The sequence below is a fragment of the Lagopus leucura genome, unplaced genomic scaffold (assembly GCF_019238085.1).
Source record: "Lagopus leucura isolate 7727_CA_CO unplaced genomic scaffold, USGS_WTPT01 Super-Scaffold_100012, whole genome shotgun sequence".
Lineage (NCBI taxonomy): Eukaryota > Metazoa > Chordata > Aves > Galliformes > Phasianidae > Lagopus > Lagopus leucura.
The window spans coordinates 1,892,898-2,037,076 of NW_024962267.1; the positions used below are offsets into that span (position 1 = coordinate 1,892,898).

At 37.1% G+C, this 144,179-nt stretch overlaps 2 protein-coding genes and 1 long non-coding RNA gene across 4 annotated transcripts; 1 reads left to right on the forward strand and 2 right to left on the reverse strand.

The window, feature by feature from the left end:
- The first annotated feature begins 1,756 nt into the window (after window positions 1-1,756).
- Window positions 1,757-19,142, forward strand: LOC122181728. The gene is made up of 5 exons (XR_006179566.1): window positions 1,757-1,864; window positions 3,459-3,603; window positions 8,870-8,939; window positions 10,603-10,794; window positions 18,862-19,142. It is a non-coding gene; the product is annotated as an uncharacterized LOC122181728 (long non-coding RNA).
- On the reverse strand, window positions 16,655-91,662 carry COBLL1 (cordon-bleu WH2 repeat protein like 1). 2 transcript variants are annotated; one of them, XM_042874395.1, is made up of 14 exons: window positions 91,336-91,662; window positions 49,530-49,709; window positions 43,476-43,677; window positions 42,193-42,421; window positions 40,792-40,830; window positions 39,850-39,947; window positions 39,489-39,722; window positions 33,348-33,489; window positions 32,687-32,755; window positions 27,289-27,547; window positions 24,824-24,909; window positions 22,626-24,244; window positions 20,943-21,128; window positions 16,655-17,955 (listed from the first exon to the last, which is right to left on the reverse strand). In XM_042874395.1, exons 1-14 carry the CDS (start codon window positions 91,377-91,379, stop codon window positions 17,869-17,871), a joined length of 3,474 nt encoding a protein of 1,157 aa, XP_042730329.1. In that variant the 5' UTR covers window positions 91,380-91,662; the 3' UTR covers window positions 16,655-17,868. The 2 variants fall into 2 exon arrangements, with proteins under 2 accessions (XP_042730329.1, XP_042730330.1); XM_042874396.1 differs by lacking the exon at window positions 40,792-40,830.
- Window positions 91,663-114,812: 23,150 nt separating this feature from the next.
- Window positions 114,813-132,614, reverse strand: SLC38A11 (solute carrier family 38 member 11). The gene is made up of 11 exons (XM_042874841.1): window positions 132,527-132,614; window positions 132,052-132,126; window positions 130,776-130,910; window positions 129,378-129,443; window positions 126,892-126,998; window positions 126,292-126,371; window positions 119,801-119,871; window positions 119,260-119,421; window positions 118,167-118,279; window positions 117,401-117,532; window positions 114,813-115,187 (listed from the first exon to the last, which is right to left on the reverse strand). Exons 2-11 carry the CDS (start codon window positions 132,110-132,112, stop codon window positions 114,942-114,944), a joined length of 1,173 nt encoding a protein of 390 aa, XP_042730775.1. The 5' UTR covers window positions 132,113-132,126; window positions 132,527-132,614; the 3' UTR covers window positions 114,813-114,941.
- Window positions 132,615-144,179: the final 11,565 nt, after the last annotated feature.

A 144,179-nucleotide genomic window follows, 5' to 3' on the forward strand; every position in this document is an offset into this window, starting at 1 on the left:
CTTTGGGATAAACATGTTTTTCTGTTTTCCTGAGCCCACTGAAGAAATTCTCCCACAGAAGCCAAAATTTTGAATTGGAGAAAGATGATATCTTTTTTTTTTTCCTGAAATAGAAGCAATAATCACAGTTTTCATTTTAGCTGAGTTGCAGATGATTTTGCAGGATATTTTTTTTTCAATGAAACTAAGGATCCCTTGTCTTGAGAACAGTTCATTCTGTGTTCTGCTGACAGCAGAAGTGCAGGTGTGAGTTGATTGAGAATTCTTATATACAGAGACTGGCAAACAGATCCAGAATTTTACACTGTCAGATGATTGATTTGATTTGTTTGTTGCTTCCAAAGGGCTATCCTTTTATACATTTGCACAGGCCAGACTAATTCTGTCTGATTCACTTGTATGTGGCATACAAAGCTTCACTTTCTTCAGAAGATTAGGAGGAAGGACAACTGTGTGTGTGTTTGGGTTGGAAAACTGGGCTCAGGAAGAGATAAGAGCCCTTCAAGCAGCTATCAGGTTTTAAAAAGTTCAACCATGGAAGGAAAGTATGTTTTGAGGTTTTCGGCCTATTTGGACAATTTATTTTGTAGCTACAAATTGAGGTACATGGTAGATTTTTGTGCATTAGGCTTCATCTCGTAATTGTTTTTAAATGGAAAGCAAATAGAACAACACAATTAGAATATTATCAAATAAATATTTACTTGCTTCAAAATAACTTTGCTAGGTTTCTAATGAGTCACGGCAGCAAAAGAGCCCCTTGTATAAAAAGATTTTTTAAAAAATGAAATGCTGTTATAATTTCACTTGAATGTAGTAATTTAAGAATTCTTAAATTCTTCTTGTAGACCATCCTTGTGCCTTCTGCTTTCTGTGCACAAACAAGACAATGCAGTCATCACAAAGCTGAGGCACAGGAAGACCTAAGGGATTGCTTCAGCGTAGCATAGGAAGCATTGTGTAGATGAGAATGTGGGACTAGTTTTTTCTGACTTACTTTCTCCTTTCAAACAACTGTAAGAATAAGAGATATTGCCAGAGTTTGACTGAAGAGATCTGAGAGCATTTGACCTGCACTCTGTTCGAGAGTAACATTTTAATTCTCTCTTTGAACAAGAACAAACCCAGTAATTGACGAACAATTACTAGTGCTGGTAATAAAAGGCTAGCAGATTTCTGCTAAGTCCTAGCACCAGAATACTTCTTGAACTGTGTGAATTGGCTTCATTTTTGTCATGAACATACCTAAGCTGCCTAGTCTACTTTTTCATACTTAGAACGAGGGCTATTCTACTGCAGAAGCTAAGACTTACATTTCCTCAAAGCCTAATTTCTGGGCATTCTTCAATCTTCAACTCAGTAGGTTTGTTTTCTCTCTAAAAAAATGTCAGTTTTTTATTATCCTAGTGAGATCCAGGTGTTTCTCAAGTAAAATTAAAAATACATCCTGAAAAACAGATTCAAGCTATTCAGTATGCACCCCACTTTCAGAAAATCAAGCTCTTCAGTTCTCAAAAGCCCATATGCTATTTAGAACCACAGCACTTGATTAATGTGATAAAATTACACCTTTAATTAGAGTAAGCTTTCACAGGTATTACTGACAAAGTTTAAAAAATCCAAACTATCTGGTGATTATCTCTAAAAATTGTGAAGGATTTTTTTACTCCCCCCTTCCACATGTTATCCCTTGTTTTAATCAAAGTATTTTGTCTGCTTTTTTTTAGACTTGTCTAAAAAACGTGACTATAGTGTCTTAAAGATGGTTCTGCATAGAAAAACAGTACCACACCTTTACACCATCTTCTGTCACAGTACCAATAACAAAGAATTGTTTCTACTGAACCTACTAGGTTGAACCAACGTAAGTAGTTTTATTTTCCCAATACAAGGCTATAACCATGCTCAAGTCTTATCTCCCAGTGTAGCGTTTCCTCTACAAGCTCCATCTGTAATTTTTGTGACTTCATTGTATCAATGCACTCAGAATATGCTGAATACACATTAAGTTTTCTTCCTTGTGGTCCTGACATCAGGAACTGTGGTGGTGTCATTGCGCCTTCTTGAGCACTTTGGAAGCTCATTTTTAGCTTTGACAACTGGCCCATCTGTTTGGGCAGTACTTCAAGAGAGCCAAATTTATCCCGTAAACACTTGGAGATATCAGTAGTCAACTTTTTGGCAGTCATGCATAACTCTTTGAAAGTTTATCTATGGTTGAATGTTTTGTAGGAGTTTTGCCTGTTGTTATAGCTGACATCGAATGTTAGGTTTAGAATTACTGCTAAAACGTGTATCTTTCATTGCAGATAAGGAAAAGGTTCCAAGGGATTAAATCAGTAATGCCGAGCCCAGTAGTTTCCAGAAGCTGCTATTCAAACTAATCTGAAACCTCCCTCCTCTATGCATGCTTGCACAAACCACACCACAGTAATGCTTCCCCTGACTTAATGTTCTCCTTCTACACTTCTGTCTAGAAGCAGATTTGTGCTGTGTCTTGTTACTTAGTTTGGGCTTGGGATTTTTCTCTATTGAAAAGTATGAATACTTAAGAGTACTTTTGTAAGAAACTTGAGCTTACGGGTGGATTTTACCTCTAGCTTTGACAACAGTGTTTGCTTTTTCAATAGCAAGTTCTGTGATTTCCTGTGACAGCTTTGACCTCAGACCAGAACATCTCCCTTCTGGAATGTCACCTTAAACTGCAACACATGAACAGAATTAAATTCATTGCAGGGTTTTGAGGATGATCAATCAAAACGAAATGAGATCTCATGATTTTAGAAATAGATCTTTGTAGCTAAATGCAAAAAATAAGGTTTGATATAGGTATGACTGGGTGTTATGCAGGGGCTGTCAGATGCAGGTCAGACAAAATGATATACCGGCTTCTGCTCCCTCAGTCTAAAGTTGTATGAAAACAATCATTCAGCAGCGTCTATAATAGACTGTACACTAGCTGATGTGATTTGCACTGGCCAACCTTGAAAATCTTTAGGGCACAAAGTTCCATTCCAATTAGAACCGTGAAAGATCCAGGTGAATGTTACATGTGGATGGATTACGTTGACTAAACCTTCATCTAATGGGTCTGAACCCAGTAGGCTACGTGTAGTCTTTTGGGTAGTTATGAATGGATGAACTGCATAATATACTGCCATGGTTATTTGTGGAAGAGAATTGTCAAGTGTCAGGGAGCTAATGACACTGCCAAATGCTCGTAATTACAGTGTTGCAGTGGAAGAAACAGTTTTATTTGAATACATTTCTCTGCTCCTATTAATCCCTTGTATATATCCGTGGGATAACTAATGTTTTCTTAGTGCCTCTGGAATAAATACAGTGAACAGTGAACAACTTTAAGTATCGCATAGCTGAGAAAATATGTAGTTAAATTTTAAAAGTAGTATTTCACATCAGTAGAGTATTACTGATACTTTTTGTATCCTCTTTTCTAGAATACCTTATACAAAGAGAGAACCCAATTTCTGGCCATGTGTATCTTCAGAATGTTGTACGCAAACATATTCACTACGGAAGGAAGGCTGCATGTTACTATGCTATCTGAGACCATTTGTGTTAATCCGCAGCACAGAAATTCAGGTGAGGTGACATGTTGGGAGATCAGATTAAAGATCCTTTAACAGTAGTCATTTTGTAGATGGGGAAACAAAATGCAAGCATTAAGTAAAACAAACAAAACCAAACCAAACCACCAAGGAATGTAGTGCTAAAAGGAGACCTTTTTACATACAACCACACCACTCCTAAATCCCAGCCATTTGTGAGTTGCTGCCAAGGACTCTGAAGCAATAGTACAAAAGCTTACCTTCTGATACGCATGAGGGGAAAGGGAGATGAGGAGCTATTTGGGGCAAAATAATATATATATATATATGGTCAGACTCACATAGGTTAGTATTTAAATTCTGCTATCAAAGTACAAGTTTGGTACAAGAAATTTATAGTCAAAATGGATTATGTATTTTTGAAAAAAAAAATGATGTACAGTGACTCATCTACCTAAATGCAAACTTCTACTAATTTAAATACCTATTCTACCTTGTCCTAGGGAGAGATGGGTTTCGTGTTCATCTGCTGTCATATGTGACAGCCCAGTATGTGTTTTAGCTATTCTTGGACTCTAAATATGGCAGCAGACACTTGTGTTTAGGTGCCTAAATTTTACTTACATTGTTTCTTCTCTGCTTCTCCAACATGCAGCTCACAATATAGATTGTCTATGAACTTATGAAACGAAATGAAATTCTACTGATTTTTTTCTTCAAAATTTGTTTCTTCAAGTCATTAGAATGACAAAGCGCAGATTTGCACCCACAAATTTGCACCAGTCCTAACACAGCAAAAGCAATATTAAATCAACATACCTGTGCTTGTGCAATTTAAAATGTTTTGAAAATGGGCTCTGGAATGGAAAGCTTGGCTGGACTTTAACTATGCAGAAATTACACCGCTCCCAAATAACAGAAAGTAAAACAAACAGACATTTATCTGACCAGCTGGGATTCCTGGTACTGCAAATATTGGATAGTATCTGCCACTATCTTAATACATCACCTGACAGGGCATTTAGGACTCTTTGTGATGAATAAATCCCCCAACATTAACACAAAGAAATGGTATTTGCTCTGTCTCAAAAGTTTTTCCAAGAAATCTATGTTCAGGGAGTATAGTATGGAATAAACCTTTAAAAAGAAACCTGCTGTTCATGTTTTAAAAGCATTGTGCTGAGTAATTGGAAGTTTTTACATTAAAAAGTTATTCATGCAAAATTTAGGAACGCTATGTAACAACAACAATCTCATCACTTATTATGAACATAATTATAACAAAATCAGTACACCTAACATTTTAGTGCATTTTTTCCCTTCATTCAGGTGTGTAAACATTTGCACCTTTATGTGCCCGAATGTCTTTAAAAACTAGCAGTAAGTAGGTATTTAGAGTATCTGACTTTATACATGATACCAGAGCAGTGAGGTGATTTAACACAGGGAGAGAGACGGAACTCCAGAGTTCAACTAAAAGCAACTATGGCTCTTAGTGTTGACAGCCATTCCAGAAGAACTTTTTGTATCCTGTGACTACACTGGAAAACTAGGGAGAACTCCCTCCTGACTTAGGTAACTCAAATCTGACAGTGCAATTAATTTGCTAAGTGACTTTCAAAAGATCTAGTGGAATTTGTGGCTGAGCAAGGAATGCAAACTGCAAGTCCAAAATTAGTACTCTAGCAATCAGGCCATCCTCCTTTATAACTATAAAGGTTTCTTCTTTCTAAAAATAAAGAAGGCAAAATATATTAATACTTCAGTACTCCTGACAGTAATCTCTAAGGCTAGTCTAAAAGGTGATTCTGCACTGAGCTGCAGTGCTCTGGAGTTGTTCAGTAGCCACTCTATTTTGAAAGCCTTTTTTTTTTTTTTTAATAGTACTAATGTTAACATTGCAAATAGAAAAATTTCACAGGCCTCTGGCCAAGAAATCAGAAAAGCCAGATTGTGTCACTAAAATGTCCTAATCATTCAAACATATATATGTTACTCTGAAAGTAATGCCTCCTACTTATTTCCATGGAAACTAAAACAGTTACAGAGAGCACAATAACACTATTTGATAGAGCAAATTCTCAGCTACAAAACACTGTTTTCCAACATAGTCTCACCTATTATCTGTGCATTTCCAGCAGTGATGAACAAGAGCCTGCGTTCTGTACTCATAAAAATCTGCTTGCCCATCTGGAATGTGGTTTGTCTTTCATGTCACTGACACTGCCGTTGAAACACACCGCACACCACCTCACTGTACTCACATCTACTGTTTGGTCTCCAGAAACGTACAGGAAGCATCAGTGAATGTCAGTGGGTGCCATTTTTTCTGCATGGAAGAATTCATAGACACACCTTTGCTTCATACATACTTCCACGTCAGATGCCATTTTGTCAGACTGCCCCTCTGTTACATGGGTCACATAAAATGTAATAGAGTATTGGTGGAAAGGTTCAACCTCTGTTGCCATACCGCCATCAACATCTGCCAACATAATAAAACAGGAGATACTGTGTTGTGAGCAAACATAGTAAAACAGGAGGCATTACTTTCAGAACAGTCCTTAAACGTGGTGCATGTTAGGTACCTTGCCTACATTCTTATTTACATTCTGTGAGCCTGCATGATTTTAGTGGGATAAGCTATTTTTCAATATATCTGGAAGCAGCCCATTGTTATTGCATTCAGCACAAATGTAATGCAATCAGTGAATAGGGTTAATTTTTGCACGGGCTGTTTTGCTTCATTGCAACTTAGATTCAGGCAAAAATGGGTGTACAGTTTCCACAATATTTTGAGTTTCCATGAGCAACAAGAATTTACCATCTAAATAGGACACCAGTCTTCTTTCAAAGTGGCTTTAAAAGAAACATATATTCCAATCTCTTTTATTAGGATAGCATTTACAGAACATTTCTCCTTTTGCTTATTTGAAAGGAAAATTTACCACTAAGTAATTTGTTAAGACATTAAAAACCCATTTTCTACAGATAGTTTGGCTGCCTCTCAAGCAAGGATGTAGGCTTCTATTGCAACATATTGGGAGCTTTTAAAACCAAAGCAATTCATAATAAATTTATTCAAATTGACACATTTCTGGTTACAATGCCTTCATTATTTCTTCAGAGTTACGAAACATGAATTATATCATTGTAACCACAACACCAGTCAAGGAAATCTAATTTGCTGTGAAGTATGTTTGTGAAGTCACCATGTAGTCAAAGGCATACATTCCATCATTTTCTTGTAACATTTTTTATATTAATGTTTTTCCAATGAATATGGTATTACACCCTCATTACGTTTTATTTTCAAATACATTCTTACACAGCAGTCTCTAAACTATATATAGCTACATAACAAATCAGAAATAATTATACCATTAAAATCTATTAGGTGTATACTGAAGTGTATTACAGATTTTTTTGTATATTTCAAACACCTTCTGTTTAAGCTGTATGTGTATTTTTTCATCATAGTTAGCTGACTAGCCAGTATTTTATTCAATTCAAATTAAAGCTGAATTAAATGAGCACAGCATAAAATTCCCAAACCATGAGAACAGAATCAACATGAATGAAAAAAAAAAGACATTTTAAAGCAAAATGGAAAGGTTCTCCATAAGTATTTTTTCTCTCTTAGACTTAATTTATTAAATTCTTCCAACAAAATGAAGCGATGTTTTTTTAAAGGAGCTGATAGCCTCTTTTACATCTTCCTGGATGGAAAGATTTTTTTTTCTCTTTCACTTTGCTGTCAGAAATGAAAGCTTGAACAGCAATTATTACAGGTCTGAATTTGCATTTTTCAGCAATCCGGAGAAATGAGAACAGCTATTGTTACGATCGTTATCGTTATGAAGTTTTGTCCACACTTCTTCTAACAAAGCTGTTGGTCAGCTGTTTGTTAGATGCCTTTCCAGTTATCAGATTATCTCATAATAAATCGAAAAGAACACCAGATAAAAATGATAGCTTCATGTATTCACAAATGATAAATTCTCTATAAATGAATCAACTGGATGCAGTGCCTATTACTAGCAACTAGCATAGGAAATTTGCAGAAGCTAAAAATACAGTGAGGACTTGTTTGTAAATAGCTGATAGGACTTTGTCTCCAAACCCTGTTCTCTTTCCACCAGTCCTCCTTGGTGAGGCAGCCTCTTAGAACTGAGAACTGACCTCTCAAGCTTAGTATTGAAGAGCTGAGTGAGGGAGAACGTTAAAAACACAATAGCTCTTAATAAAAACTTACTGGCTTGAAATACTTGTGAGGAGTAGCCTGGGAGAATAGAGTGCAAGATCCCTTCTGGAGTAGTGGGAGGCCTAGGCTACCTTTGCCAAAAATCAGACACATTCAGATCATTGTTTAACTGATCTGAGTAAAATAGGCAACCCCAGCCTTTCTCTGTAAATGAATATCTACAGACCTGCCTTGGATTACCTGCAAAGCCAGTTCAAGCATAGATCCACTAAAATGGTGTCTCAGAAGCTTCTCTTCTATATAAGTACCTGACAGGAAAATATGAAAGCCAAGCAGGGGGTTACTGTTCCTACGGAAGTTTGAAGCATGATTAGGTGATTATTTTTCTTACACTTTTCCCTTACAAAGATTATTTACTTGGTTGTCTTGTTGTTTGTTTCTTTGTCTTTCTCTTGGGGATTAGATGTCTGTACATCCCTTGTCTGTAAAGATGGAGCCTTGCATGGCATCCTCTGGTAAGTCTCAGGCCTGTATAGCTGCAAAATCTGTTGCTTCAGCAGTACTGTGGAAGACTGCAGTGAAGGACTACAGCTGCTGACAGTCTTTTTGCCACTGGCCTTTTACTGAACCTTCACTGCAGGGCCTGGGCAGCAACTGCCCATGTTCAGTCCATTGCAGCGTAAAGCAGGAGAAATGAAGTGAGGTTTTGGATCCTCCCACTTTTGTAATGCTTTGGAAATGAGAAAAGATTAACTTTCTCTGTAGAGGCTGGTAATCAAAACAGTGGGAATACTTCTTGTTTTTTTTTTCCTTGTCCTGCACAGGACACCATATATAAGCTCAGACAGATACTGAGAGAAAAGTTGAAAGACAGCATCTACATTTTCTGTACATTCCTTCCCTCTTTGTCTGCTGGTATGATCACACTCCCAAAGCTCTTGGTCTACCTTGCTGTACTCTATATGCAGACTGAGTAAGGGATGTACTAGAAGGGCCTTCCAAGAGGAGTGAACTCTGAGTCTGCTGAATGAAGGTGATATGACACAGTAGTGGCAGTAGTCATACAGAACAACTGAGGTATTGCCATTATTTCCAGAGTTCAGAGAGTGAATACTTTTCCAGTGTCCAGTTGCTGCATAACTAAGGAAAAAGAAGTAATCTAACAGGTACTGTAATTTGTTTTCATATTGGGATTCCATTTTTCAGAGATAATAGAATATATCAAATTTTGACCCTTTGCAAACAGGCTTCAACAAATTAATTGTTGAGTAAAAAACTGAATTTAATATTTACAGTGTAATTTCTCACTGGAATGAAGACTCAATTAGAGTCTCAATGATTTACTAAAGACATTTTAAACATAATGTCCAAATAATGCTACATAAATTAAACATGATGTAATTGAGTGAACCGCTAAGTGGCTCATCACTGTTGATTCATGTGGAAATCACGCAAATTTTACTGATCATTATGCATTTATTCAGTATTAATACAGATACCACATGTGCTTTCATAGTGATTCCATTGTTACTCAGCATTCATTAAGTTTTAATGTACCATTAAGAAGTTATCAAAAGACTCATCTAAAAATAACACCACAAAGGTAGTTCATTTAAAGACAGTTAAAGAAGCATAATTCACTTTAATATTGAAATACAAATTAAGTCAATAATGAATCAGCAGAAAAAAATTTAGGCTGTTTAATTGCAAATAAGACCAGAAAAAATATTTGAAGTAAAAGCATTCTCCATGTTCCAGATTTCTGGACAGGTAGCAACATTTCTATGCAAAAGTGATCATGCAGATAAGTACATGGCCTTCCTTCAACTGATGCTGTACACTAACCTTCAGTATAGTCATTCACTACAGTGGAAATACTATTTTTAAAAAGAGAAGAGTACAAATTATGGCCAGATTACCTATCATATTCAGTTTGTTGGATGGGGAGCAAAAAGAGATGAGAAAACCAGAGCAATGTTAGTAGCTTGTGCAAAGCACCCTCTTTTTTCCATTTTTTGCCTGCTAGGCCTCACAATGTGCTTCTGCTAGCAAAATGTTTTTTCACAAGTGAACTCTAACATGTAAGCACAGGTCGGTCAGTCTCACCTCAGTGCTTGGCAAATTCATGGAGCAGACCCTCCTGAAAACTATATTAAGGCACATGAAAAACAAAGGTGATTGGTGACAGCCGACATGGCTTCACTAAGGGCAAATCATGCCTGACAAATTTAGTGACCTTCTGTAACGGCATTACAGGATTGGATAAGAGATCAACTGATGCCATCCACCTGGAGTTGTGCAAAACATTCGACATATAAGCACATGACATCCTTGTCTTTAAGGGATTTCACCTTCATGCAATTCCTGCATTAAATAGGGTCAACAGAAATTTCCATCAGAAAAACTGATTGAAAACTCTTATGTAAAGGTGGTACATATTAGTCAAAGGGATGTCCTTATTGTAAGTTGGAGCTAATGAACAACTATCACAGTAAACCGAGCAACGTACATACCATAACCTTAAGTTTTTAAATATTTTGTTCACTGGCTAGATGAAAAGACCATCTTTGAATCAGATGATCACAGCTGTGACTAAATATGACTTAGCAAGTTCCAGTTCAACTGGATACATAGCAATTTAGAACCATTACGTGGAACTATCTCTCATAAACTGTTGATCTTGGAAGGAGACAAATGTATCCTACAAGTCACTCATTATAGAAAATAGCCTTCTTTCATTATTTGCCTTAGAAACACGCAATTGTTAGCTTCCCTCAAACAAGGAAAAGCCTAACCTAAAAACTGTGCTGTACATCCACGCCACAACAGATACCATGATATGAGAAATCACCCTTGTGTAAAACCACTTATTGTACATGAAGACATGCATGGCACAAACAGAGTGAATTGGGACTGGTGATCAATGCCTCTTTCGGTAAAAGAATGAGAAAGGATAAAAGCCAGAAAGTGGAAGTTTACAACAAACAAACAAGACAATTCTCCAGTTAACACGTGGTTAAGGTAAGTCACTGCTCAAAGTTTACAAGAGTTGAAATAATGAATAACCAATTCTTGATCAAGAAAGCTTATTTAGGCCTATGAAGTACATAGAAGTAATTTTCACTGTGGAATTATCTGAGCTAAGAACTGTTGAGATCATAGCTAAAGTAGTTATTCTATGTGCGTGCTATAATCTTATGCTTTTCCCTAAGTATCAGTTTCAATCCTTGTGAAGAGCCAAGAAATAGGCTTTGCAAACAATCAGTTTGACCCATACAGCTTTTATTCTTTAAAGTTGAAGCAGTTTATTGCTTGAAGATAGCACTGTTACCACCTGCTCTGGTGGAGCAACTTTTGTGTGTGAAACATGGTTATGTCATTCTAACCATATTTCTTTCTTTAAATAAAAAACAAAACAAAAACAAAAAACCATTAAACCAACACTATTTCTTTAATCTTGATTAGTTACATTATCTGAAGATCCTACAGTTCTTGTTCTACTCTCCTGCTTACCCAAATTGCTTAACACTTTCAGGTTATCAATCTGAAATACCTGCTTTTTATCAGGTTTTTCTTTGTTTGTTTGTTTTTCCTTTCTGAGACAGAATTGTTCCTGCTGGATTCAAGCTTGAGGTCTGCTATACTGCTTTCCCTCCTGATTAGTAGTGCTAATTAGCAGTGCCTACTGATCAGTAGGCAACTAACATTTCCCCTCTTCACCAAATTCTGTTACTGAATGAATGTAGTAGTTTCTGCAGCTGGCAACAGCTCCTCCTGCCCAAATTTACTGTTGAAGAATTAACCTTATCAGTACTACAGCTTTTGAAAAGGGTTAACAGCACACCCATCCTTGAAGTGAGGCACCTGACCACGTAAGCGCTTGGATGTCCATTTTTCTCCCAGTCCTCTACAATTTAAAAGGAAGTAATTTGTGATCCACTTCTTCACCTTTGTTTTACCCTCTTTGCATCACACAGGCATTGGAGTTTAGAACTGCAGCAGTTTAGCACGCTGTAGGGGCTTGCTTTGTATGTGAACATTATAAATGCAAGTGTACCCTGATGTGGTCCATATCTGTGTGTCTCAGTAAGTTTCAGATTCCAGAAAGCATTTAACTGACTTGCAGCATTTGAAGAAATTGAATAGTTTCTGCTGACCAGATCAATCATGTTTAGCCAAAGTGACCAAATGCATCTCTCTCCACATTTCTGTTTAGTTCAAACGTTTCATTTAGAAAATTGCCACTGATATTACAGAAGATGATTTTCACTTTCTGTTAAATCAGAGATAAATTTATTTCACAGTTGCTTAAGGATTTATGTTTTTGTTCTTACTTTACCTTTCCAGTGTAGCCATTGAGTCTTAGTTCTTGCTCAGGAGCATACATTAAAATAGAAGAGAGGAAACATACAGGCAAACATACAACCAGCTGGGGGGAGACAAAGTTGACTGCAACAGTAGCTTATTCATTATTTTTGTCGGTAGAAATATATCAACCATTAAGAAGTCTGCTAGTGGTTAATGTGCAGTAGCACTAGTACACTAAGTACACTAGCACTTGGCAAGTAGCCACCGTTGGCCAGATTTATACAACAATTTCTGCAGCTGCAGCTTCTGTGGTCTTAGATCTCCCCCTGCACTGAGATAGGCAACAATTCTTTACCCCGTGGATGTTCAGTATTGCATAAGAAGGCCCATTATTTAAAATTCCTGTTCTTGTATTTTATCACATTTCAAAATTAATTTCTATGCACTCTGCTGTGTTACTGTGTTCTTACTGCTCTGGCTATGATGATATTAAATATCACAAGCTAAGCAAGGTCAGTCTAGCTTAGTACTCAGAGCAAAAGCTTCACGCAAGCATGTTTACCCTCTGTGTGATACAAGAGAGATTGCTTTGAAGACAAAAATAGGAGGTCTAAGAGGTCTGTTCACATGATGTGACAATTTTAGTTATGCGGAGGTGAAAGCCTCAGCTCTCCAGAGAAACTGTATTCTAAATAATTGTATTTTCCATATCTTTCAACATTTGCAAAAGATTCATCTATGTCATTTTAGTGCTACAGTCTACACCCGACAGATACGTACAAAACACTTATCTACAACCACATCTCAGTTTCAGTGTTTCAAACCAGTGGAATCCTTATCTGAAAGTAAAGGCTATCAGCCAGTAGGCTTCTTTAAAGCCCTCACATAGCCTATGTTCCATGTTTTCTCCTTTGGACCTCCGTATGAAATTATTTCAATTAGCAAAATTCTCTAATGAGCACATTGATGTAAAAAAAAAATGCACTATTCTTTTTTCCATTCTTACCTATTAGAATTTAAATATCTGAATGCTACATGAAAGTAAGATACTATTTTAAACCACCAAACCTTATGCAGTAACATAACCTCATGCAGTAATCTCTGCATCAAGCTTATGATTTATGATCTTCACATATACAGTATAATGACTAATTCAAAGTTTTTTTTGTGGGAAGTTGCTTTAATGGTTAATTTTTCTCTCTTGTTAGAAACGTTGACCTTCTTATGCGAGTCTTAGAGCTTTGACTCCCATTAGTGTCAGCAGCACACTAATTCATAAATCAGAGCAGGCTTAAATTTACACCTAAGAAATGAACAGAGACAGCTGTAAAGGAGTGATGACTGTAGTAAAAGAGAAACAGCTTAATATTTCAAGAATCACTGACCCAGTATAGACATCCTTAGGTGCTGTCCTAGTTCATTTAGCAAGAATGTCTAATCAAAGCCCCTGTGTACCTTAAGTGACATTATTTCATTAATTAATAATCTGATTAGTCCTCCTGACAGCATACTGTGAGACATTCAGGGATCCTTCACACTCGAAGATGTGAAAATATCTTAACTGTTGAACAAATGTGCAATTGATAAGTTCAATATGAAATTCAGATATGAAGGAAATTTGCAGAGAATTGTAAAACGGCAATGCACCATTGCTTTGACATCATGTGAACACAGCAACAGTAAAAACAGAACCCCTTACACTGACAATTGCCCTATTTTTAAAGTTTAAATGGAAACCTTCTCATCTTTGAAGACTAAGGGAATACTTACTGAACATTTCTTAGCACACTACAAATTTTCATCTTCACAGTAAACTGAATTACAGGAGACTTCTGCAGATTTATAGTTCACTTAACTCATTGCAACTAGATACCACAGCTGCATAAAAATGCAGACAAATCAGATGGTTAAATTGATAAGTGTTTGATAGATATGTAAATACTTTTGAATATTCAGGTGATGATCTGTCTCCAGTTTTTGACACTAAATTACTAAGGGAATATAATATTTAATTCATACATGGCACACAGGTATACTATGAAGAATCATGCCAATGCAATGAAATTAAAATAATAGTTAAGGCTTTGCATTTTAGATATTTCAGTTTATTCTCTCCAAGGAAAAGGACCAAGGGAAAGGTCAATCAGCAAGCTATTTTTTTCTGGAGGAGTTCAAACTGATCTTAAAGCTTCCCCTTCCTCATCAAGAACTCCGTCGCCTTTTTACTGAGTAACGCTTGGGTCACTAAAACTAGCAAAATCTCTTCTTATATTTCCCAATTCAGTTATACGTAGGTTGCTCTTAAACTAATGCCTTAACTTATTTCCATGGAAAATACAACAGATACCAAAGCACAATAGCACTGCTTGATGGAGCAAATTCTCAGCTACAAAACATTACTTTTTAACATAATCACCACCATTAGTTATGCGTTTTCACCAGTGATGAACATCCATTGCCAAGCATGTGTGATCACAAGCCTCATGGTCCATATCCACATCATTTTAATGACTGATGGTATTCCTTTATCTTAGAGATCTTCATGCTATATGGTACCATATAGTATCAAATCACAAGTAGTGAGCAAAAACTAGGGCACTGATTACTAAATATATTTCCTAGAATAGCAGCATCCAGTGGTTTAACATCTTTCAGCTGCAAATATGAGAGCTCTTCTCTTGGCGTCAAGGCCTCTAGTCACCACTGATGATTTCCAAGTATTCTCTGGTGATGAATTAAGCTCTCCCATCAAAACAGCTTCCCTTTTCCAGGTAGCTCTTAATTGTATTAATTAAAGCAGTTGTCTTGATTTTATTCCTCTGCAGAGTGAATAAAAGAATAAACTTTAATAACTAAAATATTTGTTTTAACTACTAGTTTTTCTCCCAGCCATCCATTATTTACAAAGCCTTAAAGGCAGAATCAGAGCAAGATTCTCTTGTGCTATACCAGTATCTGCTGTTTCGTGATGAAAGAAAACTGTATGTCTTTACTAGGGTCTGTTATTTTGTCCATACAATTATACTGACATAATATTTACTGCAGAGTCCTTCATTTTCTTCCCCAAACATTTTGTTTACTGTTCAAAAGCAGCAAAAGGTATGAGAAATAGTTGCCTTGTGTTGGAAAACATCTCTAGTACCATTCCCCAAACTAAGTATTTTTGGGCCAAAACAAAAACATACAGATATTTTCCATGCACGTAAGTCATCCACAACAAAAATTTACTTCTGCCAAGCTTAGGCTTGCTGTTGCTAGAAAAACTTGCTTTATCACTTAAGAAGATGTTTTCTTGTTTGAACAATTAACAAACACATCAAGTTAATCACCAAGAGTTTTAATAGAAGAGTTTAAGAAAAAAACACATCTCTAGCAATATAATAGCAAAATATTAAAATCTCTTACACGTATGCTGGAAGAAGGGAGAAAGGGAAAGTTTTGCTAAGCAATCTTGCCAGCTAGTAACAGAAAAATTTCAATTGTATTGTATTGACAAATTTCACAGTACTGCTGCATGTAGACATTTAAGCCAATTACCAAGCAAGTTCAGTTACGCAGATGAGAAACCCTACAATTCAGGAAAGATGTTTTTAGTCTTAATCTCTATTACATACAAATTTGTTTGCCTTCAGGAGTTCACATCAAAGGGCAGCATAATTTTAACATGGAAGTGAGAAATACAATAGTAGTACAGTAGCCAAATGCAAATAAAAGAACAACAAAGCAAGGTTATTTAATCTTTCCCAAAACCCAGAATGTTTGGACTCCACACACTTGGTTGAAATAATGAACTATCATGTAGTCTACAGATGGAGATTACATTGTAGAAAATAAGATTTAGTCACCTCCAGCAGAGAAAACAAAAGTTTGAGAGCAAGTATGTAACCCTCTCCCACCCAAGATACAAACAACTACTTTGCAGTGCAACCTCTCTGTGCCAGTTATAGATCAGCGTGTTGTACAGGAATGCTTAAAAAACGGAATTCAAATATCACAACAAACACAGATGCTTTGTAGATTGCTAGGAATGTGTTACCATCTTCAAGACTGTCCCTCAAGACAAAGAAATCTATAAAGTACAACCCAGTTAGGTGCTACAAAGCAATTACCTCTTCTATCTCAATAATTTCAAGAGAAAGATGAAGCGGTGTTTTACAGACAGATCCCAAAACAGGTCTTTTGAACTACCACGTAAGGTTTCTCCTTGGAATCAGCCCTTAACTGGAGGCAAGAACTGGGAGGAAAAGGAAGTGGTGGCAAGCACTGACAGAGGACTAAGTTGTAGGTATGAAAATACAAGAGAACAGCAGCGAACACATGTTCATCAGTTCTCTTTATGAACTTTATTCACTAAAATCTTCGAAGGGTTTCAGCATTAGGTTAACACTGTTTTACTTGTGATCAGTAATTGAGCCTGTATTAGAAAAGTAATGGGATTTCTGAGATTATTGCACAAAAACCTGGCAGCAAACCACCAACAACCTGTTGAAATGCACATACAGATCAGTTTCTGAAAATGAGTTATGCAGTGACTCTAAAGTATAAAATAAATATGTTGTTAAAGAATAGAAACTAAATATAATTATTTTTATTTAAATCAAATCCAGCAAGAAAATATTTTAATATGGCAAATATCCCAGCTGCATATCCATAATCTAGCTATTTCATCATGAACGTGACCCAATATCCACTCTCCCAAAAAGTCTCATCTTGACAAGGAATGCAAAATAGATAAAATATAATAGGAAACATTTTCTTTTTATATATTTATATATATATATTCATTCCAATTTTGGTATTTAACGCTTAGTCTCTATAAATAGAAGCTCTCTGACACAAGAATGCTTTATAAGTGTATTATCATGCTGTTTTAAGATTAAAATATTTTATATGAACAAGTGCAAAGTTCATTCTTATTCAAATATCCAATTATACATTTTTAAAATTTCATTAAGTATCAAAATTGGAATTTGCATTTTATCCAGAAGTGACTGTATACTGATGAACATTTAAAAATATATCTAGTTCACAAAAGGCGTTGTTCATCTGAGTGCTAGGGAAACAGTATATACAATTACTCAAAGAGAAGATTACAAACATCATGTAGTGCTACTGTTAAGAAAAGTTTAAGTAGTACAAAAATTGCCAATAATTTATGCCCTGATTTTTTTTTTCTTTTAATATATTCTACCAGGAAAAAATTCAAGGAGATTTAAAACCAAAATACTATCCCAACTACATCAGCTGCCGGAACAAAATCTTTTTTTTTTTTTTTTTTTTTTTTTTTTTTTTTTTTTAAAGAGAAACAAAAGTATCACATACAGTTTATCACATATACTTTTCTACTAATTACAAATTTAATTTAACAAAGTAATACGGAGGCAGCATGTGGTAGATTTAAATTCATACAATCTGTTAAAGTAATATGCAACTGAAAATTAATGATCTAAAATCCTTAGATTGCTTTAAATCTGTAATTTCAGCATACTGCTACATTTGTTCTATCTTGAAGGCTGAAATCAACAAATTTTTGACATTCATTCCCGCATAAGCAGAGCTCATCTGCACCTTCTCTTAAACCTTTTTAGCAGCATAATCAGCTTTATATAGAGAAAATTATTACCATAATTTACATATTCTAATAATCTTTTCCAAGGCATCAAAGGAACCCAGTGTCATATTCCTATACCAACTGATAAAAATATACTAATCACTTTCAAAAACTGGTAGTTACTGTTAGGGTGGCCTATGAAGCAGCAGTAAAGTGCAAAATATTGGGTATAATATCTAGTGATCCGCTTTCGCTTCTGTGGAATACAAATGGTTACGCCTGGCTCTCCCATTGACAGATACAGCGTTTGATGGAGGACCAACCTGAATGGAGGGAAAAAAGAGAAAAAGGAAATATTAACCTAACTTTTAACATGCTTCTGTCTGGAGTGTGTTACAGGGTATTAATTTAAGAAAAGTGTGATACTGTTCCTTCAGTTAATGCTCTTCTCACACAATGAACCATCTCCTACATCATCTCTGAACAAAGCACATATATGCTGCAGAAGTAGCATTAAATGTTTTTAAGTAATTTCAAACACTTCTGTCAAAAACTTCAGTGCATAACTATTAAAAACATGTAAATTTTTGTCAATCTCCAGACCTGGTTGAAAAGAAATATATGAAAAAATCATTCAAAACAAATATTTTAAATAAAATATTGAATAGAACTGATTTTTAACAAAATCTGACAGTCATTTATGACATAGGAATCTTTCTTGGAGCAAACAACTTTAAGGATAGATAGCAAAGAACTGCTTTTCACTGTAGCTGCATAAACCAGTAACTCCAGATGGAGTTAATGAGAGCCATGTGAGCAGCATACCACAGCACGGAATTTACTAAACAAAATGAAAACATTTTGAAGAGGAAAATAGTTAAAAAGAAACCTCAGTTGACCCATTTTAGGTTCGTAATTACTGAGGGTCCTATTCAATGTAAAAGGACAGAAACACAAAAGGCCACAGATCTTGGCATTGCATACTGACAACTTATTAAGTAAAACAGAAAAAAGAAGATTTGGATAGTGGTGCCAGCTTCCCCCCCACTTTTTACTAAATGACTCCCTCATAGAGCTGAAAGAATAGAGAATATGTTGAGAGGTAAATACAGAAGCAGGCACCTGACAGATCTTTCCCCACTTTTTTCTGTTGCTTTCTACATTACAGCATGCTTTTATTCATGCTCAAAGCCTTTCATTCTAATTGGTTTTCCTGTCTTTACCCCCAGTCTCTGCAGATGCTACATGGGGAAAGAACATCTCCCACTCACAGAAGAGTGAGAGAGGGACAGGGGAAGAGAGTTTTTAGTCATCGCTTCGCTCTTCGTAACGCCATACACACATGTATGACTGGTAAGGACTATGTGGGCTAAAGATACACTGAAACATCTCTATTAGAAAATAATGAACAACCATATCACTTTTTTTTTTGTCTTTAGTATGTTCAGTAACAACAGATTTCTTGAATTCTGAAAAGCACTTCACAAATTTATTTTTAAAATACTTGCGAGTTACTGTGTAGCCTGCAGATATTTCCCATAGAATCATAAAACAAAGTTATACACTATGCAAAATAAATGAAAGTATTATTCACAGTGTCATTGGAAAAAATACCTTAATAAAAATGCTTGAAAATACATGAGCTGCTCTGAAAGCAATGCCTCCTATTTTATTACATTGGCTCATAATATCAGAGGCAGATGTTGGTGGTACGGTTGAACCTTCCCACCTATCTTCTGTTACATTTTGTTGTCACGTGACAGATAGCAGCAGAGGGGCAGTCTGATGTGAAAGTGCACATGAAGCAGAGGTGTATCATTAAAATCTTCCTCGCAGAAAAAATGGCATCTATTGACATTCATCAACTTGCTGAACATTTATGGAGACCAACAGTGGATGCAAGCACAGTGAGGTTGTGGGTACTGCATTTCAGCAAGTAGTGACAGTGGGTCTCCTCCACTGGTGCAGATTATTACAAGCATAGCCTTATAGGCTCCTGTTCATTGCTGGTGAAAACGTATAGATAATGGTTGTACTTATGTTGAAAAATAGTTTTGTAGATGAGAATTTGTTCTATTAGATACTATTATTGTGTTCTTTGTATCTATTGTAGTTTCCATAGAAACAAATAGAAGGCATTACTTTCAGAGTGGCCTACATGTATTTGTGCAATCAAATAGGTATAGAAAAAAAAAATCAGATGGAACAGAGAGACATGACCTTTTAAGCTCCTCTGAACAATACAGTATTTGCTTCATCTGAACCTGTTTTTAAAGTGGCTTGTAGTTAGTGATATATAGAGGTTAGAAACAACACTCAGCGCATTATGTAGCACTCTTACTGACTACTAGTTAAGCATGCTTATCTAGCTGTGGACAAACTATGCATTTTTATAACCTTTGTAGGAAACAATTTTCCTATTCAGCATAGAAATACCAGGAAATCTGTGTCAGAGAGACTGTTGCAGTGCAATGCTGAATCAAAATCTCAGGTATTTAAAACAGGTGATTCTAATATCTACCCATCAACTGACATATTTTGATCATAGGGGAAATAAAAATTTCAATTAACAATAATTTTAAAATACCCTCACATCCACTCACAACACTTCACTTGCTTTTATTCAAGTTTCAAGTGGGAAAGGGAAGGAAAACAAAACCTACTGAGTTACTTAAGTTTCTGCAATGAGAACTTATTCTTCAATACAGAATGCAAAATATTAATGCTGAGTCAAGAGAGTTTTGTGTGAGACTATCATTAAATTGTCTGGTTACAAATCTAAAACAATAGATTTTTAAAGTCTGCACTATTTTACCCTGTGAGAGTGCATCTTAGGAGGCAGAAACCAAGCATCATTTTTTACCTTAGGGAGTGAAGGAAAACAGTCCTACCAGGACTATCGACAAAATATTGAGAAATCTCTTACTAATGATGCCAAGCAGGAGGCTTGAAATACATTTACTAAGAATTAGGGAACTGATATAGTCTAATAACTAGAAAAAACAAATATTCGAAACTTCTATCTACCTGACTAGAAAAGACTGCAGCTGAGTCTAGGATGAAGCTGCTTAGCATGTGCTTAAAATCATATATTTGTGCTATCTGAATACATGAACATACAAAGCTGTGTATACATTCACCAGTTCATTCTGCAAAACTGAACTCTCCTCCCACCTCCCTTCCCATGAAGAGACCCCATTCATAGCACTTCATGTCCAAGCTAACTGTATTTAGTGTCAGGCATTAATACGGTAATCTTGAAGGATGCACCATGAGTTCATTGTTATGGATGCAATGATGGAAAACTCACCCTTTTCAATCTGGCAGCGGCTTCTCCAGAGCGGATTGCAGCCAGCAAGCTCTGGTGGATCTGTTCTGGGTCAGAGCGCTGGACTGGCATTGAGGTTTGTCTCACAATGACAGGGCGTGAGCGGTCAGCTGAAGCACCTGACTGTGCCTGAATCTGTTGCTCATTATTGCTCACATTGCTGCTTTTCTAGAAACAGAGGAAGTGAGAAGGACAAAAACAAACAAACAAATAAACATCCTTTAATGTTCATTAGCTAATTAGCAGCAAGGAAAAAACTAAGTCAACTCACATGAAGTCACATATCAAACTGTGCCACTATAATATTTGCTTTGTTCAAGCTCTCAGGTATTAGCCACATTTCTACTATAGCTCTGGGAACAGATCTTCAATTTAGCAGCAACAAAAAAGATATAAGCCAAAAGGAACTTACGAAACTTATTAAAATGATGAAGTAATTCCTTCAAGATGAGCATGTGATACCACAAAGTGATATGATATGGAAAAAACATTCCAAAAGGAAACATAAATATAAAAATAATAAATCAAGCACTCAGAAAACCCATGATTTTATAACTTGAAATTATACCTCAAGTAAATAGGAAAATATTCAAGCATTACAACTGGTTGAGATCCATTGGTTTTTGTTGTTGTTGTTGCTGTTTTCCTGATGACTTGACAGGCTTTTACTCCAAAATGTGACCACCTAAATTTAGGTCCCTTGACACCACACTGTAGCATAATTAAGCACTGCTTGAAAATTGAAATTTCTAACAAAGATCAGTTATAAAGTATTCCCAGATAAGTGCCATAATCACCACAACATTTATTTTACTAATGCATTTGTATGAAAAATCTAAATTTGACATAAAACATCCCAGAAGAAGCCACTTTGGAAAGTTTGTCAACATGTTTTGAACCGCAAGCAGAGAGGAAGAAAAGCATTACTGTATTTTGAATCTACCGAACAAAGATTAGCCTCTAACTTCCATACCTGAAGAAAATGGTCATTACAAAAACAGAGTTTCGAATAGTACTGCTTCTTGTCAGAATACTGCAGAACTGTACAGAATACACAAGACAGCCAGCATCTACACATCACAGATTTATGGATGTGTCAAGCTCCCAGAACAGCTCGAAATGGCTCTCTGAATTATGGTATATTTCCATCTACACATTTGCAACATTAATACCTTAGTGGATTTTTATGACTTTTTTTTTTAATTTATTTTTTAAAGTTTCTCTCACTCAGTTCTCTCACCTGGTTCAAGTGTTTCTGCCATGATCACTTGAACCAAAACTCATCACATTACTCAAAATTAAAGAAACCAATGTACCAAACCATAAAAAAACACAAACCCTCTGAACATGAAAACAGGTATATACAGTATAAGTAAATGATTGTTTAATTCACTGCTCTTCCAAGTTTTAGATGCTAGTTATGGCAAGAAGTAATTATTTCTAGTACTCAAAATGAGACTGTTTTCATCTTAGCTAGCATTCCCTTTTTTCTAGTATTTCATTATAATGCTGTGCTACTCCCAGACACCAGAGGTTGTTCACATTGTATCAGTACAGCACTTTCTGATAAGCAAGCAGTTCAGAGATAAGCCAAAGTCTCTGCTCTGCTGAAGATGACATTACAGTGGATCACTGATAAATATATATATTAGTAATAAAGTTTACCTTATCCATTAGACTATTCTGTGGCCCTCCCGTGATGCTGTGTAAGGAAGGCTTTTTCAGTTGAGGCATGGAGGCAGCTGAGGACAATTCAGCTGTAGAAGAGGCAGATGAGAGTTCAACAGGAAATTCTTCTCTTGGTGCCAGGCTAGAGGTTGTACGCGTTTTATTGAATGACTGTGATCTTTTGACTGCTGAGGAGACAGCAAGTGCAAAAGGGGATGGCCTCGAACTGGAGTATGGCTTTGGAACTGCAAAAGTTCTTAGAGTTTTTAGGTTCAATGGTGCTGGCTGACAGGAGGGAAAACTGGGTGGTTTATTGTTTTTAACAGGAGAAGTGGAGGATTCAATTTTTTTCCCATCATCATCTTTTTCTTCATCTGCTGGAGAAGAGGAGCTACTTGTTGTATGTAATGAAGAAGTTTCATCAGGTGATGAGATATTTTTTTTCATCTCTGTATTTTTAACTTCATTTTGAATGGAATTAGGAGCACAAATGGTACTTCTGGCAATTGCAGATGACACATAATGACCTGAAACTCTGCGCTGCATCTGCAGATAAAAAGAACTAGGCTTAGTTGTAGGACTTAGTGCATTTGACTTCTCCTGAGTCTCAGAAGAAGCATTTGAATTACTTAAGCTTAGCATTAGTGGAACGTGCTGTTTAGAAGACATTGTTTCTATTTGATTGACCTCAGTGGTAACCCTAGCTCCAGAGGGCACCCCATGTTCAGAAATGCTGTTCACTCTGTGCAGCAGATCATTTTTTGCAGCAGGTATATTTTGCAGACCAGTCTGTAAGTGACCTGTACTTTTTGGAAGATGAGGAATTTCAGTTTGCATGATGAATTCTTTGGCGTCTTCATACTTCAGAGAGTTTTTGGAAGCAGCTACCTCTTGATCCTTACAATCTCTAGCTTCTGATTCCCAGCTCTTCATTGTTTCCAAGGATTTTGGAGGAGGCACAATTTTGTAAGTAGTCATTCCAATTTTTGGTATGTAATCTCTTGTAATTTCATTAGCAGGCTTAGGTTTAGGTTTCATGTCTTGTCTATAAAGAGGGTAACACCTTATAGGAGACCCATCTGGAGTTTTTGTAATTGTTTCTGGCGAACTAACATTACTGCCATTTGTACAAATATGAATTTCATCTTTCATGGGTATCATTTTTTCATATGAAACTTCTTGTCTCTGAAGATTTTCTTCTGTTGAAGTTTCTTCATTCTTACATATTCCTTGCATCACCCGAAGACCAGGGTTGTTTGTGTCTGTACTGTGTTGAAGGACCATTCCTTTGAATGTGGATGATTCATAGTCTTGGGGGACAAACATTTCTTTCTGCGCAGTCCTTTCCAAATTGCTAACTAATGGACCTGTCTGAATTGCAACATCCTGAGTTTTTACGGTGTCCAGGTTGGTTTGACTTGCTTTCTGATCTTGCTTTCCTGGAATCAGTTGAGTGTAATTCCTATGACTTATGGCAATGTCATTTTTAGACACTTGGCAGTTTGATAGTCTGTCAACTTCAAGCTTGCTTTCTCTAAAATCTACTGCTTTAATTTCTGCTGTTTGCTCTTCTCCCCCTTCTTCATTTGTTGTAAGGAGTGTTCTATCACTGTGATCTTTAAAAGAAAGATTCCAGAAATTAATACAAAGGCCAAGGTTTAACCTTCCTATTTATATCACTAAGTTTCAAACATCCAACAAATTTAACTACAAGGACTGGCTCCTCACTACTATTATTATTTTCCTTAATACTTACTTTTAAAAACTATAGTTATATTTGCCTAATATTGCTGAATAATTCTCTTCTTACTTGGATATTCTTCCTTTATTATCAGCCTTCTGGTGTCATGCATGAATTACTACAAAAACCTACTATTGGATCATTTTAAAAAGTGCCAATAAGTTTCAGTTGATTATAATAGGAACCAGTAAGGTGAACTCAAAGTCTATTCAGTATTAAGTTAGATGCAATTTTTATTTCGTTCCATCTTTGTGGCTTCCGTTACATGATTTTAATATCAAAAGCATTTTGTTAACTTTACAACAACAACAAATGTGCTACCAGTTCTTATCACCTCATCTCAGATACACCAGAGATAGAGGAAGTATAAAGAAAATAATTTTATTATCACAATTCTTTAACTGTCTTAAAAGGAATAGAGTTTTCTTCAATAAAACAAGTGGGAACTACTCACCATAATTTTTATTTTGTTCCAAAATTCTAAGCTTCCTGTCTATCTCAAATGCAGCTTGGTCACTGCTTATCTGAGTCTGTAGTTCTCTGCAAAGCACAACAGTACATTAAATATGTTGGTATCATTCATTTCAGTAAACAGAAAAGATGCAAGAGAACTGGCAATGTTCTCCAAACACAGATGGAGAAATCATTCTGCCAAACACTGGAGTACTAAACAGAATTATTATTTTTTTTTTAAGCGAAAGGAAATGCCGCTATGATATTTTACCAAAATGACATCAGCTCTTCACTCTACCATGTATGCATAACATGATCAGTTTTCCTTTTCCTCGTTGTTTTGTTGTTGTTGTTTATTCGTTCACTCTGAACAAGCCCCATTCTAGTTAAAACTCAAGTTACAGTGAATCACTAAGGCAATGGCTTATCATTCCTTAACAACATTTTTAGTGTGAAGTCTTATGACATCCTCCAACATTTACAACATATTTGATTTTTGTCTCCAGCATAATCTGCAGGGAGCTGCATGAGACACCAATTGCATATGAACTGTGCAGCACAGACTTTTTGAAATACTAATGAAAGATGCTCTGTCCCTTTCAAGAAATATGCATAAAATATCTTACTTGCATACTAAACATTTTGCAAATGCATGCAATGTTTGTTCTATGATCAGAGGGGACAAAAGAACTGTGTAAGTGCTCAAAAAACTCTCTTCTGTTTTCAGGAAATAATGAGTATTTGACTTCAAAAGTTAAGTGAAAAATGCCAGCACATTTAAAATTTCTCATTAAAAAAAAGTATCAGAACTTCAAACTTTTATCTCTGTGATACTTTTATTTTCTGTAGTAACTAATACTTCATCATGAAGATTCTAATTCATTTGCCACATCAAATGTATCATTAGGAATCACTGTCATTAAATGAAGCATCTGCTCTGAATCATTTCAAAAAATGAATTATCCATCCTCATGTTGCCTGTACAGTCCAAAACGTACTGTAAACGTCCAACAACAGCTAAACAGAATCTTTCAAAATATGCTGGTAGAATGTTAAAGCTCAGTCCTGCCCTCTGTACTCTTGTCTATCTTCATTTCCTTGAACAGAGCTAAGGGACTGAATGACAACCATTTGCAACGGGCTGAACTGTTTAAAAACAAACCAAAAAGGAAAAAGGAAAAGAAAGTCACAAAATGTCAGAATATCAAAGTCACCCGACCTATCTTAAAACATCTCAATTAGCAGATTTTCATAAACAAATGTCAGAGAAACATTAGCTCTCATTCCCATCCCTGTGATATTTCATGAAGGAAAGGATTTCTGAACTTTGAAACTATGGTGCAGTGCATACTAGATGATACTTAACAGTATTATAGGCCACAAAAGGCTATTACAAGTCAGGGGAGAGGAGTGAGAAAATATCCCTATGACATCTGTCCAAACTGGCACAGTAACACAGCTCAGATAATTTGCAAATAAGAGAGAACTTAAAATGACGCTTGGCTGAGGAGCCACCTCATAGTTCCTCACTGAGCAGACACAGCCAAACAACTGGCACAGCACTCAGGACAGAATACCACAGAATTTGCGAAGACCAACTTTGCTCTGCATTGACAGAAAGACCCTTGACATTCAAAGCTTTCTATATTATCTTCAAAGTTTCTAGCTACTATAGCATTCACACATTTTGGTTTCAGTATAATAATTGAAATAATTCTTGCAATTTAAATCGGGAACAGTAGCCAGTTCAGCTGCCCCAGGAAACACATAAATAGTAAATTACACTAACACAATGGGACTTCTTAGGACAATCAACACTGATTTGAACCAGGCACTAAATCATGTTGGGAACCTGCAAAGTAGAAAAGAGGTTTAATAAAAATGCTACAAGGCAAAGTTACAGCATCACCGAAAGAAAAAAGGAGAGGTTAAGGAAACTAATGAATCCTTATTTTTCCTGAGAGCAGATGAATCCAGACAAGAGGCTAACAGATGAAAAAATAAATAAATAAACAAACAAATACATAGAGCAAGATAACAGATGAGCAATAGATCACCGTAGCAAATATACCTGTTTTCCACCAACTATATGAATGAACTTTTAAATGATAATTAATCCACGTCATTCTACTCCACTCCATTCCCTTCCCCTCCACAGCAAAGTGCTCTAGTAATAATGCTAAATGTTTTAGAGATGGGTTCAGCTGTTCCAGAGTCAGGGTGTTTTAGTAGTAACGAGAAGACGGTCTAACCAGAATAGCCAGCAGAACATTTTGTGATTTATGTTGAAATGCTTCATGAATTACTGCATCCAGATATGTGCTACAACAAAAGCTAAGCATACTGAGTTCATTCCTTTCTCACAATTCTCTATTCTACGCTCCACAATGAAACAGTACCCTGCATTTTATTTGCCTCCCCCATTCCTTCTCCAATGCTCCTTTCTTTGTCACAAAGCGTACTTACTTGCCATCTGTGCTCATATTTTCTTGTTTTTCTTCCTTGAAGCTTTGTGAGTTGTCTACAGAAACAGTGCCAGGAACAGGAACTGATGAAGCACGATCATTTCTTTCAGTTTCCAGTGGTACCTCTGTAGAGCTGAAGGCTGCAGTAGACTCTCCTGTCCTGAGAGCGGTATCTATACTTCCATTTTCTTCTCCCTCCTGCACACACATCTCTTCCTTTTCATCAATTTCTTCCAGGCTGTATTCTGAGGTCCTTGCACCTAAACTCACAAAGAATAGGGAGAAAAAAAAAAAAGGAAACACACCTTCAGTGTATAGATAAAAAAGGACTGTGAAGCCAGCTTAAGTAGTTTGACTTAGTAAAACGGGAGTTCTCTTAATATAGGGAAGATGGGGGAAAAAAAAAAAGAGGAAAATAAAAAGAATCCGTTTCAATTTCATATTAGTTCTTTTTCAAATATCTCTTTTTGATGAAGATATGATTATTGTCATGCCACTGTCCATCTGTTTCTGCATAATGTTTTCCTTTGTTTAATTCAAGAACTGAATTAGTATGGATAAAAATATATGTAACAAATATCATGAAGACAGGCAGTTTATTTCACACAGATTTCTAACAGCTTTCGTTAGCTCTCCAATGAGGTTTAAAATAAATGGTTCCTTTTTATCAGAGTAAGTACAGTAGAGAACTAAAAATCAACTTAGTCCAACTAAAAATCTGAACTTAGTCCATGTTTTGAACAAGCTTGTTCACCACTATCAAAATTTTCCCACAATCATCCCAAGGATATCAAAACACATTTAGATGAGTCTTGTGCACTGTCCTGTGCAAAACAAATAAATAAATAAAATTTAAAAAATACATGGAAAAGCATTAATTCACAAAAATAATGGAATTTTCAGCTAGACCATAATTTAAAAAGTTTAGTTACTGGTTTAGGACACACAGGACAGTGCAACTGATGTTAGGCTAATAAATCTAGTATTTTTGATTTCCAGAGGGACTGTCTCCGGCTTTCCTTTCCTGCCAGGAATCTTCCTACACCAAGATGCTGATTCACATTTGTCAAGTATTAGTGGGCAGACCATACACTTAACCTCTCAGCTTTGCAACTCGCATTCTGCAAAACAAACAACATAACTACAATTTCATCTATATATGGCAATATGGTGACATGGAAAGCTACTGGAAATAACAAAGGCACATATAAGCAAAGCACTCTGATCTGAGCAGAGTATTCCTGTTAGCTTTGCATACATCAATACCTATTAGATAGAGGCCTAGCAGTGGGCTGAATCAGCAAGTTTCAAAGCGCAATCCTACTGCAAAAAAGGCTAAGATTGAAAACAAAATACTAGCTTGAAGCAAGCAATCCTGGAAATGGGCAGAACCCAAAGCATATTTCTTTAATAAAAAACATCTTAGATGAATTTTACTGTACAAAACATTATCCTTCAGCAGACCCAGTATTTCTACAGAAGTATCACTGAAGAAAGAAAATAAAAACAGAGAACTGTATGTGACTTGGAAAAAGTCTTCACTGAGAACAAAAACATTTCTTTTTCCAGCACAGTCATTAGCTAGAGTTCAGCAGTGGCATCACTGATCTCATCCACAGTTGCAGAGCAACTACTGAAGTCAAAAATTTTACTATTTAATTCTATTTAGTTTTTCATAGTGCTCTCTTGTAAAAATGCTTTGCAGCTGCAGACTAAGCACTGTCACCAATGTCATGGAGCTGAGTGCAGAGGTAATCTAGATTTCCAAGGAAAGAGGAGCAAGATTGCAAAATGGTGCAGGTGAATGTCCTTTCACATTACTTAAGCACATGTGTTGATATCAAAGGGATTTCTTCAGACTTCACAACCAATAAGGGCCTTTTCCTTCCTCCCTCACCCACAACTATTTGAAATCTAATTGTGGAACCTATTGTGGAATCTTGACTTATACAATAAAGCACAGCCAGGATTTCTAACAAGACAAACAGAATAATTCTGGAGTTGCTATGACTTTATGCCTAATCAATGCAGTCATCTCTGTCATTCTTGCTCTGAAGAAGAATTATAAAGGTGAAGTTAGCATGCTAAATTTCTATTCTTATACTGATGGGATGGGAACTTTGCTTGGCTGGGTAGGAGATCCTACCGATTTTCATCTTACATGAAAATCCATCCCTTGCTGTGCTAGGATCACTTCCAAATCTAAACTACAAATGCATAATTCCAAACAACAACAACAACAAAAACCAATCCTACATACTTTTTTATGAAGTGCCCTTTGTACTGCATTGTCAGCAGAGTATCAGACTTGCTTAGTCTTGCTTAGTTTCATCTAGCAGTTTTAAGTCTGTAACTGTTACTAGCAGATCTGGGCTGCCAGTGCTGCAGCAGAATGAAGTGTTTATATACTGAATTCATTCGTGACGTGTAACAGCCATCCTTCATTTACATCATGCAGATGAACAGTTTGGATTTTATGACTTGTTTCCAAATCTCTCTTTAGAATTTTATATGCAGCATATCACTAAGAATTACTTCTGGCAACACCGGATACACATTGCACTCTTATTGCCTATGTATTCTCTATGTAAATATGTATATAACATAAACTGTACTTTTGTCTTGTGCAATTGATTCTCTATGAACATTAGTCACTGAGTTTTAAATAGTTCTAAAAGAACATTGTTAAAATCTACACAATGGCACTGTGAGTACCTGATGACTGCATTACCAACTGCATGTATCCTTTAAGTCTGTAAGAATACAACAGATAACAGAATGACATTTCTCTCCATGCCTTTTTACACTTGCAAATAACAGCCAGAAAGCCTGACTACATCATGTAAACCTGGCAGTGGTTTTGCTCAGCCGTATACTCCTTGAAAAGTTTAAGAGAATCTATAACCAAGAACATTATACCAAGAGATTTGTTTAATGGGAAATCATGTGAAAATCTTCAGCTTTTTTCTTTTTAAAAATTTAACCTTTTCCTTAGAAAAAAAAGAAAAAAGAAAAAGCATTAATTAAGCTTTGGGAAGGGGAACAAAAAATATAACTGAGAACAAATTGTTCTTTATAATTCCAAATGTTCAAATTAATTCTCTTTAAATGTTTATTCCGTTAGATGTCTTCATACCAGTTTTGTCAAGGTGCAGTCTGCTTTCAAATGTTGCCTATTCTGAACTACGCAGCATAGTTCCAATTAATGTACACAGCGCTGGTAGCCATGCAATACTAAGACACCAAATAACCCTTACTGAACACTCATAATGGTTCTTTATAGGGCAGAAGGTAACTCTACTTTCATAACTTAAATTTCCTTACTTGCTAAAGGAGAAACGTGCAACATAACTGCTTTGAGAATGTTAGTCACAGCTGATCAAAAACTCAATGCTTCTGGACCCCTGACACTTCAAGTAGTATTAACAAGAACAGAGGAAACTACTGAGTTAATGTAATGCTAAAATTACATCCAATTTAACAATTGAAGAGATACTGACTATTCTATCTTATCTATATTAAAAAGTGCCCAAATTTGATAAATAATTTTCAGACTAGGATTAACTCAAGAGTTGCAAGATTAATTTGGCTGCAGGTAAATACTGGTTCTCACAGCATGTACTAAAAGGACCCTTTATAAAGAGGCCTGTAGACAGTTTCAGAGATGCCACCAGAGAGCAGTAGTATCCCATGAGGAAAAAAAAAAAAAAAAAAAAAAGAAATAAGACAATGCAATGTAACCATCTCTACATTAAAGAAAATGCATTGCACTAAGTCTTCGGCAGAGGATATTATAAGAATACAAGACACCACAAACAGAACTAGAGAATGAAAAATGTCAGTAACTGTGGAAGTAAATCTCAAGCCTCACACAGACTGTTCTAAACCCAATAAGGATGATTATTTTTTTTCCATTTCTTTCTATATTACACAATAATTATTTAATCACAAGAAATCAAATACCTCAAACACAGGTTACTAAGTCTACGGAAAAGTGATCAAGCTATTACTAAGAAGCTCAAGACTGCTTATTTGTGCAGCACTTAAGATATTATACTTGTGGAAAATTAAGAAATTCTATCTACTTATCTTAAAACAGAAACAAGCTCAAGAAAACAACAAAAAAGCTTAATATTAAATGATAACCTTGCTCTTCATGTTAGATCCATCCCATGTAGATGAATAAGGTTTTGAACACAGAAAACTAAGTACTAATAAATATTAAGAATGATTCACTAAGTTATAATTCACCACCTTTCTTCTGCTACAACTAAAAAAACAATATTCAACAATTTTCAAATTCAGATGCACAACAGAAGCTAATACTTTCTATTTATCAAGTACACACTTTATCCTTCAAAGTGTTTGCTTGCTATTGTTTCTATTAAATGTCACAAACGGAGACCAAATTTACTGATGACTGATCTTTCTACTTTTTTTTTTCCCCTTCACCAGAGACCTAAGGAAGCAGATGACATTTTTTTGTTCTTTTGGTGCATTTATGTTTTGTTTTGTTTTTTTTTTCCTTAACCACTCCAACCACCATTTTGACTGACAATTCCAACGAACTAACTGGAAAGCTATTATACTTGAGTGCCTATCAACTAAAACAGAACCTCAAACACTACTCATGTAGTTCCAAATGCTTAGTGTTCATGTATTTCATCCTTAGTGAAATATACAGAAGACTAATTTTTCCAGATTGCACTGGCACTGATTATTCTAAATGCTTTACAAAATTGTAAAGGATCTAGAGGTCTTCTACCTTGTATCTGAACTGTACTTCCCAATAGCAGTACTTAGTAGTACAAACAAGAAAACCAAGACCTTACAATAAAATACTGTTCAGCAGCTAAGGAACTGTATTTTGAATAGCTATACTTACCATATTTTTCCACAGTACTCAACAAATGAAATAATTTATAAAGAACTATGTATACATACAGTTGCTAGTTACATTTATAACTTATGCTTTCAAAGGCTGTTCAGATGCAAACCAAAAAACAAGCACAAATTTTCTCCTACCCCTAAGATTGTGCATGTTAAGGGCAGCACAACAGGATTCTGGAAACAAGACTGTGTTTTAGCTTTTGAATGTTTTGTTATGGGATATACAAAAGTCACCAAGATTCTAGCTTGTTCCTGCCTTGGCTTGTGGATAAAGAGGGGATGCTTAGTTTCTTAAATGTGAAGCATAGAAATCAATACAAAATTTACTGTATATCTTTGTTATAGAAAATCCTATTCATCTTTCAATTGAAAAGTTAATTGATTTGAAGCACTGAAGTTAGTATGTACTTATCTACATGTCTGTATCTACAGTATAGTAATTTATTATTATGACTTACAACGGTTTATTATGACATACATTTAACTGATACATTTGGAAAAAAGCCAACCTGTTTCAGACTGCATTTCACCAGCTCTTCCTTCCACTTCAGTAAGGACTGATTCTGTTGACTCTGTTACTGAAGAAGTAAAATACAACACGTCAGGTAACAAGTATCGTCTCTCCATTTCTATGTTAAACTAATATCTTACAGACTGCTGAGTACTTCAAGAAATGCACCTTCTCTTAAGTAACCAGTGCTTGTTATCATATTTCCCAGGTTTTTTAATATTAAACCTTAGGTATTTTTGAACCTCAGAGAGTTGACTTTTTGATCAAATGAAAGAATTATAAAAGTCAAGAACAAAATTTTTCCTTCTTGGCCCATTTCCTATTAATTAGGCCCCTCTATTAATCCCTCTCTGATGCAGAGAAGCAAATCTTCTCTCCTCATATGTGTAACACAAAAACAATTGCTATAGTTAAGTCAACAATAACTAATTGGGTGAGTGTGCATATTTGATACTAATCTGTATGCCCTAAAACTTGTGTTTTTCACACTACATCAGTCAATCTCATAAAGTAGCATTACTATTTCCCTAAAATCCAAAGATCTTTAACACTCATATTTTTACTTAAAGTTCTTATCTTATTGGGCAGTATTTCTTTAATGTTTAGCCAAATTGCCATGCCTTCTGTTGCCTCCTAATTAAAGAGTATAAAAAGATTACCAGTCTCATTACTGCTTTCACTTTGATCTTCTGGTGTTCTGGAGGGTGGTGAGGGTGCTTTGCGCTTCATCCTCCGTAGAGAGTTCACAGAAGCTGTGTCACTGAGCGGCAGAGAACCTTTTCTTACTAATCCCGAAGGGGCCTATGAAGGTAGACGTGGTGGAAAATGATTATTAGTAATGAAAGACAGAAAAATAGCTCTTGTCATTATTCTCCGGAAGTATTTTTAATATATATTTGGACAAGAGAGAGTCTCCACCTATTACCAAACATATGATGGTTTCTCACTTTTTTACTTCAATTTAAAAATAAAATAATGAACTAAAACAGTACTTTCTAGAGAAACTGAATATATACATAGAGATGCAAGACAGCAGAAAAACAGTCAGTTATTATGTATAACATAAAAGATAATTTTTTCCCTTTATAACCTACTAAGGCCATTGTACAAAACTCAAACAAACCTCATAAGTAGGTGAAGTAATTATGAAAGAACGCTTCCTTCAGCTAGACACAACAGAAATTACACAGTGTTTCCTTCCCTGTTCCTTCAACAGCATACTTAATTAGACTAGACATGTAACTAATGGGATTTTGTTACTCTACTTAAAATACTTGAACTTTTGTAGAAATTTCTCTAATGCTATCTTTCAGAAGTTATATTGGAAAGCACAACTGTCTTATCTATTTATGTTAAATTGCAGTAAATCACAATAAAAATAATTATACTAACCACCAATGTTCAACTGTAATAATCCCCTCATATTATCATAGCAGAAGACGGAGTTCTTAATTTACAAATAATCAAAAGCATTAAAAAAGAAATCAACGAAGATTACTTATGGGGTGCCTATTGAGGCTTCTGTTTGTATGCTCCAACAGTCCAACTGATCTTTAAATTGTTATCTAAATACACTCCAATTCCAAAAGACAGCAGCTGTAAATCTGCCTGCCACTTTTAACTGCAGTTTGCCTCATGCTGAAGAAAACTTCACTTTTATTTAGTTTCTCATTCACCATTCCCAAACAGTTCTACAGGAGATTAAATTAATAGTATTCAGCATCTGAATTTTTGCAGGATGGAATGTCAAATTTAATATTACTTCCACAAACAAGGTTTTTTATTATTAAACCATCTCCTGTCTTGCCATTGGGTTGGTTCTGTTTCTTTCCTTGTGGTATCTACTCTCCAGGTTGCAGCCCCTCTGCTCCGTTCAGAGGTCTGCACCCTCAGCTGCTTTGCACAGCCTCCCTTCAGCTGCTGACTCAGCTGGCATGGAGCTCTATGCTCATTCACTCAGTAAAACAGATGTCACCAGCGTTCCACCTGCATAAGAAAGGGTGTATGTGTAGGGGGGAGAATAATGTTCTCAGCATAAGAGCACAAATGATCCTAAAAGATTTTTATAAGCCTCTCTACTGCCCTTTGCATTCAAAGAAATAAACGGTTTGCAAAGAGATTTCGATAAAGTACTAAATGTTCCAGTTACGGTTCAAGTGCTGAACAGATTTTCTAAGGAATTATTCAACATATGAATATTAAGAGCTTTTAAACCCTAACAAAAACTGTAATGTGAAAACAGTACTTTAAACAGATGGAAAAAAATAATGGTATTGAGATATATTTGACGAAGTTTTAGAATGTACATCTGGGCGTTCATTTGTCATACCAGCTAAAGCCAGTGCTTTATCAGCTGAACTTTAATTGAAGTTTAGGTTAGCATCCCTGAAGTAATTAAAGGAGAAACAGGAGTGAACACTTTTGTCTTAACTTCCACAACAAGAAGAACATTTCTACTTTTCACACTGTACACCTTCCTCATTCTGGAGAAAACAAGCATGGATATGAAAAGTTTTAGCCTCAAATGTATGTAGAGGCATTTGGCACCAAATCCCACACCAGCTTAAGCCAACACTTACAGAGACTATTGCTTCCCGTGTTCCAGCCTCTCTAGGCTATAGCAGACATGGTGCTGACCCTTTCTAACATTTTAAAAAAAGCAAAAGAAAGCCAAATAAAATAGTTTGCAGCTGTGATAGAAGAAAAACGTTAAGTACAGGGGAAAAAATAGAGTGGAGCATTTTCAGTGTGTTTAAAAGCATACCATGCAAAAACTGTCACTATGTATGTATTTTCGTATTACCAGCACCCCTTTTGTTCCAAGGTTAAGCATGTTTAGAAGAGGCCATACAGGGGAAGAATATGTCAGAATATATTAGGAAAAATACAGTAGACAGTGTTCTGCACAAAAACCCAACGTTACTCATCGCTTGCATGATTTGTCTGAATCATACACCTTTTCCCTAGCTCTAAAACTCGCTAGTACAAGAGGTAGATAAAACAAAAGGGGGACAAAGTCAGGTATTTATATGGAAGACATAGGTGATGCAGTATCCACATCAATTCCAAATCATTTCAAAATGGTATCAGATGGTCTTCAAGCAAACTTAAGCAAAAGATAACAGGGCAGCTCAGAGCATTGCCATCCCACAGTGAGCACTGGCTCTACTGAAGTACTCCTAATGCTCATGGTGCTTGCCGTGTCCTTGTTTTACTGAGCTTCTGATCTAACTTCTGAAGTATGGAACTCATCCTCCTTAGCAATCTTCCAAGTTGTTCCATGACAGTGACTAATAAACCTCTTCAGGAACACTTTATGCTTTAGTTGCTTTCTAACCCCTTTATTTTACTCCACCAACTCCTCCTTTCCTTTCTTTTCTAAGAGGGAGACTGGAGATTTCAATTTCTTTGGGATTTACAGTTGAGTAAATAAAAGCTAGCTGTATTTCTACAGTTGTGATGTTCTATCCATCATTTCAAACTGTACATGTTTTGACTAAAAACATTCATCCTTATCCAAGCATAGCTTATGTATACTTCTTTACAGTAACTGGAAACAGTGTAAGATGACAAATACTCATGAAAAAGAAATACAAATACATCACTATTTACTTTCTATAAATAAAGCATTTGGAGGAAAAATAGCAACTTAAAAGAAATGCTTTTCTTTTAAAAAATAGCTATTACTAGAATACTGCGTCCACTTTTATGAAAACAGAAGACAGACAGACTGCATATATGTTTAAACTAGCTAGCTCTAAACATATTTCTGGCAAGAGCCACCTTGCCCAAAATTAGAACCAGTATATAAGGGAGAGGTTTTCCATTTTGATTTAACATTGGAATTACTGGACAAAAATACATATTTAAGCTGTACTAGTCATCTTCTGCAACTTGCAAAGAATGAACAACTCATGCTACCCTAAATTGTAGAATCTACAGCCTTACAGCCATCATACTAATTTCTCACCTAAAAGTAAGAAAACATCTTCAAAAACTATTTTGGTAAACATTCTGAAACTGAGGCGGGAAAAAAAAAATCTTATTTTCATGTCAGAGTGCAACTGTTCACGTAAAGAGAAAGCAGTTTCTTTTTTTAAGAGAAGCAAAGAAGGTGAAGGAAGTAAACATTAAAAGCCTTTTTTTTTTTTTATCATGAGAAATTGGACTACAATACACTGTGAATATGCAGAAAGACAACAGTGAGAACACCATTCCCTTAAAGTTGGCTCGTTTCACCGCTGTCTAATGCTACTACTTCGGCATGTTGCTATCAAGACCAGGCAAACAGTTTATCAAGATAAAACTGATATTTCAATCTTCCTTCTTGGATGTGATCCATTGTTCCACAGCTGCTATGAGGGCATTTCTGCTAGGAAAATGTTGCCCATGCAGTCCATTCTTCTTTGGCACAAACAGAAGGAAGTCAGAAAGCACTAAATCTGGACTATGTGGCAGGTACAGTAGGACAGTCCAGACAAGACTGACAATATGTTCCATGGTCTTCAAACTGGTACGAGGCCTGTTATTGTTTTGCAAGAGAAAGGTTGTTGTCTTCTCTGGCCTGACTATGGAAGTTCAAGCCTTCAGCTTAGTTAGCATCATGATGCAGAGGTCAGAGTTGAAAGTTTGTCTGAGATGCAGGAAATCTGGAAGAATCACACCTTACCAATCCCAAAGCACATCACCTTACCCACAGAGGGCTGCATCTTGAACTTTTTATTCAACAGGAAATTCACACATTGCCAATTTGTGGACTGCTGTTTTGACTCTGGCTCATATTGGTGTTACCACATCTCAGCAAAGGTTAATAATGCAATCCAGGGAACTATCACATTCAGCCTCATATTGGTTCAGTAGGTCCTGACAGACTTGCAGACGGTATTCTTTCTCTTCCGCCAGGAGCATCTGTGGGACCCACCTGGTGCAATCTTTGCAATATTCCAGCATTGTCATTGTTGTTTCCAATTGCACTGAAGTTGATATTCAGTTCGGTGAACAGTTCCCTGGTCACAGTCCACCAATTTTCATTGATGAGCATATCAAGATGCTCTTCATTTCATGGTGTGACAGCTGCGCATGGCTGCCAAAACATGGGTTGCCTTTATCATCACAATTCCCACTGCTGAAATGTACCACCCATCACCTCACTGTGCTCATATCCACTGTCTGGTCTACATAAATGTACAGCAAGAGATAATGACTGCCAATGGGTGCAATTTTTTCCCCTCATGGAGGAATTATATGACACACCTTTGCTTCATATGCACTTCCATATCAGATGCTATTCTGCCAAACTGCCCCTCTGCTGCCATTTGTTGCGTAGCCACAAAACATTATGGAATAGCAACAGAAAGATTCAATTTCTACTGCCATAACACCAACTCTGAGGTTGCTGATCAACATAATAAAATAGGAAGCACTACTTTAGGAGCAGCTCTTATAGATAGCAAAAAGAAATCTTACATGAATTAATAAAATTCAAACTACAGCAAATCTTCACATACACGTAGGTCCCAAGCTTTGCAATACACAATAAAAACAGTGTAATAACAAATCAGAATTAAAAAGGAGTCATTTCAAAGGAATCTTTTTCATGAGTTATTCAATTTCTGTCAAATCACTTTAGATTAATAAAAAAATGTCAGTGTGAAATAATAAATCCAAGTTATTTCATGGAGTGACAGATTCAAAACCAACAGAATTTTTTTTCCCCCCCGAAGTTCCTTTTATTAGAATACAAAAAGAAACAGTTGTCTCTAAATGTTAAAACTTTTCAGCAAGATAGAATATGCAAATTCAGAATGTATGTTAAACAGTGCTCTCTTGTGGTCCTGTGCAACAGTAAACAATCAAATCAAAATATAAACAAAGTCACAGCTTGAAATTTCTTTCTTTTCCTTCCAAGCGTAATAAACAATAAATGCAAGTCTGAGGGATTTAATTTAGTTCTATAATTTATCTTTCTAGCATGCAGATAAACTCATTTACTGAAGACCATCTTTAGATTCTGGTTTTAAAGAAAAAAAAAGAAACAAGAAAAAAAAAAGATTATTCTCAATTTAAAATGATAATTTTAGTCTTGAGCTTTAACTGGAATTCCTAACTGGCAATAGAGGTAATATCTTGACATTGCATAATGTCTCATTTTTTCCCCAAATTCCATTGGCTGAATTTCTGCAGTGCAATGAGTATATGGGTAACTTAATATATATCCAGCACCTCATGGCTTCAATTAAATGTATTCCCATTTCACTAAAATAAAACTTTAACTTGCTGGAAGCACAAGATTCTTAAGAGTCCTTCCCAAGATTTTCACCTTTTTCAACCTTTTTCAAGTAGCATGAAGAACAAACTACTCTTTATCATATATAATTGAAACATTAAAAATGACAGGAAAAGAAATCGATTACAAAACATGCTAACATGAGACCACGTAAAACAAAAAAAAAAAAAAAAAAAAGAGAATATCTGTGTAAACTTTATGTAAAAAAATATACATACATTATTCATCCAGAAGAGCAAGAAAGTCCTCAGAGCTTATGCAGCTGTGATATAAAAAGTTTATTTTGCTTTTTCAAAATAGATCAGCTACTTTGGATATATGGCAAGGAGACCAGAAGAAACACATCTTCCAATTTCTGTAGTTATTTTCAAACTAAAATTTTCAAAAGCAAATACTACAGCTTTATTTTTCACTAATTTCAAGCATTAATTTCAAGGCAGATATATAACAAGGTTATTGATGTTATCAGCTCTAAACTTCTTGTTTTAGAAGAAGTGAAAGAAACGCTACTAACCTGTTCGTTTCTGTCAAGGCTGTTAGATTTCACAGTACCAGCTTCTGTCCTGACTTCTGCAAGTTCCTGGGGGGCACTCTGAGAATTTGGTATAGGTGGTAGAGGAGCTCTCCGTTTCTTCGGCATTTCAGATGGCAGAGTGTTGGAATCATACTGCTTGCTAACACTGCTAGATCTCGTGGAAAATGTTGGCCTTGGCTTGCTCATTAATGGAGTTGCTGGGGCACTGGCAGTCTTGGGATTTGGGTGGAAAAAAATATATTTATATGTTACTTAAACTTTCTGGAGAACATTCAACAGTATTGATGGATCACTATGAATATGTTTATAGCTTTGTATAAGCAGAACTTTTATATCTTACTTGTTCTCTTTTTTTCTTGCTTCGTTGAAAAAAGCTGAAAAACCCTTTGTTTTCTTTCTCTTTTAAAACATCTGAGTTTTCAGACACATGATAGGAGTCTAAAATAGGAGACAAGAGTTCTAGATGTTATTTATTGCAGAGATTATTTTTCCTGCATTCTTACTTCTTCTCTGCCTGTCATAAACCTTCTGGTGTAATATACAAAGCTCACCACAAATCACTTATACTAATAGTTCTACTAAAAGCTGCAAAACGAACGTTTCTTACCATCAGTGTTCTTATCCTTTCTCAGAGCTCAGAATAGATGAGTTTCAGCTGCTATTAATACCTCCAGAACTTACCCCAGCCCATCCCACTCGTCAAACGCTACAGCTCATATGAAAAGGCTATGGGAGGGAAAAGAGCATCAGCTCTCCCCAGGTCACAGTTCCTAACAGCTTAAATACAGAGCGTGATGTGAAGCAAGGCAGGACAGGTACAGGCCTCCACTTGGCATACACCACCGAAAGACCAGGTAGGTGCTGCGCATCTAACTGGAATGGCAGTCATAGTAAAGATAATCAAATCTTGCTTTACGTGCCCTTATTCACATCGACATTTTGTAAATATAGAGGTTGTCTTTCTGTAATTTTTACTAGATTTTATTTCGATAAGGAAATCCCACTGAATGCAAGTGCAGTAACAAACAGAAGGCAGTAGCAATACACCACAGGGCAGGATGAATGCAAGCACGAGTATAAATTTTGAAGCAATCTAAGTAAAATCATACAGAAATACTTTATACATAGTTGGGTATATACACTTGTACTTTTTTTTTTAATATGCATTTATGATAGGTCAGAGATGATTGCTGAAGTCACAGTTAAGCAGATATTATTACAGGAGAGAATGATAACGTCATGCAAGTTGTACAGTTTTACAGCCTATTTCAGTAAGGCCTACCTTTCAAGGATGGCAAGTTTAAGTCAACTGGTGATGTGGCTACAAGACAGACAAAAAAGAAAGACAGAAAATACCCAGTGGAATGAAGGATGCAGTTTTAAGTTACAAACACAGAAAACCAAGCTGAATCTTATGTTAGGAAAAATAACTGAAGAAAATAATGCATATATTTATCACTCAATGCAACATAAAATTTAATAGCAAGCCTGAAGGCATACAATGCAGACTGCAATGCAGACTGCATGGAGAGCAATGAATATAATGGAAATATAGTCTGAGTAAAACATGATTTAAATTGTCATATAAAGGCACACCTCACCATTTACTTTCATTAAAAAAGTGAAAAATTCAGAGCTTTTAAGTTGTATGCAAAATGGAAATGCTAAGCTACTTGGTATTGAATGAGTTGTAGAATGTCTGAACTTCCTAGTGGGACACTGTCTTGTGGGAATTGTGTGTCCCCCCTGCATTCTCTCCTAAGGATTTTTGGCTGTTACTTCATTCAAATGACACACAGTTTATGCCACAAAGGCAGCACTGCCAGTCTGTAGAAGAAAGTGGCAGTCAGATGACAAAGAAGATAATTCACTATGGGTGCACGTAGTTCAAACAACACATTTAAACAGTAGGTTTTGTTGGTATTTTTTGTTTTTGTTTTTTTCCCTGTGACAAAAAAAATATTCCGGTTTTCTCCATGGAAAAGGGGCCTAATTTCCAAATCTGACATTCTCCTGCAGTTCAAGATAACTGGTCTTTGGGAAGTATTTTTAATCATGGTAAAATAAAGATAGTCTTACAGCTATAGTGAAAACCAGAAATAGAATGGAAATAGAATGTGTACACAAATATAGGCAAGTTAGTTAATACTGTTCCTGTTGGACCATAATTAAAAAGATAATTATTGTTCCTTCATGACCTACACAAGAAATTACCAAACAATACTCAAATTACACTGAAAAGCATTATCACAGTATTCTAATATTTCAAAATTATAGAACAAAGCTATGTTTCTATAATACTTCTGTTCTCAGCTTATTACAATCCTACACATTCTCTATAAGCTAAGGGAAATTCAGCATTACTGGTATGTTTTGAGAAAAGGCAGGGGAAAAAAAGGGATCTTTTTTTTTAAAGGATGCTTTGTACTTGGCCACCTATGCTCTTTTCTTGGGATAAGTAAAGGTACACTTGTCCCAGTTTCAATTTTGTGGCATATCAATTAAGCACATACTGAATTGTGAGAGACTAATTTCTTCATGAGTTGCTTTCCTTCTTTTTTTAGAATAAATAAATAAATAAATAAAACCAAGCCAAACCCACTCACACCAAAGCAAATGTTATGGAAATATTATCTAATTATCTTTTCAATAATAACAAGTTATCAAAGATATCTTTTCTTACCTCGACTGATATCCATGGCATATAATTCTCTTAGTCCAAGATCATTAAGAGATTTTGTCACATCAAGTGCTTCTTGAGACTGATAATTCTTCAGTAAAACAGTGTTTGAAGGATCAAATTCACATTTACTACAGATAATTGGTATGAGTTCTTGAAGAGGTGAATATGGACTAACTCTTACTACTGTCTTCTGTGTCTTCTTGTAGTTTATCACTACTCTTACTGTTTGCTGAAGAGAAAAGAGTTCCAATAAATATCCTACACTAATTTTGAAACAACCAGCATTTTCATAACAGTCTTACAGTAACCACCAGAATTTTTATTAGGCCAGATTCAATGTTATATATTCAGTAACAATACAAGAGAAACTAAGAAGTCTTTTGTAATTCCTTTTTTACCCAATGAAAGGACACTTGAAATAGCCTGCTCCTTCAGCATCAGTCATTTGTCTGTCCAGCAGGGAACACACACAGACTAGGATGGCATACCATCACACTAGGTAGCTAGAGAAGACAGCAAATGAGCAACGAGAACCTGCACAACATGTGTGCACAGAACCAAGTTAAAAGGACAGCTGAAGAGGATCCCAACCTCATGTAAGTGCTTTAGATAGATTAAAACAAAAATAGAAAACCCACCAAAACCACCACCAACAACAACAAAAAATCACGGTATTCTTCTATAGTGACAGAGAGGGACAGACAGATTTAGGCAACTCCCAGAAAGTGCTTTAGCGCTTCTAAAAGCCCCTGATTTCTTGAGGGTATATTTAAAAAAAAAAAAAAAAAAAAAAAAAAAAAAAAAAAGGCAACATTATTAGAAACATGTAACATGTTCCATGTAGCATGTAACAAAGGAAAATGAATGTGTATTCACAAGGTTGTATGGGTACTATATTTTTTTTATGTCCATAATCTTGTACACAACATGACAGATGTTGCAAGTTTTTGATTTTCAATTTGCAGAAGGATGTATTCAGCCACATTCTATCTTCAAAAATGTTCAGATGCACACTAAGGCCACTAAGGCATAGGATCTCAAATAATATTGTAATGTTTCTTTCCTTTGGCAGCAAAGATACTTGACAGAACAAATTAAGATATATTTTTACTTTAGGAGGTCATCAATAGTACATTGACAAGATTTTCACAGGGGTGCATAGTGAGAGGATGAGAAATAACAGGAAAATGTGAAACAAGAGGCTGATCTATCAGCTTAAGTTGTTGAATACAATATACAATAGTAATTCTAGTTTCTCAGTACGCTATAATTTTAGTCCTCACCTCTGGTATCACTGGAGCAGGTTTCTTCTTATCCACTTGTTTTGGTTTCAGAATCACCTTTTCCACTTCAAGCATTCCCACTGGTGTATTAGGTTTGAATTTAATCTGGCTGTTTTCTGCTGATATCAACTCTATTGTGTAACTTGAGGGGTTTAAATGATACTGTGCACAGAGAAAGATCAGCAAGTCCATCATGGGCTTCCTGTCAAATGCAAATCAAACAGCTACAACAGATGATAATTAAGCAGGCTATTAAACAAAGTATGATGCTAAGCATTTATCCTTCCATGACTAAATAGTTACTGTCAGGCACTGATTTTAAATATCTTCAATTACAACAACAAAATTAAAAACAAAAATGATTTTTAAAAAAAAAAAAAATCACTAAAATGAAACAGGTTATATAGAAGTATAGCAAGAGCTAGAGCAAAGGGGGGCATTTTTGCTTATCTAAAGTGATGCTTTCCTGACACCAGCATGGAGATGCGGATTAGCCACCTCATCTGACCATTAGTGGGAACTGCAGTAGTTGTGATGAATGCCCTTCTATTCAGTAAATAATATTCTTCCACAGCTTAAAATTTTTATATCTACTCTGAGGTTACAAGAGACATGAATTTACAGAAATTCTCAGCACGAGCCATGCAGAAGAAGCAGGTGAGATGAAGTTTGAGGAAGTCACCTTTCAAGGATTTAGGGTTTGCAAAACAAGAGCCATGCAGATGAAGGTGAAGAAGCTAAATCACAGTACAGTAGTTGAATCTCATTTTCATTGATAAAATCTGTGAGATGCAACAGATGTCCTTTTCACAGCGAACCAAGTCCAGGCGCATTTTACATACATGATCGCTATCAGTATGCCCTTTGCTCTTAGTGAGCAGTGGGGAAAAAAAAAAATCACAAAACATATTAAGATAGTCTGAACATTCCCAGTTGCTACTGGAATGAATTTACTGAAGTTGTACTTCAAACGGAAGTATAATAGAAAGATTAAATGCACTGAAGATAAGGAGAGTATGCCAATTTTGCACACTACTGCCAACTGAATACAGTTATAGAATTACCAGGTCACTGGAGCATGAGTCCTAATTTTTGGCATTGGATAATCACTTGTAAGGAGCATTTCATGTGGACATCCTCCACATTTCCCAGTTATAATTACAAACAGGGGAATATATCACCTACTTTGTCTCACAAGGATATTATGAAAATAATATAGAAGTTTGAAGCAATCAAACGATACATTGGAAAGAATGCTGAAGTGTCTAAGTGAAAATTAATGCAAGACTTGGCTAGTATGTGTTTATCAAAAATCTTAAATTCTAGATGTAATCATAACAGATGGAAGTCTTCTGGTAGCATAACAGAATGTGGAAATAGATATCTGAACAGTCATCAAGCTAAGCAGAATCCTAGACGACAAAGATTATGAATATATTTATACATTAAGTATGAATTTTAACAGACTTTTTATACAATCCAGTTCTGAAAAAAGAATTAAGAATGACTGAAGCTTAAAAATCATTGCAGCATTATTTTTTCCCCTTTAATAAACCCTAGAATTTAACTCCTATTTTCATCTCTTCTTAAAGAACAATCCTGTGCCTCCCCCTAAGCAGACTGCCTTCTAAATTCTAGTGGCTCAGTTGGACTCCCTGGTGCACACACAACTCCTTCCAGTTACTTCTTTTTCAAGAGAAAGCTTCTGCCTAGTTAAGTGGTAGAAGAGATTCCTTGCCCCAGGAGAAAAAGGCAGGTGGCATAACAAAGCCAAAATACATGGAGAAATAATTCCCCATAAAGTGACAGAAAACAGCTATCAAATAGTTTGAAAAGATATAAAGAATGTAATTAACTCCCACGTCTTCATCTAGATGATGTATATCAGCCTAAAAGTACCATGAGAAATGCAGTGAAAACTAAATGAAAAACAAGCAAACAATGATGACAAGAAACTGTTTTTTCATTTAATAAAAAGAAAGACTTTATTTCAGTTCTTCATTTATATATCACAGCCTGGTTCAATCACAAGGAAGAAGGACTATTCTGTTCCCTCTTACTTCTAACCCTTAACAAAACAACTGCATCCATCTCACTCCCTTTCATTAGAGAAGATAAGGAGCTAGAAATGCACATTTCACTGGGGGTGGGCTGGTGTGGGAGGAGGCAGCCAGAGAAAGCACCACAGAGAAGTCATCACTAGAAGTACTGTCTGCCTTCTGGTTAGCAGGCTATCCAAGAAGTTTACCTTTTCTCCCAGCAGGAGCAACATAGGAATGCTGAAGATGAGCAGGATAGGAATTCATAGGCAAAGGTCACAGAGAGCCCTTCAGTGCAAACACACCATGGTGAAGGGGGCAAGCCCTCACCTTAACCAGTCACAAATAGTGGCAGGCCAGTAAGCAAGAAACACAGCTGCCCATAAACAGACAAGTACATGCAAATTAGTACATAAGGGCAATGTTTCACTGTAAATTTGCTTTCCACTTCCAAAAACAACTTGTGTGACTAAAGGATGTCAGACTTTAAGTCTCCCCACTCTGCTGGAGGCCAAGATGCCAGCCACAAGCGCTTTACATTTCCTTAGAGTGATACAAAAAGCAAATTTTCGTAATCACATTCTCCAAAACTCATAAAACTACTTTTTGTTAAACTCTTCCAAGAACGAAGGTACAGAAGTACATGTAATACAGTAAATTTAACAGCTTTCAAATGAGTAAAACTAAGAGGAGCCTAGCAGCAATTTTGGAGTATAATATCTGCTGGTGTTTATTCATCTCATTTCTGTAAAGTTATTATTTGCAATTACTTTAAACTCATTACATTACTTAGTTTTCTGGAAATCTCTCATCACAAGTGTTCTTGCACTTCTCCATTCCTTATCTGTTTTCCTCTGGTTATTCCCATATGACTATATGATAGCAAGAACTGGCTAATAGTTGTCCCATTTATGATGAGTTTCCATCTAGAATACATCAAACTATGTTATGTTTATAGCAAGTTGAGTTCAAAACCAGCCATTAAAGATATCACTTCAAATACTGGACCAAGCATTTCAAGAAAATATCCATCAAGTTTCTACATTCTGCCTTTTTTTTTTTTTTTTAGTTATGTATTCCTACCTAATCAAGTTTTAGAGGCAAGGTCTTCCCATCACGAGTATAATGAGAAACACCACCAAATAGACAAAACTCACTTAATAGCCACCATAAAGATTACTAGGTGGGCAGGAAGATGAACAAAAATAAAAATACATACGTACATAAAATAAACCTACACGCAGGCAATTAGGCTTCCTATAAACCTCTGATTACTTAAGTATGTAGCTCCCTGGCTAAAGTGCTCATTAATGCTACTCTCTAAAAAGAAAAAGGCATTTGTTTTGACAGAGAACTACAAAAAACACCAAACCCTCCAGAATGTGTTACTAACAAATGTAAGTACAATAGATTTTGGAAAGTAGGGCAACACCACAAAGGTTGCTATTCACCATACAGAGTAAACCAACAGTTCTCTAAGCAAAACCTAATGACTGAAAATACTCAAGAACGGATCAAATGGAAACTCAAAAGGCTGTAAAGAAACGAAGTTAGCCAAGCTAAGGTCTGAAATGTGTCTGAAATTAAAGCCATAAACATGCAGCCCAGGAAAATAATTCAATGCACAAATTCCAAATAAATCAACTGTAAGATAGTTTACTAGCACATACAATTGAAACTAATTATTTCAATTAGAAAAATCTTTCTCAAACTACATTTCTTCACTATGGGAATACAAGACAATCAAGTCACTAAGTAAGGAAATTTGTCAAATTATTTTTCTTCTTCTTCTTTGGCTGCAAACAATTCTTGAATTCTGTGCTCTATTTAGAACTAATGAGAAGATTCAAGAAATGTCACACAGAAAAACATTTCAAAAACAAATCATGAAAAAAATTTGAAGCTTTGTTAATTCCTTTCTTTGAATCACATGCTTTCCCCCATCATCACTGCTCCTATCGTGACTTTTTAAAAAATAAATAAATAAATACTTGCTCAGAACACCGTGAGAAATCCTTCAATTCTGAATGGATGAACTGAATCATTATCACCAATGACTACAAAATACAGACTGGTGTCTAGGCTTACGTGAAGGAATCCACACAAGAAACCCTATGCCAGAAGTTTCAAAATGAGTAACGAGCGATTATTACAGCCCTCCTTTCTGTTCTCAGTCTCTCAGTTTTTGCTTTAGTTGTCCTTAAACAACTCAAGGACCTTAACTACGCTCTCTTGAAATCTTTTCCTCTGAAACTGATTTAGATACTACAGATCCATTTTTATCAGCCACTGCATACCACTCACAAAGGATATTTACCTATGCAACACCTTGTTCCTGCTATCCACTACTCCAAGCAGGGAACAAACCACCCAATTTCACCTGAGAACACTGGAGATGTTTCTTGCAGCACATGATTGCACAAATCCCCATTTCTCTTTTTCCCCGAATACGAGATATAAAAAGGTATTTCCACCTCTAAAGCTTTAAAACTGCCCACCTCTGGATACCAGCAAGACAAATCAGCAGATTATGTCATTTTCAGTGCCGTCTTGATTATCTGTCCACAAAATACAATCTTCTAGACAATGCAAAGCTGAAAGAAAAGATGCTTTGAAGCACAGGTCCTGGACAGTATTCCCCTTCACTGTGAATGAGCCTGGGAGCACTAATGCAGGTTATTTGTCAGGGTACCATTTAAGGAATTGACACAAAGACTCTCAGTTGAAAAAGAAAGAAGTACTAACCAAGGGATATTAAAACTGATTGGGAAATGTCTGTACTTCCTAAACACTATCTATTTGCAATGAAGTCTGACTGAGTGAGGAAATAAGCAATTTTCTGGCACTCTGTTCTGGGGAAAGCTAGATACAGCAGGTGTGGTACTCAGAAGCATGGACAGAAGGAGTGAAGAAAAGGAGGAGAACTGCTTGACAGTGAGCATATGGAATCTTATCTTTAAGAAATTTAGAAAATAGAGGAAAGAACCACATTTATAGACAGAAATATTCCTTGCTGTAAACTTACTAGCAGAACACTGTAAAGTATCACAGTAGTAATGAATTATTTTAGAACATCTGTTTTTAAGAAATATAATATTTTCAAGAAATATGAATTAACTTATCCTGAAAAACTAGATGATGTATGGAGAAAAAAATAATAATAATCCATACAAATTAATTCATTGCAGCTCTGATGTGTGATACCTAAAAAATGACTTCATCAACTCTAGCAAATGACAAGGCATGCAAACAGACTTAAGCCACTACAGTCAGTATCTCTGATTATAACGTGAGGTCGGCGTAACTACGTGTTTATGTTACTCAGCACAGACTGGCATTCCAACTGCTCTGATCTACAGAAGGGTTTGCATAGGATCTTCTCAGTAAGAACAGAATGTTAATTATCTCAGTGGGTTAAGTCCCAGGATTTATGATTTCAACTCACCAATCAATTTGTGATCTAAAAGTGACTTGGGAGTTACATGCACAATCCATTTCATCAACCAACAGACTGAAATATTTATTCCAAATTAAAACCAGGTTCAGCAAAACGTATTTGATTTATTAAAAAAAAAGTTACCAAAGCTATAACTAGAAGCTTTCTTTGAAGCTTTATATATTTGGTATGAAATGATGATTTTTAGGACTACTAGTAGGCAATAAGTAGAAGTGCTGAACACATGACTTTGCAGCTTAGTAGGAAGCAGAAAAGTCTAACAAAGAAAAAGCATATGTGAAAATTCAGTGTACCACACAAACAGCATTTTTCTAGAGATCTGCAGTGACGAGAAAGAACTACAGGTGCATCTATGCATCCTTATAGGTGCCATACAGACCTTCTGCTTCAAAAAAAATCAGTCTTCCTAAAAGGCAGGTAAAGTATATGTTTTCAAATTTACTCAAAAACACCCAGTCTTATAAAACTTGTATATTTTACAGAGTGAGTTATGCCTGGATAAAGGTTGAAGTAAACTTCAGTAGGAAAGGAAAATTAAACAGAAATGTCATTCCATACCTCCCATTAACTGTAGTGTATTTGATCACATCTCCTGGCAGGACCACTGACAGTTCAATGTCTTTATCAATTACATTCTCTTTCTGTTCCATGATGATGTTGGCTGATTCTGTGTCATCAAATGGACAATCAGTGACCGTTCTGGTTTCAGATGGAGGAGAAGGTGCTTTAGCTTTTCTTCTGAAATAAATGGATACAAGGAAAAGTCAAATATTTGATTCCAGGCCTGCAAACTAACAAGTTTTGAGACAGGAATGAATCATGAACTTAATTCTTTTCACTCATGGCATTAAATCAATATGTGTAAGGAAAGAATGAGAGAATATTTTGCACTTACAGTCAGTTGTGACCAAAGATAAATAACCAAACTAAAATATCTATCTTGTCAAATAAAAATGGATTTGTTTTTGGTAAGTTTAAATACAAATGTCCAATAATGCGAGTCCAAAACTAAAAGCTTTTGTTAATATTTTAAATATACACTCAAAAATAAATGAATTACTTTTCTTCTCCCTTGAGACAGAAAAAGCCGAGACCTTATTTGAGTGTTCTCCAAACAGACTTACTAGATTGGTGTAAGCAGAAATACTGAACTACACTGCACGCAGCTAAATTGCGCTGTATGTTTAATCTGTTGGATAGACAGGCAGGCAAAAATCATACTTTTCCCCGCCAATTTATTCTTTTAATTATTAAAACCTATTAAATAAATTCTACCAACTCTACTCTATTTGGTTCTATATAGTAATAAAATAGCACTATTATTGATCTTTCCTGACATTTCAGTCACAAAATGTTTCCACGTTTTCCTGCCATCTCTGTTGATTTCCTATATTTATTCTCTCACTTTTCTTCCCATGCATACACAAAAACCTTTGCAAAACATAAAAAAAAAATCTAAAATGGTCCAAGAGGAACATTTTCTACATCTCAATTTGTTTATGCTATGCTATAAATTCTGTTATTTCCTACAACAAATAGTATAACGTTCCCTTCAAAGTACTTTACATTTCACCAATATAATCATGAGGAAAAGATACTATTATTAAGAATTTCATCATTAGAAGAAAAAAGCCCTATATGGACATGCACTGTCTCAAGAGAATTTATTTCTTAAAAAGAAAAAGACTGGAAGGAAGCCACACTCACTAAAAGTTAAACTACAAACGTATATATGAGCACGCTATTCATTCCAAAATTATGATTGCAGTTTAGATCTCAGTGTTGTACCAAACTTTGTTTACATTAACAACAAAAACATTGACTTTTGGACTTATCCCACAGAAGTAACATAAAACACGTAGCACAGAATTAGAAACATATTTTTTGGCAAAACAAAGTTTAAAGTCACTTACAGTGAAGAACAAACAAGGTCCAAAACAACAATGCAAAAGATGACTGTGTAACGAGGGTTCACATGACTGAGCTGTTTCTGAAAGTACTTGGAGTTTTGAACTTCAGAACTCTGTGCTGAATAATTAACTATTCACAGCCTCTCCCAGCTCATCAGAACTCCTAAATGTCCAAACACACCCAATGAACATTCATCATCAACATTTGTGTCTCCTCTCTGTTCATATTTCAAATTAGCTTTGTTGCACACCTCTCTCCACATAAGACTCATGACACGTGGCGTCAGCTGCACATTTAGCTCCAGTCTCTACAACAGTGTGTTATGAATCAAGCTGTTCTTTACTCCTCCTCTTTGTTTGTTTGTTCTGTATAACCTTAGCTTTCATCCAACTGCCAAAAACAACATAATTACAACTATTAAAAAACAAAAGAAGAAAGCCCTTATAACATGTTACTTAAAAAAAAAAAAAAAAAAGAAAAAAGAAATCTATGCCCAAAGCAAAGCAATATGCCTTTCCCCTTCTGTACTCATCTTCAATATCTTTAGGCAACTTCAGGTTATTTATCACAAATGAACTCAGAATTCAATCCCTGAAGACTACACGCCATCTTTCACAAATGCTAGTGGACTCTATTTTCCATTAAGCAGACAAATGCTATTTCATTGCTGGAACTCCACTACTGCTACAGATCATGCTCAACCCAAAACAAACTCATCAATAAGTGTGCAGCCTCCATTAGTAAAATGCAGGCTTATTTATAGTGTTCAGCTTACACTACAGAGAGCTAGAACTAGAAAAAAGGAGACAAAATTTGTGTGCAACAGTTGGAAGACGATGGGAGACACACTTATGAAGAACATAAGCACATGATGTGGGGTTAGGCAGTGTAGTGAGGCTGACTTTCCATTTACCCCAACAAAGAACAGCAAATCTCTCTTATCTACAACAGATCTTTGTGGATTTTTATGGCTAGTCACGTTTACGTTTCCCAATCCACTCAAAGGAGGAGAAACCTCCAAGTGCATGTTCTCAGAAGATATACTGAGTTTTATTAAGTGTCTTACTAAGCAACAGATATCCCCATACTCTCATTTTCTGTTTCCAGATGTCACAGGGACTTTTTTCTTCATTTTTTACCTATTCTTTCATGTCTTGTACTCCCCCCAAAAGAGTTGCATTTGGTCTTTCAAGGTTTGTTTGTTTGTTTTGGAGACCTGCATTCACATGATCCCTGAGTTGCTATTTGGTAATGCAAACAACATCAGATGTTACTACATCTGTAGGTGCAGAGCAAAAGCAGCAAGTGACAGGGTGGTGAGAATCCACTTGTAGCAGTACTTTTAACCTGCACGCCCTCCCCTCCTCTTTTGCAGTATAGTCAGCAAGAAGTTGCTACAGGCACTTTCTCTCAGGCACCCTGGGGGACCAAACACCAAAAACCACAAAACCAGCATTATCCAAATAACTCCAAGTTGGTGGAATCATTTTCAAATTCTTATCCATCATAAAAATCAACCAAGCAAATGCCTGGTTTTCTCTCATCTCTTCATCTCTGCCAGAAGGCTGCTAGCATTTTTAATGATTTTGCTAAAAACACAGAATGGTTAAGGCAGTTTCTTCTCTGAATGTTAAGTAAGGTAAAATGCAATTATAACAAGGAGGAATAAATACCAATCATATAAAAATAAACATTTGGAAGTCAGAAAAAGGTGCTCCATATATGGTCCCATTCACAGCACCTTTCATGTTCAGATGGCTTCCAGATGTGCTGGGAGCTAAGCAGACCTATTCTAATCTAATTTGCAGAGTAAATATTAGAAGTTAGAACAATCCAAAACATTATTTTATTGGCTACTACAGAATTAAAGGAGAGCTGTGGGAAGAATCAATATACACCTGATTTAGCCACAGCATACAAACGTGAGTTAAAATAGAAACTTACATCAAGTAAGGACAAAGTTTAATTAAAATTCCCCTGGAAACTGCGCAGCAGCGTCCCACAGAAGGTGGGTGCTCCCTGCTTCCTTGCCCCCCAGCTGCCTGACTGCTCTGCACAGACACAGAGATGCCAGCCCACACCAAGGGATGTGCTTCCCCAGTTTACCATGGGATAAACAACTCCAGCCACCCACTAATCTGTGACATGAGTGTCATCCATTTAATCATATGAAGTAGAAAAAAAACTCACTTTCTTTCCTAATTCTTCCCAGCCCCAGAAAAGGCAGCTAGAGGATGTTAAAGAATTCTTCCAGCTAAAATACAGATAGATTTCACCATTTTGTTAAGTAAAAGCAGTACAGCTGTTCAAATCAAATGCAAGGCCATAAAGACAACATTTTAAGTGCTTCAGGTCCCACTTTTACAAAATTAAGTTCTGTTGCTGTATATCAACATGCTTCCTGCTTGCAGAAAAATAATAAAAAAAACTAATAGTGCCAATGATTTCAATGTGTGAAAGCCCTTTTTGAAATCAAAGTCTGGGTACAATAAATAAAACTATATTTATTTGATGTTAAACTGGAAAAAAATATAAAGAAGTTTCAGAAAAATCCCATTAGAAATCAACAAGCAGTGTATTTTATAACTAAAGTATCTTGCACCAGTAACTGGCAAAAGGTCTTTTAAAACAATGAGAAATACTTGAACTTACAGTGACCTGGATATTTTAGTTACTGCCAGCACTTCCTCTTGATAAGGATCACTTTCCCCAAAAACTGGAGAAAAGAGGAAATCTATCTGCTACATTTGTACACAAGCAAAGGCAACAGCATAAACAATCCACCTCTTCAATTCCTGATTTCAAAGAGTATTAACGTTTACAGCACTTAACTTCCAGTCTTGAGCAAATTACTAAGATACCGCACAGAGGCACCTTCATAGCTCTTTTAGTGACATTATTTTGGCTCTAACCTCAGTAGGACCAGCTCTCAAGTTTTCTGTAGCAATCACTTAAACGATCACACAGGAAAAGACACAAGGGATATCAACTGAAATTGAGTCAGCTCTGAGGTACTGAAAAAACTCACTAAATCTAGAGGAATAAAAGCTTTCTGCTGTACGAGAGATGGATTTAAGTTTGTTAAACAACCTAAGTTTGCACTGCGACACTAAAAACACCCAATTATACGAAGGAGAGATTATTTCAAACTTCACTAAATGCCAAAACTAGTAGCACTTTTTTTTCCCCACTCAAAGTCAGAAAAGCATTGAGATCACCTCCAGAAAGGAAACAGGCCATTCAGTAAAGCTTCTTCTAGATCTTTTCTTGTCTTTGACTTCTCATTCAAAGCAGTTATCACAATTATTACAACAATGCTGCTCCACTGCTACGTAGCTGAGGCAGACAGCGGAAATCTTGCACATCATCTGTTCAGTGAAAGAACAGTTAACAAGAGTTCAGGCTTACCTCAGTGTTTTTCACTTACAATGATGCATCAGTTCTGGGCAATATACAGGCTAAATATTTAAGCCACAAATATCCTCTACAAGCATTCCCACTTCAATACTTATCTTTAATACTCACAGATTTGTCATGTACAATAAGTAAGAAAGCACCAACTTTCCTGCTGTTTATTCATTATCCCCAGAGATGTAAGTGATTTCACAGCACCAGTGCTGCATATCTTCAAGATCAGATGCTAATTGAAAGGAAAATGCTCCGTGACAACCACCACATTACTGCCCGATTCTGGTAGCTATAGGCTTTCCAAGGTAAGTCACTCAAAAAAACAAAACAAAACCAAAAAAAAAACAACCACTGAACAGAAGCCTTTATATCTCTTAATGAAAATCACGACTATATATTTCGGATGTCAGCCCCTTTTAAAAAAAAAAATCTAAGTATTTCATAAGACATAAATCGGTTGGAAAGCTGGAGCTCCCAGTTGAGGACTTGATAATTACATAATCAAAGATATGAAAAATGGAATAATATACAATAGCATCATTTTCATCTGCAGTGTAATTACAGATGGTTTCTTTTCCTTACTGAAACACAGTTGAATTTTCATCTGCACTGTTCTTCATCTGAATGCTAACAATGGCACTGATATACCTACCCCATGTACAACACTTTTCTTCAGAGTACATTTTGTTACAGTAGTTAGAGATGCTGTTTATCCGCTCTGCATAATCTTGTGATAGACCAAAATGAAAACACTTAAGTAGGACCGTTTCTTTTTCCACCCTTAGCACCACTAGCAGAGCAGAACAGCGTGTGTGTGAGCATAGGATTCACCTTATATGCATTTTTCTATCTCTGATCTGATACCTGGCATCTGTGCATTCAAAGCAAAAAATTTCTTCCAGACATCCTACCGTATGAGCTTCTGTTATCCTGTGCACTATTAGTAAAGGACACAGAAAGCCTGAGTCCCCATATATCTGTTCATCAGTATGAGGAACCATTGCATAATATCGACTACAGTCAGAGCCTAATGATATTACAGAGATACAACAGCGTATGTGCTTGGGTTATAGCACATAAACATCTTAATATTTTGCAATGCTTGATGAGTCCACCTTCCAGCACATACTTAAAATTGTATTTATTTCATACCACAACAGAAGACCTTCGTCGTGTTTTTTTGTTTGTTTGTTTGTTTTTTTCCATTTTCAGAGACTTATCTTTCTTATCTTAGATTCACTCATTCCTATCCTTGTTTTTTTCCAGTCCAAGTTTCAAGTTGACAGAGAAAAAAGGACGGGAAGTTCTTTACTTCAGTTAATTGGAGTTCTCAAAAACAAACACCACCACCACAAAATCCAACCATTCTCAAAAGCAGATTTTTAATTTGATTTCTAAGGTTCTAGAGATTCCTTCCTCTCCCTCCAGTGGCCATTATGCTCAGAAAATGGAAATGAAACCATCGTATGTAACTATTTACACTGCATTCTAACCATCTTTCACTGTTGCTTGCTGCATCCTACCCCTATGCACACACATTTCCAACTAGTTACTTGAAAAAAATGTAGAATTACTTCAGTAATTTAAAGTTTCAGTACAAGAAACAAAAAGTTATGCTATACATATACATATATTAAAAGGTTCCCTGCAGTGTTTTGTTTTTGTGGTCCAGGTTTCTGCAAAAAAAAATTGCAGTACTACAGTATTATTATATTTATTCTTAAAATTAAGCAGCTAGCTGCTCTGCCAGCATCGTGACATCTATATAATGTGCCAATCAGCGTAGATACTAGGCTTTCATCTCTAGATCAATATCACTGTTGGATACACAGTCTGTATGTTTATTTCCACTATGAAAGCATCAGCTGGATGTTAAGATCAAGGTATGGATCAATGAGAGGCAAGCATGGTTCATTCTTGGGAGGTTATCCCTTCAAGCCAGACTTATGGTATGTGTAGAACAAAATGAAAGAAGTGTTTGTTGTATCTGCTCCACAAATCAATGTGAACTTTCAGGCTCTAAACTCATACACTTCCCTGTTTGGGAGGATTCTGATGTTACATTGTTTAGTTACTGTACCTACCAGGCACTTCAATAGCTACAAGAAAAAAAAAGTACAGAAATACATTTTAACTCCAATTTCCAGTTGGAGAAATAACCATGAAAATCTTGTAACTCTTTGAGACAGTGAAGTATTACACAGTGCAGTTTCTATACATATTTATAAGTGGGAAAGAAGATAAATATTGCAAAAATATTTTTTTATTGCAAATATTGCAGTGTTTAAAAAAATATTACAAAAGAAAAAGATACTAGAAAGAAAGGACCAAGTAAAGGGTTCTCCTAAAAGGAAAACGCTTTGTGCAACCAATACACTGATATGTCAGTAGTGATACTACAAGTGATACGATTAACAAGTTGATCTTAGATCATCTCTACGAGTTTACTCAGTGAGAATCCAGCAATCCTCTCTTATTTGTGTCTACATTTAGGAGACACAAACAAAAAACACCCAACAACAAAAAAACACCCCATCTCTCTTCCCATAAATAAAAAGGATCAAGAATAAGCCATCCCAGGAATTAAGATGTGTTTTTAAAGCTCTCAATAGAGAAAAAACTTTTCCTAGTCAATGGAATGTGTTGAATCCCTCCTTAACTGTCCTCAGAGTTCTAGAGAAAAGATTTTTTATTTTTTTTTTTTTTAGAAGAGTTTTATCCTAGAGGGAAGTAAATCACTGGACTGGGACCGTAACCATGACAGTAAGATGAAAGCTTCATGGAATCTTTCGGCAACTGGTTCACACTGAAAGCAAGAAAGCAGCAAGTGAATCCTTCAGTTCCCTCCAGACCATTTAGAATAGATATTCACCCGACTGTCTGTCCCCATGGCAGTGGCAATCTTGAAAAGCATGTTTGTAATGGTGGCCCTCCGAGCATTAAAGGGACACCAACTCCAACTTCAACGTAACTAACTCAAATACAAGTTTAAAACTTTTCTGGGAAAAAAAAAAAAAAAAAAAAAAAAGGATTTTTGTTCATCACTCTTACAAATGAAATAGTAACTATGAATACAGTGACCTTTTCAAGGTCACTTAAAACAAAAGAAAGACTGCCCAGCCTTTGCATACAGATAACCATCAATCTGTGTTGCTTTACACTGCTCAGTGAAAAACAGTGAGCTCCTTTTTAGGTGTAAGAATTGTCCTGCTGCTAGAAGACAGCCAAGAGCTTGCAGTGCTATCAGGCAACAGAGGGTAAAATAATAACAACAACAATTAAGCTGTAAATTAGCATAAACGTTATTATTAAGGAATTAGAAAAATACATTCTTGTACAAGTAAATCCTTTATATCACACCCTGTTGTGCCAAAAGCAGTGTTACTTCTTAAAAGGAGAAAATTAAAAAGAAGAGTTGTGGAGGAAAATTAGTTCCAACAACATTACTTTTAAGGAGATTCAGATCTTGGACTTGTGAAGTATATAATGCTAACACAGAATACAAATTTGGCAAGCAGTGTGCAACATGTCTCTGTAATAAGCAGATACTTATTCCCACTCGCAACTTTTTCACAAATTATTGAAAGTGAAAATGAAGCGAGGTTTGCTATCAAAAGAGAAGTGAAACAACCTGAACAGCATTCAAAACTAAAAAAACTTCATATGACTCATTTGGTCTTTATTATATTTACAGTTATGAAAGCAATCTGACAGAAAGGAAGGAGCAGGGAAGAGAAAGCAGTAAATTTGTAACAGTGATTGAGTAATATATAACTGGCTGAATAAACAGGAAAAGAAAACAAAGAGCAGCTTGATCTGAAAGGGGGAGCTTAACCTTTGATACACTAGTAAATCTAACAAGTATTTAAAACTCAAGCAAACATATGCCAGCTCCACTAGGAACAAACTCAAATCTTTTTTCAAGAACTTCTGTAAAAGCACACGCGTACAGATATTCTTTTCCTGTGACCAGCAAGAGAAGTTCAATTAGGGGCTCTCAAATAGAGAAAAACCTAAATCTGCCCTCCTGGCTGTTATCTACTAGCCATGAAAGCAGGTATAGCAGCACATCTTTCAAAGCCTGCAGATGAAACGCTTGGCTCTGCTCACAGGTTTTTTAGCTGCTGTTCTGAACATCAATGGAGCAAAGAATTGCCAATTTATCTGAGCTTTTCTTCTGCGGCTTTTCTCTGCTGTTCAAAATTGTGTTTTAGAAGTAACACTGGAGGCAGGCACTGGATGGATTTAGAGGCTGGGCAAAGCAAGAAGAAAAAGCCACCCAGTACCACAGCAGCCAGGAAAGAAACTAACACAAATTCTACTCCTTTCCTCCCATACACACAGCCCTCAACACAGCTGTTGAAATAGGTGCAGGTGGGCAACACAGAAAAAAAAAATAAAAATGAAGGTCAGGTGCTAGGAAGCTCTGCAGTAACAACAGAAAAGCAAAGCTTTACCCCCTGCTCCCTTCAGCTGCAGCCTCCCAGTCTCCCAGCTGCAGATCCACTACAGGAAGAACCGAGTCAAGCACATGATGTGACTTTGAAAAGAACTGCCCTGATTTCTGGTTGTCAGGCAGCTCTTTGGAACAAGCCAAGCTTTCTCCCTGGCATAAAGCTCTTCAGCTACCAGCAGCCTTCTCTTAGCAGCTGGGCCATTTAGGCATCTATAATTTGGTAAAACTCCAGTGTTCTGTACATTTGCATAGCCAAGAAATAGTTATTAAATGGGAGAAGAGACATGATATCAAGCATTGGAAGGCATTGAGAAGGCAGGAAAGCTTTCAATCCTAAGGCAGAAGCTTTAAAAAAAAAAAATACACAAGTTACATAGATGTCATGGGATGTGAAAAGAGAAGCAAGAAAGAGCTACCATGCATGAGAACCATGTACTACTTGCACAGAACCATGTAAGCAAATGAGGCATGTTATTTATTACAGAAAAGAAAATGAAAGAGGAAAAAGTTAAGTTCAGGCTAGGAAACTGTACCAAAATAAGTGTTAGCTTTACTAAATCCCATGAAAAGAATCCCCACACTTCCATTTTTCAACTTAGTTACTATCCTGAAAACTAGGGTGTAATTAAAAAAAAAAAAAAATTCTCCCCACCTTGTATGTCACTCAAACATTGTGGCAAACACTCCTACACTCGTTGCAAAACTAAGAACAAATGCCATGAGTGCCCATCTCCTGCTCATCTCTCAGAGTTACCTCCATGACCCCACATCTCTCAGAGTGCAGCAGCAAAGTCCCTACCCCTTGGAGCAGGGTAGCCCCCCTGCCACCCTTAACCACAGTGCTGCTGCCTCAGCCCAAATCCAATGTGCAGAGAGCTGGGTGGTGGAAGCACAGCAGAAATGCTGCCCCAGCTCTCTTCCTAGCATCACCCTGGCAGCAGTTTTCATTCCCACCTTTGCTACCACTAGCTGTGGGAACCTCCTTCCCCTTCATCCCTTTTAACTTGAGCTCCCCCCAGGCTGGCAATTCAGCGCCCCAAAGAAACACTACAACATCCTCCCCCCCAAACTCATCCTCTTCTACATGTGAGAGTTGCTGTTAGCTCCCTTCTTCACTTTCATCTGTGGACTCAAAATCCCCCAAATCAATTCTTACTGCAACCTTGCAGCAGGCACAGAAGACAACATTTCTGCAAAGCAATCTGACTCCTTGCACCATGGTGGGTGACATCAAAGCTGGTTTGGATGCCCCAGCACTCAATTAGTAAAAGTCTTTGCAAAGAGTACAGACATTCAGCCTTAACTACACAGTAGGGAAAATTTTGTTCTTAGTAACTTCTTTAACAACTATCAGCAGCAGCGGCCTCCTCTACGGAATGTAAAGAAACTTTCCTATGTTACATAGATGAGTAACTTGCTCTGACTGCTGGGATACAACACTATTCACTCCCTTGCCCTTTTCAGCTTTTCCAAACTCACTGCTGAGTTTTGAACATTACAATTCAGCACAAGAAGCGTACCAACTTCTACATGAAGCTCAGCTCAAGGTTTTTTCTCAAATTCTTTTTTTTTCTTGCTGTAAACAAAATATATCTTGGCATTGTGCAGTTAGAGTCTATTTAGGTATTATCAAAATGCTTTAATGCTCTGTGATAAATAAAAGTGCTATGTAATACTAAATGAACACACATTTTTATCTTGCTATAAGAAACAAAAAGGCATTGACTTCTACAAGTTGTTAACAACTGCATCTCTTCCAAACAAAACTTCATATCAACATTAGATGGACAATGAAAATCAATCAAAGGCAGAAAAGCCGTGATGTATCCACGTCATACAACATTCTTCATTTAACACAATCTAATTTGAACTTCTGGGTGGCCACCTGAAACTTAAAATAACAGACAAAACTCTTCTATACCCAAAAGCGCAGCACTGAAATTCTAGCAGTCCATCCACTTGGATATACTGACAGGTCTTTATTCACCCTTGTCCTCAAGCCAGGAAGAGGATAAAAAGCTTTTTGTATCTTGGACTGGAAGAATTACACAATTCCTCTGAATGCAGCACTACAGACTTTAATTCTTTCCTTTTACAGGTCTGTATTTGGATTCTGACAACTTAACTACTACCTTATCCGTGAATCTGCCTTTCCCGCAAAAGCATAGACTTAAACATTGCTAGAGATGCATAATTATGGTAAATATTTTTCCTCACAACGGGAGTTCAGGCAAGTTAATCCAAACAAGCCAGGAAATGCTGTGTAAATACCAACAATTTCATTCTTAGTCTTGCAAAATATTTGTCAGCAAACATTTCCAGAATTCCAACCTACTCCAACCACAACTGTGCTGCATGTCAAAGTTTTACCTGCATATATCTAACACAATAGCTGCTAGACTGACATTCCCCAGTAAGGTAATAAAAGTACCACCTGGAAGCCATTCTGGTGACCATTTAAGCAAGAGGAGGGGGCAGGAGAACAGCTAAAATTGGTTAAGCTACTTTTCTGCCTACCTCTAAGAGAAGTCAGGTTTCTCTTCTCCATTAAAATCAAGTGAATTCCTTTCAACAGCATATGTAGGTAGAAGGGCTGGATCAAGCGTGTGCATGGCAAGCATGCTGTCACTCCTTTCTTTTACCACTGACATCATTAAGCCTACCTATTTATAATCCCACCACCTGACCAAACAGCCTACACAGTACATCTGAGATTTGTATGGTCATTAATCCTGACACGTCTACTTCAGCCAATTCAAAGGAGTACTAAGTAGCTTTGTTGTGTCTTTATGATACCGCAAAAAGAATCCTATCCTGTTTTCTGTGCTCCTTTTCTTTCTACAAGAAAACCTTAATGGGAAACCTTTGAATTAGGACTCTTTCCTCTTTCTTACTTTTTTTTTTATCCTTCCCCATTTTTCCATCTGTAAGATATCCAACTAAACAGTTCAGATAAGCAGATTTTGGTGACTAGATAAATGCTTGGACTGCAGAGGAAAATAACTCTAAATCAAGCTAATTTGATCATCAATACTGCCTATGAAATGACTGACACACTAATCAGTATCACAAACAGAAGTACAACAATTATGTTGCCTTGGAAGAAAACAAACTTTACAGTGTTTGAAGTAGGACAATAACAGAAGCATGACACCATTATCAAGAAAAAAAACAGAAATTGCTTCAAAAGCAATTCTCAGTTCATTCATTTCTTCTCAAAGTATACAGAAGCGTGAAAACTGCTTACAATTCAATCTGTCCAGGTGATGGGAAGGAATGCAGCCAAACTCTTTTGGGAAGGACTAATATCAGCTGTAGCATCCTGCAGGTTCCTATCATTAGTAGATGCTGCTTCTAGATCCATATTAGGCCACAAGGCATTTTGCAGAGGTCTGTGTGCCGCTTCGGAGAGAGGGCAGCATCTGCAAGTCCCTGTGCACAGCGCCAAACACTGATAGCTCCTTAGCTGGCTTCTCTCAGCCAAGAAGTCTTGCTACAAGTGGCCACTCAGCACCACCTCAGACAGAACAGAACTCTAAATCAGTTTTACCTAACATGCAAGGTTAAATGAAACAAACCTTCACAACAGTGCTCAGTGGGCATCCACATAACCAGCAGGCTGGAACTAAACTTCGAATGTTAAGGATACTAAGAGGAAAAAGCCTTGAAACAAGCTTAGTAATTTGAAAAGCTGAGGTCAACAGGGTCACAGATCCAGGCAGCATTGCAGGACTTAAGACAACCAGTAGTAAAATTTTCAGTGCAAACAAACAGGCTATCAGTGCAGTCTTTAAGACACCAATATATTTATTCCATGTGGCCAGCTTGTCCTATGTGGCAGAAAACAACTGGAAATTCTGCTTGGAATCATTCATTTACATCCCGCTCTATTGGTTGCACCTAGAGGTGTTCAATTAATATTCATATTAATGTCCAGTTCTCTCCTATCTGAAGTATCAAGTTTGATCTACTGTTTACTTACTTAAATTCCCTTCTTGCAGCTTTAAAAATGCCTCTAGTGTTTTTTTGTTTTGTTTTTTAATGAGTTCCTAGAATATGTACAAAAATATTGAGAATTTTTAAAGACCTGGCCAAAAGAGTTTAGACTGGGTATTACAAAATAAAATCTAAGGGAGGGCAATTAAAATATTTTCTTAGAACTTCTTCAGAATTTTCAAATTCTTCTTATTTTTCCCATAAAACAATCTACTTCAACTACTCATCTTGGCATTGCTGCATTGGAAAAGATGCCCTAAAAAGGAAACATCAACTACTCTCAGCAGCAAAAGGGAATACATGTGAACATTCATAAACATAGAACTTCTTGTGCCTGTAGACTTTAAGAGAAAGCAGCAATCTATATTGCTAAATACAACAACACTACAGCGCTAGATACAAAAGTTTCTGAAGAAGTCCCTTTCATTTGTCTAGGGTAGATTTTCAGGGGCTGTTTCCTACTCCCTAACCCACAGAATTGTTTCTGAGATATGAAGATATGAAGACTTGCACATACCAGCAAGTGAAGTAAAACTAACTTCCCAGTACTTATCTTTTCAGATCTCTAGTTAATCACAGACAAGAAAATCTGAAGATAACCAGAATACTGAGCATTTCTGTACTGAGGAAAAAGAGGAAAACAAACAACACCATCCCAAAAAGAGCCTAACGGTTATCAGAACACAATGGATCTGTACCATTTATTGGCATTTGGAGAAGTTGTCCAGAATGATTTTTTATTTTTTTTTAATCCAGTAGGGAAACGACTGAGGTTCAAAGAGCTTCCAGCTCCCCATTGTCTCTATTGTTATAAACAAAAGACTTTAAAACAATTTGATATTTCATCTAATCCTGAAATAGTTATGATTATTTTTTAAAAATAATATCTGTGAGAACCTAAAGTCTGAAAGTAGCAAGAATAGCAGGAAACCTGGATTACCTAGCTAAGAATAAAAATCCTTCCAGGTTACATTCCTGCTTTATTAAGTACTCTGTTTCTTTAGTTGCTTTGTACCTACTGAGATGACATCTCATATGTCATGGATCAGCACAGACAAGTCTCCAGGGAAAGGCAAATGGTTTTGTTCTATCAAAAAGAACTGGAGGGGAGGCTTCCAAATGGCTTGGAACCAGACCAAGAATTTTTCCTAGGCAAGTCACACATCAACAAGGAAGTTGCTTAAGCATTCAAAATTGAGGGGGACTTGATTATTTTTCCATTATTTAACATTTGGCCTAAAGATTTTGTGCAATACCATTAGACAATTTCTATTGCATGTTCTCCCTTCACTTACTTGGAATAATTAGAAAACAACAGATCAGTACAAGCACAAGCAGTAAATGTAAGGACACAAGCAGAGAGATCAGATCATGGCGTCTCATATGAACACCATATACTTCCTTCAACCATACCCAATGATTGTCTCTGAACCTACTCCAGTTCCATTATATCCTTCTGGAGAAGACAGAGACCGGAACTGTTCATCATATTGCCTTTACAGATTTAGAAAGTGCCAGAATCACATCTTCTCTTTTCATTTCTTTACCAATTTACACAACAAATAGATTCCTACTGAATTTAAATCTAAAGTGAATTTCACCCCATTTCATTATCCAGTCACTCGTTTTGTAAAATTCTTCTAAGTTTTCACAGTCACCTCTCCTCTAATTACCATGAATAACAGATTTTTACTGTCACCAAACTGCCAGGTCAATATTCAGCCTCTTTGCTGGTTTAGTAATACACCAAACTAAAAATTCTAGCAGAGAGGCCTGTGGAACTCCTATTTTTGTGCAAATTAGTAGGTAGCCATGCAAAGCTCACCATCATATGCCATACTTGTTTAGTTTTCTTAAAATGCTCTTGGTTTGAGACTAGCAGAATCTTTCTCTAAGACCAGAAAAAATTCTCAGCTGCCTTCCCCTCAGCCATTTATTTGGTCAGCATAGCAAGTAAGTTTTTCCTATAGCATTAAATAAGACATTTACACTGTAGGTATATTGCTACACAGGGAGTTCCTTGTTTTATTTCAACTGTGCTTGCTGCATCAGAGTCTGCAGAGAAACAGATTTTGCTAATTTAACTTGAACACTAAGCTAGTGCTTACAAGCTCTCACCACAGCTGAGCAAATTAAGGACAAAATAAGAATGCTTGCTAAAAAACAAACAAAACAAACAAACAAACAAAAAACCAACCTTATTCCAGGGTCGAAAGGGCTCTATTTTAGGCTACCTGCCCATCCCATGAGTTACCTGCCACAACATGACTTCCCTTAAACTGCAGCGTGACTCTTCCACCTCTCTATCTCAATAAACCTTTTATCCTCATTTTCACACCAATTACAGTTCTGTCTACTCAGCAAGAAGGCAACATGCAAATATTCAGAGTATTTCAGACCTTGCTGAGTAACATTTCATCTCAATCATTACAGATACGGCTCATTAATCCACTGCTGTTTTTAGTATTTTCTTCTGTGCCAGTTTTCTTCCCAAGAGGACATTTTCTTTTTCCAGAACCACAAATCAAGGGAGTTGGGAAACTCTGCATGGATTAAACTCTATAGAGGAACATAAAATAATGGAGAAAGGAAGAAAAAACAAAACAAACCATGAAAGAAAAGCATAAAAGCATTAAGATCAAAAGTCACAACAGAAACCTGCACAATAGTGAAATGCTTCAAATCATGCTTGCTGTTCAGAGAAAGAGGGGATACCAGTAAACATTATCCAGAAAAAAATATTTACTTAAAAACAAAAGAAACAGCAAATTGCAAGGGAATCATCAGCTTTTAGTTTGAGGGATTCACATGTGCTTGAGGGAAAAGACACCAAAGTTGAGGGGTCAACTGCCCCAAAACTCCAAGAAATCAGTTCTTCCCCTCAGAACACTGAAGTTATACCCTAGAAGTAAACTGTACTCCTGTGATGGTGGTAACATCAGGGCACAGTGATTGCTACAAATAAGATACATGACATAAGAGGCAACCTGAGTTGCAAACTGGAAGACTTTTCTAATATTTTTTGTGTTGATTTATGCAATAGAATATGGGTAGGTAACAGATGGTATATTATGTTTTTTCTGTTTTGACACAATGTAAAAACATGCCACAGATGGCTGTAATGTAATTGTCATTAACACACTTATATTTTCACAGTTTGGTATAGCAATAATGAAACTTTGAGGTCTGGAATTTCCTGTTGGTTAATTAGTGGTTAGGTTAATAGCTCGGGGAAGCACGCAATCCAAAAAGTTTCCTTATTGTTTAATCATATAATTACAATATTCATATTTCTGGGAAAGCTCTCAAGAGATTTCATGTCACAGTGAAGCTACCTTTACAACCCTCCCTCTGTTTGTGAAACAACTGCATTATTTTACACAGCAGTGTGTGTAGGCAGGAGAGCAATGAACAGCTCTAATTCAGCTCCTCTGGGAAGTTCCAGCAATGCTTTTTATTTTAGAGATACCAACATATACTTAAAGAATTCTTTAAACGCACATTAAATCAAACGCTAGGGAAAATCCAGGATCAACATTTCTTGGTCTGTTACTGGTATGTTGCAATAAAATCACTAATTAATTATCAAGTAATTCTGTGGTGGTTTTTGAAATCCCCATTTATAACCCCTCACAGAAGCTTGGAGCATGACAACATCCCATTACATTTGGGATCTAGAAAGAGGAAAGGAACACTTCACCACAGATCTCCTACTCGGCCTACTGCCATGAGAAAAGCTGTTGTTTTGACACAAACTCTGCAAACTTCAACAGGTTAGCAGTTCAACTAGCAATGTAGGATTCACAGCAATCCATAGGCCAGTGAGCCTCCATCATGTTCCTCATACTGCAGAGTGACAGCAAGGATGAAAGTCCAACCCATGCTAGCTCCTCTTCCCCTGGGTAGCACCAGAGGATCCCCAGCAGATAACCCATATCCACACATGCATTAAAGCACAGTGAAACTGATGCCTAGGCAGAACTAGCTCCCAAAAAATTACTGAATGGGGCAGCTGAAAAAAGGAAAAAAATCTACCCAGAGAAACTAGAGCAAGTCATATACTGAGTTGTGAGGTAAAGAGCAATGGGAACTGTACCACTTTTTCAAATGGTAAGGATGCCAGAGAGCCTATCCACTATCAAGCTATCATGAAAAAATACAATGTGAAAAACACAACTCGTGACTTGGGCTACAGAGCTAAAGAAAGCCAAAAGCTGCAAGGCAAAAAGTACCTTTTAAGCTCCCCAGCTCACTTATGACAGAGAACAGCAGAGAAAGAGAATCTGGATCTTCTAACAAACGCCTTTTTCTTTAAAGGTCAATACAGAGATATTTTGTCAGATTCTGGAGCCCTCCCATTCCTTCACACTTTATTTAGACAACATTAAGAAGAACTGAACCAACATTGTTTTCCTTAACTAACAGAAGCAGGGCATGCACACAAAGCCTTTATGGAGCACTAAATGTCACTTTGGGATTCACCGATCACATGTACCCAAACACAAACAATTGAAAAAAGATCGCAATGTTTTTGGAGATCTGAAAAGTACAGCTCCCAGCAGAGTCTCTTTGTTTCCTTAAATCACTGCCAGGGGTCTAGGAAGTTAATGAAAAACTGACAGGCAAAATAAAGATCCCACAGACATTTTTTCTTTTGGAAAATCCCATGCTTTAACTCTTTAATTCAGAAATATTTCAGATCTAGTTACACATAAAAGTTTTCATAATCACATCCATTTCTTGACAGAATACGCTGTACTTTGCCAGATCTTTTCAGGGCACCATTACTACATAGAATTTAGAGGTAGCCTATGCGTACATACTGCTTTACATGTTTTCTGCTATACACATAGACACAGCAACCACTCCCTCAGTTGTTCAGACAGCATATTCCATGGGTTATCTCAATCTTTGGAGCTCATACGCTAATTGGGTGATAAATGACATTAAATATATGCACAGTCAAAGTCTATGATGCAAGTTCCACATAATTTCTTAAAGTTCAGTAGGAATGAAATGATGGAAAAATACCACCTAGCTGTACTGGGATCTGTACTAAAATACGTAAGGAAAAACCCTCCCTCTGTTTAACAATGACAGCAAGTAATTTAGGTAAGAGTTTGTTTTCCAGGAGCTTATACTGGCATACAGAAGGATGCTCATTCCAAAGGGACAAGCAGCTGTGTGAGCCAAAAAAATTCAGGACAGAAAACATGGCACATTGGGAAACAATATGCCCCAGGTTCACTGCTATGTGTGACAGGAATGAGGAAGAAAAGCAGTGTTGTCTCTTACTTAACATGCACACAGACAGACTCCTTGATTCAGATAAGCACCTATCTTCTATCAGTATCACTGTCAACTTAACTGGGAGTATACCGTACCCCTGCAATGGGAAGCAAAGCATATCTGGAGATTCTCCTCCACACTTAAAAGAAGATATTTCAAAATCAACAAAAAGAGTTGAAAATACTTCCAATACGCAGCTGAATTCTAGACACAGCACAAACAGTATGGTAGCCTCAACAAACTACTTGAACATATCTTTAAAGAGATTGAAGGTAACAGGTAAGCATCTTTAAAAGCTTACGTCTGATTTTGCCTACTTGAAATCGTAATTTTAGGGCAATATTCTGAAGAATAGTGCTGCCATCATACTTGAGCTTTATCACACATGTAAAACATTAGCAAATTATTTTTAGTAAGCCAGCACTACTATCCTGTCAAGAGTAAACATAGAAAAAAATGTATTCTGCAAGCTGAAGTGGCACTGGCAAAGACAGACAGAGCTCACAATTTACCATACACCCTCCTAGTATGTTGCTATGTCCACCTGAATGCAGAAGCCTTCCTCGTGCTACCTCTGCAAGAGCTCACAGATGCCATGAAGCTGTGACAAGACAAGACAGGTATTGCAGAGGTGTACACATGGGTGCACAGCTCATTGCAGCACTGTGCTGCCTGTCTCATCTGTGAAGCTGTGTGGGACAAACACTACACCAAATTCTGCCTGGTGAAACATACCAAGTCCTTATAAGCTTTTTACACAGCAGGGCCATCAGCTCAATTTTTTGCCTACTCAGAAAAGATTTTTAAAAGAGAAAGCGAGTAATCAAACACATCACTTCTTAAGTTAAAACTGTAATCTTTTTCTGGTTCAGGGAATGCAGTGAGATTTTTTTGCTATCCAAAATTTCTAATGCAGAAGGGATTCAAGCCTAGACCTGCAATACACAAGAAGGCATGTGCACGTGTACCTTTCAGTATTCTGGTTTACGTTTTAGGGAAGAATAATCAGAATTGTCCATGACTTACATTTGAGTCATTCAACAAACATTCACTGAATAAAGAACAAGATTTTATGTACAAAGAAGTTCTTCTCACGTTGCAACTTTCTGTGACCTGAGTGAATTCTTCAGTACCTTCTGCAATAACTACCTTAAATCACAGACTCTCTACCTTACACAACCCACTACTGCAGAAACCTGTGTGGTACAAAGAGCAAACAAGCCTCCTAAATAAAAATGAAGAATCAAAGACCTGCACTGCTTTCCCTCAGGCACACTTCAAACTTTGGTTGTTACTGCCCAGAAAGTCAGGCTTACAAACAGACACATTCAACTACAAGTATTAAAGTACTCAAAGTAGCTTAAAGAAAATACAGTACAGTCTTAACTGCTTCCCTTCAAATGTCTTGCTTCAGTGAATAAGCATAGAATAGTGAGAACTCCAGCATTCTGCTTACGTACACAGTGCATTTATATTAAATGTAATAAAAATGAAATGGGTTATTGCCAAACAAAGGAACTCTTCTGCCAATGCTGGAAAAAAACCTGAAATTTTAGCTCTCTCCATTTATAGCAGCAGTGCCACAGAACAAGCAGCACAATGTAATGTATGGACTGCAGCATCAACTCTTTCCACCTCTGGCTTTAAGACTGTACAAGAACTCTGGCCCCACATTCACGTTTCTCTGTCCTCACTTCCTAAGAAAAACACACAACTCAGAAGAAACTTAGCTTTCCAGAAAAAAAAAAATCAACTGCCGTAATAAGGACAAATTCGAAGACAAGCACTGCTTATCAAAGAATGCATGCACAGATTAGATATACAGATTGGTACCTACCTGTGGCACTTTCCTGCTAAGGAAGAGCACAGAGCTGTGCTGACAGCACTGAAGCCCAGCAGCAGGCTGGCAGGCAGGGAGACTCTGCCAGCCCAGGCAGGGTTTGCACTCGGCCCCACACCCCCACAGAGCCAGGTGGGCAGTGAGTGCTCAATAAAGGGGAGGAAACTGTGGCAGCCAGATCAGGCCTGGGCAATGCTAATACAGAAAGCCCCACAGAACTAAAGGGCAGGACAATAAAAGCCTCAGATGGTATCCCAGCGTATGGTTACCATAGCTCATTTCATTAAAAAAAAAAAAACTACTTTTGTAGCAAGAAAAATACTGAAAGCACATTTAAAGCAATGCAACAGCAATTCTTACAGAATAAAGGTAAAAGTTTTTAACACTCAAAAGTTTGGGTTGAGCAGCTGTGCTTGCACAGCCATCTGCAGGTCAGCTCCTGTGTCCAGAGACAGGCAGTGAGACACAATGCTGCACCTGCAGAACTGCTGCTGCATTAAGGGCAGTGCTGGCACTGCTGCCTAGAAGTGACAAACCAACCTGGTCCCTGCCCTGCCTGACAGGCTGAGTGACACACAGGAAAACACAGGGAAAACCCTGCCTTTCAACTTGAGATTCTGATAAGACAAAGCAGGCTATGAGGAATAAAACTGGTTCTGCACTGTAAGGCAGGCTAGGCAGGTAAAGCACTGAAAAGTTCCTTCTCAAATGCTTGCCTGCTATGAAACACCCTCAGCCTTGCACTGAAAATCACAGTGTTTAACCTGCAGGTACTTATCCTTGCTAAGATTTGGACCCTTGAAAATGCTGTAAGGCAAAGTACAACCACTGATCACAGCATCACTGCTCTTAAGTGGAAAGTTCTCACTCATTCTCCAGTTAAAGTCCATAGAATCCATAAAGTCTATCAAGACCACAGAGGACTTAAATGCAAAATATGAGGGCTTCTCCAAAAGTAGTGCCTCCTATTTTACCACGTTGGACTGCAGCCTCAGGGGCTGGCAATACAGGCTGAACCTTCTCACCAACATTCTGTTCCATGTTGTTGCCATCTGGCAGATGGCAGCAGCAGGGCAGTCTGACACAACAGCATATGACACAGAAGTGCAAATGAAACAAAGGTGCGGAATTGAATTCCTTCACGCAGAAAAAAATGGCATCCACAGATATACATTGACAACTGCTGAGTGTTTATGGAGATGCAGCAGTGGATGTGAGTACAGTGAGTGCTGCATTTCAGCAGAGATGGCAGCAACAGTGGGTGACCTCTGCTGGTGCAGATTCTTACAAGATGCAGGCTCTTGTTCATCACTGGCAAAAGTGCACAAATAATGACGGCAATTACGTTGAAAAATTGTATCTCGTAGCTGAGAATTTGCTCTAACAGATAGTGTTATGTATTTCCACGGGAACAACAGGTACGCAGGAAGTATTACTTTCAGAGGGACCTACATAAGAAACCTAGACAAGTGAGTTATAAGAAGGAACTGGCTTCCCCCATAACTGACTACATACCTAAACCATACGCATATGTTGCACTGATAAAATACGGAACCACTTAACATGCTCCTAAGTTACAGCAGTGAAAGGATGCACTTCTTTCCCTTCCCTGCTCCAGTTTGATCTTTCCTTTCCAACAATCTAAACTAGCACCGCTTGTTGATTTAATGCAGCAGATGAATGAACTGCCCAGAAATCCTCCTTCTATTCTTTCCCCTAGGCGAGTTCAGAAGGGACACATCGCTGCTGCCTCACACAAGTCATGCCAGGAGTGTGCTGCGTGCTCCCAGCTGGAGCGGGTCTGCGGCCAGCAGGACAGGCATTGCAGCACTTCTCCTACGAACCCTTCTCGTGGTGGATGAGCAGAAACTGGTTAGTTTCATAGAAGCCATGACAGAAAGAGCCACAGGGTGGCACTGCAGGTAGGCTCCGTTTTGAAACGGTTTTCGGTTGTTTTTTTTTTTTTTTTTTTTTTTTTTTAGTTTTCCAAGCAAACTGGCACATATCTTACTTCATCTGTATGAAAAAGTAAGCAGACTCGTCAGTATTTTTTCTTTATATCGTTCAGCTATCCCTAGCACATAAATCATATATTAAAAGAGACAGTCTACTGCAAATATATCAAGGTATTTTATAAATATATTAAATGGTATTTCAGAGCATAAAACAAAAACAATGACATTCTAAAGACTCTAGGAATTGGCAAGCATTTTTGATTTACTAGTTCATCTTAAATAACTAACAAATTCACAATGCACGTGCATTTTCATACAGATGTTATAACATTCTTTTCAAATTTTGTCTTCTAAATCAATACTGAGATTGCAAAAATCTTTGAAGAGTGCTCTCTGAAGCATTAGGTAGGACAGCATTACCTCCTGAGAAAGTGAATGAAAGTCTATGAAAAGAGGTCTTAACACTGCATTCATTACTATCGCTTCCTTTTAAGACACTTTTCTTCTCATGTATAAAGGAATCAAAAACCTTTAATGCAAAACATAAGACGTAGGAGAGCAGTATTATGAAGCTGGACTTACAAGTCTATCTTTCCTGCTGTGTTGTTTTTCCTTCCCCAATTTCAAACTCCTGCCATTTCAGTTAAAAGCCAAAACCAGTTGGTTACAAGGAAAGCTATTTCTGTTCATGCAGTGAATAAACTGATATTCAAAGGAGATTTGGAGGTCAGCCAGGATTGCAGTAGTTTCTTTCCATTTTTAAACAAAAGGCTTCTTCAAATTACAAACCTGATATTCCTGTAGATTCAAAGCTAACAGATAGCATAAGACCATGCACTACCATGAGTCACCTGAAGACCTAGACCATTTTAAGTTCTCAGTTTTAGAGCATTGTCAGCAACAATTAGTATTCATTGTCAGTGCTTCTAGTAATAATAATAAAAAGTTGTACTTCAACTCAGTTACATTATTTCAGGAACTAGAATGCAACTCATCTGCTGTCATTTTTCTTATCCCAGAGGGTAAGAATTCTAGAGAAAAAAAACAGTTATTCCCTTGGGCAGAAACTGAAGAGAAGATTAGTAAGTATTTCAACTGCCAAGTAGCAGTATGCCATTCCTTCTGCTCCAAGCTTGCTCCTCGTATTTCTTCAACCATTTGTATATGGAAATTCTGTCGCTGCTAGATATCATGGCATTAATTTATTGGCACATAAATGTGTCACCATACCAGTGACTTCAGTGGGATCCAAATCAAAATAATCTCCTGCCTTACCCAACATGTTATGTAATAGTATTGATTTCCAAGGTTATATAAATTTTATTTAAGCATATTATTTACTCGTTATGGTGACACGTATACTAAAGCATTCTACATTTTGATCAGTGATCTCAGGACATGTGCCTAACAACTACTAAATTAGCAAGAGAGATAACATGGTAAAACATGCTGCATTTGGTACCAAAGCCTCAGTTCTAGGAATTGGTACTTCTTAAAATCATGTATTTAATAGAGTTAGGACAAAAAAAAAAAAAAAAAACACAGTCAAAGGAAAATATCTTTTGCTCGTTATTTGATCCACTTGGGGATGGAGAGTCCTGAGTGTTACATCTTACTTATATACTTTAACTATAGGCTAGTTGGGTTTGTGATGAAGTGTCTGCCTACACAAAATAAGAAGAAAAAAAAAAAAAAAATCAAGTATTTCAATTTTATCTCACAAAAATCAATTGCTAAAGACAGAATTCAGCCACTTCTAGCACTGTCTCATCCACACAAGAAAAAAATCTGTTTTTTATATCTCAGCTATCCAAAGTTAGAGTATCTCATATGAACTTATTTATGCAGATGCCTAAGAAGTTCTGTATGTTTTCAACAGTCTAGAACAAAAGAATTTATTCAAGAACAAAAAGAATAAAATTCAAATGGCTGCACAGTTTTTGTCACTGTAACACAAAGCATTTATGTGCAACTCTTAACAAAGAGCTGCTTTATCACACAGAACTTCACACTTTTCCTCAAAAGCGCAATCAGTACGTAGCCCGAATTTGTACACAACCCACAGGAATTTAGATATATGAAAACACATTTTACAAGGCAAAACAAAACCCACACACAACTGTTCCCATCCAGCACTGAGACACGTTCTTGCATTCCCATGGAAAGTCAGAAGTGAAAAGGGCACAGCCACATATTCCTTTGAGGCCTTGCACAACTGAACCACTGGACAACGAACAAGTTCTGGTCCCCCATCACTAGTGCAGACACACAGATCATGGGAACTCATTTTCTCTGGGTCACTTGGCTACATAGCTGTGTATGTCATTTGTTTTCAGACCAAAAATGTCTTCTTTTAGGGGAACCACAGATTACTGCAAGATTAAAAAAAGACAAAAACATCTGTATTACTATGTGTGGTATGGCTGACAGTTAAGCTAAAAACATTCAAAGCTACTATTTCACTGAACAGTGCAGGAGCACAAATTCTGCAAAATTAAAAACAGTTCAAAGATATCTTTGCTGCATATCAAAGACTATTAGTAACAGATCACCCTCAGGAAGAGTCCAAGAACTATGCTCAGAAGCCCCATCACACATTGATGATTTTATCTGCCTTCTTGCTGACAAATGACTAAAGTCTGTGTTACAGTTCCACGTTTTTTCTAGGGTAAGTAAATTTATTCTATCAGCTACTCAAAAGAGAGATGAGTAACAGCTATCAAGATTATGTAACAGATCAAGAAGCTATTTCCATTCCTGGATTTCTACTGTTGCCAGTTTTAAAATATAGCCTGCATACATAAAAACCTAGGAGTCAACGTACATGAAAAAACAGATGTAATCATGTAACTGCAACTATGAGAATACACAAGTGGTTTTGTGTTGAAAGGGATGGGACAGCCACAAATTATGTTTGACAAAGTTAATCGAGTATTGATTCAGACATACAGATTGGGATCAGAAAAATAAACCGCAGCTTTTTTGTCACTTAAGATATGTAGAGAGGCTAAAGCAAGCTGTAAGAAACTGCTAGGAGACACCTAAAGTCACCTGTTAAATTAAGCACTATGGTTCACAGACACAGAAGCAGACTATGATTCTCAATTGCTCTGTCTTCATCCCCCTCCTCTACAGTTTATCACATTCTCACCATCTTCTGTTTCTAAGGATCAGCAATTGGCTACCAAACCTTACTGGTTCCAACTCCTAATCGCTCTGTGAGCTGCTAAACCACGCCTCTGAGCTATTCAGTGCAGACCAATGGCCTGGCTGAATCTATTTTCTAAAAAATAAAAATAAAGTAAAGCAATTAATTAACTTGGCTAAATACCTGCTTATAACAAACTTCACGCCAGTCCTCTACTTCTGTGTGTGTAGTCACATGTCTTCTCAAGCTCAACATCACATTTAAGCTCATAATACTATTTTCTGCCTGTTTGGAGATGTGGAACAACAGGGTTGAACAAGGATACATCTGTCACAGAAACACTGCAGTCTGTGCCAAACATTTTTTAGACTATATGTTTATAAGTGCAATTCAGCAGTCTTTAAAAATGTACCATTAGCTTTCTGTGGTCACATGTGGCTAATGAGTATTCCAGGTGGCTGTCATAGGAACATAACAATGAGGTAGGCTTCTGAGAACATTATAAGGCAAATTTCACTGTTAGGACTAGTCATAATTTCTCTATCTTCTTATTTTTCCATTTTTCAGCCCAAATTCAGCCCCTCCATGTCATATTCTACTTTTTTAAAATTACAGTAAGAGGAAAGGCAACTGTTCCCACGTCATAATGGGCAGATCTGCCACAAAAACAGTAGCTAGATGTTCCCCACATCCCATACTTCTTACACAGCTGAGCTAGAAATGAAGGAGAACACAAACTGAGACTAAAAAGAACAGATCTTGGGGTCCCATCATGTTTCACCATGTAGATCTCTCTGAAAAATATCAACATTTTATAGCTAAATTCCAGTTTGAAACTCTCCCTTTTGGACATTCAGGAGATATAAATCACCTTCCTATTTTGGAAACCTCTTCTCAAATATGACAGTACTACGTTTGAATCAGATATTACCAATTCTTTTTCTTTGTTTTACAAAAAAAATTGTAACATACCACAACATGAAGATACAAAACAGATCTCTCAGAGTTATCACCTTTATTTCACTGGATTTAGTGTACATAACCTCAGTGGCTGTGCCTCTTCTACAGTATTCTTTAATGTTTTAAAATAAAACTTTTGAGATTCACCACACAGTCTGCATTTCAAATACCTACCCTGCGCCCATTATCCTTCTGCTTCTATATGTTTTGGGACAGGGATTTGCACTAAAGAAGCCATAAACTGTTATTTAATGCCAGAACAGGATACACAGTTTGAAAAAAAAATGAATGAATAGTGGGGGGGAAAAAAGAAAAAAAAAAAAAAAGGACTCCTTTAATGCTACACTCTAAAAGAAATGAAAATGTTCTTTATGGAACACGCTGTTGGACTATGCAATAACGGCTGCCACGCTCAAAAACAATGACAAAAAACACCTTAAAATAAAATAAGATTATGAACAAACAGTTGGGATCCAAATTTAAGACAAAACAAATCAGTCAAATTGAAGAGAACGTCCACTGCGGCTTTAAATTACAAGAGTGACTTCCGAAATCAGGAACTAAAATAAAAACAAAAACTGGAATCTATCAGCAAAGACTCCCCACCCCGCACCCCCCAACAATTCACAGTATGCATCTTTTACAACAAACCACCTGTGACACCACATGCACACTGCAGCATAACAATATGAGTGCATGCAAAACCAACTGACTCATAATCAGACACAATGTTCATGCACAGATTACTAAATGTATCAATGCTGTGGGACCATGAAACAACTTCTGACCCATCATCAGAGAAATTCCTGTCCTTAAAAACTTTCAAACTGTGATTGAATAAGGTCCTGATCATCTTAACGTTTTTCTTTGAGCCACAGCTGACACGAGGTGACCCCACACAGCTCCCTCTAACCTAACTCCTGACTCTGTAATGCTGCACTCAAAGACAGACTCTAACCCATGCCTTCTGCTATCCACAGCTCAGCTAACCTCTGATTAATTTGTTCCAAATAAAGGAGAAAACAATTTGCATTTGCTGAAAACAGAAAAAGACATTACAGCTAAATTCTTGAATCCTGAGTAAGTCTACTAATCTAGATCAGTGCTTGCAGCATTTTTTAATTCGTAGATTCCTAAAAAGGTCTTTCAATCAGCAGATGCTAGCTTTGCAACCAATACAAACCAGCTGGAATAGGCATGTTCTCTAGCTGTTTTGTAAAAGCTCGGGGGCCACAAGCTGGTTTGGAAGCTGCTGACATAACCTTATGGCACAGTAAGGAAGGTGATAATAAAATCATTCACTCTACTTTCAGCCTTTTCATACAAGCAGCAATTCCTATTATTAAGGGGGGGGTGGGCATGTTTTATGCATTTTGGTCATGTGTTTACTGACTGATGTCCAAGCTCCATGGAGCACAGACTTTCACTTTTTGTTCTTAAAGATTTCACCTAAATACCAGAAGACTTTCACTGCAGCTAAGTGCAAGTAAGGAATCAGAAGCTTGTGTTTTATTCAGCAAACAAGTTTCAAATTTCCCAAAAGTGCTATGTAGGACGTATCATACTTACTCTCCTCTGCTTATGAAGCAGAAGCTGAAAAGCCACTTGAGCAATCCCCCTGCACTTCCTACTATCTCAGTATTGCACAAACTGCAGCAAGCATCCTTACACCAGAAGACCATTTGGAAACAGAAGCTGAGGTTTATCAATCAGGACTACGAACTGCAAACATACAGTGCAAATAATCCACATTAAATGCAATTAGCCAAAACAGGTCAGATGAAAATGGCACAGGCCAGGGTTAGCATACCTTCCATAAAACAAATCTGAACTTTTTCTGAGGACAAAGCTAACATTTACCAAGTGAAACTAGAAACAAGTGAAACTTGACCATTTTAATTAAAAGCCTTTGACAAAGCACCAGAGATGTGATGAAAAACATGTTCCTTACATTGTTGTTTTAAATCTTTATTTATTTTTATTACTATTACTAAGGCTCTTCAGAAGTGAAAACGGAAGCTTGATTAGTAAAAGAATTCATCAGAATTTATCAGCTTCCAGTACTAAATTCCTGCTTGATTTAATTCCCAGGATATCAGTTATTTTTCTGTTAATTGTAAGGTCAGAGAGGACCCTATTTAAGCAATAAGCAGCAGGAACTAAACAAACAGAAGACCGGATCTGTAATTGAAATGTGTTTCCTGGAGGAAAGGAGTAAATCAGTGCAGATAATGTACTACAGAAGAAAGGAAAAAAAAAAAAAAAAGCAAAAAGTCACATGTTCCAAAACAATCTGTTCAAAAAACTTCTCACTAGAACATAAGTAGCTCTACAAAATTAGTGCCCCATTAAGGAATTTACATACTTAGCAAGGTTTAAGTTACTAATCAAAAGCAACAGCTATTTGCTTTGTGGACAAAGAGTTGTGGTACACAACTGAAGTTACAAAACAACCTGCACAGCCACTTCTGTCTGTGTGAGTGCACATCTGAGACAAGAACTCCAGAACACAACCTCATTCAATAGCCAGTTTAAAAAAAATAATTCTGGCAGTATAGTAAAGAGGCATTCAGAGAACTGGAATAGTTCAAATAATTCTTAATGCTTTTGAAATCCACCAGTTACACGTCACATTCAGTGTTATTTCATGGCACACCTCCTGATACCAGGTTTCTGGCCTGTGGATGAGCATCATGTGTTTATATGAACAGCTGGAATTTGAAATTTGTCTTTAATGAACATAGGATATGACTACTAAAAACTGTATGTATTTTCCAAAAATCACTGGTCTCTCCTAAATCACTGCTCATCCTCATTTGATCATTGAAAGATTAAGGTTGGAAAAGAGCAGCAAGACTGCCAGCCTATCACCACCATGCCCACTAAAACATCTCCCCAGGTGTCACATACACCCTCCTTGAAAACCTCCAGGGACAGTGACCTCACTGCCTTCCTGGGCAGCCCGTTCCAATACTTCACGCTTTCTGATCTGAAATTTTTCCGAATATTCAACATAAGTCTCCCCTGGCACAACTTAAGGCCACTACCTCTTGTCCTATCACAGTTACCTGGGAAAAAGCAGCCAGCCCTCACGTCACCAACACCTCATTTTAGGCAGTTGTGGAGAGCAACAAGGTCTCCCCTGAGCCTTTTCTTCTACAGACTGACTAATCCTAGCTCCCTCAGCTGCTCCTCCAAAGGCGTGTTCCGAGTGGTTGATAAACCCCCGCTAAAGACACCAAGACATCTAATAACTGACCAACAAGTATTTTCAAATAAATTAATTTCTAACCCCAGAAAAGGTTGCCCCTCCACAAATTAGGCAGAAGTAACTGTACAAAAAAGACATCATCTCCATACGCAGCCAATTCCAGATGACGTGGCAGAGCAACACAGCTGGAACTGGCAGGACTTAACAGGCACTGGAGAACAATCCACATCCCCGTTACTAAACCACCCTTGGCCTGAATATGGGAAAGGAATTTTCTATTTCTATAATCTAAGGAGCCATAAAGAGATAAAAATAACCACTTTGTTTGTCCTATTGAATAGGGGATTAAAATAACTGGCAACGTTTTAAGTCATGCACCAGAGGTGGATTCACCAGGTCACAATTGGAAAAGGAGAACTGCCAGGCCTTGATAAGCATGGCAATTACAGTTCTTTTATATACAGAACCACTCCAAGGGAGAGCAGCTTCCTTACATAGCAATAACAGCATATCCTTTGATTTATACAGTAGTCCTCCAGCAATACAACCAACATCCTGTTTTCATCTTAAAGTACAGCTGGGTAGGTTGCCTACAGGCTTTATTTATCAGAGCTCTTCTAACCAAGTCCATTCTCATTATGAGAAACAGCACCATCCAGTTCAGCAAGCATTTCTTATCTTCCCAACTCTTTCCTTCTAAAAATTCTGATGTGGTATCTACATTTAGGTACTACATTGATCTGATATAATGAGAGTTTTGAAATAACATTTATAAACTACAGTAAAAATGCTCCCCCCACCTGGAAAGTCATGTAAAAACACCCAAGAAAATTCAGAGGAAAAGGAGTTTGTGGCTTTCAGAGGAAAGATCAGAAATACTGATTGAATGACCTAAGCTGTAAGATTTCATAAAGCCCTCAAAGCACAGATTTCCAAGATCAGGAATTAATTTTGTGAATCCTCCCCAAATTTAGAAATTTTCTCCAAATAACAGAGAATCTCAGTAAAATGCCTAAAAACATAATATTTCTATTAGATACCTCTCTGACTACTTTAAATATTTAATAGTTCTGCATCCTGTGTTACCACAAGTGAGAATTCTGCCACAAAATCACTTTTCCACACTGTTACCCATGAAGGAACTAGCCAAGAAGCATTTCGTGTATGATTTACATTCATACTCCGTGCCCTTGCAATAACTCATGAACATTCCACTTGCATGCTGTCACCTTTTAGAAAGAGAAGTATTGAGAATGCTTAACTGTTCACTAGTGCACTTGCTCAAAACAGTTTTAGAAGTTTTTCACTTGTTGAATGTAATTCACAAAAATCTTATAAAACAAGGAATGTGTTTCTAGTTATAGCAACATTTTATATTGATTTACATTCAAACAAAGGGTAAGCAGCATACCAACAGAGCATCAGTGGAAACATAAATGCTTTATCAATAGGGCAAGGTTCTCATTTAGAAAGTAATAACCCTGATTCAAGTGAACAAGAGAACTTAGAACTCGTCTGCACTAGTCAGAAAAAGGGGATGGTGTGGGGATAAAGATGGAAGACAGCCAGAAGTACCACCAGCAGAGCTACAGCAGTAGAAACTTCAGTGTCCTGAAGGTGCGTAGATCTGAACACCACCCACATCACAGCTTCTGCTATTGTCCTTAATAGTATAAGTTAAGCCAGGGACAAGCTGCAGGTAATTCATTTGCTAAAATCTCACTAAGACTTGTCCCAGTTCCCTCAAATCTACTACTGTAAACCAATGCTTCAGAGTCTGATCAAAAGGAATGCAAGTCTTGTTTTAAGATACTGAAAATAGCTGCCCATTAGCTTCTCTCAGCTTAATACTGCTATCTATGTAGATGACAGGAGAATGAGACACCAACAAGAGAGCTAAATTCACCTGAGAACTCTGTTCACTCTCACTCTACGAACTAGAACTCCATGTGCCAATGGCCCCAAACCCATTGACCTCTCCCAGTTGCCATGTTTTCTCTCCCAATAACAAGGGTTGAGTTTCAAACACCACTCAAAGACATCTGTAGAAACAGCTCTAGCTTCCTATCATGCAAGAGTTCCAGGTTGCTTCAGAACAACAACCAGAGAGCCATTAGCCATACCTAAAACAAAAACAGTCACAATTTTTCACATTTTTTTACATGGATTTGAGGTCACTGCCATACTGCAGCTACTGTAAAGAAGAAAGCCTCTCTTTGGGGCCAGAACTTCAAAGCTTACCCTTCAAAAACATCATCAAATTAAAAAGAATATCCTGAGGTGAACACAAGTAAGAGGAAAGAACAGAAAGCAATAAAAACCTTGCCAAACTTTAAAAAAAGACTTGTGTAATCATAAAAAGCTGGTTGCCAACATCTAAGTGAAGAAAAAGACTTAAAGAATCTACAACAAACTTATTACTCCACCAACTCAAGAGCAGCAGTAAATCTGCACAGCTCAGAACAAGACACAAACTCCTTTCCACCTAAGTTGTCCATATAAGACACAGTAAGGTATTCAATTACTATCAAAAGAGAGTAAGAAAAGTCCTTAGCCTGTAACAGATCTCTGAATCCTTAGAGTTGAAAGGAACATCCGAAGGCCATCTAGTCCAACTCCCGTGAAACGAACAGGGAGCAATCAGTCTCTCATAAAGAGCCATAAAACCATTCCTTTCTTGTTGTAACTCAAAACATTCGTCAATCAAAGCCACAAATGAATGCAGTGAAGATATGACTTGCTGGTACAGCCCCGTTAGTTTAAGGATGTGATTCACATCTGCTGACATCTCATGTTACTGTCAGAAGGGTGGAGCTTAAGGACTGAACTTTTACAATTCCTGCTAAAGTTTTGACATATTTCAGCTCTCCCTTCCAATCCTTAGTAAAGTATCTTTGCAAACAAACTGGAGCTCTTTCTACCGCACTGAGCACCTATTCACACGATTCCACAGACTGACTAAAGGCAACCCAGTATACAACCAAGATGTGAATCTTGATCTGACAGGATGTGGGAAAGGCCAGTAACTGTAGAGTTGTCCAAATCTCATTGCCTTTTATCGCATTTTTATGTGACTTCTAAAAACTCAACATTATTGTTTCTAATCTTGGACCCCTTGTTTACATATAAGAGAAGAATTCTTTAGATATCTAACTATTCTTCCTTTCTGAGACTGGTGCTGGCACCAACACTGTACACTTCTCAGTTAATTAGGGTAGGATTTTTGAAGGGTATTTCTATCTGAAGTTCTTCCAAGAACCTCTGACAAGCCTTTGTTTACAAAATAAACAGTTCACTGGGCGCTTCATTTCTTACTACAGATTTGTGCACCATGAGCAGGAAGAGGCAGCATCAGCTGGTCAAAGAACAGAGATTTAACACAGGAAATGCGAAGGTTACACAGTCAGGGTATCTGCTATGAAAGGCCCACTAGGCCTGTAGGCACACATCTGATGGACAAGGCCCAGCAGTTAGCAGTCACTAACTGGCAAGGCAATGGCACAGCTGAATTCACACAGGGCTGCACACAGGCTGAAGGCCTCATTAGCAATCCAAATCCTGAACCAGGTCTGAACTCAGTGTTGCTCCAGTGAGGGAGCAATAGTGATGTCCCTCACTCTCAAGTTTAAAATATCAAGCATATCCAACTTAAAGGGCAAGTTAATCTATAACCAGTGCTCACAGCATGCCATCCTCTGCCAAAGGCAGGATCAACACGGCAGGCTGGATTTTACCCACAAAGGTGAAGACTTTAAGAGAGTTTTGAGATTTCAACATGCCGACCCTGCTGTCCCCACAAGGAGGACAAGCCACACAACAGCAATGACCACAACCTGACAATCAAAACATCTAAAAAAAAGTAATTAGATGAAGTAACATTAGAAGTATTAGTCATTACCTTTTGTCTTCATATTACACAACTATAAACACAAAGCAGAACTTATTTTCATATTTCTTTTAGAAGACTTCCTAACTTCAGCTCCTGATTACACCCTATGCAAGCAAATAAGCCCATAAAATGGTTATGATCTCCTCTGCTCACTCTAGACTTTTACAGGCCTGCATTTCATTTTTAGCTATCAAAATACAAATAACCACTGCCAACATGATTACAGCAGTCTTGCAAGGTTAAATCAGTAACAGAAACATGACCAAGTTTCTCAAATAAGAAGTGCCTTACTACAGTAAAGATACAAGACAAAAATGTGGGGTTTTTTGTTTGCCTTCTTTTTAACGTAACCTCATGTCTTATAGAAATGCTTTAAACAAGGAGAAGGAGAATGTATTTTGTCTCAAATGAAATTTCAAGCTTTAGTACTAAACATGTTAATCACTAACATCCAAACTCTATATACAAACAACAGAAGCTTGAAAACAAATAGTTTTTTTTCTTGTCCTAATGCTTCTATAAACTCATACAGAATAAGGTTATGGTGTTATAAACTAAACTGGGGCCACAATTAAAGTCATACTTTATTTTTCTCAAAGCTGGATCTAAAAATACACCTGATTATCTTTTGGAACTCACAGATGTTGTACTAGTGTGACATTTCTCACCTCCTCTGCAGAGGGGGCACAGCTCCTATGGACATGCCATGGATCTTGCCATGAAATTGCTCGAGTTACCAAATGTTTGGTGTTTTTTTGTTTTGGTTTGGTTGTTTGTTTGTTTTTTTTTGTTTGCTAGTTTTTAAACTCCATCCTTCATCAATACTTGTACAAAATACTGGTTGGTTGGCATTGCATAGGATGAAATTACAGCATTTACATCCTATGTCCAAACTATTTCCAAACATTCTCAATTCTAAATAAAAACTTATTCCGGATTAAATTGCCAGCAAGCAGATTTAAAAAGCAAACAAGAACAACAACAAAGCGCCTTGCAAACCCACTGGCTAGCAGGCTTTACGTATGGGAACTACTGAACCCAGAAAAATTTTTCTGTGAGTACAAGCAGGGATGGAAAAAAGAAAAGAACCATGACAAGAAAACCATTCTTAAGCAGTATCTTAAAGACAACCACCAGAAAAAAGAAAAAAAGCACAACAATTTATTTGTCTGAATATTTCTAAAAGTATTGAGATGAAGTCATTTAATAATGTAAAGGTTTCATTCAACTTTCACAGTTCATTGCACTTCCCTCCTCTCCCTTTATTCATGTGAAACTTATAGATGAAGAGGCATTACAGCAGTGTATTTTGGGAGGAAGACTGGAAAGTTTGCAAGTGTTTGGGCAGCGGAAATATGAGAACAGTCAAAAAAAGATGCTTAGAATCAAGACAGATTCCAGCAGTTCAGACAATGATGTCAGATCCTTATTACTTTTCCAAAATACACTGCTTCAGATTCTCTCCATCTCCCTTGCCATTAACAGTCAGCTCTGAAAGACTGCTTTTATAACACTGATTTTCCACCTTGCTATTCTATGGAAGTGAACAAGCATTACCTTGTGTGCTGAGACTATCCTCACTATACCAAAGGGGAGGCAAGCAGGGGAGATATGATTGTTCTCCTTCCGTGTAGAGCAAAAAACCAAAAGTTATTTTAATTACAAAATCCTCTGACTACTGTACATATCATTTGGAAGAAAATATTCTTTCTACTCTCCCCCGAAAAAGGAAAAAAAAAACACCAAAAACAAATAAACAAAAAAGACAACAACTTAAGGAGTTGCAGGAATACAGATACACCTCCCAGGTAAAAAATGCTTTCAACACTGTTGTCACAAGACCTTGTAATCAGATAGCTCAGCAGATTATCTTCTACTTGCATTATAGCATCCAACTGTTCTGCCCTCCAGTTTGGCAGCAAACAGGGGACTAGGTTCTACAAAGGTCAAGAGCAATGCAATGATACTTAAGCATTTGACAACATTACAAATGACAAGAACTCAACTTATTGTATTTTTCCCTACTGTACTTCTAATTATCTCATTACCTACACATTGAAAATATCTGCACATTAATAACTTGCAAGCAAGCATTCATCACCCTTTTGGAACAAGCTCTCTGATGCTATATGAGCCAAAGCAGGTAACAGCCCACAAGACCAAAGTACAACATCCATGTACAGCTCAACCAGATTCCACAGCAGATCATTACCTGACGATGAAGAACAGCATGCTGCCATGCTTGGAGAGGTCTAGGGAAAGGACACCATCAAACTGGTGAGAACCCGATATCGGTATTTAACTACACGGCCTTATGGAACAGCTGAAAGAGATACTGAAGTCTTCCAGTAGATAAAAGCATAAAAATTAGCTGCTATACAACCACATACAGAGCTTTAGTCTTTGGAAGATGATCTATCCAAAGGTCTGAAATGAAAGCAGCTAAAATACCCAAGAGAAGAATTAATGCCCAAGAAATCAAAGCAAATTCAAATATGATTTCTAAAACCAACAGAGAAATTCTTTTTAGGAATACGAATGTGAAAAGGGACTTGATTCTGAAGACAAACACACAGGTTTCTAATTTTGTTATTTTGCAATGGAGTGATCTTTAGAATTAAGACATCACTTCATAGTGACAATCGGGGAGATGCAGGGCAAAGAACAAAACGCACAATCATCGGTATTTGAGAGAAAGTCAAACTCACACACAGAAATTATTTACATTATTTGGCGAGCTGGAAAGGTTCACTTAGATATATTTAAAATGTATACATATTTAGATACACGAATTTACAAAAAATCAAATTACATTTTCTAAACCAAGTGGTTATACTTACAGAACAGAGATAAATAATAACATTCAAATAAATGTGCGGGAAAAATTGTTAAGGTGCAGCTAAGAAAGTACACTTTGGAAGCTATTTCTCCAATTTAAATCTTTGATGAATTAACGCTCCCAACAACAAAACTGATGCTTTCTCGCAGGAAAAAGCTCATGCCTAGCCAAAAATATTTATGTGTTCTATTTTCTTTAACCAAAAATAGCAATCCTGACAGCTCTAGTCTTGCAGAACAGTTGACATATACAGAAGCTCCCCAGGGAGACATTTCACTCATAGGTTAGGGATGCATCTTTTACCCACACTCATCTTTTTGATCCTTTACAATCACTGAAAGATGCACAAAAATGGGAGTGCCCTTTCTGAACTTCGTAATCTCCAAGCAAATGGAAAACAAATCCAGGAACTCTTAGTTTGGTAAAGATTCCTATGGGATTGCAATCATAATGCAGAAAAAATATGTTCCCTTAACTATGAAAAAAAAGCACATTTCTACACTTAACCATCACCATGCAGATTTTAAGTTAGAATGCCCCTACTTGAACTCAAAGTAGTAAAAGTTTACTTTCATACAAAGAGTTGCACTTTTAATTATGAAACCGTATTTAGGAGAGTATTCAAGTGAAATCTCAAATTTTTAATTGCCTGTTACAAGTCAAAGCAGCGTTGCTTTTTCCCCTGCTGAGCACCCCATTGACACATGCTGCACAGTTTCCTTTTCATTGTGCTAATGCTGGGCATAGCCACAGAACTCTACAGGAGTCTAGGAGAAAACAGCTTCTTGTCATCCTCGAATGCTTTGACGTCAACTCACTGAGTTGCAGAGCAGAGTACAGCAGCAGCAAATGCTCCTGCAATGAGCAGCTCTTTCTCAAGCAGCCTGCAGCCATGTGAGCATGAAGCCAAAGCAGCAGGTCAGCTGCCGGGGAGCTAGGGAGAACCAGGTGAGAAGGAAGAAAAGACCTGTTTTAACTTGCAAGCAGCCATGAAAAAGAACACTCTGCATTCCTCGCTCTCTTAATGGAGCGGATACAACTCACACTGGCTTGTAAATTTCAAGGAAAAAAAAAAAAAAATAAAAAATCAGAACTATTTAGCTGAGCAGGCACTAAGAAGCTGCTTGGATAATTTGGGATCTGCCACTCTCCAGCATGCACAAGGCTACAACAGCAGCAGCTGGAAACGACAGCGGCCACGCAGTAACTTGCTGTAACACTGAGAAAACTTCCACACTACAGTCAAAAAACAGAAGCAGTGCTGGGCTTCCTGAAGGGAGGCCTATTTAGATGTTAGTAGATTAAAGGAGAAACCATTTGTTTGTAAGTCTGAAACATTCTTGGTGACTCAATTTACCTGTCAGATGACAGGATGACTATAAAGGTCTCCTCTGGGATCTAAGCCTTTGGATCCTTACAATGGGCCCTTTTCTTCCTCCCCCCAACACAGATGCTACTACTCAAAATAAACAGTGATCTTCAGGTCTACATGCACACTGTAGTCTCTAATAAAGTTAACAAAAGCATCCAGTAACAACAGAAAAGAAGAACTTCACATAAGATGACATTGAAACAAACCCATATTCTGGTCCAAAACACCTTTTTTCTCACATGCCTTTGAACTAATGACTAGCTCTCCTTTTTGGAAGGTAGCATCATGCTGGACAAAGCTTAGAAATAGTTGCTGATTTCTCTTTTGTATACTACCCTCCCACACAAATTTTCACTCTAGCATCCTCATTCCTTAGCCCCCTAACGTTTCCTTGATCTCATTCCCACAGCAACATACTCCAACAGGGAATGTAACTGCTACATACTCAGCTATGACTTCAGACTCAATGTTTGAATATCCAAACCAGCCACTAAACACAACAACATTCAATTTAAAGCACCACCGTGTCATGCAGCTATTCGATGTTGCCTCGGCTAAGGCAGACACATTAAAATGAACAACAAAATCACCCTGAGAAGTGTTCCATATACATTCCAAATTCAGATGACAAACAACACCCTGGAACAGGAACATTCAAGTGGCTCCTGATTGGGATCCACCCACAAAGTGGTTAACTCCCTGCTTTAAACACTCAGCAAATGCTATGGGCACAAGTTCTCAAAGTTCTTTCCATTTTGTTATTTTTCTAATTAGTTCTCCTTCATCGGGTCATGGGAACAAGAAAAAATGAGCTATTTATCTTGAATTCTTGAGCGTAAGAGATAGAGTACTTTTAAGATCGGATGGCCCACTGCACGCAGGCCAACGTACATTCTGATTCTAGAGACTGCTATTGAAAGCACAAAGGTATTGTGTTTATCCACAAGTATCTATACATGATAAAGTAGTAAGCACATCATTAGCGACAGCCAATTAATTGGAAGTAAAAATGCAGTTCCAGGCCTAACCCACATTTCACCAACTGGCAAACTTGCATTCTCCACTTTCCCCTCCAACCTGCTGCTATGGCGTGGCAGCTGACCACCTGCCCTGCTGTCAGCACTGCCCTTTCACACCACAGAGGATCTGCATTCGTACTGCAACTAATCTGTGGCCAGGCTGGGAACTGGCTCAGCTGACAAGTTGAAAGAGAGGGAGAGAGCTCAAACCAGCACTTTAAGCTTGATGCCAGACATTTTTCAACACTGAACCACAGCTGATGTCTCTGGAGATCTGTAATCTGATTGAAATTATTTGATAAAAAGAACTCAACGGTTGTATTGAGGCAAAGACACACAACAGATAAGTTAAATTTCTTGTTCTTTCTGTAAATACCCACATCTATTTCTCAAAGGCAGCTCCAACCAACTGAAAAGATTTTTGTCTTGCTCCTCTTATTAACTTCAGTATGTCCACCAGGCCAAGCTGCCAGGGAATGGAGCATAACAACACCAGAGGAGGTTCTGAAGCACCCAGGCACTGCCCCATTCTGCACTGACCTCTCTGCCTTCAGCCCTGGAGAAAAGCTGTAGCCCCCAGCTGTGTGCTCATGAGATATAGAAAAAAAGATAGAAAGTTTTTTATTGCTTTGCTAAGGCAGAACAGAAGCTGCTTTCTAAAAGTAAACATACGTATGATTAAAGGGAACAAATTAAATCATAAAATTATCATAAACCGATTAGAACTGAATTAAAAGGCATACCTCAATGTCATTCTGATATTTGAAAGAAAATAAATCTTTAGTTTACTGAAATTCAAATTTGCTCCAGTAGTTTAACAGCACCTTTACTGGCAATACTTTACAGTAAAAGTCTCTGTCAAGTAGTGAAATCCCCTTGTTAACATAAAAATTTATTTACACCAGAGGTTCAGCACTGCTCTTGTAATAGTAGGAAAACTGTGGTCAAGATGCTGGATACCACCCACCGTCATTTTTTTTTTTTTTTTATTACTTTTAAGTATTAAGACACACATTTTCCTATCATCCCGTAGCACAGTGACAACACAAAGCCAATTCAGCTCTGAACAGGAGCTCTCTGTGTCACTGGCCTGGCAGGAGTGCGCTGCCAGGAGTGCTCCTCAGACGCAAGGCAAGATGGATGAGCTATAAAACTATTAAAAGTATGTCTGGCTCATCCCAGCAGAATAAGAAAATTCCATACAGACGAGCCACAACATAACATGGAAGACAAAATTACACAGAAATTGCAAGGCTAACTAAATAGCAACACATGAAAACTCACAACACAGCGTGGCCACATCTACGCCTCCCTGGCAGTATGCATCAGTCCTACCAAGCTGTGCAGTTACCACAGATTACACCTCCTAGCTTCAAAGAACACATTTGCTGGTAACAAATTCCAGTTGTGTTTTACCAACATTCCCCACCTGGTCAGGCAGGATAGGAGGAGTCACAACGCCATGCCACAGCGTTCAGTAATGTGTTTGAACAATATTGCCATTTCAAAAACACAACGTTCCCTCTAATCTCACTCAGCAAAGAGGACTACAGCACTGCTGACTGCTCTAACGCAAGTCTATGGACCCTCGTCAGTAACTGGGAGGGAGCTGCTGGTACGCACAGATTTTTTTTGCCCAAATCCAGCATTTGGATGAGCAAAGGAGACTATCTTCAGGAAGTAATTAAGACTGGCAAGGTTGAAATCTTGTTGTAACAAGTAAGGAATGATAAGTTGATTTTCCAAGCACTAAATTATGTGGGAACAGCTGATAAAAAGCCTGAAAATACACCTGCAGGGCAAATGAAAACAAGCATTGCTGTTAGCTACAAAACTGAGACGTGAATGCTGATGGGTGCCTGAAGCCACATGAAGGGAACACGCGAGCCCTCCTGACTCGGGGAGGCCGAGCAGCAACACAGCACAGCCGGCAGCACTAGGGCAGGCCGCAGGTCTGTGGGATCTGCTGGTGTGGCCTTCACTTGTTTTTGTGTTCCAGCCCCAAGGAGAACAGAGGACCTTGAAGGCACACTGGTTTAGTGCCTTCCTAACCCGTTATCATGCTCCATCCCCGCACATTCAGTTCTTTCAACTGAACCCATGTACAGAAGACTTAGAAACGCAGTAATTATCTGTACTTAACTATACCTTCTACATTGCCTGGAGCTGTCAGCTCCACTTCTGTGTGTCCATGCATTAAAGTGGGACTGCCGGAAGGATCAAGCTGAAGAAGCACCTCGTTAATTCTCCACGTCCGCTCCACGATCCATCATTCACACTGATTTGATCACTGCTTCAAGTACCACCACCAGCTCTGAGAGCTTATAGTGCAACCAGTTAGCCAACTAACACGAAAGCTCCCAGAAAGCCTCGGCTAAAACACAAACGCCCTAAAGCCAGCCGCAGGGCGCCTGCCAGCCCCGCCGCGGGGTGAGGGCCCTCCGTCGCACACCCGAGCCCTCCTGCCGCCCCGTCCCCATCTCGCTACACGGAGATACAAAGCATCTCTTGAGAGTTCCACCTTCCGGCGGGCTGTAAGCGACTGATCGCCCGCCGGGTAGGGCTGGCGCCAGCAACCAAGCACGCCTGCCCCCGCTTCTCCCCGTACACACGCTGCGCCTTTACCTCTCAGACTCCCACCGAAGCGCTACGCCGTGCTCCGTTCTCCCACACCACCGCGGCTTCTGCACGGACAGCGGCGGTTACAGAAGGAGCCGTCCCGAGGAGCCGCTCCCCGCACCGCAATGCCGCCCGGCAGGTACTCCGCGGACGACGGGCGCGCCCTGGGCGAGGCGTGAGGGCTCGCGACGCCCTCGACCCCTCTGCCCGCAGCCCGTTCCCGGCTCAGACGGCGCCCGAGTGCCGTCGAGGAACGGAGGACCGCGCGCCATGCCCCCCTTCCCGCCCCTCCGCAGCCGTTTAACGGTCACCGCTCCATCTGCCGGCTCCACAGGGCGCCGCCGCCCGAACGCGTGGAAGGAGCCCGCGCCGTTTGGACCCGCACCGCGCGCCCTACGCGCTCCGCTCATGCCCCCCGTACCCCCCTGCTCCGAGCGATGCGCCTCGCTTACCCAGAGGACGGCAGGACGGCCGTCTGCGGAGAACAGCCAGCCATGCTTGCGGGACCCGCCTCACCTGCGCGGGGTGGGCTGCGGAAAGCGGCCCCGATCCGCCTCACCCCCGAGCGCGGGCATCCGGCTGCCTGTGCCGGGGCGGCCGCTCGCCAAACCACACCTCGAGCGGAGAAACGGGGAATGAAAACGAAAAAAAAAAACAAACCACGCGCACACACACACACACAAAAAAAAAAAAAAAAAAAAAACAACTTGGCGGCGAGAAACTTGAAACGCGGAACCCCCGCCCGCGCAGACACAGAGTCTCGCTGTTCCCGTCCCGACTCCTCCCTCCGCGGCCCGCCTCCACCCACCGGCTCCAGCCCGACGCCCGCCCGGTGCGGGACGAGCTCTCTCGGCCGCGGCCGTCAGGGCCCGCGGGGGCAGGGCCGCTCCTCTCGGCTGGAATTTTCCTCTCCCCGAGCAAACCGTCCCGGCCGCCGCCTCGGGCTCAGCCCTTCCCCATTCCTGCCAGCAGGGGCGAAGCGCCTCCAGGTGCGGACAGCCCGCGGCAGCCTGGCTGCGAGTACCGCCAGCTGTGCCGGTGTCACACCGGGTGAGCAGGAGGTGCCGGCACAGAAAACACGCAGCTCTTCTGCCCGGTAATATTTCGGCTACTGCTAAGCACAAGTAGAAAAACAGCTAGTAACAAAGTGTTTATATATTTATTTTTCTCCCTGGGGGAAGAATTAGAGTACTGCATTGAGGTATATCTGCCCTTTTTCACAGTACTTCTAGGATTAAATATGTTGGGGAAAACTACTGTAGTAGCCCCTTGTATGTGAATACTGTGCATGATCTGTGCATTGTTTAGTATGATAGTCATCCCTCTCTACTCTGCCCTGCCAAGGCCATCTGGAGTACTCTGTCTAGTACTGGGCTCAGTATTATTCAGAGCATAGCCTTAAAGCTGGGTTCAAGAAAAATGGGGAACTGCTGCAGAGTCCAGCAGCAGGCCACGAATACGATAAGAAGCCTGGGGCATCTTCTGTATGAGGAAAGGCTGACAGATCTGGGACCATTCAACCTGGAGAAGACTGAGAGGGGATCTTATCAACATTTACAAGTATCTCACTGGAGGGAGTCAAGTGGATGGAGCCAGGCTCTTTTCAGTGGTGTGCAGCAACAGAACAAGGGGCAAGTTCCATAAAACACACAAAAAATAGTAACTTTACTGTATCTGTTACAGAGCACTGGAACAGGCTGCTCAGACCTGTTGTGAAGTCTCCTTCACTAGACACATTCAAAACCTGCCCAGACACTTTTCTGCCGAACCTACTGTAGCAAACCTGCTTTAGTGGAGCAGCTGAACTCAATGATCTCTGGAGGTCCTTCCCAACACCTGTGATTGCATGATTCTACAATTCTATGATGGTAACAAAGTCTGTCTTCTTCCTCTGCGCCATTCTCACTTGCTCTGTGCTTCATCAATAAAGATTTCATTTTGCTATTGCTTTCTGTTTCTTCAATGAGATTAAATAACCCCGAAGCTTTGACGAACTCGAGAGGTTGATGACAGCCTGAATAACCACATGCCATTATCAGGCACACCCTATGAGCCTGCCTCAGTTTCAAAACCCAAAAAAAACGCACCGATGAGTCAAGGTGGATTTTCCATAGCTTTCAGAGTTCAACAAACTTATCAGAAGAATCTAAAGAACAATCTCAATGAAGACCTTACATACACATCTGATCCTTTTTGTCTTTTGATCGTCCACTCTCTTTTCTCAAATTGTTCGGCCACTTTCTAGATTAGGATGAAGGCTGAAAAGTAATCCCTCTGGATATTGACAGTTCCTGCAGTAAGGGTGGGTAACTTTTGATTATTCAGAGCATAGCCTTAAAGCATTATGTTAGTTTATGATTCCAATTAGGTACTTTTGGGGCAAAACGTTTAAGTGATCCCTTCTCCTAGATGCTCAAACTTCCACATTGCAAAGGTATGAGATAACACTATCGTGCTGCTATTTGAACTGAAGACCATTATATCTGATTATACATTAGTTAAAATAATTATGTAAGTTGGTGTAATGCTGTTATCTCTTCTAGTACACTTTACTGGACCATCAACTGATAAGAAACTGCTTTACTGTTCTCTTTAACATTTCATTTGAAAACAACTATATACTGTACAGCCTATTTCTATGGGTAAGTACTAATCCAGAATAAAGATTGCGATTAATTGAATAGCTCACATGGGCTAATAATAGAAACAAAACCAGGGAGAAAAGAGACTGTCAATATAAGAGAAATAAAGTAAAAATAGAAAACATTGCTACCAACTGAGATTTTCAATGAAGAGTGGGGATTTATCTAAAAAAGCAGTTCAGTCAGTAATGCTAATCTCATTTCAGGGGAGAGGTTATGCTTATCTTCTTACACTAGCACTTCTCTTGTTCAAACCTCAGTTGTCAACTAAGCAAGCCTGAAATGCTGATTACTAGGAACACCACAAGCACTAAACTCAAGCGCACACAAGCTGTGTTCTGCAGTAACAGCTTTATGGTGACTAGACTTAAAACAGTCGCTTTTCTGAGACACTGAAGGTAACATTTGTCCCAGGGATTTTCAAAACCAAAATCTGGACTGATGTGACATTTTTTTGCTTGTTTGTTTTAACAATAGAAAATCAGTTCTTTGTTTGTACTTCTAAAGAAGTTGATGAACAAACTCCATTTCTATTTTTCTAATATTTTTATTTTAGAAAAAATTTAGTTTATTATTATTAGAAAATAGTTTATTATTATTTAGTTTATTATTATTAGAAAATATATTAGTTTTTATAATCACAAGTTTGTCCTGAACTCAAAAAAAAAAATCCAGTGCTCACACAAAGCAAATGTAACTCTCATACACAATAAACAGAAGACTGCAACAAAGGATACCAAATAAGTGGGTTTTTAATGCACTATACGTCTCCCCAGTTGAACATTTTAAATGAAAAAAATAATATTTGAAGAAAAATTCAGCAGCTTTTTCAACCTAATCTGAGAACAGAACATTGTGGAGGTTAACAGTGTGGCAGGTTATTAACTGCACAGTTGCAATAATGTCATCCTTTGTCTACGGATTGAGGTAAAACAGTCACTTAACTGGAAGCATTAACCCACGTGGCAAGCTGCCAATCACTGTGCTCAATGCATGTACTTGGTGCCACCGTATACTTCAACACAAATGTTTGCAGAGCATTACCCATTTCTGATTACTGTTAGCATAACCTTCAACTAGTGGGGACTGTTCTTCCCAATGGCTAGCTGAAGGAGAATTTGTACCACAGGTAAGGACATGGAGTTCCAGGAAACTACTAAGTATGGGTTTTTCATACAAGAAAATTATTGAAAACAACGTCCTGTCTGTTCTGAAAAAGCAGTAATATCCCATGGCATTTTTGTAACAGCTGGTGGTTATCCTAGATGTCTTTGGGAAAACTACCACACCTCCATCCACACGGTGGCTGCTATTCCCTGTTCAAAAGGTTGCCAGAATTGCAGAATACAAATATTTTGGGATAAAAGATGCTACAGAAATGTAATACACTATGTAATTTTCAAACAGTTTATTATTTATTATTGCTTATGGCAAAAGTTACTGAAAGCACTAAATAGACCACAAGAGTCATACGTTTTCCCTGCTGTAAAGCTCTGCTTGCAAGGTCTGTTTTAATTTATTCATAATAGCAGCATATTACTGGCATTTTGTGATTGAAGGATAAAATTGAATGTTCACTTGTTGCAGTTCTGTAGATAGAAAACTACACTGTATCATACAGTCATCATTTTGCATAATATTGTGCAGTATAGGTGTGGAATAAACTATGGAACTGTTCTCCTTGTGAAGCTAATTTTATGATGCATAATTAAATAAGGTAGAAAGTTGGGCTGATTTATTCTGCTGTTATTCCAGACATGATAAAATCATTTTTTTTCCACTAAAGTATAACAATAAATCAGGAAGTTATTTTCTGACTCCTGCTTTTTGCTTAAATGAAACCAAATCTGCATGTAGTTCTCTTTTTACAGGACAATCAGTTTGCATTGCATCCTGTTGAACAGTTGCCTTTTCTGCGTTTGCATTCCAGCATGTGGGTGAGGTTTTAGGGAGCATGCACACACATGCCTACAGCCACTGATCGTACCACTGTAGGCACAGGGACAGGTTTTTGCACCCACCTTCATTATGGAATACTATACACATCTAATCTCTAACTATACAACAGTATAACAAAAATTTTGGTGACATCTTTTTTTTCCAAGGAGTTCTGAAAGCATTTCTAAATAATAACTTCTTACTATCATAAAGAAGTTAAAACCATTACATCTAGTTCTCATATTAAATAACCTCAGTGCCTGGAGATTAAGCAATTTGCCAAAATTCCAGCTAGTTAACAGCACAATTGGGAATAGCACAATTTTGTATTGCAACTAGATCTAGATGCACTCTCTATTTTCATCAGATAATCTTAAAAAAAGTGAATTATAATAATTAATGGCATCTGCCTGGGTATGTTTTTAAGTATACGAAAAATTGATTTTAAGATGAACAGGTTCAAAGTTTGCAGAGATTCACCAAGTCAGTCAGACATACATTTGATAAAGATATCCTATGTAATACGCTGATGGATTTCTGTTCAGTTTATGGTATGACTACTGATTTTATTTTATTATTTTAATTGCAGTAGGACATGTAAAGGATTTAACTCAACAAGATTACACAGGTAGTATAATTTAGTCTTTGTTTTTAATATTATGTTTCAGTAATTTATATTTACAATATCTATGCTGGCTATCTACACAAAAACAGATTTCACCCTCAGAAGGAAACAGATCATGTTATTCTAAATTGTGCGCAATGCAATTGCCTGTGTATGTCGGCCTGACAGATGAACTTGTCTAACACTAAGACTACAAAAAAGCACCCACATACTATCAGGTAAGTCATTTTGGTTCTTTATAGAGAGTTATAATAGTAAACTCAGGATCAGATCCAAGAAATTTTCTTCTTTCTTCAATACACTCCAAAATACATTTTGCTCCTGTAAGTGTACATTACAACCATTTATTTTCTTAGAGGTCCATTGCCCTGTTGGGGCATATTTAAGATTAACACAATATACTACAATTAATTCCCATTGCTACCATTATGGTTTCACTCTGCTACTATTTTATTTTTGCTTTGGGATCATCACAATGAATATTCTACCAGATTACATATCTTGATTACTAAGTCATTTTGCTGTTGAACTGTATTTCTGAGAATGCATTAAATAAGAATTAGTGAGGTGGAATAAATTTGTACTCAAGTAATACGAGAAAGTTTCAAATGATGTGGAGTATTTGGTGATTTGAGATACAGAATCACGTATATCCTGCAGTAGCCTGTTGCAATGTTATTCTTTAAAAGATCTTTGTTTAATGCTTTCAAATATCGTTAACCAGAATAGTTGCAACGAAGGACAAAATAAGAGTGAATTAAAATGCTAGTCTTAATGCTAGTTCAGAAGAAACTAGCAATTTGCTAAATGGCATTCATCATAAATTTGCAATATGGATTTTCATATATAACTAAAAAAGTAAACTGTGTGAAAGTCTTCAACAGTGAAGTCTGCCAAGTCTAAACAATACAAAATATTTAACAAGAAAAGTGTTTTTGGAAAAAAAAATACATTAAAAGATCAAATGATTTGTAATGTATTATCTTACCTCATAATATACCACAAAATAACACCATAAGTAGCATAATGTTTTTCTATGGGAAAAATTCACTTAGATTCCAGAGATTTGGGAAATGCACGAAAACTATGTAGTATTAATAAACTACAAGTAGTGAAATTATCTTAGGCCCTCAAAGCTATATTGCTGTGTTTGCATCATATCATGGAAGCAACATACTAGGACAGAAGCAGTATGCTGTCCAAATCTCTCAGAGCTCTAGGGAGGTCAGTTAAACAGTAATTGTGGGTAATTCTACAAACCTCATGCCTTCTGGAGGCACTGCATACATTTTGCTAGAATCCAGTGCTCTACATTTTGATGCCTTTGAAGCAACTTTGAAGGAGTTAAAAAGCCAACTCATCGAGACGTTATGAAAGGTGTGTTATGACTGGACAAATTAATAAACGGGGAGAAGGAAGAGATGCTCCCTCCTTGGAACACAAACAGGAGTAGTCATGCTGCTATGTGCACTGTGCTTACTGAAATACATGCTAGGGAACTGCTGCTGGAACAGACCCCAGCAGAACTCCAAGAGGAAACCTATTTTAATGTCTTCTAAAACAAGATGGCACTGGGATGCTCAGCACAGACAAAACTAAGATAACTCCAGCCATCTATGCAGATACATTGAATTCTAGAGACTTGAAGAACTCTGTTTGCTGTAAATAATGCTCACCTCTCCTTCAGATGGAGACAGTTTCAAGTACACCTTGCTTCTCTAAGTTCTACTGAAGTCAAACCGTAGATATACATGCCATTGTGATAATTCCCATAAAAGCATGTTACCTGACATGCTAATCTTTAGAAACAAGAACAAACATAGATAGAGCTGCAGGCTGCTCAGTTATGGCTTAATGTCTCATATTTGCCTCAAAAGGGGAATTGAAACACTGGTTGCAGAAATTCCTCAAGGTCTTCAGCTGACTATTACCGATCTGTGTTGAGAATTAGCACAAATAATTTCAAGTCATTTCAGCTTCCCTGCTTTGACGTTCTTTCTTTTCTACAGACTGCCAATGCCTTCCTACAGAATTACTTAATTAGTGAGCATCTGCCAGTAGTCAACACAGCCTGAGCAGACATGTCAGAGACAGACTGAAGGTAGCGGCCTCTGATGAGATTCATACAGCTAGCTACTCATGTTCAGAGCCAGGTTTCCTGGAGAATGTCAAAGCTAAATTCTTTATCTCTACTGCTATCTTAGCAGTAGCAAAGGGACAGAGCTCAAGGATAGCATGAGTATCTTTTCTGGCATGTATGTGCCAGTATTCATAGCAAGTAAATACCATAAAGAAGGTTGTTACACAGCAAAGGGTCTCACGTATAAGTCCATGGTGATGTAGACCAGAAAAACTATTTGTACAAGAGCTTTGTGCAAATTGCAGTGTTTGAGAAATGCACAGAACATCTACTAGTACCAGTTTTCCTAATTTTTAATTGAGGTATTATGTCCATGTATTAGGGAAAGCATTCTTCTGGCATCAAACTTGCTGTTAGTCCATTCTTTCCTCCTTGCAAAATTTCTATACTAATGTCACTACTTACAATCCACTAAGCATGGCACAACTTGGACAGTTTTATTCATATCTTGAGAGAAAAGAGAAAAAAAGACTAAAAAATGCTTGGTTGTATACTGTGGCACAAAAACAAATTTAATAAGGCAGAGAATTCTCACGTACTAATTACGGTATTACCTATAGTGGCTTATATTGCTTTTTACTGTACATTTACATCAATTAATTCACCCTAGTCAAGTACCATGTACTAATCAGAAACAAACACTGCATGAAATTATCCACATATTTTCATTAAAAATGCAGTAAAACTTTAAAGGAACAAGTAAGGCTAGAGCTTGAAACGTTGCACAACAATCCAACAGAAATGCCCTTTGCTCAACCTGACTTGAGTATTAGACTAGATTTAGAAGACTGCGCAATGTTTTCTGCACAATTAAAAGATCTGAAGAATCAGCTTTTATAAAGCTAGCTCATTTAAGATATAATTATTTTTAATCTTTTCCTTCAGAATAAAGAAACAAAAAAAAAAACAACACAGCTGTATAGAGCAAAAAGAACATGTCAGTCTCACTCCATGTAGCTCCATTGCCACAGGTTTCTGTCAAGAGATGTGCAATTTCCATTGCTGTTACATACTGGAGCCTCAGGCCACTCAGCTGCCTGTAAGAGCATTATAGCTATTTCTGTCTTTGTGGAATGGGGCCAAAGCTTTTCCCAGGAATAAAGGATATAAAATGAAGAATGATGTTTTTATCTTCATTATTTCTTCTTGAAGGCAGCCAAGCTGATGGAAGGCAAATTCATCAAGAATTGACAAAAACCAAGTGCTCAGGAAGCTCCTGAACTACAGACTGCAGCACGGTTGAACATTTGTGGAAGTTACATGTGCTTTACTTCATCTATAGTTCTCTCTCAATGTCCATTTTTGGTCTGTCTTAGAGACAGGATACCAAGTTAGGTAAGACCTTTGGCCTGACCTAGAAAGTTAAGTCCTTAAGTTCTGAGATTCATTTAGATATTTGAATGTCTGACTTTAATAGAGAAATGTCTAATTTTTAATAAAAGTGAAGGTGTATTATAGACATCTGTGGTTTCTTTGAACCTACTCTAATTATTACTTCAAGATTTTGCCATCAGTCTTATTTTTTCCATTGTAGTGCACCACACCTCTCATTCATTAGGCATCCAGCGAGCTGGCAAAGGTAGTTCGGCAGTGCTAGAAGGTAAATTACAGCTTTGCTGAATGTCTTGCTTGAATGTTGACTTCAGAAGCACCATGGAAAGTGGTCATGCAGAATGGCTTCACTAACATGCCTAAGGCCAGTGCATGTGAAAGTGATGGTATAAGGACAGGAGATGTTTTATTTCTTCTAGCAGCCCAGTAAATGCCAGGCTGGACCTTACAAGTCAGCTCATTATAGTCAGATCCAAGTTCCCTGGCTTCATTCCAGGCTAAAATTCACAAAGACAAATATATATGCTAATTAAAAGCATGAGAGTCTATTTAGGCCAAACAGTTAAAAAAAAGAGAATCAGAGTTGAGCTGCCCAGGTACAGGAGCAAGCAAGGGGGGGGAAAAGTCATCCTAAATTTTTGTACACTTTTTATTTTGCTACTTGTGAAAATACATGTGAGAAGGTACAGACTCTGGTCAACATGGTATCAATTTGGGTTAAGTCCCACAGCCATTTTTCAAGTGAGCTAACTCTTGACTTTGCAAACAGAGCCCTGCAGCATAACCTGTTTTAAGAAATTCAAGATGCACTTTAGAAAATCCTTGGCTGAAGGTCAGAAAATTTTTCAAACATTTAAAGCGAACAGAAAAGTACAGGGAAATAAAGCTGTGTGACAGCTCAGGAGATAGATTCCTGCAAAGGAAATTGTTTTAAAAAGTAGATTGTGATTATCAGCATTAAAAAGAAACATTATATTTTTCAGTATAAGATAAAAAGACTAAGATGAGGAAAAAGAGAATCAAGGAGTAGAAGAGTCCAGCAAGGTCAGAGCACATCTAGTTGTGTCTCAGTGTACTGGACGTTCTGTGACAAGAAAAAATAATGATCTTGTGCAGGTCACACTGGTCTGAAGGTTAACCTTGCATTGTGAGGATTTAAACCCCAAGTCACTCAATTTTGTCCAGATCTGTTTGACTGTTAAGCTAGATGTACAGCTATGCGTCATAATTTCTAGCAAATAAACTATTTATTTTTTTTTTTTTAAACTTTCTCAAGCCATTTTTTTTTTCAAGTCACACATCACTGATAAAAAATACACAGAATGCAGGAAGTTCAGTAAGAATTTTGCAACTATTTCATTCTTAGTCAAGAGTCTGAGAGCTTAAATTAAATACTAGTACTCCTCAAGGTGCAGATGCCCACATCTTTGATTAATTTAAGACTGAATCAAGAAATTGGTTTGTTACTTTCTGTGTGAAGAGAACAGAAGCAGAGTGATACAGCTCCACCAGGCAGCTACCATTCTAATGTAAACCTGAAAGGTCATGAATCTGAATTAGATCTTTTCAACTGAAATAGCAGAAACTAAATTTCTAATCACCTAAACTCATTAATTCAGCATTAATGGGTTGAAATTACAGAATGTAAAGTAAAAATAACTTTGCATGTTTTTCAATAACGTTTCAGTCCTTCGTTATAAAAATTATATTTGTGGCTCAAAGAGCAAACAGTAGTTTAAAGATTTAAATGGCTGACAGCATGAATAACATATCTACTCAGTTTATATGATGTTTATGAATTTCAAATGAGACTAACCTATATGCTCTGTGGAGTACAAAGCAAACAAAAGCAAATGTGATGTATATTACAAGAGTCAAAGAATCTCAAAAAATTGTGCTATTTTTCCAGTAAAACTTAACATAATTTACAGAAGATGTAGTATTTCTTAAATCCTTCTGTACAACAGTTTACTCAGTGTTTATCCAGCAAATCTGCCATTCCAGAGTTCTCTCTAGGTTGCACCAGATATTAGAGAGTATTGTGCACTAAGAAATGCCATAGGAGACAGCAATCTGATTAGAACTGTAGCATTTCATTTGCAGCCCATTTCAGTTACAGGTTAACATAAATAATTTTTAGAAGGAGAAAATTAGTGGTTTGTAAAAGCAAGGTACAAATAAAAGGCATACTGGCAATTACAGGAAAACTTTAGGAGCTGATTGTAGTATGCGTTTTAGATTTTGCATACAGCTTATCATTTTTACATGAAAAGTCTCATCAAGACCAAATACACATTCCAGAAATCATTGATAGCTTTACCTTGCCCCTTGAAACAAAAAAAAAAAAAAAAAAAAAAAGCCACCGAACAGCAATCTCATTCATTTTTAAGTGCCAGCTCAACATCTGTTAAGTCTGGCCAGAACATAACTTAGTAAGCATAATAAACAATATGGGACCTATTCGAATTTTAACTTTGGTTTTTTTTTTTTTTTTTTTTTTTTTTTTAAATGATGGGGAGTAAAGGAAGGGGGCCATAATGCCTTTTCCCACTTAGAAATTTCGTTCTTGTCTGCTTCAGGATCTACCTCAATAGCAGGCCCTGCATGAATAATACTCATGTTTAATCTGCAGTACATGAAACAAAAAAAAAAAAAAAAAGAGGAATAATACGATGGTTAGAATTCCCTGCCAAATCTAGAACAAACAAGTTCCAACACCTCCAACCCCCCCTATCTCTACCCAGAGGCATACAAAAGTCAGGTAACTATTGCAACTTAATCTCTGTAACAACATCTGATCTCTCAGACCTACCGGGATTTTTTGCATTCCCATGCTTAGATACACGTATGCAACATTTTAAGTCTAATTACAAGAATGTGGCAGAGCCCACTGTAAGGAAGGGGGATGTGATAGAATGACATCTGTTAACCAGCAAGAAAAATTTCTCTGAATTCCCTGCACCTGGCAGTCATTGTAACTCCATTCACTATTCAAAAATTGTTAAGGCTCAAACTCTCTTACTGGAAGTGTGAATAAGGAGAAAGGCCCCTGTATATAAAATATGATGGAGAGCAGCAAGTCTTAGCACACCATCTGCAGTGACTGCACTCAAATATTTATTATGCACAGCTCCACTAAGGAATAATCAATAAGCTTTGCCAGAGAGCTGATGAGAGTTCAGAGGAGAAAGCTGTGTCAAGCAGCCTGTGACAGTATAAAGAGACTACAGAAATATATGCATCCAAGGGGGAGAGCTGTCAGGCACTTCGAAGTTAGCATTCAGTCACTCTCAGTTTCATGAATTCGTGCTGGATTATTACATGAAAGGTAACCGAGCCTTTAGGAGAATAATTATGCAGAGAGCTATAACCCCACTTGCAGTCCTAGTGATAGCATGCTCTGCAATACAGGTGCAGCTGCTGCCATGGATGACCTCTCTGACAAGCACCTTATCCTCACCCTAGTGTTCTGGATTCTCAGTGATATACATCACAGTTACTTTGACTTAATGAATGGCGACTTCCTCAGAATATTATCTTCTGGCTTGTTATGAGTGAATGCCCAAGGGTGAATTGATTAGGATCAAAAAGAAGCAAAAAAAAAATTCTCTTTCCTCTGTTTCTTAAGGCTTCAATTTTAACTATTCTGCTGATTTTCTAACAGTGATTTCCACCCCAGACAGCTAAAGATCAACAACTATCTTGCAGAAAGGATCTCAAGTGTTCTGTGATCCAGTCTGTCCTTGCAGACTAAAACTGCACTGCCACTGTTTGTTCAGCAGTTGCCATTGTGTGATACAATGGGCCTAGATTACTGTTTATCAGACCTGTTCTTCCAGCTATTCTACATTCCTCACCTTCTCCATTTCCAGGATGGGGAGATCCTTCCTGAGCCTCCCAAAGACGCATGCTCTCCTTTCAAGGAAACAACATTCTCTTTAATAATTAATTTAAAAATGAAACAAATGCTTTAAAAAATATTTTGATTAATCATCTTGATATGACAACCTCTTTCCTCTAAAGCTTCATGATTGTGATAACGTAAATGTCTTCCTATGCTCTAGCTTGATTCTTGATTCAGGAAGTCTTTTCCAAAATTTTCCTATTTGCAACTCCTGTTGCTCTCTGCATGCTCAATGCAAGCTCAGTGGAACAGCTTTACTTATTGAAAAGGAGTTTAAAAGCTTGACACTGCGCATAAGCAATGATATTGTAAAAATATTGCAATGCAAAAAAACAACTTTTTAATTAAACTGGAAAGTTCAGTACACAAAATGGCTTTTTGATCAGGAAAATATCTGGCCATCTCTTATAACTTTTCTTACAAGCACGTTTTTCAGACTTCATTATATACCCAGCTATAGGCTTTTTTTAGGTCTCTACAGAAGGCAGGTATGCTCAGTAAATTAAGAACAATCATAATGCTCATTCATTCACCTTTAACTGAAATAACTATAAATAATGCCTTGAATTCACTGTCAACAGGAGAGGAATGATGTACCGAATAGTATGAATGCCCTCTACTGGTAGAACGAGAAACCTCTATAATTCCAGGATTTGAGTTTGTCTATTCATTAAGTAGGTACTAAAAGTTAGTCTACATTGGTCCTCATAAGATCACACTGACATTACCTGAAAATTCTAAGTGATGCAGTGGAATCTGCCGATATTGTTGACAGTTCAAAACCTATCACAGACCTCCCCCCATTTTAGGAGGCAGGCTTACAGAGGCCTGTTCTGAGCCTCCTGCTGACTGTCCACCCTACATGGTCAGAAATTTCAGAGTCTGACAGAACGATCTCTTACTGCCCACAGAAAAAACAGCAGTCAGCAACTACAGCCTGCCTGAACTCTGTGACATTCAGCCCCACGAGCGTCTTCATAGCATATCCGTTCTGGTTTTCCATCTGGCCAAGTGTACTGGGGATGAGATCAACAAAAACATAAAGATATGCGCTCAGTTTCAGGGAAGAATGATCTCATCCCACAGCCAAAGCTGAATGCAAATAAAGCTAATTGAAGACTTCTGCATTCAGAGCATGAAGCAAGGCTTTAAAACAGTCTTTTCTGGAATAAGAGGGCTGACAGACACTAAATGAAATGCGGTAAATATCATATGCAACAGGAGTAACAAAGCAACAAAAGTACTGAAAGTCAGTAAAAAGCAATCATAGCAACATGACAAAGACAAAACTACAGCCTTGCTTAATATTAATAGACACCTATATCCTTATTATTTCCAAAGAAACATGCCCAGAACATCCTGAGCTGGGGTAGATGAACTCTAACAAATGGCACTGAATTCAGCTTGCACATGAGCTGCAGTTCTAACTTCATATGCAGTACAGAATGCAGCTACTGCTGCATAGAGAGATGGCTTGTTTACATTTTTCCTTAACTGCCATAGAAGTTCAGGTTCTATATGCAGACCACAGAATCAAAATATCATTACAACACTTGCCTGTTCACCAAAAACATGAGCAAATGGCTTCATTTCTATATTTGAGAAAGCAAAGAGACACATTCTATATCTAGGAGCCAAAGCTACCAGCAAAATAATGACTGAGAAACACAAAATTTTGAACAGTTCTGAGTTCAAAGAGATGTCACAGCATACACAGCTTCCAAACCAGATTATTGTGACACTGACAGTTTCAAAAATACCTTTCTTTTTCTGTTCATGCATACAACACAAATGGAAATCAGTCAGTCTCCATATGGCTTTCGACCTGCCTACCATTCTCAGTCTATCAAAACTCTTATGCCATATTTATAGTCCCTTAAAATCACAGTTTTGCATTAAATCCTAGTGTACATTTCTATACTTTATGCCTTTTGTCAGGGAAATCAGCAACCTCAGTGATGCAGAACACAAAAACTAAGGAGACTCTTCTCATGGATGCTGCAGATAAACCACCTTTAGAGGGCTACAGAAAAATTACAATAGCTGCAATGAGCAGAACTTTTTTTTTTTTAAAGCCCTATATTATTGCCATTTTTTCTACTTGCAACTTAACAGAGACTAAATAGATCTTCAGTATTCTTCCCTCACTTGCATTGAAAAATTAAAAGTAATTCCACCTATTTCACTATTGTAATACTGTAATGCAATAGAAAACACAGCAATGATAGCAGAGTTGCAAAGTCCCAGGCTGCAGCAAGTGAGTATATGCCCAAGTGCAGCAGCTGTGGACGCAGAAATAAAGGAAAAAAATCTGCTTACCCTTGGAAGCCCTTGGAAGGCCTCAGGAAGGCAGAGATCTCCAGCAAGGTACCCTTACCTCCGCTGCCAACCCTTAAATGAGGTCTGGGAAGGGGTTTATCCTGGCTCCACCCCTTCTGGCCACTCAGAGGGATTCCATGCACCTGAGCTCCCCTAGGTTGGCCTTGCCTTCCCACCAGATGCTCAATCACATTTCAAGCTGTGACTGAGCATTTCCACTACAGTTATGTTGGCCTACAGCATCAGAAACAGATGGTGGTATGGCAGTAGAGGTTGAACCTCCCCACCAATATTCCATTACCTTTTGTTGCTGCGTGACAGATAGCAGCACAGAGCAGCATAACAAAATAGTATCTGACATGGAAAGTGTGGATGAAGCAAAGGTGTGTCAATGAATTCCTTCATGTGGAGAAAAATGGTACCTACTGACATTTGTTAATGCCTACCAGACATTTACAGAAACACAACAGTGGATGTGAGCACAATGAGACAATGGGTGGTACATTTCAGCAGTGGTGACAACGATGTGAAAGATAAGCCATGTTCTAGACAGCCATGCACAGCTGTCACACCACAAACTGAAGAGCATCTTGATCAAATCAACATGTATCAGTGGATTATAATCAGGGAACTGTGTATGGAGCTCAATATCAGCTTCAATGCTGATACATAACGGTGGCAACATAGGAATACAGCAAAGTTTGCATCACACGAGTCCCACAAAGAACACAAGAACAGAAAGAACCCCGCACGCAAGTCTGTCAGCACCTCTGGAACCAATGAGTCTGAAGGTGACAATTTCCTGGATCATATCATTACAGGAGATGAGATTCAGTGTCATCTCTATAAGCCTGAGCCAAAACAACAGCCCAGAGAGTGGCAAAATGTGAATGTCTCATTGAAAAAAAAAAAACCTCAAGACACAGCCCTCAGAGGGTAAAGTGATATGCATCTTTTGGGATAGGAAAGGGGTGATCCTGTTGGATTTCATGAAACATGGACCACCAGATCACAATGCTGACTAAACTGAAGGCTAAAACTTTCAGAGTCAGGCCAAAGAAGAATACAGCTTTTCTTCTGTAAAACAATAACACTAGGCCCCTCATCAGTTTGAAGACCATGAAGCTCAATGCCAGTCTTTGCTGGACTCTCCTACCATACCCACCGAGTAATCCAGACTTGCCTCCTTACGACTTCCATCTGTTTGGGCCAACGAAAAATAGACTATGTGAGAAGTATATTTCTAGCACTGATGCCAGAGCCGCTGTGAAAGAGCAGGCCACCTCTGCTGGTGTAATGGCTCTTGTACATTGCTGACAAAAATATACAGCTAACAGTAGTGACTATGTTGAAAAATAGTGCTTTGTAGCTGAGAATTTGTTCTATCAAGCAGTATTATTGTGCTCTTTGTATCTGTTGTAGTTTCCATAGAAATAAGTGGGAGGCACTACTTTCAGAGCAACTAAGTACAATAGGCTTAGCAGCAGGAAACAAAGACTGATATTTGTTATATTTGCATTCTGTGTGTTTCCTGTTTCTAAATTGCTATTTCTTGTTTCTAAGGAATGCTTTTGTGTGTGCTCAGAAATTGAGAGTTCTGCATTTGTCTCCACTGATATGCCATCTAAGTGCTGCACATACCCCTATCCTACCAAGGGCCAGGTTAATTCATCCTTCACAAAAAATGACAGCACCAGTTTACCATTTATCACATTGATCCCAAGTGAAATTTCTCTTCTTTCCAGTACAGCTGCCTAAAGGCAGTTACTGCCAACATTAAACATTTATGAAACAGCTTCATTAACATGCCAATACATTTAATTATGGAACTGACTATACTGCTTGTATGGCATTTACCAAAACACCCAAGCTAGGTTCATTTTCACACTCTGTTGCATAAACTGAAGTGAATATTTATCAAGGTGTCTGTGAGTGAAATATCCAAGACGACAGGGACTGCAAAGCTGACAGCTTTCAAAGTACCTGGGCATATCATTTACAGCATCTAGAATACAGCATGTCAACAGGTTGTCACAGCCTTAGACTGGAAGTCAACAGGATGGCAGAGCATGTTAAGTTTGCTTTGTTTGTGAATATGAAATTAACACTGAATTTTCTGTTTTGAAGAATGTCTAATAGTTGATGTATTGTGTAGAATCTTCTAAAGCTTTTAAATTACTTTTAATATCACTGATATCTTGGCAGCTTAATTTCAATCCAGAGATTTTTGTTATTTTCCTGAAATTCAAAGTCCACAGCTTCAATCACCTCTTCAAATATCATTACAGTTACTTTACAATCAACAAGGCAGATCATCTTAGTCTGATTATAAAATAGTGGAGTTTCAAGACAAAACTTGTAACACATGAACTGAGATTAATTAAATCCAATAATTATTGCTAGAAGTAAAAACAGTAAGAATTCAGAAAACAGTTTTTGGGAAGTGGTGGATGCTCTGTTTGTCCATCCTTATTCACATTCCCAATTAATTTCTTCATAGAACAAAAAAGAACAGAAAATAAATTGAAAATCACAACTCAGTTATGCTGCAATTAATTTTTGAGCACCACCTGCTGGTCTCCTTCTAAAACAACTACCAGATTCCCCAACTGCCAGTAACTGCTAGATAAATACCCAATGTCTATTAACTTATCACTTACTTTATTACACTATTTATTAAAAGTTCCTATACATCATCAACAAATTAGAGAAAAATCATGTAATAATTCAAAGAATTTATCTAGTAAGAGAGGATTTCATGAGATATGTTGGAAAGTTTAAAATAGCTGATGTTGCCAATATACTTTGTAAGACTGTAAGTTAACAGTGATGTTTTTAAGTTGAAAAGGTTTATAAAATAGAGTGAAAATTAAAGCAACTTGGACAGTTTGGTTTTTTTTTTGTCTTAATGTACCATATGTCATTCCTACCACAACTCTTGTCAGCAAGAACAGAAGTATCACTGCCATTTTATATTTATTGCAGATTCTCAGATTCTGCTGGAAAGAGTTTTAGAGAAATCTACAAAAACAGAACCCTTAGTCTCAAATGTATCAATTAAGATTACTTCCTACTCACCCCATGCTTCTATCAGTGAAAAGATATGGTACCACCTGCTTTCCTTATCTTCCTCATGGCTCCATTCCAGATGAAGGCAGGCCTAGCATTTCTTCCAGGACATGACAACAGGGTCTGATGTTAGGAGCCTACATAGTGACAAGGCTAAGCATTAGAAAATCTGTAGCCTTATTCTCTTCTTCATCTCCCAAGAACTCTAAATAAATATTTATTTTTCTCTTCCAAAAATATTTTGCAAGATAAGAAACTACACTCACTTTCTGTTAAAGACACAAGTTTGAGTCATCCCGCAACAAGTTAAGTGAACCTTACTGTTTCTTTCCCACTCTGCTAACAAAAGAACTTCAATGTCATCCACACATATAATGAACTAAAATACTTTAAAAATACCAATTACTTTAAATAAAAATTAGTTTTACTACCACAATGGAGCTACAGCCTCCAAGACATAGGCATAAAATGGTAGCTGTTAATACACTGAGCAGTTATCTAAATTTGTATTGAATTATTGAACTGTCAGTTATTGATTCGTTCCCATTTTAAAATTGCTTTGTCTACTGCTCAAAATACTGTAGTCAGGCAGGATATACTTTGTATAACTTTTGATGTGTGGCAAGAGACTTCTGTCAAAATAAAGTCTGGATTCCTGCTCTGTCAACAAACATGTCTATTTTGTTCATATTGAAATGCTTAGATTTTCTGCATTTTTGTTAACCAAGTATGTTCAGGACTGAGACTTTGGAGCCCTATGGAGCCTCACAACAATTTAAGTCCAAATAAAAGGGCTCATTGAACACTACCATTCAGGAATATTTCAGAATGGAATTGTGCTTAAAACTTCAAGAAGCACTAAGAATTCAGAAAGAACAAAAAAAAAAAACTTATTCATTAGGATCAAGATGGTTCTAAGCAGCAAAAGGGCAATGAATTCTTAATACTTATCAGTAACGTGTGGGAATCCCAGGGGCACTGTCACAGTTGTATTTACAGCGATACTGATAGTACAGCTAGTCCAGAAGTAAAAATCCTGAAATAACATACAAAGAAATGTTTCTGCAATTCCTTTAAAAATCCACTTAAGTCACTGCAGCACCAAAAAGCAGCAGTTTAAAGGTTTGGCTTATACTTTTTTTCCCCTAAAAGAATAAGTATTCTACAAGGAAAATAAGTAAACAAACAACTTTTTGTCTCTCACTGTTGAGAAGTTTACTGAATCCTTCAACACCACAGTTGGCCTATTTGCCTGGTTACAACTAGTTCTCTTTTCATCTTCTCACGCCAATAACTTCCTGCTCTGAGTTTATCTTAATACTCCTCATAGACTTGTATCAGTCATGCGATACTCTGTCTAGTGCCTACTGGCACCTTGACATGTAGGATTTGCATCATAATTCTATATTGGTATGATCATGACACATTTTACTTATAACAGGAAAGGACTAGAAGCTGCTACACAATTCCCTAAATCTAATCATAAGCAAAAATTACTTATAATACATTCTTATCTCAGCAATTAAAAATATAGTCCAGTGAAATATACTTTACATAGGTATAACACTGGTATTATATACTGTGTTCCAAGAGCTCTCAGCTTAGATCTAACTATAGCACAACAACAACAATGTTGGGGTTTTTTTTGGCTCTTACGTTGGAAGCATTAACCGCAACTGGGAGCATTTGCAAATTTTCAGTGAAGTTCCTTCCTCAGTTACAGGAGTCTCCTCTGATGTCTTAACTAAACTTTCAGGATGTTTAACTTGTTGCATCCTGCGTTAATTCCAAGGTATAAAGCCTTCTGGAAAGCTCCAAAACATCTTAGTCTTTCAAGAAATAAAGATTTACAAGCTGATGTCTATATGAAGAAATGCATCCTATAAAAATAAGGTAGGAGCACACTACATACAATTTATTACACAATACAGCATGGAACAAAGGTCGGGGAATATTTCTAGCTAAGTCTTCTCTAATACATGTACAGTTCTTTAATGGAGTTTGGTATATTAGAGGAAATTGTAATTGTATCTATTAATGAAATCTTGCACTTTAAGTGCTTATATCAATGTCTGCGTTCAGTTGGGGTTTAACAACAAGGGAGATGCCAAAGTCAAGTTTTCTTGTACTGTCTGCTTTTCCCTGACATTTTAACCAGTTCTTGCAGTGAACTTCAAAGCAGTCACAACTATGTCAAACCAACTCCAAAAGCATGAATGTTTACAGCAAGCAGACTTGCATCTTTATTACTGGTATTCTCAGACAGTAACAATACGATATTGATCAGATATTTGTAGAAAGCAGATAGCAATATCAGTTCTTAATTTAAAATAACAAGCTTCCTGTGCAAGTTCCCATATTTTGCACATGCAAAAGGAATGAGGTAGGGCCTCTTGTCCAGTTTCACGAGTAATTACTCTGAAGTATAATGGATCAAATACCCATACCAGAACCTACTATTTATAAACAAACTTGAACACAGATGTCCGTGGAGTAGCCTCCATAACAACCAAAACAGATTGAGACCAAAGCATTTCATATAGCAATAAAGTCAGAAGCTATCCCACTGAGGTCATTAGCTGAATGTAAATTATAATTACAATACAGCATTGAATGATGAACTAGAAAACTTTATTTCCTTCATTAGCCTGAATTATGTTCTAAAAAAAATCCAAATAAACATTGCAACAGGACAGAACTGAAGAACTGCTTCTTAAAATTAGAACTTCATGTAAGAAAACCAGTATAAAAATACAAACCTTCTGTGCACTGTTTTTCTCTGCAAGAGGAGATTTTTCCCATAGCAGGAAGGAGGGAATGTTGTCAGTCTTATGTTTTGTACACACAATACTTTTTTCCTACCATTTTTGTGTCTTTTTTCCCCTATTAGTGCTAAGTGCTTATACCAGACTCCTATTAAATCCTCACACTACATTTTCATTTGCTATTCTCAGAAATACTGAAGAGTTAAATCCTTTCCCTGCCAGATCTGATTAATACATGTGTTCAGATATAAAAATTCCATCAAATAACGTATAGGATAATGTCCATTTAGCAAACCCATGCCATTTTACCCACTCCATAAAAAAAACTTGAGGAGGTTGGCAAATTCAGTCTTTAGAGAGACCCTGGTGATATATGGAGTTTGCCCACCTACCAAAGTAAAAATACTTCACAAATGTCTTGAATTGAGAAGCATACTGCTCTAGAAAGTTAAAGAACTGTCTGCTAAGCTCCTACAGCATTGCCTATTTTACATCTGGTGTCAGGAAATGCTTTCTCAGCTGCAAAGAAGGAATTCAGTAGAAACAGTGAGTCATGCTACCAGCTTTTGATGTGAAAACCCTGCCAGGGAATGCTTATGGAACACTACTGTTCTCCCTCAGTCTGGGCTCCATGAAGTTTCACTGCAGAGTTTGGAATTGCTACCAACACTCCTTCCTATTCAGTGAAAAAGGCTGTCCAGTAGGACAACATGGGAAGTAGTTATCTTGCCTTCATTCTCAATGAGCTTCATTAAAGCTAGCAGCTTATAAAATTGCTGTTTTTGCCTTAGTTGCTTGGTTGCTTTTTGCTTTTAAAAAAAAGTTAAGTACATTCATTGTGGTTGTACTTTTTTGGTGCTATATTTCCTCTTTTTAGGTTAAATATTTTCTGCTGCATCAGGACTTCTACGCTGTAATACTTAGGAGTTTGGATTTTAATTTTTTTTTAATATATAAAACATATGTTTTATGCATTGCCTTTAATGATAGCTAGTTACAACTTCATTTTGGGGAGTTTTATTTGCTTAAAAAAAAACCAATATTTTTATTACGAGTTTTATTATGACAATAGAAAAGTGATTCTTTCTGTATTCAGAAAGCATACAGCAGGTTATTATTTACAGTTTCAATAAAAGTTATACTAATAATACTGGGAAGGAGGGAACGATAGCTTCTAAAAAGCCATTTGCTAAACTGCAGTTAACTAACTTCAGGCAACTACAGTTAATGATCTCCCTTTCTACAGTACGGTAATAGATGAAAGAACCCCACCTTCCCCTGGCAAGTTCATGACTGAAAACCAATAAGATGATAATTATATGGTGAAATGGATGCAATTAGTTTTTGCAAAACAATCTTTTAAGAGGAAAAGGAGCTTTACCAGCAACACATTTAACTGATGACCTCTACCTTACTTTTTAGCACTTCATAATTTGAAAAGCATATGAATCAAATCTACATTTCTAAAGTAGTAAGGCACAGAAAGATTTCACCCTTCATAAAAGAGAAGTAAATGTGATTCAATATCAAGACAGTAGAATCTTTAAGTTGAACAGGCTATGTGCATCCTACTGATTAATTCCCTTGAGCCTGATTCTCAGAAGCAAGGATTACTTTAAACAGATAACATACTTCAAGCAAAAGGAATGTAGAAATAATTAGAAAAACACAAAAGCTCACGAGTCTTCTGATTCTGAAGTCTTCAGCAGCTGTCATGAAGTAATAGTAATTTTGAATTCCATTCTCCAGGTGCAGGAGGGAATATATTCAGTGACCACTCAACTAAGTGAAATGAGCTATACTGGCTGCATCTAAACAGGAGAAAAATATTCTGTCAATAGTAACAAGTGCCTGGGCAGTTGAAGTATACTTCAAAGCTGATTCTTGTTAGGGAAATTTATAGTGTTTACTCCCAGTTCTCTCAGACAGCTTTATAACTTAGAGGGAAAAAATAAAAACCAAATCTACCCTCCCAGAGACTCTCAACCTCCTAAATAACATCTCTCCCCACAAAAATAAATAAATAAATAAACAAAGCAACAGTATTTAAAATATTTACTTTAAAAAAACAGTACTTTCATAATATGCTAGTATAGTATTATCACCATCTTTCTTGATCCTTGCTTAAAAATTGAATTAGCAAAAAAGATTTGAATGAAATAGCTTTGTCAAGCAGGACAAACAGAGACAGAAAGCATTACCATTTAGCTGTATAAAAACCTGAGCACATCCAATTGTTGAAGTCTGGTTAGCAAAAAGAATACCAATAACCTAGATAAATTAAAAGTTGCCAATGCAAAATACATAGCTTGACTTGATACAAAGCATTTTTGAAAGTCCAGCATTTATAGGGAGGATAAGGGCAATCCTTCAGATTTTTACCAGTAATAAATTACTCATTCTATAGGGGTGTGTGTATTTATACCGCTGTCTAACACTAACAAATCCTTAACGTTAAATGAATTTTGGAGAACAAGACAAAAAAAAAAATCAGCAAAATGTAACAAACCACGACCAAATCTGAGATAGACTACTATATATTGAAATAAATCATATGCTGGGTATGTATCAATTCTTCAGACCAGTTTCAGAAATAAGTTATAAACAAAAAATCAAGATGTGGTTGTTACACACTTTTTCTCTACCTCAGAATTTTTACAAAGGATGTTTACCTGACTCTTAAAATTCACCGATGTAGATTGGCTCATGCGAAACCTTTTAATCAGAACATGAATTGTACAAATTACAGTTGGTTTCTATCAGGTACAGTTCAATTAGAATACAAAATCACCCTTGACTGAAGCACCAGTACAAGGTATGCTTTCAGTTCTAAAGAACACCTACTGTAAAATAAGACAGAATTAATAGATGTTTTTCATTTTGACAGCACAAGTTGAATACATGAGAGAGACCTACATATTTTCTCTCAGAATGGCAAAAAACCTCCGTACTATAGTGTATTAATGAATATACAATTATTATAAAGTTAATACAAATAATTAAAGCACTGAAACATAGGAGATGTCTACATTTCTCTACATTTTACCTAGAGTTTAAGCTCTATTGGTGACATACTAACAAAAAACACAGCCTTTTTGATTGGCTTGTCAGTTATACAAGTAATGTCCACAGCAAAGCACCTCTGAGAGTTTCTGTTTCAGAAGTTAAAAGTTTTACCTGAAACAGGATGGCAGTATAAAAATCAAGTAGGTAAATATAGTTATGTGCACATGAAAACAAAAATCTTTGTTCCAGGTATGTTTAAACTGGAACATACGGCTTGCTGGAAGATGCCCCGATCTAGTTCAGAGATCAGAGCATTACCTATGGGGGAAGTGTACTGTTGTGAGAAGAAACATTACTAGCAAAGCAGTAGAACATTTCTTTTCCATGGCTACATTCCTGGGGATGCAAGATAGTCAAAACAAACCCAGCTGTCATCACTAGCACACCGACAGCAAGGATCAGGCAGGAGATGAGATTATCTGAATGGTTCCATCGCTCTTCAGACAGCCTTAGATAACACGCTGTTGGAATGATAAAAACAAGTGGGGTAGCACTCAGAACTCCCTGCACATGGGAAACAACAATAAGAAAGCTCTAATAAGCATGTATACTTAGAACCTGAAATGGTAAATAGCTGTTATAGATTGATGCAGCAGTAAAGCTGGAGAATAGAGGCCTTTTCCAGCATTGCTAAATACAAAACTTCCTTTTCCAATTCACAAATAGTTTGTAAAAGACTATCTGTGCTTTGGTGATACAGAGTATTTTATGTTTGAAAAACTTCCACTAGATCATTAGATATGATTAGCAGAAGTTTCTAAGAAGCTAGCTTCAGAAGGTCCAAACATAATAGTTCTTCAGTGTGATAACTGACATAAAATATATAAGATCATTTTACCTGGGAGTCTAGATCTGCCTTCAAAGAAGTGGAAATAGCATGTAGCACATCAAAGAATTGTGATAAATTTTATGACTTGATTTATAGCAGCTTCTCTATGAAAGCTATGCTCCCTTACAGAGTAAACATCCCTTACTAAAAATTCAGCTTCTCTTTAATTGTTATGCATATAAATATAGATTAAAAGCAAATTATCAAAAACTATAGTAGAGACAATGTTGATTAATACTTGAGTAGCAAGCCAATAAATCATTTTATGCACAAATTTTGAACACCTGTCACAAACTTTAAGAAAGCTTTTTGCTTTAACTAAATTACGGTGAGGTAGCAATTCAACATACAGATACCTTTGCCTCACTGTACACTTTTCTGTACATCTTTATGACAGAACCTGTTAAGAGTGATCAGTACTTGCAAGAAATATTTTTCATAAAAAATAAGACTCATAAGTATGTGAAGAAAGGCAAATCAGCATTATAAGATGCTAAGTCTGTAGACACTCGACTGCCTCATGACTGAATGCTTTCCCTGGAGAACTGACAGCAGACAAACATGCAAGCTTGTGCTTTGTTTTAAAATCAGAAAACAGTGAAAAGGTAAGCAGTCAAAAGTGGCAGTAAATGCCATCTCCAGTGAAGAACCAGAAAGCAGTCCTACTATAGGACCAAAAGCCTGCTGAGATCAGTTCTCCTTCATATACAAAAACCTCATTCATTAATATTAAACTTAGTCTATTCTGCCAGCAGCAAACAAGACCCCAAACATTCTTTGTAAGCACAGTTACATCCCAGAAATACATGTACCTCTAATGTCAACTTGTCTCAAGATATGAGCTACCCACTCAAAAGCCTAGCTAACAACTTCTGTTTGAATCTGAACAGAACTTGGCTTGACTGTTCACTAAATGCTTAGGCCTCTTTGGGTAAACATACTGCATTGATGGAGTATTTACTTTTGAGAATTACTTTAAAATAATTCAAATAGGAATTGAATATTTATTGATGCTAAAAAAAACTCATTTACTGTTCTCTAATTTAAATGTATTCTTAAAACATATAAAAACTTAATACACACACATATAGAAATAAGATGTGCACACAGTTAATGAGGTTCATTTTACTAGGATTCAGATATTTGATCCAAATAGGCTTGTATACATGCACAAATACAGATAATTTTATTAGTGTGTATATGCACACACAAATCAATTTCATTCACTTGTGATGTAAAAAACAGGAAGAAAAAAGGTAGAAAAGAAATTACCATGTCACGAGTGAGGACCACTGCTTATTTTCAGATAGTTATAATTTGGAAAGGGTTAGCTGAGAAGAAACTGTGTAGGTAAGCATTTAAAAAAGGAGGGCAACTGGATAGTTCATCTGAATATCCAGACCAGCAGTATAAAATGCAAGCATGCTCTGCAATATCATTGCTAAAGAATCACTCACTACCTCTCAGTGAGCAGATAAATTGCACTGTAGATTAGAACAGTGTAAACGTACTTGAATGCATCATGTAGCATAAAAAATAACCCCCCACATACAGTTTGGTAAACAAAGCAGTTCTCATAAAATCAGGTTATGATATTCATGTACAAAATCATTCAGTTTTGCTCCCTGCTAAACCCAGCAGGTAAAATTTCCAAGTTGCTATGAATTCCTAAAAAAAAAGCCATCCAACCACTTGAAGTTTTCTCCCTAAACATTCTCTCTAATTTAATTACATTGCATAATTCCCTTTTCTTCTGAAATTAATATAAACAATTTTAACATTTCTAACTGAATGCATAAGATTTCTGCTAAAGCTACAGATATATCAGAACTCTGCTTTTTTTTTTTTTAATGATTTATTAAATAGAAGAGTACACAGATTCACTTACATTGAGCTCTAAAACTATTCCAAGGCAATCATACACTAATGATACACCAGTCACCACAGCAATGATCATTATTGTCACAACAATATGGAAAACCGTTGAGAGGCCCCCGTGGAAAAATACATTGGCAATCACCTGAAATAGAATCACAACTTTAAACCTTGATTTTGCTCTCTATTTAAACAAATAGCTTATAACAAATCTTCTAATGTTAAGAAACAAAGAATGGCTGAGAATATACTGATTGAACCTTACCTTTGTTGCTCCAAGAAAACATCATCTGCTTCCAAAAGTAACTCATAACAAATATTAACAAAAATCACAGAACACTTTCCAGACTGGCTTAGTACAACTTCAGGATTCATTTTCCTTTCATTTGGATGTTACAGAATAAACCCAGTTTCTATTGTTTATTGAACAAATGGATTTCCTCAATAGAAATACTTTAATCAGGCAGAACTGAGAGGCATAACAAATATGCTATTTTTAGCTATTCAGCATAATATCAACAGTAGCACTTACACCAATCCTGGAATTCCATGCAGCCCTTATAGCTATTATTATTATATCATTATATTATATTATTATAATATTATATATTATTATATTGCCAGAATCTAAACAGTACATGTACCATCATATTCAGAACAGCATGCAGCAGAACAAGATGTGTAATGGTTATCAACGTATCAACCATTGACTTCAGCAACAAGTGAGAACACTAGTAACATATCAACATTGTTTAAGGGAGAACGTAACACATGCTTACCTCTCTAGTGACAAAACATTCTAGAGGGAAGGTCAGAATTACAGTAACTCCATAACAAAACCTTCCAAATGTAGCAAGGTTGTCATCTCTACAGTAGTTTTCAAATATATCTCCTGAGGTATAGCAAAACATCAATTAGATTGAACTCACCTCATTTGCTTATTTGTAAACTGAAGAATAAGTTAATAGAATCACTGGAGTAATCGAGACTTCCTAATTCCCTTTCCTCTTACATCAAGAAATTTGAACATATACATAACAGAGTGCCATCTGTCACCTTCCCCTTAGTATCAGTTTTGTTTGAAACGTTGGTGCTTACCTTGGTAGGAAATAGAAAAAGCTTACATGTGACAAGTTTTAATTTAAAAGCTTCCATTTAAAAATGTAAGTCACAGAATAAAAACAATTACACAAGGAGACCAGACTCTGTGTAACAGCATTTCCCTTACAGTGTCTAATCATAGCTAGTGAGCTGCAGTGAAGAATTTCAAATATTCTGAGCCTGAATGCCCATTATAAATATATGGATTATTAACCAGAACATCTTTTTACATCTGAACATCTTTTTACATCTAACAACAAAAACATTGATAAAGAATTCAAATCACATATTGCTTAGTGGCTATAACAATGAATCTGGAATAACAATCCACAAGACTTAAGAAAGACTGCCAGACCACAATAAGAAAGGATGTAGCACATTGTCTACCCAGCTATTATACTGTTCTACTATTTACTACTTTCAGGATCACAATGGCAAAGAAGGAATAAAGCGTGCTTTGGAGAAAAACATCTGAAAGATTTTGACAGGAGATGCAGAAGGGAAGGCAATGTTTAGTCCTCATTTAGAGGTGGAAACACTCAAAGGGGATTTTCACCAATGAGGCTTTCACTTGGAATCTGACACCTATTACCATCTATCCAGCATCTTTGTACCCTGCCTTGGTTGATGGGTAACTGTGAAAATAGTTGTCCTAACTATTTAGGGCCATAATGGGTGCAAGTACACCAAAATCATACAAAGCTGTTAACAACAGGACCTGAAATTAAGGACTGCAAGAAAGCATGAAGGTTGAGGAATTGAGCAGTTTACCTTCTGTGTATCCTGTAAAAGTCATGTATCCACATGCAGCAAACAGTACACTGATAACAACAGCAAGTAAAACAGACACATGTGTGATTCGAGACCAGTTGTTTAATGTGGGTTCTTTCAGAGAGCCATATATTAAAAAGCTGTTATGGTGGCAGATGAATGCTGAAATACACAACAGTTGAAGGAAATGAATGAATTCATGTGTGTACATATAAAATAAATTGAAGTGTGTACTCTCTCCAAGGTAGGAGCGTAGACAGAAGTTTGATATTACTCATTACTGAGCACAAACATTAAACCTACAATGAATGGAACTTCTATCTACTTGATGAAGGTTTATAGTCATCTTGAGATTACTTCGATTGCATTGCCCTAAAATGCCATAGTGTTTCTTCCCCTCTTCCCCATGAGTATAAAAAAAAACCCATCCCAAAACTTAAAAAAAACCAAAAAACAAAAAAACCCACAAATTCTAGGTTCAAAAATATCCAAGTCATTTCTTAAAGTTGATCTGAAGACTGAAAATACAAAAATGACTTACCAAAAGACATCACCCCAATGGCCTGTATTGCATTTGATTTTGCAAATATCCATGCATTTTCTGATTTGGGTCTAAAACAGAAATTGTCAGTTATATTATGCTCTTTTCAACCATTGGTTACTAAAAATAATTTTGAACACTATGCTGTAACACAGAATTCCTACCTGAATTAGGCCACAATGTTTATCAATAATAAGTTGAAACCAAAGAGATGTCTTTTTTCACCTCCTGTTTTGAGAAAAGTATTCTAGGAACTAATTCTTACAGCTAAAACTGTTTCAGCAACCAGTTATTTAAATAAATTATTCAAGTCATCATTTATCAAGAAACAGTAAATGAGAAGATAAATGCTGTTAAAAGCTTTGGATGAGGTCTTCTCAATCCAAAGCCTCCTCTGACTATTTGAAGGCATTTTATTCTTCTGAGTTTACACAGGTAATGCACTGTTTCTAGAGACTTATTTGTAGACCACACATCAAGTGAGGCAGTTTGTCTTCATTTACACCTTTTTCAACTGTTCCTCATCTTGAAGGAAGCTAGTTCCTAAATTAATGACAAAAGTTGAAGAAAATATACAGAGATGTTGATAACCAGGCAAGAATGCATTATCTTCCACGTCTCTAAGATAGATGCCCAATTTTAGACCTTAGAGAAGGACTACAGAAATCTGTAAGCAATCTTCATTAAAATCCATATATGAAGAAGTTTCCTGAAGAATCAAAATGAAGGGAAACATCCTTCCCCAAACTTGTAATTTTCTAAAAAATATAACTGGAATTCACAAGTTCAGCTTTTTTTTTTTTTTTAAATGCTAAAGCACAGAAAAAGCATGAGTACAGAAAAGCTTGCTCTTAACAAGTGTACTGCTGCTAGCTTTGATTGCTCCATTTTTATTTACATTTTTTATTTAGTTCTACAAAGGTAACATTGGCAGCTTTGCCTCTCCCTCTACCTGATAAGTGGGTGATTTTGATAGCATAGCATAATCCACTACAGCTAAGTTTCACTGCTAGCAAATTTTTAAACCAAATTAAAGAAAAAAGTTCTGTTGCCACTAGTTTCTGTTTTGAGTACTCATTATTTCTTCATTACTTAAACAGTCAAGTCTTCCTTTTCCATATTAAACACCTGATTTCTAGTATCCAGTGCACATTCAGCTTAGGCTTAAAACAGCTTTTAAACTACAGATGCTAACCTTAAGAAGAGAACCTGAGCACCAATATCAAGCTTGTTTTTTGAGCTTGGATGCTGTATATATTTGACTAGCATGCAGTTTCTGATCTTAAGCACTTGAATACAGCCCTCCTAAAACATACTTCAGCACGTAGATGTAATCAAATCTAAGGATTAAATAAATACTGTGCATTTATCTTGTGAAGCAGATATTCTGATCAAACATAACTGCTGTTGCTCCTTATATAGAGTAGCTGTCTTTAATTTGATACCAGTGATTTCAAACCACTAGAGATGTCTGTGAATAGTTCATATTTACAATTATTAATGCCTTTTTCAGGAAAATATTCACATTTGATTCAAAAAGCAGTAACAGTATCAAATATAGACTACAGAAAATAACATTACAACTATTCAATTCCATCACCACTAGAGGTCAGCTTTGATATCAAATATACAGAATGGAAATCGGTTGTATCCTTTGATGATACAATTTTTGGAAGTCAACTTAGTGCTTTTCTATTCACAGTCAGTATTTAGATTATCTAATGCCCAACACAGAAAAAAATATTTCTAAAACAAACAGAAATAAAGAATGCACGTATATTAAACACTGCTCTATTAGACAATCACAACAAGTCCACACATTTTTCTCTGTGAAAATAGCACACCCTATGAAACTATCCAGCCATATCAAATTCCTACAAATATGGACTTAAAAAATGGAATTAGAAAGTATATGAATTTTATTTGAAACATTGTGAATGAAGTAGTCAAATAATTTAAAAACAGTCAAAATGTATCAGGAACTAACTTCCCCACTGCAGTGTTAGCTCATGCACTGGCAATACGCAGATTGACACACTGCTTGGTTTTTCTGAATGAATGGCAAATCAGACAAGTAGGACTACTTGGAGGTGGGGAGGGAATCCAAAAGAACAAATCCTGTCCAGATCCACAATTTTAACAGTCAGCAAATGCCATGTCATAGCAAGCACATTGTTACAGATGACACATGCAACAGTACACAGCTCAGCATTTCTTACAGTAAGTTACATAATCCTCCATATATTTTCAAAGACATTCTCAAACCTTGGGAATAGGCAGATCTCACACAGGTGTGCTATGTAAACTAACAAGTGAAAGGAACACATGAATACTCACTATTTCCAGATTCCAATTAAACTTCATGTAATATATTTGTAAAACAGAATTTCATCTAATACATGCTTTTAGGTGAAAACCAAATGATTTCACAAAGACTTGAGAAATACATGATAAAAAGATCCAGTAGTGAGTATCATGGTCCAGGACAAGTACGCTAGCCACATGCAGTCTAAGGAAAGCATACATAAATTTACGTGAACATGTAGGTAGGTGCATACACAGGCTGACAGAGTATACCAGAATACCAGGTAACACTTTACCTGCTTGACTCTCAAACCTGCTGCTACTTCTAAAGACACTTTTGCTTTGTTTTGACAAGGATCTTTGTTCTGACCCAACCTGATCTACTTCATTGTTATTGGAACTGTGAGTGAAAGATTTCATCTTCTGCTCTCACAAGAACAGCAGTAGCTGTGAACACCCACAAATGATAAAAAGTAAACCAGCTTATTTCTCCACTTTCTATCTTTTATAAAAACAAACTATGCATGATAAAGGTTTTTCCTCATGCTAGAGAAGAAGCAGAACTCAGACAAAACACAAAAAGTTAATATTTGTGATGCTAAATGCATTTAGAGAAAGCTGTACTATCTATAATATATAGAAGTTACAATGCAGCATTAATGCTTGATAGACAATGTAACTGCGATTGTTAAACAGCACAGACAAGGTAAAGCAATATATCAACCCTACTTAGAGCTACTTAAATCTCCATTTTTCCTTAATGAAGAAAGGGTCTGTAAATACAAGCTTGAGTCTTACTGTTTTGAATTTCACTACAATAAAGTTTGTCTTCATTTACCGTTGGCTTAAATATAAAGAATCAACTTTCTACTTTCAAGTTATTTTTCTGAGCAGTTACTGTGATCAGCTGCCAGTTGAGTAATTCTCACATTCTATTTATGTGTAGCAATTTTCAAGGTTTTTTTTTTTCCTGTATATTTTTGTATAACACAGATACTGGCATCATGACATTCTTCCCAAAAGATCAAATTAAAGTGATCCACCTTTATAAGATACTTAAAGTATTGCTGTATATTTGTAGTATTAAGTTATCTGAAAGCAGTGTGAGATAACTCTAATCCACTGGCTTTGATCACAGCAGATAATTTCTTAGCTGCATCAGGTGGAAATAGAGCAAAGAATAGGTCATCTAAATGCACTTTTTATCCAACATCTTAAACTACTGAGAATAAAAGCAGCAGATTTTATTTGCAGGAACATTACATCCTTCAGACAACAATAAGAGAATAGCCAATCCTAATCAAAAGTAAAAAAAAAACAAAACCTCAGCTTCATATTTGTCATAAGAGGAAATAAATTAAATCAAGTAATCCCTCAACAGAAATACAGGTCTTCTCTGCCCCAAGTAACAAGAAATGAAAACTCATGTTCCCAATCGACTCTCCCTATTTCCAAAGCGACTAAAATATAAAACAAAATGCAACACTCCTAGGCCACATAAGTGCTGTTTTCAGCCTATGGTTTCAAACACATGAAATCATTGCAAACGATAATTCTACAGTAAACTTCATGAACAGAGTAAAAGAAAGCAAAAACTGCCAGCTCATAATTCCACAGAGAAGTGTTTGATATTTACACTAGATTGACAACTCAAGGATATTCACCTCAAGTCATTTCACAAAACAGAAAATATCAAACCACATAAACAGGAGCTTTACAATCCCCAAAGAACACAGCTGAAAGGGGACTCGAGACACTTTGGATGTAAGATACATCAAACATTAGAAGTGAGACTATGATGCCTCTGCTTTATTTACAGAGCACTTAAGGTAGCAATTTTGAAGAGGTATAAGAAAAGAGACACTACTGGAACTGTGTTGAATTTATAGAAAGAATTACCAAAGGGAAACAAGTTACAGCTTATTATAGGAGTTTAAGCATTAGGAAAGGAAGGAATAGTTTGCTGTCCATATTCACTATGGTTAGACTGAGAGACAGTGAACGTGGAATGTAGCAGGAGAAACACAGTTAGGAGAACTTCCTAAATGAAGCTAGTTAAGAACAGGACTGGAAAAATCAAGAATAAGCTGAACAATACCTGTCAGCTGTAATAGATCTACAGTCAATTCTGCCCTGTTACAACAGCAGAGATTAAATATCCTTTCCCAGCTCCATCAAGACTTGCTATAGTTGGGCAAGTTATTTTCCTGTATGAGGATCTTGGGGGGGTATCATAACCATATTTTAAGAAAATCTCAAACTCCTCTTTTATTGAGAAGGACTCAAGTAAATGCATTACTTGTTTTACTTGCTGAAATACAAGATTGGGCACATTAAAACATGTAAAGTGTGTTCTTTATTATGACTATAAAAATGAGAGAGCCAACTGCTAACAAAATATTAGAATAGGTCTTTAATAATTCAAGTATATATTAAGTAAACTGTAAAAGAAAGATGGAATGATTATGAGGTAAAAAAGTGACTAACAGTTTATTAATGTGTTAGATGAACTTACGAAAATAAGTGGCATAATAGGAAAACAAGCATGAAGGCAGAAGGAAAAGTCACTAAAGAATGAAGTGGTAAGACTTCAAGAACTACTCAAAAAGCAACACAACTTATTTTAAGAGACAATAAAGCCATGTACTTCATATATTTTGATGCACCACCGCTGTTGAGAGAAAGCGTTACCGTAGTAACAAAGTCAGAAGTAGCTTCTATATATAAACTTCTTCCTTTTTCAAAAGGGAATTTTTGAGATTTCCCTTCCAAATACACTTTCAACACAGTAAGAAAAACAAGTCACTTAAGGAAAAATGAGGACAAGGAGAAGAACACAGGTAGAAATCCCATGCTATTTCGAGTTCTTTATTTCTGTGGATGACGCTACTTCCCTGGCGCAACTTTGTAAATTACTACTTTAGTTATGTTGGAATCACAGAAGGGCCTGGGTTAAAAAGGACCACAATGATCATCTAGTCTCAACCCTATGTCCACAGTTGTCAACCACCAGACCAGGCTGCCCAGAGCCACATCCAACCTGGCTTTGAGTGCCTCCAGGGACGGGGCATCCACAACCTCCTTGGGAAGCCTGTTCCAGTGTGTCACCTCCCTGAGTGAAAAACTTCCTCCTAACATCTATCTTAAACCTTGCCATCTTATTTTAAAACTCTTCCCCTTCGTCCTATCACTATCAACCCATATAGACTCTTGTAACCCCTCCTGCTTATACACTCCCTTCAAATATTAGAAGGCCACAGTGAGGTCTCCCCAGAGCCTTCTCTTGCCAGCATTAAAACACAAGTGTCCTACAATTAGCTCTCGTGCGTTTTTCTGACTGCTGTGATGTATTTGTGTGCCAATGTTTAAATAATCACAATGGAAGAATCCACTCCTTCCAGAAACATTAAAAACACTTTATGAATTTCCAATAAATAAAAAAGCACATTCAGAAACTGTTTGCCATCTTTATTACCTTCACATTCAAAGGATAAGGAACAAGGGATAAATCAGACCATCTAGGCCAATAATGAAAGTTACTAGATTAATAACACTTTTTTACACTATAATTATAGAAATATTGCACAGCACACAATCACGAGTGTATTTACGTATAACATTCCAATATCCAACATGAAACACTACTTTCAGAGCACAAATGCTGGAAAACACTTTTGCCTGGTCGTATGTTTTCTCAAATGACAGAAAGTCATTTGACTTCTGTTATTGTATTGTTCACTTATTTTCCTTATTTCAATTTTTTTGAAATAAGGAATTTCAGATTTTATTATGAAATCATTAGCATTAACAAAAAAATACTGCTAAGACGCTATCTGTTTTGGATTCCTGATATTGGCCAGCTGACAGTAATAGACAAATAGACAAATTCTCAAATGACAGGCAATCTCACGCTGAAGAACTAGCTGCTATTACAGGGCTCACCAACATTTTCCAATTCATCTGTCGGGCTTTTTTTGAGACTTTGTAACTTTGCATATATGCAGTGGAAGGAAGAAAAAATGGATTCAAATTTTAGTAGTTCATTTTTTATTACTATCAGTAGAAATTGACTTTAAATATATGTTCCTACCAAAACAACCACATTCAAAACTATAGACAAAATAAGAATGATGCAACTGATTATACATCCCAAAAATTTGCTTTCTAGCAAGGGTAAGAATACTTACACCTGTGGACTGAGCGTTACTGCCCTCACCATCACAATAACCAGGATGACAATGGTTAAAAGCAGAGAAACAAGAGATACCTGTAAAACACACAAATTCAGTCAGTAAACTGCTGAAAAGATCTATTCTAAGCAGTGCAGTTTTTAGAAAGACTTATTAACCAGCTACATTTCTAATCATCACATCAAATATTTATATTTATAATCGTGTGACTTGTCCTACACCATCATCACCTTTTCGTTTGTTATTCTCCTTAGATAAGTGACAAATTGCAGTTTAACAGTAAGATATTTCCATTTAAATATTTGTCATCAGTAGTGCTCAGTATTTCAAGACCTGACTTGCAACACATACTGCTCTAAAAAAAATAATAAAATATCTGCATCTACTAACAGCAGATGGGAAAAACTAGCCATTCATGTAGAGACCAAAGTTTTGTTTATACTTCTTTAAGTTGTTTGGTATTTCCTGGGTCAGAAAATGGTCTGAACTTCAAAAATATTTAAATTTGTTGCATCTAGTTGGATGCAATTCAATTCAAATACCTTGAGTTATGCATGACCGGCACTTATTTTCTAATGGGATATAAAAAAAGTTTACCTTTCCCAATTTTGCTATGTCACGATACAAAGATAAAGGCAAGGTAAAGATGATAGTGGTAAAAAGAATCATGAAGCGACGATCAACAAGCACATTTTCTGATCCAACTGAAACAAAGAAGCAAGTAAGTTACTTCTCTAAGAGGCTGACATGAAAAATATATTAGTCACACTCAGAAGTCTAACAACTACAAACTTCAATGCTAACCACATTTCAAGATAAATAACAGTGGAATAAAGTGTAAGTATTAACAGGGATGCTATACAGAGCACATGCACAATCAGAATATTTCTGCAAATTTAACCAACAGTTCATCCTACATGCAAGTGTAATGCTCTAATTGGATAATAACAGCAGGGTGGCAAAGTCTTTGCCTACAGCAAAGAACAAGACCAAATACAGCAGCCATGGATACAGAAATGAAGGAAAAGAGCTGCTTACCTTCAGAAGGCCTCAGGAACACAGGAATATCCAGAAAGAGATGCCCTCAACTCCACTGCCAACCCTTAAATGATCCTACTCCACACCTTCCAGTCACTCAGAGGCACTGCACACACCCGAGCTGCCCTGGGTTGGCCCTGTCTTCCCACCAGGTGCTCAATCACTGTTTCAAGCTATGACTAAGTATTTCCACTACAGTTACGCACATATCCAACTCTGGAACTGTGGCATTTGTACATAGAGATTACTACTAATCCCTTCCATCATAACTGGATCAATGTTGGCAGACTGTAAGTAAAACTAACATTTCTTCCTGGATATACTGCTTAGGATTTTTTTTACAGTGCTGAGATCAATTGCTGTGCAGCAAAAGAGCAGCAAACTCTCAAAAAACAGCTGCAAAAAAGTTCATTTGGGAGGAAGGTTCGTCTTAGAATCTCTTTTCTTAAAGTCACCTGCTCTTCACTTGAAAAATAGAGATTATCACATGAGGGCAAAAAAGAAAAATGGTATAACAACTCTCGCAATGAGGGGAGTTTTGTTTTTTTTTTTTCCCCCCTACAAGTGGTGCTGGGTTTTTGGTTTTTGTTTTGTTTGTTTGTTTTTTGTTTTGTTTTTTGTTTTTTTTTTTTTTGTTCGCCCCCCCAAGACAACACCAACTTAAAAATGAAACATCTCGGGTTTAATCAGATTGCCACAAACCACAACTTTGAACCTGCATGCTACAAAATTTTGACTGGAAGTTGAGTAGCAATTGACAAGAGCAATGCATAGTTCAAATGTACAGCTCCCTGATGTTTTGGGAGATTATAATGCCTTTTCCTCTTCTTCTTAAATAAGCATTTTACCAGCCAGGTGAAAAGATACATGTTGCTTCCATTAAAAAAAGTCACACTGTATATGAATTATTAGATATTCATTGTCTTTATCAAGCTGAACAAAGCATAACAGCTAAAACCATATCCTACACCTTGCCGACTTCACCTACTTTAAATTATAGTCTTCCTAGTGAAATCAAGTAGTTCATACAAACACTAATTTGCACTTCACTGCATATGTGCTGTTTTGAGTTTAGTTTGCCAGTGAAACATATCTGAACTTAGTTGGCTTTCTGCTGAAAGAGATAAGTACCTACAAATTACTCAATTCCACTCTAAAAACTTACAATCAGAGAAGGATAAGAAGCGTGTGAATGAAGACCTCAAAATGTTTTTACACTACCTGCAGCAATTGGATAGAAGAATACAATGGGAAAGGCATTACAACAGAAGTGCAATAACAGAAGGACCAACACGACAGAAAGGCAGCTATAAGGAAGGGAAAGAAGAGTGCTCACCCGTATCAGAAGATTCCAGGTTTGCAGAAGAAAGCTTCACCAAGGAGGGATCTCCAGAAAGAGATCCTTCCCCAGTGGCAGTAAGCCCTTAAATGAGGTTTGAGAGGTGCAGCCAGGCTCCACCCCTTCTGGTAGCACACATGAATTGCCTTCACCTGTGCTCCCAAGGCTGACCAGCTTCAATCAGTAGTTTAGGCATTGACTCAACAGTTCTCATATGCTATCCAAGAGACCATCTGCAGTTATATATGCAGTTTATGACCAACCATACAGGCATGCTTAAATGTGCATTAAATCCATTATACTGTATGCAAGTCATCCAGAATTATTCACTAAATGCACTGTTAGTATTTATATATTTATTATAGCAAACATCAAAAAATATGACAAAATATATTCTTGTTACCATATCAGTGGGGAAGAATATTTGCTTCATATCTCATTAAATATTGCGGCCTCATCACTAACACCGAGTACAATGATAACCAAGGATTAGGATTTGCAATTTTGCGATTTAAAAAAAAAACAAAAACACTTGTACAAACAGGCTTCAAGTTCATAACTTAATTAACATTTCAGAATAATTCAGACACAAAGTAACAGGCAGATTACTACTTAAGTTTGCTACGGTACGATAAGCCTTAAATAAGTATGCTACATTCCTACCTAATAATTTTTTTCCATTCTGAAATTTTAAAACACATCTTACCTCCAGGAATTCTCAAGAACACTTTAGTTAAAGTGTCTCCAGTTATTATGTTGTAACTAATCATAGCTTAAAGAAAATTTAAAAAATGGTTAGTACAAATCAAATATAGATTATTTGATAAGCCATTAAATAGACGTATTGTGTGGACTTCAGGCTGGCATGCCACAATCCCCCTTGTACGAATTCTAGTTAACACCAACTTTTAAGATTAAAGCTGAAGACTAAAAAAAAAAAAAAAAAAAAAAAAAGCTAACAATTGCCTTTCTTTATTTCAAGCAGGTACAACCTAGAAAGAATTTAATCTGATAAGCAAGGCCACTGTGCTATTACCATATAAACTTAACACAGATGGGAGATTAAAAAAGGCTTTAAAATTGCTTTCTTCCTTTCCAACTTCAATTCTTTGTCAGTTGATATTTAAGCTTCTGTTTCAATTTAGTAATGTTTTTGTATTAACATAATAAATCAGTCCTGCAATAAAATGAACAGGGTTTCCTAGTTCATATCAGGAGTCTGTGAAATATTTCAGCCCGAAGAAATGATGAAGAAAACAAATACGGATTTCCATTACTTTCTCTCATGAATAAGAACTGTGATTGTAATGTATTCTGCACAGAAAGTATGTGTGCATACACACACAGACACGCACATATACTAATGTGGATAATGAGCTTAACTAACACACAAACATTCACTGCTGTGAAATGATAAGTTATTAACACTATGTATGTAAATAAATTCAAGCACATTTTGTAACTAATTTCATGGTGAGGACTGAGGTCTTTACAATTATTTCCCATATTCTCTGTGATGTAGTAATTACACTCTTAAGTCATCCATAATGGATCAGGATTTTCAGACGTAATTCACTATTTCAGTTTAAGGGATGAACCTTGATAAAATAATTAACAGGTACCTGCAACACTGCTGCCTGCAGTAACTCCAACCTGACTCCCTTAACTATCTCAGCTACCTAAAATGACTTCAGAATAATTATTCCTAAAGGACAAATTTTGCTCTGGGACTCCTCAGTCACCAAATTCAGTCTCTTATTATCTCATATCATTATCACCACCTCATGCAGTCCTATGCGTGCTGCACTGTTTTTCTGGAAGCCTGCTCTTTGCTATTCTCATAGCTGCTTCTGTTGTTGATTTTTAAGTGTGTGAATTTTTGTGTTATCACACTTCAACTCATTTTTATTATTCTGGTTCTCGAATTCAGTGAATTCTTCCTCAGTCATTCTTCAGCATTCTACAATTATTTATATATTAAGAAAATAGGTGCATATAGTATACTTTTTAGAGTTCTTGAAATTTATCAAGTAAAAGAATAAGATAATGTGAAAAAACCTTACTATTTATAAAGCTCAGATATCCGCATTTTATGTCATCTTACCAATAAATGGATATAAAAACTGAAGAGTTGAAAGAATTAGATAACCTAAAAAACCATATGTTTTTCTGACCAGCTCTTGATAGGTGTTGGTACTGGAGAGATTTCCTCCTTTGATCAGTAATATAATGGAATAATCTGTTAAAATATAAAATTATTGTTAAACACTAGCAATTAATTAATAAAATGCTAGCAACTAGAATTTAGTTAATACTCTTTTTCACTCTTTAAAAAAACAGGTCTGTAAAAATGAAAAACAGCAGCATTAGAAGACTGGGGAGGAGAATGGTAAGGGAAGTCACAGTAAGAAAACAGAAATCTCATCATTTTTTTAGGTAACCAACATGGATAAAAAACCAAATATGTAAGATTCAATGAACAAGGGAAAAGATTACTAACTAGATGAAACATTTCATTATATTCAGGTAGAGTAAAACACGACCAATGCCTGTGTCAAATGATTTATCTTGAAAACCAGAGACTGAGCCACTCTTGTATGAAGAAGTGCTTTGACAGAGAGCTAATGTCATAGGTGGAATGCTCCAAGACAGAACCTTATCTTTTTATGAAGAAAATGTATGGAATTCATGTGTGGAATGTATTCCACAGTATGGAATGTGCTGTTCTTGCATGCTATGCTTTAGTATTTGAGTACCATGTAATTTTTCAGTCCGGATTACTTATACCACAGAATTTACTACATTGGATAGATGTCTTGACAGACAGGGCTAGACCTCGTTTATTCTTTCTCTGGTTTTCACTTAGCTTGTAATTCAGTATCAGTGCTTGTAATATCAGTATCAGTGCTTACTATCTTCTGTAAAGGTGACTTCTTTTTGAAGGTAAATCCATGATTATTTTTTTTTAAAGGATCACAATCAAAATATTCAAAATCATAGTTACTCTGGAAGATTTTAATTCTGCAGTACACTTGAGTGATATACAACCCACTCAATGATCATTGTCTAAATTAGAATAAAAAACAGTAGACTAAAATAGGTAATTATAACACACAAATGAGATCTATTCTTCCAAATGTCATCTTGACCTAGTCTAAGAAATTAGGCTTCACCAAATAAAAGGTACACAAAAAGCAGCTTTATATGTTGTACAGAGTAATTCTCTACTTTTACTAATCGGCTCAGGGGATTAGTGAGGTGAAAATAATTCCCCATTTTTACTAAGTCATAAACACAACTGTTTAAGCTAACATGTTCAAAATTATCTAAACTTTGCAAAAAAAATTTTCACTTTATAACACAAACTGCTTTTACAGTACCTGTGATATAGGCAACCCCAAACAGAAGCAGTACTCCTAAAGGAAAACCAGCTTCTTTCATTGAATAGGGAAGTCCTGTAAAAAAAAAAGCAAAGAAATTACAGAACTTTTACAAATACTTATTTATAATGACAAAAATAAAGAAATATTTGGATTAAAAAATAAACTGCTTTCAATCTCCCAGATTGGACCAGAAAGAGTTAATAACTTCAGAAAAGGTTAAGACAAAGGGCCACCTCTGTGTGAGAAGCACATGTCTAACCAGTACTTTTTGTTCTGAACAAAAGGCTGTAGGGTATTTATTCAGACCTGATCTCAGCTGACAAAATTGGATTTTCATATAATAAGAGAATAAAAGTAGAAAAAAAATTCTTCAGCAAAAGCAGCAAAAACTGGAAGGACAGCACTTTTCTCAACACTGGATAGTCGTGTACATAAACAAGGCTGAACACATGCTAGTGAAAAGTACACATACCTATAATACCTGATCCTATGATGGAGTTGATAATGTTAAATCCAGCTGATGCCAGATCACCATTTCCTCCTTTATTCCTGGGCTTACTAACCAGGGCTGTATGGTCATCTGTTTCTATCTGTTTCAGGAAGACAAGGACGAGATTAAAAATAGGTGATAACATGGGTTTTACATATATTTTAAAAGGTTGCTTCAAACCAGAAAAAAAGAATTACTTTCATTGACACAGATTTGTAGAGGTATTTTGATAATTATTTTTTCCAGTGAGAAATCAAAGGGGTGCAAAGCATCTAATTCCTTCATAAGCCTGAGCCATAATCTTCTGTAATTAATTTTTCTCTGAAAAAATATAAGTAGAGGAACAAAAATCTATAAAAACTCAGAGTTAGGCTGTTAAGGAGCTTTATAGTCATGTTCAAAAGGCAGAAATACTAATCAAGCATTTTGGAAAATATTTTGATTAATCTTATGGCTCAGTAAAAATAGCCCCCCTGAATCAGGGGAATTAAATCAATTTCAAAAGTTACTTGTGAAGTATGTCAACATATTAAGGTGTTCTAATTCAAAGTTTTCCCTGTTTTTTTTCAATATTTCTGTGTCTTTCAGTAGTTTATTTTATCATCAAAAGTAAATGACACCATAGGATTGGGTAGCCCCAGCAGGTTTCTGAGGGAAGGTCTGATACAAAGCAAAATTTAAGGTGCACGTTTGTAGCAGCTCCAGCAACTGAAGAAGTTATCTTCAAAAAGAATCTCTGCATGAGCATGTAGTAGTCCTCTTTGCCAGGGGACATTCTAGCTTTGCTCTTTATAATGCCAATATTTTAAAAGAAATCATGTAATTAAAAAAGGAACATGCATTTAACAGAGAAAATGCCTTTTGATTTTTCTACAAAAGCAAAACATTGTACACTTACCATGAAAATAAAACCATTATTTCATGGATTCAAGAGCCTATTTAACACGTATAGCTTCTAGTACAAACTCAACAGCTACTTATTTAATTGAATACTTTAACCCTTAAGCAGTAATAACATTAGAATAGTAATGCTGTCTTACATTAAAGGCCAGTATTGTCTGGTACCTCATTTTTAGCAGTAGCCAATGGAAGGTTCATTGGAAGATTACCTCGTCCTAACTTTCAACATCTTGCATACCTTGGTACATCTTGGCTTATTCTTGTTGTGTTAACTTCCTTACGCAATTATTCCTTGAACATGCCCTTTTAAGAAGCTCTGCATATTCTCTAGCCTCTGCAATGTCCTGTGGCAAAAAGTTCCACACCTTAATTATGCATTACATGAAACTTTTTTTTTGGTGAATTTGCCATTAAACATTCCTGATGGTTTCTCCAACAAACTTGCATCACCACAAACAAGCATCATTTTCTACTTATTCTCTCCATATCACACCTTAGTTTTACAGGTGCAGTGGAAATACAAAGTCACAACCTGAAACAGTGATTGAGCACCTGGTGGGAAGGCAGGGTCAACGCAGGGGAGCTCAGGTGCATGCAATGCCCCTCAGCAACCAGAAGGGGTGAAGGCAGGCTCCACCCCTTTCCAGTCCTCATTTAAGAGTTGGCAGTGAAGGTAAGTGATTCTTGCTAGAGATTCTTACCTGCTTGAGGCCTCCTGAAGGTAAGCAGATTTTCCCCATTTTGTTTTTGTATCTATGGCTGCTGCATTTGGACTTGTTTGGTTTTTTGTTATACTATGGGGTTATGACGCCTTGTTATCATTGCTAAACTTTCTCGCTAAACTTTCTCTTACATTTACAGCATTACAAAAGGTAGGATTCTTCTCCTGTGGAGTTCATTCTAGACTTATGAGTAGGCTATGTGATCTGATACATGCAGCCATGCAGCAGGAGTATTCCTTGAACTTTAATGACTTCTGCTACCTACAGCACAGCTCATAAAGAACTCTGCTGAACTAGAACAGCCTACTTCCCTATTTTGAATAATTACTGGAATAAGAACACAGTGCTTTCTGTACAGCTCAAAAGCCTTATAGCCCTTAAAACTATCACAGCAACAGGGTCTTGGAGTGGCTCTTAGGAACTGTGAGACCAGCTGTGTGCCACCAAACAGCTGGGCTTGCCCACATTCATACTGATAGAATCAAAGAATCATGGAATTGTTAAGGGTGGAAAAGATCACTAATGCCATCTCATCCAACCTATCTGCACCATGCCCACTGACCGCATCCCTCAGTACCACATTTCCATTGTTTCAGAACATCTTCAGGGATAGTGACTCCACCATCTTCCTAGGCGGTCTGTGCCAGAGCATTACAATTCTTTCTGAGAACAACTTTTTCCCTGGTGTAACTTAAAGCTCTCCCCTCATCCTATTGCTGTTGTATGGGAGAAGAGGCTGACCACACCTTGCCACAACCTCCTTTCAGGGAGTTGCAGAGATCAGCGAGGTCTGCCCTGAGCCTCTTCTCCTAATGGAACAATCCTAGCATACATTGATCATGATAGACCCACCAGGACTCAAAGCACCTGAGTTCTAGTATCCAAGTGAGAGCCAATTTTGGCTGTGTCAAGCAGTCATAGAAATATATATAGGCTCACCAGTTTACTTTATTCTTATTCTGCTGGGTACCTACAGCTCAATTCTTTTTCATTGAGTTAAAGAGAAACTCAGAGATAACAAACGCTAGGGCTGCTGCCAGTCTCACAAAGCCCGACGAGAGCCCAGTCCGCAACAAAAACCATCGCCCTTCGAGCTCCGCAGCCCGCTACAAGAAGCCGCTAAGCGCCGCCGATCTCACCTGCGGAGCCACGGCTGGTGGCTGCTCCATCCCGCCACGCTCCATGGCCACGTGCCGCTCCCCTCGCGCCTCCGAACCCCCGCGGACCCCTGAGGAGAAGCGGAGAAGCGCGGGGCAGCTCTCGCGCTCCTCCCGGGGCAGCCTCCATGTGGGCGGCGCGGGCTCCTCTCTGGCGGGGGGGAGGCACGGCGGTCGGCCGCCTCCCGCCTTTCCACGCGCAGCCGGCCGGACTCGCTCCACATCGCCCGCCTGCACCGGGGCCGTGCCCGTATGCAGAGCCGTTACTGCGTTCTTTTTTTCCCTCGGTCAGGTTGAGCTACTTGAAAAGAGGTAAAATTACCGTGCCGATGTTTGGAATCCTTAGTTACCTCAGTTATCTTCAGCTGAGAGCTCGCACTGAGAGATACTTTGTAAACATACACTTTGCGTGCATTTTCCTGTATCTTAAGCAAAACTGTAAACTAATGGCAAGAAGTGATTGCAGACAGCCATTAACTTCATGAAGAACTACTGTAGGCAAAACTTAGGGTCCATGCAGCTCCAAAACAACATTGAGAGCTTTCTGCAAAGACTGGAGGGACAAGTCAGTGGAACTTGAACATGAGATTTTTAAACAATTAAATTATTAAAGCAAAAAAAAAAAAAAAAACCACCAGAATTATGAAACATGCACTAAATGGCAAAAGAAAACAAAGCATGGTAATTTGCTTTATGAGTCTTAGCTCTTACGTTTGACAATATTTTGCTAGGTTTGCAATGGTTAAAGGAGCCAGTATGCTGTGCATCAATAACTTTGTCCTTAAAGATCTATGATGCATGTGATTTAATATGAAGAGCAAAGTGCACATGAAGAGCATATATGATACATTTATTATGTAGCTTAAGCACGTGAGCTTCAGCTCCTTCAAAAAGAAGTCTGTAATCAACTCCATGACAAGTTTGCAGTCTGACATGTATTGTGGTGTGACCAGTCAGGTGATGTGAGTCAGCAGAGAAAATTTGAGAGGCCTCAAGTGTAAAGAAAAGTCCCTGTGATTCAGTAGCAACGGTAGGTTTTTTCAATTTCCTTTAGAGTTCTGTGTAAAAACAAGTAGTAAAGCTGTTTGAAGGTAGAGTGTAATAAAACCTTATAAATATGGAGGGGGTGGGGAGGGAAACAGCAATCATGATAAAAAGGGTCTTTTGTTTTTAGTGGAGAGTGTTTTTGGAAGTTTTCCTTAGTAGAACTCTTCCCATTTGGAATATGATGCAGAGGCTATGCCTCCAACTGAATTATCGTAGAGTGAATGGAAAGGATCAGCAATAATAATTTAAGATAATCAGATGTATTCATCTTGGAATCCTGAGTTAATTTGTATCCCAGGAACAGTAATTGCTAAGCTTTTGCTTAACAGGGACAAAGTGATGTTGGAAAATAGCCAAGGTAACATTAGTACTCTAGGAAATCATGCAGGAAACTACATAACCAATAGGCCTGACATATTCATTGAGCAAAATAGTAGAAACTGCAGTAAATAATAAAATACAGTGCCTTTGAGCTGTGTTGGCAGAGTTTTGTGGAGCAGCCTGCACTGCTACAACAGTTGTTTGATAATGGCTACTGCTAAATTGCTGAATGCCAATAAGAATGGTCATTCATAAGCACTAAATGTATTAAAGCAAACAAGACATTAATAAACAGTGAACTCAGCACTGTTAAGTTGTTGGTACACTCCAAGGATGTGTTCCAGGTCATCTGAAAACATAAAAGATGAGAGAACTTGAATACAAAGCTGGCATAGAAAAAGAAAGGCCATGTGATATGAATTTACAAACATGAAAGAATTCATTGGCTGTTATCTCTTGGTTTAAATGAATGACTAAATTAGAAGTAAAGGAGCATTTTTTTGTAAGGGGTGATGTAATCACGTGACACCTTAATGTCAAATTCATTAATCTTTCCTGAAAAGGTCAGTAATCTTTTACTTTTTATTAGTATCTTTCTCTATGAGGCAAACATAGTAAGAGCTGCTGTTCTCAATACTGAATTTCGATGTAAGATACCCGGTAGCGTGCTACAAGTTGTTATGGACCACTTCTTAAGAAAGATGTTGCTGATAAGTGAGGTGTTGTAATGTGCTTAAGCACAGTGGAATGAAAACTGTCCTTCTTAATTGACACCCCTGCAAGGACAGTCAAGATATATTAGGGAACGTAACCTCCTTGTCTTGCAGTTGTAAGCAGTCTGCTAGCCCTGCCTGTTTGATTAGCCTAAACACCTGGTGTAAACCATGTTACTGGACTGCTTCAGTGTAGGCTAAATAAAGACATGGGTACTTGACTACAGCCCTGGGTTATTAAGTAGGCAGACTTATCTTTGTTCTCCCTTGGAGTCTCTGGCTTTTAGTATTTGCTGTCTTCCCCTTATTCAGAATTTTGCGGATATTTCTGTTATACCCATTTTTCTTTACTTGCTCTTATTTTACTGTAACTTAATGTTGGGGGTGTTCTGTTGTTAGGTGATAGAAATTGCTGTTCTAGTGATGTTTAAAGGAATTGTAATATGCAGTGTATATCATAGTTTGGTTAATGGTTGTGAAATAATGGATCAGTAGGTGTTGCCATGAGATTTGAACTCTGTGCTCTTCAGGCTTTTTATTTCAGTTACTCCTCTGTTAAATAAACAAGGATAAGCATTTAGTGAACCTACTCTTGATTTATGGTATCTTACACCACCAGCCACGTGATTATTTTAATTGAAAGAAACTTAGAGAGCTGTTTTAGTGTACATTAAACTTGAAATCCTGACTATAGGATTATAGACATAAAAACAACACTACTGTATTTTAGATGTCATAGTTATACCTATATTCTTACAACTGGGAGATCTGGAGGGAGGAAAGTAAGATATGAGTGACTGAAAGCTTGCCAGCCCTCAGCCAGCCTAAAGGATTTCAGTTTTCAGAAGAGTAGAGGGCAAGGGCAAGGATATGTGTTTTGCTGGCATGCATTTTTGTTTTTGTTAAATGTTTTAAGTTTCTTTGCTATGTGCATAGCTGACTTATACTGAGTACAACCATATTATGGCTACCAGTTAGTTAGCTTAATTGCTCAGTTCCCTTTCTGAGCTGTAGTGGAAGTTCATGCAAGTGTTGGTATTCTGCTGGATGTTAGTGGTTCACCAATCACATGATGTGTAGTACTGCAGCTTTCATTATTGTATTTCTCCAGTGTGTTAGCAGATCCTGTATAGAAGTAAAATCTGTTTTGAGTGGTATTCATTGGCTTTTATTTTCAAAGTATTGAAATTAGTGTCACTGTATTAATTTGTTACTAGCTCCTGCTGTTTCGGCCCTACCTTCCTGTGCTCTAATCCTTCAGTGTCTTCAGAACAAATACAAGGTGATGACATTATTTGCTTTTTAGGGATTCTCTTGTGTTTTCTGAAATAGATAATGAACTGAATATATACTTAATATAGGGTGATGTATACTTTATGTACACTTAAATACTAATGCCTTCAATATGATCAACTGTGGCCTCTTTTGGGAAAATGAAGCTTACCTAGTATTTTTCTTCTAGATAAGAAACTTTCGTTAAACTCAATCTACTTACGTAAATTGAATACAGAGCATTCAATTATACAAGTATCACAGTACATTTTTCTTTTATTGATTTACATTGATACTGCATTTCTAATATGCAATGCTAATTATTTGCTAATGTTTTTAATTCCTCTTTGCAGAAATAAGTGTTTTTCTCCTGGTGATATACTCATTGAACTCCTTTCTGAGCTGTGTTATAAGGCAGCTCATGCAGCAGGGATTTAAGAGCACAGATTTTTCTTGTGACTTGAAATTGTGCATTACTGCTATCCATTAGGTGTCTGCAAATTTTCTTTGAAAGACTATTGCTGACAAACAAAACCTCTGATATCAAAATGTCAGCAGTTAGTAACGACGTGCTTTATCCTTCAGGCACCAGGGGGCAATATTTGACTTCTTTTAGTTGGGTACTGTAAAGTGCTGGCAATCCTCAATAGGCCTGTGCGTGGTATCTGGTACGTGCTGAAATCTGTCAGGGTTGTCTTTTACTTCAGTTACCACATATACAGGCCCTAGAGTAAGAGGTGTATGTGGTTTTTTTAATAAGCACTATTACAATTGTAAATAAATGGTGAGAACAGCCCTTGAACTCAGAATCTGTGCGTTTTTGTGATATCTTCAAGAGAATTTGTCTAAAATAGAAAATATAAAATACAGTGATTCTGTTCCAGCTGTTTTTCTCAATAATGACTGACATAACTTGACATAAAATGGTCATAAGTCTTAGTAACTTGGCATGCCTTAGAGTGCTTTCTCCAGTTTTGAATCTTCATCATCTACAATCTCATGTTTTTCTTTGTTTCTGTGCAGAGTAAGGAGATAAGGTGGTACAAATCTGATGAAGAAAGCTGGTGTTTGAGTCGAGCTATGTGAGTATCTATGCTGCAAAAATTATAATTACAACACAGATTATAGCTGATGATTACTGAGTTATTAAAAATTTTGTTTGCTGTACTTTGGAAACTATTTACTCCCTGTAAGTTTTTCTTTGTTTATGGTTTTAAAGTCTGTGTTGTGGACAGAATATTAATGACGAAACTTTGACCATGGTGAATTCAACAGTATAACTCTTAAATGCTCTGTGATATTTTATGAGTATAGCATGAGAGTTCACAGTTATATACATTAGAAAGATGTAATCAAGTATCTTATGTTTCTTGTTGTTGCTTGTATGTCTGATGGAATTTTTTGTACCTATAAGGTCCCCTGTTAGGTTTTGCAATAATGCAGACTTGGGGGGACTTTAATCAGTGAAAAGATGGATGTGCTTTAAGAGGGAGTAGGAGAACAGTCGGGTTTTCTTTTCTTTTCTTTTTTTTTTTTTTTTCTTCAAAATGACTAGCAAGGGGAAGAAGGAAAAGAAGAAAAAAGAAGGAAAAGAAGAAAAAAGTAGAAATGGATTGTGGGAAGTAATGATTTTAAAATGTTAGGACGAAAAAAAGTAGGAGGCAATTGGGCTTGTCAAATGTCTTGCTAATGACTTCTCTGAAAATTAGTTTCTCTTTTGATAGTGTTAGCAGCATTTCAGATTTTTCTTTCAGAAGTATTTTCCTGATTTGCCACTCATAAAATTATATGTTCGTTAGGTGACTAAGTGCTTCCAGTCATGATTCAATTTGTAATCATATCTGATTGCTTATTTTAACATTCAATGAATGCACTTTGTGAAAGGGAACCAAAAAGTTTTTGGTAATGTCTCTTATTTTATAGTGAGATCGAAGAGCTGCATGCAAATGATTTCTTTATTCTTTCCATTATTATAAATCAAGAGAAGAAAAAGGAATTGTAAGATTTTTGATCTTACTTTCCTCTTTAGACAAGTTTCCAAATTTGTGTTGTCAATTTTAACTTCAGTGAAATATTAGAGTTCTAAAGAGTCTATTCTATTCTCTATTTTAGAACTCTATTCTGGAGTTCTAAAGAGGCTATTCTGTACAATCCAAAAACTTGATAGAGCAGTAGTTAGTCAAACATAATCCTACCACTATGCCTAGGCTCTGTATACTGCAATACGAAAACTTCTGTTAGTAGTGCCTTACAAACCTCTCTGCATAAATTACAGGGGGCATCAGTGAACCTTTAGTGTTGTCTCTTCAGAATAACCTGCTGTCAATTAATTCAGTATAGGAGTGAATTAAATTTTGTGGTGGTTAATATTTAATATTTCTCACATCAATTTGTTAATATTTGACAAAATCAATCCCAACCCATGAGCGGGTCTCTTTGCCTTCAGGGGTAGTGTGATGAAATAAAATAAAAAAGTATTACATTTAATTAACCTCATGCAGAAAAATGCTTAGTATCTTCCAAAACATTTTTAAAAAACTGGGAGCAAGATAGATTGTATTTTCAGAAAGGTATTTCTCATTTTAACATAATCTTCCTGTATGATGTTGAACATGCAGTACACGTTCCTCTATGTATGAATTCCCTACTCCTAAAATGATGAAAATGGTACTTCTCATCTTATAGGAAGTTCCATTACTTTTTTTCCTTGGATACTAGAGTGATGGATACTATAGAAATTACTACAGGAAAGCAACAACAATCTGTTAGACTTTATCTCTTTCAAATCCAAATGAAGTTATTGTAAGTAGAAAATCAAAGAATAAATTCACTTGCATCAGGCAGCTGAATTTATTTCAATTTTGATCTGCTCGGAGTGACTTATATAGGAAGAAATGGGAGAAGTTCAACTTGTTAACTGCATGGAGCCTGCATGAAGTTGCTAAAAAGGAAAGCTATGTAGGAAGAGCCTATAATTTTAATTCCTATCTTTAGACTTGGATTAATGCCCAGAATAGTGACAAATACAACGTCACTGGGAAAGACTAAGAATCATCTCCATTGGTAATAAGAGCTAACTGAAGGAAAGGATAGCTGCATACAATTGAACTGTTTCCTAATAAAAAACAATCTTTTCTATTTTCAGTACAGGTAAATGGAAAGAGACTTCTTTGACACTCAAGTAGCAATTTTTTGGGGGGGAGAATGTTGATAATTGTGTATGTGCACACAAATACATGTATAATATATGTGTACACGTAAATATATCCATGATATATTTCCACATATGCACCTAACTGTGGTCCTTAGACAAATTCAGGTGAAAATATTAATATCTCCCTTGAAATCTGAAACATGCTTTCTGTAGGGAAGTTATTAACAGAGGCAGTTTAAGAGCTTGGAATGAAAGATACGTGCTCTATGTGAAAAAGTCTTTTTGATAGAAGTAGAGGCAGCTTGCATCACCTAGTTTGTCACCTCTATCATTTAAAATTTATTTTCAAAGTATGTGCAGATGCTCTGGTTTAATCATCAAACTTTCTGCACGCTTTAGTCCAATACTGCTGCAATAATCATCCCTTTAGAAGCTTGTGTTTTTACCTTCTCATCCACAAGAAACACTGCCTTAACTGCTACCTCATTTCTGCCTGCCTTCCTCGGAAGGAACTGTGAGCTTTTGCTGATGGGTATGCGTTTGATATGGAAAATGTTTATTTTTCAAGGTGTATGGGAACTGCTGAATCATAGCCTCAACCTCAAATCGGCCACCTGAGGCAAGCAATGAGTCAGCTGTGGGAGCACAGGTGAATGCAATTCAGCTGTGCTACTGGAAGGGGTGGAGCCTGGCTGCACCTCTCCTAGATCCCATTGAAGTGCTGACTGCCACGGAGGATGGATGTCTTTTTGGAGATCCCTCCTCTGGAGTTTTGCAGTGAGCCCAGGATGCAGGTAGAGAATTCTATTCTCTTTTTGTTATTATAATCTGCTTTGCCAAACTTTTTTTTTTTTCCCCACAATTATAACATCTTTACATTCATTGATTATACACAAGGTAAAAGGAAATGTGGTTGTGTCATATTAAAGGAACAGGTTACCTTGTAATAGATCAGAATCGCTCCTTGTGCAAGTTAATAATATCCTTGGAAAAGTGGGTAATAGATTTTTCCGTTTGCCTTCATAGCTGGAGAGAATAATAGTGATTCCAGTTCTTACCTCCTTTATCCCAAATTTGAGTAATTTCTCTCTGCTTTTGAGTTGAACTATTTGTAATGGCAAGATGTGATGGCTCTGACTATCTTCTAAAAGCCTTTAGGAAAGTGAGGCTCTGGAAGAATGATGAAAGAAGGGCCAAATGTGTGAGAAATTGTCTTATTTTGTCATGAGTAACTGGATAAATGATTCTTTCAAGGCTCTGTGAACTCCATTTTATATATATGTAAAAAAAGAAGGTCATACCAGCTATGTCTATGCATGGAACAAGGTGTTGAGTGGCAGTGCATGAAGAAAATCTTCCCATATCCACTGAAGTTTTAGTTGTCTTAAAGTGTTTGTTTGTTGTTTGATGTGGAGTTTGAGGGTTGTAGGTTTTTCTTTCTTTATAGCACTGTAGAAGTATGGTCAGCTTTAGATGAATATACAATTGTAAGCAGTTCACTGCTAATATTGTCTAGAAAGAACAACCAAAGAAACCCCCAAAACATCAAGAAAACTTCCAGAAAGAAGACATGAGACATGAATACTAGACATACTCTCATACTGTGTAGAGAATTTGCTTATACAGTTTTTCTTTTTGCTCAGTATTTTCTAACCTAATGACTTCCCTCATTTCTGGAAGTGGTTCTCTGTGTTAGGAAAGGGTAAACAATAGTGTATGAAGGGTGTATCCAGCTTGGGTCTATGCTGAAAGATCAGTTGGCTTTGCCCGAATTCAGTTCGTGTTCAGTATGACAGAAGGTGATCTTCTAATGCACCTTCTATTATCATGTGGAGATACGTGAATACAAGCATTTAACTAAAACTAGATACCCTATATTTTCAAATACTTGCATATCCTGCACCTGACTTTTTAATAGTGATGAAATTTGATAGCAAATGTAATTGATTTGTTAGTCGCTATAAATTTTTCTTACCCCCTCTATTACATATAAAGAGACAGTATTATAGGCAACATCAGGTTTACATGTGTATACTTAAGGAGATGCATATTAAATCACTGTTAATAGGTATCTGGCTTAGTACTAACTGGTAGAGGTCTACTTCCAGGCTGAAAGGTTGTGATAACTCAAACTAATATTTCTAGGGGTGCAAAAACATGTTTTAAATAATAAATTGTATGAAATATCTTGTTCAAGCCTGTTGCTGACACATTATTTAACAACAGCAGGAGTGTTTGCAAGCAGGAGTAGGAATGTGATGATACAGCTGAGCAAAATACAATTCTAGTTATTATGTGAGATTGCTAAGGATATAAAACTATCACTGATACTTCATTTTAGGAGTTCAG

Coding starts and splice junctions, on each gene's coding strand:
- COBLL1 (XM_042874395.1), bottom strand. CDS start 91,379: ATGGCTGGCTGTTCTCCGCAGACGGCCGTCCTGCCGTCCTCTGG. Junction 39,723..39,849: donor GCAAGAAAAAAAGAGAACAA/GTAAGATATAAA, acceptor CCAAATCCCAAG/ACTGCCAGTGCCCCAGCAAC. Junction 24,245..24,823: donor GGAACAAAATAAAAATTATG/GTGAGTAGTTCC, acceptor TTTCTTTTAAAG/ATCACAGTGATAGAACACTC.
- SLC38A11 (XM_042874841.1), bottom strand. CDS start 132,112: ATGAAAGAAGCTGGTTTTCCTTTAGGAGTACTGCTTCTGTTTGGGGTT. Junction 130,911..132,051: donor TGGGGTTGCCTATATCACAG/GTACTGTAAAAG, acceptor ATATTTTAACAG/ATTATTCCATTATATTACTG. Junction 119,422..119,800: donor CATTGGGGTGATGTCTTTTG/GTAAGTCATTTT, acceptor TGTGTATTTCAG/CATTCATCTGCCACCATAAC.